Source organism: Hemitrygon akajei, chromosome 15 (genome assembly GCF_048418815.1).
Source record: "Hemitrygon akajei chromosome 15, sHemAka1.3, whole genome shotgun sequence".
NCBI classification, from domain to species: domain Eukaryota; kingdom Metazoa; phylum Chordata; class Chondrichthyes; order Myliobatiformes; family Dasyatidae; genus Hemitrygon; species Hemitrygon akajei.
In genome coordinates this window covers 66,687,778-66,831,956 of record NC_133138.1, presented here as the reverse complement: position 1 = coordinate 66,831,956, position 144,179 = coordinate 66,687,778, and the positions used below count along the sequence as shown (strand labels likewise).

The following is a 144,179-nucleotide window of genomic DNA, read 5'->3' as shown; positions in this document are numbered from 1 at the left end:
GGGATCTTCCTGGCTCCAGCACTTAACTGCCATTACCAAGAAAGCACAGCAGTGCCGCTACTCTATTAGAAGTTTGTGAAGATTCACCATGTTATCTAAAGCTTTGACGGACTTCTATAGATTTGCAGTGGAGAGTACATTGACTGGTTACGTCACAGCCGTCTATGGAAACACCGGTGCCCTTGAATGGAAAATACTACAAAAATTAGCGGACATGGCCCAGTGCATCACGTGTAAAACCCTCCACATTATTGAGCCCACTTACGTAGAGCGCTGTCACAGTAAAGTAGCAGCCATCGTCAAGGACTCTACCATCCAGGCCATGCTCTCTTCTTGCTGCTGCCGTCGGGAAAGGGGTACAGGAATTTCAGAATCCAGCCACTAGGCTCGTGAACCAAAGGGGATAACTTCACTGACCCCAGCACTCAACTGTTTGCACACCTATGGACTCACTTTCAAGCATTCTTCATTTCATAGTCTCAATATTTATTGCTTATTAATTTATTATTATTATTTTGTGCTTTTTTTTGTATTCACATAGTTTGTTGTCTTTTGCAAATTGGTTGTTTGTCCGTCTTGTTCTGTGCAGTCTTTCAATGGTTTTATTATGCTTCTTCGTATTTACCGTGAAGACCTGCAAGAAAGTGAATCTCAGGGTTATATCAGCTGACTTTGAACTTTGAACGTTAAAGCCAGAAATCATATCCTAGGTAGCTGTCTTTTGCCACCTGACTGCAGCCTTTCATAGAGTTGACCTTCAACCATCTGAGTGAAGCTGCACCTGTCTGCTTTCAACCCTGCAGTATCTATTCGGCAAATCACCTGAAATGGATTCTTTCCCAGTGCCCATTGTTTCCTCTGTTGTGTCCTTTCCATTATTTCTCCACAGGCCGTCTCTCATCAACATCCTCTGAAAAAAAATTGCAACATGAACTTCAATAACACGCAGTTCTATCTCGCCAACACTTCAACAAAGTGGACGCTTGAGAGGGAATAGTATGAAATGGTGCTGCTGGTATTGACTTTTACAAACAAAAGCCCATATCAGGAAACAGTGTTGGAATTCAGATGCAGGAATGAGGATACCTAATTTTTAGTTGTTACAGTGCTTGCATCCTTCTAAAACTGCTGGAACAAAGTTGCTCTGGATCATGAATCAGTTAAAGAACATTCTTTCTCTTCCTGATGAAGAAAGAGTAATGAAATTACATTAAAAGTAATTTCAGCACTGAGTGTGTTGATTTTACCTTAATGGCTCACTGAAGTGTAATGTGTATTGGAGAATGAATATCAGCATTAGGTGTTGATGAATATTGTGCTGAGAGTGTGATCGGACTGAACACTGCTCAGTTTTACCACAGCTTCTTCTGATTGGACACATTTAGCATTGGAGTCATTGAAACACCAAGAGGTTGTTTTTGAAGTTTTTCTCCAAGTATTTTGACATTGGCGACAGACTCTATTTTTGCATTCTAACATGCAATGGGTTAAGTGTGACCATGAGAAGTTTAATTTGCCATCATTCTACATATTTTTGCTGACTTTACTGAAATTCTAAGTTCACTCCTCAAATTTAATTGCTCAAACAACTCTGTAAATTGACATGACACTTGAGGGGTTTCCGGTGACGTCATCGTCGAGAATGGCAGCTTAAGTCACTAGCTCCTCCGGAACAACGTGTATTAAGCCCCATTAACCCATCAAGTATAGTATTTTTTGAAAAATATTTGAACTGAAAAGAGGGGCAAGAATGGGGAAAAGGAACGGAAATAAAAAAAGCAACACTGCGGAGCCTGCGGCCGAGAGGAGTGCAGTGAGTGGCTCTTCCACCTGACCGCGTGTTAGCAAGACGGCCGCTGGGTCTCGTTCAGGTGAAGCGGCAAATATGATCAAAATCCTGAAAGAGATAAGGGAGTTCCGGAAAGAAATAGAGCAGCAACTCCGTGATATTAAGTCAGAGCTCGCCAGTGTCAATCAAAAAATAGCGGTGGCAGAGACTCAAATTGAGAAGGTGGAAGATCGCGTTCAAAATGTGGAACAGATACTGAGTAAGACGGTAAAAATATTAAATCACCAAGAAGGTAAACTGCTTGACCTGGAGGGAAGATCACGGTGGAAAAATATCAGAATCTACAACGTTCCCGAAGGAGCGGAGGACTCGTCTATGACGGAGTTTGTCGGAAAGTTACTGCGGGATGCGCTGGATCTTCCCCCGGCTATGGAGCTGGAAGTTGAAAGAGCCCATCGTGCGCTCGTCCTGAAACCTACCCGGGATAGAAAGCCACGCTCAATAATAAATTCCTTCGGTACAGCAACAAGGTGGCAATTCTCCGAAGGGTCTGGGGTAAGAAGAGAGTGTTTTTAGACAATAAATTAATATATCTCAACCAAGATTACCCCCCCCCCGCGGTCCTGCAGAAATGCAATGAATACTCTGAAGTAAAGCGAGTACTAAAGCAAAAAAAGATTAGATTTCAAACTCCGTATCCTGCGAAACTTCGAGTGTTTTATGACGACGGGATGCGGTTGTACCAGACAATGGAAGAGGCAACTACAGACATGAAGGCCAGAGGGTTGCCCGTCAGTGTGACCAAAATGAGGGAAAGCCTGGCTGAGGAATTATCCAGCTCCGCTTGGGAAATAGTGCAAGAAGGCAGGAGACGGGAAGAGGCTGAGAGAAATATATCAGGAAGAGACCGGGAGTTTCCCAAAGACAGTCCTCACCCCCTTCAGAAGAGCCATAAGGTTTGGCTAACTTTAAAAATATTGAGAAGCTAAACAGAAGCAAAAGTAGACGGTGATATACCTATCTCGAGAAATACTTATTATAATGTGGATTTTATATTACTTAGTTGTTATTCTTTATTCGCTCACTTACTCCTTTTTCCCCACCAAAATGAGAATATGTGTGCATATATGTGTATGTATGTAATATGTGTGTGTGTGTGTGTGTGTGTGTGTGTGTGTATAAATATATATAGGAGGAGTACACAGAGAAATCTTTTCTGTGTAATGGATTTGTTCACTGACTTTTATGAATTCTGCAATGGGGGCCCTCAACTCACAAGTAGGAGGGGTTATCCACCACAGCTAGACATTTCCTCTAGCTCAACGCAGGGTCATCTACTAGAGACCTCAGCCTTGGAATCACACGTTCGTTGCCATTTTTGTTATTATTTGCATTTCTTGGTTCTTATTTGTTCAGGGAGTAGGTCGATTAAGTTTTACTCTAATTTCAATGATACATTGACAGATAAATACAGATGGCTAAGGACAAGGTAAAATTCATTTCTTTTAATGTCAATGGGCTATTAAATCCAATCAAACATAAGTTTGATTTGCGTATAAGGAGAAGGTGGGAGTGGAGGATGCTATCACGTATTTGCTGCACAAATCACTCTCTCACCTAGAGGGGGTCAGTTGTGCTGTGAGGATTACATTCCTTGACTTCTCTAGTGCCTTTAACACCATCCAGCCCAAGATCTTAAGGCACAAACTAACGGAGATGGGAGTAGACTCTCACATGGTGGATTGGATAGTGGACTACTTGACAGATAGACCTCAGTATGTGCGGTTGGGAGACTGTAGGTCTGACACGGTGGTCAGCAGCACAGGGGCGCCGCAGGGAACCGTACTCTCTCTGGTCCTGTTCACCCTGTACACATCAGACTTCCAATATAACTCGGAATCCTGCCATGTGCAGAAGTTCGCTGATGACACGGCCATAGTGGGGTGTGTCAGGAATGGACAGGAGGAGGAGTATAGGAAACTGATACAGGACTTTGTGATATGGTGCAACTAATGCGTCTCAATATCACCAAGACCAAGGAGATGATGGTGGACTTTAGGAGATCTAGGCCTCATATGTAGCCAGTGATCATTAATGGAGAATGTGTGGAGCAGGTTAAGACCTACAAGTATCTGGGAGTACAGTTAGACGAGAAGCTAGACTGGACTGCCAACACAGATGCCTTGTGCAGGAAGGCACAGAGGCGACTGTACTTCCTAAGAAGGTTGGCGTCATTCAATGTCTGTGGTGAGATGCTGAAGATGTTCTATAGGTCAGTTGTGGAGAGCGCCCTCTTCTTTCTGGTGGCGTGTTGGGGAGGAAGCATTAAGAAGAGGGACGCCTCACGTCTTAATAAGCTGGTAAGGAAGGCGGGCTCTGTCGTGGGCAAAGTACTGGAGAGTTTAACATCGGTAGCTGAGCGAAGGGCGCTGAGTAGGCTACGGTCAATTATGGATAACTCTGAACATCCTCTACATAGCACCATCCAGAGACAGAGAAGCAGTTTCAGCGACAGGTTACTATCGATGCAATGCTCCTCAGACAGGATGAAGAGGTCAATACTCCCCAATGCCATTAGGCTTTACAATTCTACCGCCAGGACTTAAGAACTTTTTAAAAGCTATTATTAATGCTTTTGAGATAGTGATTTAGATGCATATCATATTTTTTACTGAGTTAAGTATTGTATGTAATTAGTTTTGCTACAACAAGTGTATGGGACATTGGAAAAAAGTTGGAATTTCCCCATGGGGATGAATAAAGTATCTATCTATCTATCTATCCATCTAAGAGAATTTTATCCAAAATGAAGAAAAAAAACAAGCCCATGTAGTATATTTACAGGAAACTCATTTAAGTGATAATGAGCATAAAAAGCTAAAGAGAATGGGCTTCACTAATCTGTTTTTCTCCTCATGTAAATCAGGACATAGGAGAGGAGTTGCTATTCTTATCTCAAGTAAGCTAAATTTTGAAAAAGTATTCGAAATGGGAGATAAAGAGGGCAGATATATTCTGATAAGGGGGAATATAGATGGAAATTCAGTTACTCTATTGAATATATACGCAACCCTGGGAAGTGAGATTGGTTTCTTTCAAAAAATTACTGATATTATGGTAATGGAAACAGGAGGTCTCCTGATATGTGGGGGAGACTTAAATTTTACAATTACAACCAAATTTTGACTCTTCCAATAGAAAAACCTATGAAACAAAATCTTTACATAAGAAAGTTAATACACTTTTTGAGGATGTTGGTTTAATTGATATATGGAGGGACCTTTTCCCCGACAGAAGGGATTACACTCATTGTTCTGCTCCCCATTCTATATATGCAAGAATAGACTATTTCATAACATTTGGAAAAGACAAAGACAAAATAAACACCTGTGGAATTGGGACAATAGATGTAAGTGACCATGCACCTATATATTTATCTGTTGATTTTGACCTACAACCAAAGAATACTATTTGGAAACTAAATTCAAGTCTACTCAATGATCCGTACTTTAAGGAACAAATTAAAAAAGAAATTGGTCTCTACTTACAATTTAATGATAATGGAGAGGCTTCACCTCCCATTTTATGGGATACTCTGAAGGCGGTCTTAAGAGGGAAAATTATAGCAATATCTTCATATAAGAAAAAAATAAGGAATAAAACATTAGAGGAATTACAAATAGGCTGAATGAACTAGAGAAAAAACACAAATTGAATTTGGCACAGGATACATTAGGGGAAATTAAAAGAATTAGGAATGAAATTAATAGTTTGGCTACGCAAGAAATCAGGAATAATTTAATGTTTCTGAAACAGAGGCATTATGAAAGTGGATCGAAATCTATGAAAATACTGGCATGGAAACTGAAAAAAAAAGATAGCAGAAAATACAATTCATAGAAATAGGGACCCAAGAACGAAAATGATAAAAAATAAGCTAAGTGAAATTCAAGAAGCTTTTGAAGTGTTTTACAAAACTCTATATTCCAAAGTTCCAGGGGGAAGCATAACCCAAAGTGACACCTTCTTGAATTCTCTAGAGTTACCCACTTTAAGTGAAGAACAAAATAGAATGATAACTGAAGTTGAATTAAAAGCTGCAATTAGTAGGTTTAAACTAAGCAAGTCACCAGGATCAGATGGGTATATGGCAGAGTGGTACAAAGAATTTAAAAATGAGTTAATTCCTGTTTTACTCCCCCACACTGAACTGGGCTATAAAAAAGGCACAAATGCCACCCAGTTGGAAGGAAGCAATAATCTCAGCTATACCGAAAGAAGGCAAGGATAAAATAGAATGCGGGTCATTTAGACCAATATCCGTTCTTAATGTAGATTATAGATTATTTACCTCCATCATGGCCAAACGATTAGAGGAGTTTCTACCTATACTGATATGTAACGATCAGACAGGTATTATACGACATCGCCAGACACAAGACAATATACGAAGGACACTTCACATTATGGATCATATAGAAAAAAATAAAATCGAAGCAATAGTGATAAGCATGGATGCTGAAAAAGCATTTGATTCGGTTAATTGGAATTTTCTTTACAGTTTTACATTGATTTGGTTTCCAAGACACAATTATTAAAACTATACAGACACTATATGACAATCCTACTGCTAGGATTAAAATCAATGGATATTTATCAAATAGTCTTACCCTAGAAAGGGGCACGAGACAGGGTTGTGCATGGTCACCGCTACTCAGACAAAATGAAGATATCAGGGGAATTACTATTAAAGGGACAGAGCATAAATTGGCTTGTTATGCGGATGGCATTTTGATCTATCTAGGGCAACCAACATACTCTTTACCTAAATTGATGCAATCCTTTGAACAATATAGTCAATTATCAAGATACAAGATCAACACAGATAAAACCCAATTACTTTCATATTACTATAGCCCACCAAGAGAAGTTGAAAGTAGATACCCCTGGGCATGGCACACAGAGTCTTTCAGATATTTGGGCATTGTTATGCCAAAAGATCTGGCAAAATTAACAGAATGTAATTATCAGCCTTTATATAAAAAAATTAAGGAAGATGTGGCAAGATGGAAACTGATTCCTTTTTTCAGTCTCAGTTCAAGGATTGAGTCTATTAAAATGAATATACTGTCCAGATTGTTATATCTCTTTCAGACCTTACCAATAGAGATTAATCAAAATCAATTCAATGAATGGAACAAGATGTTATCAAGGTATATTTGGCAGGGTAAAAGGCCTAGAGTTCAGCTCAAAACTTTGCAATTAACAAAGGAAAATGGGGGATGGGGCCTACCTTCTCTTAGACATTATTATTTTGCAGCACAGTTGAGAGCTGTGATATGTTGGTGCAACCCATTGTATGACGCTCAATGGAAAAACACTGAGGAGTGGGTACTTCCCATCCCCATACAGGCAATTTTGGCTGATAACAACCTGCAAAGGTACATAAATACTATTGATAACCCATGGGTGAAATTGACTCTTAAAATATGGAAAACTACTATAAAAGAATATAATCTAGAGGGAGATATTGCAATTCTTAAATGGTGTGCATATGACTTGGATTTTACACCAAATATATTGGATGCTAGATTTAAGGACTGGACAGCTAAAGGAATAACAGTTCTTTGCAACATAATGAAAGAAGGAACACTGTTCAGTTTTGAAATGCTTAAAGAGAAACACTTATTAGAAAAACAAGATTTTTATCGGTATTTACAGGTGCGACAATATGTTAATACGACTCTTAAAAATGTAACCAAGGCAAGTACATGCTTGATAGAGCTCTTTAGAAAAGCATATAATTCAGATAATGGTAGTAGAATCATTTCAAGCATGTATAAGGGGTTGTCAAATCTTAAAACACATTTGACTTCATACATTAAAACAAAATGGGAGAAGGAAGGAGGGATAATTATATCTGAGGAAGAATGGACAACAATATGGAGGTATCAATGGAAGTGTACCAGTTCATAGAAATGGAGGGAGTTTGGATGGAAAAACTTGATAAGATATTTTATTACACCCTCTCAGAAATCCCATTATGATAGTAACCTCCCTGTTGGCCGGAGAAATTGTGGAAATCAAAATGCAAATCATTATTATGTTTTTTGGGACTGCCCTGTTATCAAAACTATTGGAGGGGGATACACAATGCCCTACAAGACATCTTTAAATGTGAAATACCCTTAGAGAGTAAGACCATATATTTTGGATATATACCTCAAGAATGGTTGAAAAGAGATAAATATTTAATGAATATACTGTTGGTGGCTGGTAGAAAGACTCTTACTAGGAAATGGTTATCACAGGAGAGCCCAACTTTAAATACATGGATGGAAATTACAATGGACATTTACAAAATGGAGAAGATAACAGCATCTGTTAATCATAAGCTGGAACAATTTGATTCATACTGGGAAAAATGGTTTAACTACATAATGCCTCATAGGCCTGATTTTATTCTCACAAATCAATGAATCTATTGTAAAAAAAAAGATCACTCCCTACTTGTACATAGTTCTTTCCTTTTGCCTGTTTTTTCTTTCCACTCTTTTCTATAAGTGTATACCTCATAAATACTTTGTGGAGATTTGTGATATATATGATATATATGTACAGTATCTGAAATACATCTTATGGAAATGTTTGTTTGATGATGAACTTCAATAAAAAATAAATTACAAAAAAGAAATGACACTTGAATATTCAATAAGAAATGGTGGCATTTTTGACTGAGTTTAGCTCACACATTCAAGAGAAAATTTGGGATCAGATAAGGCATTAGCAAAATGATAGGAAACAATGCCGATGTGGGGGTGGGGAGAAGAGGACCCATGCTATGAATTGTTCCAGAGCTGTACACTTGAACCACTGCTATTTTTTAAATGATATCAGCCACCTGGATTCAGAGGTGCAGTGTAAATCAGTAAAATTTATGGACAATGTCAAACCATGAGATGCTGTGGAATTGAATAGGCTGCTTAGAAAATCTAAAATAAATGGGACACCAAATATGAATGTGGACTGATGACATTTAATTCAGGGATATTCATTGAACAAAGGCAAAAGAAATAACATGCACACTGATTTGAGTTAAAAGAGCTCATTTCAAAATATTGATTGTCCCAAAGTTCAACATGCCTAAACAATAAAAAGTTCTAAACAAAATGTTAAGCTGCAAAGAATAAGTTGATAGAACTCATAATCAAATTTTGTGCTGCAGAGCTCAGACTGCAATCTGAGTACTGTATCCATTCCTCCCTGCAGAAAAACATGGAAGACTTCAAGCCTGTAAGCTGTGGAGACAAACACTATGACAGATGTGTTTCTTTCAGAACGATAGCATTTTGAGATGTGTATGAGTACTGTGTGATGCAGGACGTTGCAGAGTCCTAGAGTTATAATGGAGCACTACACGGTGTAAGTTCTCATCGTGACCGTGACCGCGTGGTTTCCTCTGGGTGCACTGGTTTCCTCCCATATTCCAAGGATGTACGTGTTGATCAGTTAATTGGTCACATGGATGTAATTATGCAAAGTGGGATGGGCCTGTTACTGTGCCACACCTCCAAATAAAAAAAAGTGAAATGGACACTTGCTTTATGGAGCATCTTTACAACTTATAATGCTAAAATCCGTTGCAGTCAATGAAGTTGTTTTGAAGTATAATTACTCTGGAAGTATGCCAGCCAAATTGCACAGCACTAGCAAAAGAAATGCAGCCTTGGTTAGTTATTGAGTAATAGTGTTGTATATCATGAAAAAAGGCCCTTCAGCCCAATTTATCCCTTCAGATTTTTTCTACTAGCCCTATTTACCTGCATTTGGTCCATTTCCCTCTACACTTTTCCTATCCATGTACCTGTTCCAACATCTTTTGAATGTTGTAATTGTCCCACATCCTCTGACAGCTCATTCAGTATCCACACCACCACCGGTCTGGAAAAGCTTACCTCACACGTTCCCCTTATATTTATCACCTCTCACCTTAAACACATGTCATTATAAACCCCCCTACCCTGGGGACATAAGTGTAACAATCCACCATATCTATTCCCTGCTTAAAGGTCACCCATTAGCCTCCCCTGCTCTGGGAAAAACAGTCCCAGCCTATTGAGTCTCCCTTTGTCATTCAAGCCCTCCAGTCCCATCAACGTCCTTGTGGATTTTTTCTAGCTTAACCACTTTTTTCCCCATAACACAATGACTAGAACACTCAATATTGCATCTTACTTTAGCTAGTACAATAAACTTCTTGTAATATTTTAACTGCAGATAGTCAACTAACTGGGGCCTAATGGACATTACTGCTAATGTACTTGGGACACTATTTACCTATCAGGCTCTCAACCTACCCTCATCGCCCGAACCTATATCCAAATACAACAAGACTTGAGCCTTTCTGTGACAGATCCCCAAACCCTTGATATCAGTGACACCCACAGAAACCCTGTTTTACAGACCCAACTATTGAACTCTTCACCAACCCCATTGTCCAAATTCTCTTGCTGACACCCTTAATTTTCCACATCTATCAGACCTCAACAGCAGAGCCAAATTGGGAAAGGACTCATTTGCATGAATTGGGCTTCATTCTGTTGTTGGAGACCTCAAACAAAACCAGCACCTCCCCTCTTCCCCACCTCCTCCCCTCTGTTTTTATGAGTGCTGCAGAATTTCTAGCCTAATTGGATGGAACACAGGTTAATACTGCTGGTGGGAAAATCCTACATTCTCCACTACCTTGAGAACAACACAAAATGTGACAAATACAACAAACAAGAGTAAACTATTAAAATGTGAATAGTGAGTAGATTAGAACATAAACCCTGTCAGTTAAGTCATTCTCAGAAATTCACAGCTTATATTAACGTAACTTTTCTGAGTGCTATGGGCAGCTTAAAGGTAATAATCATCTCAGCAGAGTATAAAGTTAGGCATGCATTGAGGTGGACATTCACTTCCTGTGCCAGTGGGCCTTTTGTTTTTGCCAAGCTTAGCTTTTTAAACACAGAAGCTGCCACTTGTAAAGATTAAACAGCTTAAGTTAAAATTTAAACAAATATCCATTGTTTAGCTTCTGGCTATAAACAGGAGCCAGTCTTCAGCTAGACCAAAGGACCATAAGATATAGGAGCAGAATTAGACCATTTGGCCCAAGAAGCCTGCTTTTCCATTCATCATGGCTGATTCAATTTTCCTCTCAGGCCAAATCTCCTGCCTTGTCCTCATATGATAGATAGATAGATAAATAGATACTTTATTCATCCCCATGGGGAAATTCAACTTTTTTTTCCCAATGTCCCATACACTTGTTGTAGCAAAACTAATTACATACAATACTTAACTCAGTAAAAAATATGATATGCATCTAAATCACTATCTCAAAAAGCATTAATAATAGCTTTTAAAAAGTTCTTAAGTCCTGGCGGTTGAATTGTAAAGCCTAATGGCATTGGGGAGTATTGACCTCTTCATCCTGTCTGAGGAGCATTGCATCGATAGTAACCTGTCACTGAAACTGCTTCTCTGTCTCTGGATGGTGCTATGTAGAGGATGTTCAGAGTTTTCCATAATTGACCGTAGCCTACTCAGCGCCCTTCGCTCTGCTACCGATGTTAAACTCTCCAGTACTTTGCCCACGACAGAGCCCGCCTTCCTTACCAGCTTATTAAGACGTGAGGCGTCCCTCTTCTTAATGCTTCCTCCCCAACACGCCACCACAAAGAAGAGGGCGCTCTCCACAACTGACCTATAGAACATCTTCAGCATCTCACTACAGACATTGAATGACGCCAACCTTCTAAGGAAGTACAGTCGTCCCTTCATGTCCTGACCAATCAACAATTGATCAACCTCTGCCATAAATATACATAAAGACTTGGCCTCCACAGCTGCCTGTGGCAAAGAATTCCACAGATTCACCACTCTCTGGCTAAAGAAATTTCTCTTTCTCTCCATTCTGAAAGGGTGCCCATCTATTCTGAGGCTGTGACCCTTGGTCTAAGATCCTTCAGTTCTAGATGTAAATGGAAAGCAGTGATCAGTGTGAAGTTAGTAAACACAGCTTTGCAAACAAATTCTGTATATAGCAGATGCATTGTCTTTAGAAAGCAGGATGCTGGATCACTGCACCTGTCTTATTGCTGCTCAAGAGGTGCAGTATAAGACAATGAATTACTTAATGTGGCTTCTTTTAAAATAGGCAATGTTGACTAATTTGTTTAGTTCAAGGAAGTCTGCAGACCAAATAGAGACAAATGCTTAGCACATCAATAACTGAACTATTAATGTTGGAAGATGGATGTACATAGAGAAGTTAACTTTACAACATTAGGTGTAGATAGCCGGGAACTCTGTTTCCAAGAAGCATTTAGACCATTTGTGTGGAAAGGGTATCGGGGAAATACCATTTACGTGGGAAGTCACCCAAATGGCAATGAAGCTGTATAAGTGTGGAGAGCAGTTCAGGTTTATTAGGAATAGACTAAGGAACATCAAAAAGAAATGCAGGGTAAATTAGAATCCATTCCTCTGCCTTAGATTTCTGCAACGGGAGATTCGTTCATCTGCTTTGTTGGTATGTCCTATTTAACTTATAGCAACTGTACCTGTGTTTCGGATATCCTTTGTATTTTAGAAATAGTTTGCAATTTAGAAATGTTTTATAAGATAGAAATCCTCTGTGAGTTTTAAATGTGCTTTAAGAATGCCATTTGGATTTAAACGTGTATCACAGAAAATAAATGAGCTGTGTTTAAGCTACTTTGTTTGCTGGAAGTATCTCCTGCTTGGTAGGGAGAGGGAACCCACTGTTCAAATAGTGGGTATTGACAGCTAAACTTGCGGTGGAGAATGAACAAGTCTTTGAAGATTGGGTAGTCCCTCCCCTTAATGGGGCACTCGTGGCTACATATCCAACAGGGCTTAAAGTCTTCGTTTGAGTTCGAAACTTCACGGTCAGCAAACCCAGCACCATCATAGTCAGTGCCCAGTATGGTGACATTGTACCAAAGATATTACTTAAGAAAGAATTATTTGACAGTAGTCCAACTCAGAGAGATCTCAACGAGTACAATGTCACCCCACCAAGTATTGTAAAATGGCCGACATCCTGGTTTTAGTAGTTGCACAGGCAAACGCTGGTCTACATAATGAATATATCAGAAATATGGGATAATACCCCGACTGCTCCTCAAATTGAAAGTGATGAATATTTTATTCTTTGGGTCAGAGACTGGAATGATGAACTGACAGAACACAGAGAGTAGGATGCAGATTAGACAGACCAAACCCCACTGTATCACCTGTTGGACTCAAACCAGCACGATTTGTACCCAATCCCGGCAATGCAGCAACAATTCATGTTTGGAGACAACCGATCAGCCCCTTTTTAAATATGCACCAAACATCTAGGTGGGGACCACATGCGATGCGATATGTGGTGTGTGGTAGAACCTGGTGACCCATACCTGTATTTTAATCCTGATGCATGGGGGATTTTGTGTGTTTTGTCCAGACACACATGAGGTAGCATCCACACCAGTGAACCCTAGCGGTACCAATGAAACCTGGAGAACAGATGAGACCAGATGCTTGGGAAAATTGACTAAAGCCAGCAAAAGAAGAACCCAGGGACAAGTTCCTGTACAGGGAACAGCTGCAGCTTCCCAAGTACAAATCAAGTTTCTGGACTTTTGACTGTTCAGAGTTTGCAGGCAGTATGCGCCACACCTCCAGCTGATGCTGAAGACATTCTGAAGTGACTACTTGTGAATGCTGGGCGGTTACAGGCCTTCTAGGCCAGTCCTATTCCCCAACATGTACAGCAATTTTGTCAGTACCTCCAGTGGAACTTTGTTTTTTTGTGTGTTTTCCCCCTAGCCGTCAGTCTGTGGTTTTGTATTGCCATGTGCTCTTGTTTGTTTTCATGCCCCATGTGCTCCTGTCCCCGCTCCTGCTCTACTCCAGCCCCTGTATTACTGAGTACTCGGCCTCTCACTTGTTTCTCATTATTCCCTATTTTGCTGCCACTTCTGTCTCATTGTGCTCCACCTATCATCTTCCTCTCTGTTTATTGCTCAGTGTACCTCAGTCCTGTGTTTTCACCTGTTTGTTGCCAGATTGTGCCAGTGAGTTTTCCTGAGCCTTTCCAGCATTTGTATCTGAACTCTGTCCATCCGAATATCGACTCTTCCTGTTTCCCGATCCTGGTTTTTGGATTTCTCTGGAATTTTTGATCTCTGCCTGAACTTTGACACTGACTTTGTTGCCTCTCTGGATTTGTTGCTCAGTAAATATCACAGTGCGCACAGTACTTGGTCTGTGATTGGATCCCTGCTTCAGCGTCCTGACAAATTCTTATTAATGTTATTTCCGATAGTCTTGATACTAACTGCCCATGAGTGTGGAAATCCATGTCAGATACATGCATGGATTTATAAACAAATAAATGGAGGACTTAGCACTTTATTGAGCAAAATCGATAAAAGCCTGGGCTTAATAGTTGTTTGTAAGATTGAAGAACAAGTGGTATGGACAGACTGGGACCTGGTTCATTGTATAATGTTACCCTTTCACCCTAGTGAAAACATCTGCACCATATGTATGGAGAGGCCCTTAGTCAACAGCTGATACACCAACGATTTCAAGTTGTTGAAGAAATCCTGTGCACCCATATGGTGGTAGCAGGATTACTGCTCGTTCCCACACTAGGGCAATGAGGTGCTGGCACAGAGTCCGTGCCTATCCCTCTGAAGGGAATGTGGAGTCAGTAACAAAGTCTTCAAACCTACCTCATTCTCTGGGTTAACCGTATTTGCAGCATTCTCCTACACCAACACCTTAGGAGAGAGATGAGACTGTAATTTAAACTTTCTCCATAGATAATACCAAACTTGCCCCAGCAGGACTTAGATCCCCAGATTGCACGGAACCCTTACGTTAAACCAAGACATGGTCCACCACAGAACCCCTGTATCCGACAGATGGCAAAGGGTGAGACGTATCTAAAAGGTAAAACACATGCTTAGATCTGAAAAGCAACAGAAAATTCCTGTTCACCTGAGGAAGATCACATCGTCCAGGGATAATACACCTAGAACGCGTTGTTGTTTTCAGAGTGAGACAGACTCAAACTCTGAGCTTTTGCTGTGTTTTCCTTTTAATATTTGTGTTTATAATAACATTGTTCACAGCCTCCTTACTTACCATTTGCCTCGTCGCAGTCAAAGTCGCATTTGGTCCGGCTCGGACACCCCTAAAACACAATGACTCAGAGAATATTGTTTAAGGGGATCGGTGAGCAATGACAATTCTAATTTAAGTATCACTGAATGGTCCTTACTTCTTGGTCATATGTCAACTAATACACCAGAACCCTTAATTCTTGCTTCTGGCAAAGTGTTTGTTCCTGTCCACTGAAACATTCACTCTTTGGCATTGCAGGTGAAATGAACATGGATACGTGGGAAGGCAAAGAAACAAAGCAGATTGATTCCTCTGCCCATAGAGGAGTCTCTTGACATGGATCCCTCTAGATTTGAAGAAAAGTATAGACACCATTATGTTATTGAATAGTCCCACTCATGGGAACATGACAATTTTCTGCATTTCTGAGTTATGTTTTAAATGGTTCAGCAAAGCCCTTTATCCAGGTTTTTACAAGGGAAGGTAAAATGGAAAGAGGCACTGAAGCAGAATGTATGATGAAACAAAAATGATTTCCTCCCTGGTCAAATGAAACTGTGTGGCCAAGTGGTTAAGGCGTTGGACTAGCGATCTGAAGGTTGTGAGTTCGAGCCCCAACCGAGGCAGCGTATTGTATCTTTGAGCAAGGTACTTAACCACACATTGCTCCAGTCCACCCAATTGAAAATGGGTATTGGATAACATCGTGATAGACTGGTGTCCTATCCAGGGAGGAGTCTCATACTCTCAGTCACTTGACACCACAGAATCCGACATAAGCACTGGCCTGATAAGCCTATAAGGCTTGGGACAGACTTTAACTTCTAACAAATGAAATTCGTAAATCCAATAAGCTTTTTAGAGATTTTAGTCTCATAGACTATTGTATCTACCCAGATTCCCTATCTGCTTTTAGTCAAACAGTCATGAACAGTTCATGCTGTGGTACTTTACAATGAAAATTACTACAGAATTATTGGTGTCCCTACAAATTTGCTTCTTGTTAAGATGGCGCTACTGAACATGTGCAACAACTTTCTAGAAGTCAAAAATCTAAGTTTCAACTAAAAATGTCACTAAAACACCTTTACTGAGGTAAGTTGTGTTAAGTTATCGACGTAAATAGTGAAGGGGTGAAAGGTGGCAAGGTGAGTTTGGGGGATGAGCCGAGGTGGTGTGTTGCAGAATCAATGTAAATGGAGTTCCAATGTCCGTACAGCTGGCCAGGAGCGAGATTGCATCACTCTGGGTGCTGAAAGGAGAAGTTGGGGCCCTGGCAGAGGAGATTTGGTGCCCGTACAACTGGCCTGAGTGCTAGGTTTGATCGTTTGATACCAAACTGATTTGAAGAGCTTGAGAACGTTTCAGGCTGGGCAATGGAATCCGGGCCCAGGGCAAGTTGCTGGGTGGCGTGGTCTAGGCTCTGAGCCCATCGCAGTAGCCGGGTCCTAGTGTGAATTGTCCTGTTTAGACAGTTTAAATGCTGGCCCAGATTAGTGGCAAGAGGCAACTTCAATTGCTCACTGCAATATTCATTCCTCTCTCCAGGGCACTGGAGCCTTTTGCTGTTCCATTGTCTGGTCAATTTAAATGCCAGCCTCAATAAACTGAAAAGATAGAGTATCGGGATCGGGGATGGGAGCTGTTTCCACTCACACTCCACCATGTTCACTCCTCTCTCCAGGGCACCGGAGCCTTTTGCCTTTCCAGTGTTGGGTCAACTTAAATGCTGGCCCAGATAGACTGAAAAAACAGGGTGTCGGTCAGGGCGAGAGCCAATTTCCCTCATTGTCTGCGAAAGTCACTCCTCCCCATGGCACTGAGGCTATGAAGATTGCTGTTGTAATGTGAGTATTATTAAAAGTAAGTTAAAACTAATCGGGAAGCTGTTGGTAGCAAGAGGCGGGATCCGGGGTTGGCGGGGTCTTTACTTCCGCTCTTCTTACTCCCAGTATGCATTGTATATAGTTCCTCCACCCATGCCGCACGAGGTACCTGGAAGCCTCTGTATTGTAAATATCATCTGCCATCCCAGATAAAGATGCTCTTTTGGCCATCAAGTTGTCGAGTGGTCTGTTTGTAAAGTAGAAGTTACCACATATTTTTGGCGACGAGGATGGGATTACTGCTGTTTGGCGAGAAGCAAACACACGAAACCCACTCACAGTGGCATTAATCCTGAATAGTATATTTGCAAACTCCCAGGGTGTTCCATAGTTTAGCTGTTTTATCACGGGAACCAGACACAATCTGGCGATTACCTTCCGAAAAGGCAACACTCAGAACATCCTTGGTGTGACCACAAATTGACGGGTAGTTAAGCCCGTGGTCAAATCCCAAAGTTGTAGGGTTCCATCCCAGGAGCCAGAGAGGGCAAACTGACCATCAGAAGAAATGACCACATCACTAATAAAGTGAGAATGACCATAGAGGGAACGTTAAGGGACACCGTAGCTAGTCTCATCCCAAGTTAGTTTCCACACGATGATAGTTTTATCTCAGGACACTGAGAGAATCATGTCTGGAAGTTGCAGGGTAGTGGCGATTTGTGTTACCCCGCCATTATGACCCTTTAGGGTCATCTGCTCCGTCATTGCAACTGGAAATCGAGCGTCCTCAGAGTCGATGGAAGCAGATTGTGGCACAGCCTTTGCTGTGGCCTTCCCCACAGCCCACGGGTTGCCTGACACCCTGGTCACTGATAATGGCCCCGATGTTCACCAGTGAGCTGTTCAGTGAGTTCATGCGGCAGAATGACTTTCGTCACATTCGGACGGCCCCTTTCCACCCAGCCTCAAATGGTTTGGCTGAGCGGGCTGTTCAGACAGTGAAGGAAGGCCTGAAGCAGATGACAGGGCTTAGTACCCGGCTTTCACGTTTCCTGTTTAAATACCGCCTCACTCCACAGACTACGACTGCATGCACTCCAGCAGAGATGCTGATGGGGCGTAGGCCTAAGTCAAGATTGGACCTGCTGTGCCCGGACATGAAGTCAAAAGTGGAGAGAAAGCAGGAAAAGCAGAAGGAGGGACACGATCAACATGCGCGAGAGAGACAGTTAGAACCCGATGACAATGTCTACGTGAGAAACAATCAGCAATATCTACCTGGTGTTATTCTTAAACAGGCTAGTCCAGTCTCCTACGTTGTTAAGCTGACTGATGGGCGTGTTTTCCGCAGACATCAGGACCATGTGCGCCTGCGTCATGATTCCGGCTCAGAGGTAGACAGTTCCATGGAGTTTCCAAAGGTGAGACAGACTACTGGGGAAGCATGTCCACCAGTGACTTTGCTAGAGGGAGACACACTGGCAGAGGGGGCAGAGGCCCCTGAAGAGGATGGACATTCTCACATGGACACACAGACCCCTCTCATGTCCTCAACACTAGATCCACCCAAAACATCCTCACCAGCGGTGCCTGCTGGGTCACCAGGGGTAGCGCGTAGATCGCAGCGCCGTCGCAAACCTCCTGACAGACTGAATCTTTGATTGGATGGTTTCTTTTGTTGTTAAATTGAATGTTGAATTTGCCATGTTGTTTTTAGGTGTTTTTGTATTGTTGCTAATGATACCACTGTTTTTATTTCCCAGTTCTTCTAGATTTGGGGAATGTTGGATTTTAAAGGGGGAGAAGTGTTGTAATGTGAGTATTATTAAAAGTAAGTTAATACTAATCAGGGAGCTGTTGGTAACAAGAGGCGGGATCCGGGGTTGGCAGGGTTTTTACTTCCACTCTTTTTACTCCCAGTATACATTGTATATAGTTCCTCCACCCATGCCGCACGAGGTACCTGGAAGCCTCTGTATTGTAAATATCATTTGCCGTCCCAAATAAAGATGCTCGAATGGTCTTTTTGTAAAGTAGAAGTTACCACAATTGCCCCAGCTGCTGTGCTCCGTGTCCACTAATATGATGAACTGATAATCCACACAGAATGCTGGAGGAGCCCATCAGGCCAGGCAGCATCTGCGGAAGGCAGGGAACAGACGACGTTTCGGGCAGAGACCCCTCATCCTGGGGCATCTACTGTTCAGTTCCATGAACGTTGCCTGGTGTGCTGAGTTCCTCCAGCATTTTGTGTTTATTACTTCCATTTCTGGTATCTGCTGATTTTCTCTCATTTGTGGTAACCGAGGCTTTGGGCCTACTACAGGCTGCTCCAGGGCCCGGATCTGAGGACTCAATTTTAGTTCGGAATGCTGTTATTCGCTTCAATTTTCTGCATGATTTGTGTTTTTTTCTTTCACTTGCACACCGAGAGTTGGTCTTTTATTTTTTATTGTTATTCTTTTATTTCTTTAATTGGGTTCTTTCGAGTTTCTTGCTCTGTGGCTACCTGTGAGCAAGCAAATCTCAAGGTTGTATAATTTATACATGCTTTAATAATAAATGTACTTGAACCTAGAATTTAATTATATTTCAGATAGATGTTGACTACAAGTTGAAAAAAGGGAAACCCAAACTTTACTGTTGGAGACCAATTGATAACGGTGAATTCTGGAGTTAGATTGCTATCATATATCATTGAAAATAAATGAACTGCATTGAAACACAGTTCGTTCATTTTCAGCATCTTCTCCTTGGTAGGGAAGGGGGACCCACTGCTCAAATAGTGGGTATTGGCAGTGAGACACACCATGGAGAATAAACAGGGAAGTAAGCTAGTCATTGAGGATTGGGTAGTTACAGCGTAATTTCCCTTTAGTGAGAGTATTTGTGGCTATTTATGTCCAATAGGGCTTAAGGTCTGTGTTTGAGTTTAGAACTTTGTGGTCAGCAAACCCAGTAAATTCACACATTTTGAAAGAAACAGACAGAAAATCTTTCTAATTAGCCTCACTCCAGATTCTGTGCCAGTATCAAAATAATACGATAAAGGCATTGTGACTGCCAGATTTCTGATTGAGCAATCCAAACTAAACTCTGCTAAGCACTGAGCTCATTGTGACTGCCAGGTTTTTGATTCAACAATCCAACTAAACCCCTGCTCTTTCCCCTTAGCCCAGTGACTGTCTTCCGTTTCCAATGTTTATTGGATTTGATTCAGTGTTACTTTTGGATGCTGTTTCATCACCCTTTAAGGCAAAGCATTCCAGATTGCAGTGGGCCTGACCGTTAGCCAGCAGCTCCGTGGCAAACAGCCAGCTATCTGCACTGCATGTCTCTAAGTACCTCAAAGTCCATGTAAGTGAGGTCAGGAGTGAGTCTGAGCTGAGCTGGAGGTCCAAAGCACATGTTGCATTCATTCCTTCAGTTTTACATTCTCGCTGTTGCCATCAGGTCGAAGGTACAGGAGCCTCAGGACCCACACCAACAGTTACCACCTCTCAACCATCAGGCTCTTGAACAAAACGGGATAACTACACTCACTTATGGACTCTGTTATCTTGTTATTTCATGCTTGTCATTTATTGCTATTTATTTATTATCCGCACTTGCACCGTTTGTTTACAATTTACAGATCCTGTTTACAGTTATTGTTCTATAGATTAGCTAAGTATGCCTGCAGAAAAAGAACCTCTGGATTGTATACGGGGGCATGTATATACCCTGATAATAAATTTCACTTTGAGGTGACAGGGGCACAAAACGAGTACACAGAAATAGTATTTCTGAACCGTTCCTGAAAAAGCAAAAGTGAACAAAAGTTTTACTTTACATCTACTTTTTAAAAATAGTTACAGTGCTTATCAGAATAAATGGAAAGAAAACCCTCACGGCGGCAGGTTGTCAGGGCACTTTGAGGAGAGGGCCTTGCAAAGCCAAAGCAGAGGATCTGCTCTGCCTCACAGGATGCCTCTTACGTGCTGAGACCCAGCTCATCCAGCACCATCAGTGAGCTGCATTTAGACATGGGCTAGAGCCAGGGTAACGAGGTCCATTAATTTATGGTGTGAGATATAAAACGCTTCTTCAATTTGTCTTTAGTTCATTACTAATTACTCATGTTTGTGCCTTCTGGTTAGTTATCCTTCTACACCTCAGCGCACACCTCAATATTAGTCGAAAGGCTGACTGCTTTATCTTCCAGCTTCCAGGTGCTGCTAACTCTAAGCTCCCGTTATCTAAATGGTGAAAGCTCGCAGCATGCCATTAGTCAGAGGACCTTGAGAGTACTTGTGCATGAATGGCAAAAGGTTGTTTTGCAGGTTAAACAGATTATCAAGAAGACAGATGGAATGCTGGCCTTCATTGCTAGAGGGATTATATTTGGGAGCAGGAAAGTTACGTGTAAAGAGAACTGGTGAGACCACGCCTGGAATTCTGGTCTCTTAACTTGAAGAAAGGTATGCTGGCTTTGGAGGAGATACCCCATGTTGATTTTGGGAATCATCTGGGAATATTCTCACTGGGATTCAGAAAAATGAGAGGGGATTTTATAGAAACATATACAATTATGAAAAAGATAAATAAGATAAAGGGAGGAAAGTCATTTCCACTGATAAGTGAGAGCTGAACTAGGGGATATAGCCTCAAGATTTAGGATTAGGGCAGAAGTGAGCAGGAACTGTTTTCCCAGAGTGTAGCAACCCTGTGGATTGTCTGCCCAGAGAACAGTAGAGGCTACCTCATTAAATATATTTAAGACACAGTTAGATAGATGTTTGCATAGCTGGATGGATTAGGGGTTATAGATCAAAGCACAGATAGTCCGTGGCCAGATCAACCTTGATATTTGGTCAAGATGGCAACTGCGTACAACACTCCTTCAGTCAACATATTCTGGATAGATCATGAAATCATATATTCCACTTCTTTAATGTCTTTTATGTTTGTTTTTCATCTTCAATGTAATTCTGGAACTGAACGCCACTCCACTTCTTTTGCAATTTTTCCTCATTTCTTTCTCAATTCCTGCTAAAACATTGTTTGCATTGTTTACATTTACATCATTTATTATTATTATTTTGTAATTTGCCACTTACTGTGTCTATTGTCCTGTTTATTAATTATTGTACTGTCTTGCACTGTTTTGTGCACTTTATTTAGTCCCGTGTAGGTCTGATGTAGTTTTGTGTTGTTTCACGTAGCACCAGGGTCCTGGAGGAACATTGTTTCGTTTTTACTGTGTACTGTACCAGCAGTTATGGTTGAAATGACAATAAAAGTGACTTGACTTGTTGGAGCCTGTGATTTGCAGTTTGGAGGTTGTTTAGGTGTTTCAGTGCTCTGCAGTCTCTGAAAGGATTCCAGAAGATGGAGGCAGTGTGCAGGAACCTCACGGCGGGCAAGCAGTGGGATGGGGCGGGAGCCAATATTTGACTCCATTTCTCTGATTAAAGCAACAAGGGAGATTGAAACATCGAGGTGAATGACTGTCAGCTGCTTGCCTTTTGCTCACTGTGAGTCGCTCTGCTCTGGAGACGGGAGATGCCTTTTGGTCGCGGGGGAATCACTCTGCTGCCGGAGAGGGAAAGGCCTGCTGCTGTGCCTGGAGAATGAACATAGAACATAGAATAGTACAGCACAGTACAGGCCTTTCGGCCCACAATGTTGTGCCGACCCTTAAACCCTGCTTCCCATAGAACTCCCCCCCCCACCTTAAATTCCTCCATATACCTGTCTAGTAGTCTCTTCAATTTCACTAGTGTATCTGCCTCCACCACTGACTCAGGCAGTGCATTCCATGCACCAACCACTCTCTGAGTAAAAAACCTTCCTCTAATACCCCCCTTGAACTTTCCACCCCTTACCTTAAAGCCATGTCCTCTTGTATTGAGCAGTGGTGCCCTGGGGAAGAGGCACTGGCTGTCCACTCTATCTATTCCTCTTAATATCTTGTATACCTCTATCATGTCTCCTCTCATCCTCCTTCTCTCCAAAGAGTAAAGCCCTAGCTCCCTTAATCTCCGATCATAATGTTACCCAGGTTTTCTGCATTTTGGAAAAGGACTTGGACTATAGACTTCCTTTCAGCCTTATAGTTTTGTATATTCTGTGATCTTCACCCGATCTTTCTCGTTTTTTGTGTGTGAGGGAGGAGGGATTTGAGGGTTGATGATCATGCTGCCGTTTTTTTGTTTCTTGGTTTCGTCGCTATCTGGAGAAGAAGAATTTCAGAGTTGTATCCATTGATAATAAATTAACCTTTGACTTTTGATATTATTCAATGGTGAAGCAGGATCGATGGACCAGATAGCCAATCCTGCTCTTATGTTCTCATGGTTTCTCAGAGCCGATTTCAACATCTACTTGGAACTAGAGAATGTGATGAGACTTGTAGGGATGTTGGAGAAATTTAGTTATGAAAGAGGCTCCCTTGGCTGAGGATGTTTTCTTTGAAACAAAGGAGGTTGAAAACAGGGGTTGAAGAGGTCTGGACCGAAAGAGTAGTAAGAGTCCATTTCTTCTGCCAGAGATGTCAATAATGTTGGGCATAGATTTAAAGGTTAAGTATTCAAGGGAAATGAAGCAAAAATAAATTGAATCAAAACATAGAGAGTGCTCGGAATCCATGGCCTGTGATGGTGTTGGAGTAGGGATATTTATACATTTTAAATATCTGAATGACTATCTGAAAAACTGGAACTTACCAAATTGTGAGCTATAAATAAGGAAGTAGGACTAACCTAAATAAAACTTATGAAGTCAGAATCACAAGGTCACATTGTTGTAGAGCACAGAAGCAAGCCCAGGCTTAGCACTCCACCCTTCTCGATGACTCCGAGTACCCACAGTACCCACATAGCTTTCCACAGTGGTTCAACATGAGATTTGTTCATGCCCCTCATTGCAATATTGAGGCTAAGGCATTACGTGCAATAGGTTAGGCCGTGCCAACTTCAGATGTACATAGGCTTTTTCTCTGCAAGCTCTATCATTGAGGAGCTTTTAGAAGACATCAGGTCGCTGACTAGGGTTTCACAGTCAAGGAAAACTCTTTTTAGAAATAGAGGGATGGGAATGTTGAAGCTTTTGTTAGTGTGGACTGGAATTTCAAAGGATGGGGCTGATCATCATGTGGGATGATCATAGTGGACATCAGGGTAGCCACTGATTGGAGTGGGTAGGGACTGTGTGATAGAAGTTGGCATTGCAATGGCAAAGCTATGCCACGGTGGGACCTTAGAAACGAGTCTGCAACAAGGGATAAATATATGTAAAGCTTAAGGAGACACTTAGCATGCCTCCGTACACCTCAGATTTAGTCAAGTTGGCCCCTTTAAACTGGATTGAGCAGGTTAACATGGGATATGCAAGCCTACCTCTGCTTGAGTGGTAACGCACAAATGAACAAAGACATTTGGCATGAAAGCGTACACTGAACACCTTGATTCCAGATGTCTCTGATTCCTTGAGCACATCACATTTGCAGAAGGTGTAGAGAACTATGCTGTGAGTATTCAAGCATATTTAATGCTTGGGTTTTGAATTAGGTTTCTTTACATAGCAAAGAGAAATACCATGGCATCAAACGGAGGTTCAAGGCCTGGTTGTAACTGTTTTCAATGGCCCGGTTTACATTTTCCCTCTTTTACACATCAGTTTCATATTTTGTGTTGTACTTTACACAATTTGTCCTAGAAATTCTTCTGTGCTGTAAAAGGGAGATTAACTGAGCACTACTTGGCTGGACAGCTCAAGTTCTGTGTGAAGTCTGTTAGTGTCAGTGTTATTAAACCTAATTCTGATTCCAATTCTGAACTGCCTTCCCAGTTTGGCATCGGCTCAGGCCGAATCCCTTTAAGTATTACTGAAGCCATGCCTCTTCCACTAGCATGATAGATTGTCTAAATATGCATTGAATTCACTTGATGCTGGTGAGCCTGTCTTGGTGTGTTTGTGCATTGATGCATCATAAGAACAAAGAATCCAGAAACAAAATAGCAAACATTGTGTTCTATACACAGTAAATAATGTGATCAGTTTTGCCATAAAATTCTATTACGTAGCACACCCGACACTTAATGGAATTTCTTGGCATGTCTGCCCATACACAGACACTCTTACACAGTTTCCAATTTATACATCACTAGAATTTACATATTTTATTTCACACACTATTTTGCACAATATTGATTTTGCACATTGCTCATTTTACAAACTGGGCCAAACTGTGCTCAACCCAGCCCATATTTACACTTGACCCTATTGAATTAGGGTGTAGAATTTTTACTTTTCTTTTATTTTTCTTGTAGTTTAACTTTCCTATGTTTGCTTATAATTGTTATATAATCACCTATGTACATACAATTGTTCAGTAATTCTTCTCGTGACTCTGTATCTCTCTCGAAGCTTCTCTGCAGCACGTGTCATGCCACTTGAATCGGGCTATTTAATAAGTTCATTGTTATCACTGGAATGTAGTTATCTCTGGTCTGACTGTGAGACAACTACATCATTTTCTTTGTCTTTTTTAGAAACATAGAAACAATGAAAACCTACAGCACAATACAGGCCCTTTGGCCCACAATGCTGTGTCGAACATGTACTTACTTTAGAAATTACCTAGGGTTACCCATAGCCCTCTATTTTTCTAAGCTCCATGTAACTATCCAGGAGTCTCTTAAAAGACCCTATCGTATCCGCCTCCACCACCATCACTGGCAACCCATTCCATGCACTCACCATTCTTTCCATAAAAAACTTACCCCTGACAGCTCCTTTGTACCTACGTCCAAGAACCTTATGTGCCCTCTCATAATACCCATTTCAGCCCTGGGAAAAAGCCTCTGACCATCCACACAATCAATGCCTCTCATCATCTTGTACACCTCTATCAGGTCACCTCTCATCCTCTGTCACTCCAAGGAGAAAAGGACCTATTCTTGTAAGGCATGCTCCCCAATCCAGGCAAAATCCTTGTAAATATCCTCTGCACCCTTTCTATAGTTTCCGTATCCTTCCTGTACTGAGGCGACCAGAACTGAGCACAGTACTCCAAGTGGGGTCTGACCAGGGTCCTATATAGCTGCAACATTACCTCTCGGCTCTTAAACTCAATCTCACGGTTGATGAAGGCCAATGCACTGTATGCCTTCTTAACCACAGAGTCAACCTGTGCAGCAGCTTTGAGTGTCCTATGGACTTGGACCCCAAGATCCCTCTGATCCTCCACACTGCCAAGAGTCTTACCATTAATAGTATATTCTGCCATCATATTTGACCTACCAAAATGAACCAGCTTACACTTACCTGGGTTGAACTCCATCTGCCACTTCTCAGCCAATTTTGCATCCTATCGATGTCCCACTGTAACTTCTGATAGCCCTCCACACTATCCACAACACCCCCAACCTTTGTGTCATCAGCAAATTTACTAACCCATCCCTCCACTTCCTCATCCAGGTCACTTATAAAAATCACAAAGAGAAGGGGTCCCAGAACAGATCCCTGAGGCACTCCACTGGTCACCGACCTCCATGCAGAATATGCTCTGTCTACAGCCACTCTTTGCCTTCTGCAGGCAAGCCAGTTCTGGATCCACAAAGCAATGTCCCCTTGGATCCCCTGCCTGTTTACTTTCTCAATAAGCCTAACATGGGGTACCTTATCAAATGCCTTGCTGAAATCCAAATACACTACATCTACTACTCTACCTTTTTTCTTTCTTTATTCTTATAACATTTAATGAAACAACCATAACCACCAAGTTTTATGCCTCATTCCTGAGATTTAAAGAATCTTTGGATCAACGTCACCAGATCCAACACCCTCCTCAGCAATTCCTGCAGCCCAGGTAAAACAGGCACCAATAATTATAAAATAACTTCAACATTTAATAAATTATTTGAAAACTCACTTCACCAATCATCAATATGGATAGATGTTGCCTGACCTGCTAAGTTCCTCTAGTATTTGTGTGTGTTGCTTAAGATTTCCAGCATCTGCAGAATCTCCTGTGCTTCACACAAAACTGTTAAACTTACCAAATACTGACAGTGTGGATGTGGAGAGGATGTTTCCATTAGTAGGAGATTCTAGAATTCAAGGGTAGAAGTGAGGTGAGGAAGCATTTCTTCAACAAGAAAATAACAAATCTGTGGAATTTGTTGCTATGGAGAGCTGTGGAGGACAAGTCAGACATTGATAGGTTTTTGATTGGTAAAGGGGTGAAGGGTTATTAGAAATAAGTGGAAGAATGGAGTTTAGCATAAAATTAGCCTTGATTAAATGATGGAGCAGACTTGATGGGCTGAATGTTTTAATTACGCGCCTATACCTCGCTATCTGTGGATTTCCCGTATCTATTGCACCCCTTTCCCATGCTCAGTCCAGTGGTGGAGTGAGAGGTCACTATTGGCAACTCGCCTTCTTATATCTACACTGCAAAACAGAGGCTCAGGAGCTGGGACTCCTCTGACCCATGCAATAATGTTCGCTGATGATTCTCTCAAGGATCTCAAGGATCTGGGCTGGTATTAGTTTACTTTCCTTGATTTTGAACATAGCCCATTTTATACACTCCAAATATCGCACCAGTTGGTTAAAATGAATATTTCCATCTTCAAGTGTTTTTTTATATCAACTCCAACACACTTGATTATTCACAACCTGTATATTATAAGTGGCAACCTTAAATGTTAAGATATATAAGCTAGCTAAAATTATTTTCTACTCTTCATTTTATGAGGGTGCCTGATACCCTCCTCTAGCTTCCTCAAACATCATTATTCATAGATGAGATTAGATGGCGATTGGCAGCAAGCAACCTACTCCCTAACGTAGGGAGGAACCTAGCAGGCAATTGCAATGATTGTCAACCTTCAGGCTGAATGGCACTGATCTGATCAAAAACCATCTCCAAAGTGTATTATTTGGTTGTACTTAGTAGCAGTAGCCTGAAATTCTCTAATTTTTATGCCTAACTCAGAAGTATTTCTTCCAGCCTAAATGCAATTGTCTCTATGCTTGGCGCATCATTCTTGGAACATCACTGTCTGTAAGACAAAAATGTATTGATTAACAACACACACAAAATGCTGGTGGAACACAGCAGGCCAGGCAGCATCTATAGGGAGAAGCGCTGTTGATGTTTCGGGCCGAGACCCTTCGTCAGGACTAACCGAAAGGAAAGATAGTAAGAGATTTGAAAGTAGTGGGGGGAGGGGGAAATGCGAAATGATAAGAGAAGACCGGAGGGGGTGGGATGAAGCTGAGAGCTGGAAAGGTGATTGGCGAAAGTAATACAGAGCTGGAGAAGGGAAAGGATCATGGGACGGCAGGCCTCAGGAGAAAGAAAGGAGGGGGGAACACCTGAGGGAGATGGAGAACAGGCCTGAAACATCGACAGCGCTTCTCCCTATAGATGCTGCCTGGCCTGCTGCGTTCCACCAGCATTCTGTGTGTGTTGTTGTTTGAATTTCCAGCATCTGCAGATTTCCTCGTGAGTGTATTGATTAGTTGCTTAACTTTATGAACTTTGGATATGACCCTGGGGCAGGGATCAGATTCTAAAGAGCTGTTGTTATATATTGTAACCTTTAATTTATGCTTTAATGCAGGGGTGTCAAACTCATTTTAGGTCACGGGCCGGATTGAGCAAAATGCAGCTTCATGCGGGCCGGATCAGTCGGACGCGTGCGAACGCAGCTTTCGTTGCCTCCGTTTTTTCAGCCTGCTCTCATGTGTCTCAGTCTCTGCTATAACTACAAAGTGTTTCACTTTACAAATTCCGTTTCTTATGAAGAAGACTGCCGAGCAAGACTGCTGAATAAACACTAAAAACCCTGAAAACCTGGTACCTGAATAAACTCAGCATTAGCCATATCATACGCCATAGGCGCTTCGATTACTGGGGCCAGCTTTAATAGTAATTAGATATTATCTCGCGGGCCAAAGATAATTCCACCGTGGGCCGGATTTGGCCCACGGGCCTTGAGTTTGACATATATGCTTTAATGGCACAGCTCCATATCAGTGTGATAAATTAGAACAAAATAAAAATAATCTGCACAGGAAGTTCCTTTTAATCAACAATACAAATTCCAACTGTATCTGAATAACATCAAGTTTGCTACTGTGGATAAGACTTATAGCACCATGTATTTTTCTATAAAAACTAGAACATTGGGACAGAAGTATTTTGAAAAGTTAATAGAAGAATGCCCTTTAATGCAAGAAGGCTAAAATACAAAGGTGAAGTATGGTTGAGTGAGCAAGTTTATCAAAGCAGTGCAGAGTGGTAATCCTGCCTGGAGTCCTGGATTCAGATCTAAGCACCGCATTCATCACAACACACTGGCTTGAAGAGATGGCACATGCTGATTAAGAAGAATGATACAGGAGTTAAATGGGTTAACTTCTGAGAAGTTAAGTAGATTAAACTTCCATTGAGTACTGAAGATTAAGGTGTGATCTAATTGAGGGATTTAAAGTGACTAAATGATTGGATGGTGTAGACAGAACTAAGCCATTGATAGCAGAAAACATTTCTTCGCCCAGAGTGTAGTTGAAATTCCTTTTCCCAAAACCTCCAGGGTCGACATCAAGTGAAACTTTTAAAACATACAGTGAATGGCAGAACCCTTGTGAAGAATGACGTAGAAAGTGATCTTGGGGAGCAAGTCCACATCTCCCTGAGAGTGGTAACACAAGTGCATAAGGTGGAAAGGAAGGCAGATGGAATGCTTGTTTTATTGGTCAGAACTTTGAGTATAAAGTTCAGGAGGACATGTTGCCACTGAATAAAAGTTCAGTTAGGCCCCATTTGGAGTATTGTTGCCATGCTACAACAAGGATGTAGAGCATTTAGAGAGAGTGCAGAGGTTCACCAAGATGTTGCCCGGATTGGAGAGTACTAGCTATTAAGGAGAAATTGGACAAACCTGATTCTCTATTTGGAGTGTCAGAGGCTGAGGGGCAATGTGATAGAATTATATAAAGTTATTAGAGGAATAGAAAGGATAGATAGTCAGAGTCTTTACCCCAGGGTAGAAATGTCAAATACTAGAAGGCATAGGCGAGAAGAGGAAAGTGTAACGGGGATTTATGAAGCAAGTTTTTTTTTGCACAGAGAGTGATAAGTGCCTGAAACATGCTGCCGGGGATGCTGGTGGAAGCAGGTATTTAGACAGATATGTGAGCCAGCAGGGAATAATGGATACAGACCACCTACAGGCCGAAAGGATTGGCATGATGGTCGTCACAGTTACAGTTGGCTGAAGCACCCACTTCTCTGCTTTATTGTTGTACAGCATGTTCTAAGCTATTCTATCATGTTTTCCTTTTGCATGATGCAGACTAACCAGGTAAAGAGTGCTAAAGTTTGTTGTGCCCAATGAGTGTTGTAACAGTTTTGGGGAGTACGTCTTCTTTAATTCATTTGAATCTTTTCTCCTTAGCTTGTGTCTCATGCTGGAAAGTGGCAGCACAGAGGTGATCACTCACCATTAGAAATCAGAAGGAATCCTACTCACTTCCTGTCTTGAAGTTAATGGGTGCACCTTTGACTGGATAGCAATCCAGACAGATGAATATGGCTAATCTTCTGTCCTGGCTGTTCTTCAAGCATGATGCTGGTTCCAAAGTGTAAAATACAAGAGGCCAGTTACTCCAGTGAATCTTCTGCATCCTCCCCTCTACTCTAACAGTTTAAGGAAATGTCTGCACCCCCCCACCCAAAGAAATGTCTGCATCCTCCCCTCTACCCAAAGAAATGTCTGCACTCCCCCACCCAAAGAAATGTCTGCACTCCCCCCTCTACCCAAAGAAATGTCTGCACTCTCCCCTCTACACAAAGAAATGTCTGCACCCCCCACTCAAAGAAATGTCTGCACCCTCCCCTCTACCCAAAGAAATGTCTGCACTCCCCCACCCAAAGAAATGTCTGCACTCCCCCTCTACCCAAAGAAATGTCTGCACCCTTCCCTCTACCCAAAGAAATGTCTGCATTCCCCCCTCTACCGTCTGCACCCTCCCCCTCCACCCAAAGAAATGTCTGCACCCTCCCCCTCTACCCAAAGAAATGTCTGCACTCCCCCCTCTACCCAAAGAAATGTCTGCACCCTCCCCCTCTACCCAAAGAAATGTCTGCACTCCCCCACCCAAAGAAATGTCTGCACCCTCCCCTCTACCCAAAGAAATGTCTGCATTCCCCCCCCACCCAAAGAAATGTCTGCATCCTCCCCCACCCAAAGAAATGTCTGCACTCCCCCCTCTACCCAAAGAAATGTCCGCACCCTCCCCTCTACACAAAGAAATGTCTGCACCCTCCCCTCTACACAAAGAAATGTCTGCACCCTCCCCCACTCAAAGAAATGTCTGCACTCCCCCCTCTACCCAAAGAAATGTCTGCACCCTCCCCTCTACACAAAGAAATGTCTGCACCCCCCACCCAAAGAAGTGTCTGTACTCCCCCACCCAAAGAAATGTCTGCACCCTCCCCTCTACCCAAATGGCTTAAAGAAATTTCTGCCTGATATGTAATATCTTGTGTCTGTCCAAGTTTCATAATGAGTCATAGGAGAACCATTAATTAAGGAGTACAGTTCATTGTAGAACTTAATTTATAAATTCCACCAAGGAATTCTAGCTTTGTGATCTTGTGTGCAAATTCTGAACCAAGTTGAAATTTCAGGCTTTCAGCCCTTAGTTTATCCTATTATGCTTCGGACTGCTATGAAGGAAGGACTATAAACAAATCCTCTCAATCTTGAATGTATTTTAAATTTCCTACAATATCTATATTATTGGCTATATAAAATACATTCAAGATTGAGAGGATTAATCTGTGGTCCATAACATTATTGGAATACCAAGTTCATTTTTTGTTTGACCCAATGGGAATTATTGCTGATCCTTTAACAGTTGCAATGAATTACTTCCAGCCAACACTTCCATAGACAACACGCAATGGTATTTCAAACCAAGTAAATTTAATTCCCACTTCCATAACGCCAATTTACTTATTTGAAAAGTAGTTTACCCATGTAATGCCCTGGTTAAGATTTTTACTGTTATGCTGTGAGGTGTTTCATTTTAGTAATTTTCTGTAAAAGCAGTATGTCCTGCTGGTAGAATGTTTTGGTTTTGACTAACGATAAGGAGCTATATTATTCAGCTTGGGAATGTTGTGTCAGCCAATCGGGAGGGCGGGATCAGGAGAAGTTTCTAGAAAGAGATGGGCGGAGAGAGATTTGTGATGGACGGTGGTGGGTTTCATGGTCTTTTGATGGTAGGTGTGGAAAAGAGAAGACGCTCTCGGGATCCGATCCAATGGGAAGACGTTATTGCAAGGAGTGCTTCACAAGACGAAGGAGTCCAAGATGAGAAGCTCCACTAGTGATTGGTGATGAGAATTCAGCACTGTGAGTAACCGCTATACCCAGCTTTTGGAAGAGATGAGCTCCAACGGTCATGTATACATTTAGACTGGTCTAACTGTAATGGGTCCTTTTACTTTTTCCTTTTCTTTCTCTTAATAACTGTTTGATAAAGTTGAAATTAGTAAATATACTTTCTTCGTTATTTTATCCTGATACATGACCTGTCATTTCTTGGTACCTGTAATTCTGTTGGGCAGCTTTTACACAGTATTTGCTCAAATCAAGGTTCTGTTAATCAGAACATCCCAACATTCCTGTTTGATTGAACCCCAGATCATAACAACCCTAAACGTATACTGTTATGAAGGAGGCCTTCTCACTGCAGAGTCACATGGCTGTTAGCAGAGTTAGCTATCGAGCCGAGCCCGGTGACAGGGTTACATATTGAACTACAGGACCAACCTACAGATCAGCAATATAACAGCAGAACATATATTGATTATTATATGCAGAAGGTATCCATCAAAGATCAAAGCACATTTATTATCAAAGCATGTACACAATATACAGCCTTGTGATTCGTCTCCTAACAGGCAGCCACAAAACAAAGAAACACAACAAAACCCCATATATATAAAAAAGACCATCAAACACCCAACGTGTAGAGAAAAATTCATGCCCATAAAAGGAACCCATAAAAAAAATAAAAGAACCTATATTAAAAAATGACCATCGAACACCCAATGTGCAGAGGGAAAAGGACCGCGTTCTGATCTGAATTCCACAAGAGAGTCCCATCGTCCAGCATAGTTCAGTGCAGAGCTGAGTAAACCTCATGGAGCAGCAATTGGAACTGACCCAACCTTCGTCTCAGGCCCCAGACACCCTGACCTTTTCAATCTGGCCCGGCACCGAAATCGTCCACCAAACTTCGGGTTCAATCTATGGGGCCTGGACCTCACTGCCTCGATTCGGCCTGTAAGCGACCTTTCCGATTCAGCATGGCGCTAAAGTCCAAACATCAAGTTCAGTCGCGTCATTACGCTTCGGGGCTTGGACCTCGCCACCTTGATAATGTTGTATGAGTGAAGGCAGCTGCTTGTTTTGAGGCTAACAGGCAGAGTGGTCTTGGGTCTCAGTCCCAGGCTTGCCTTTGATAGACAAGACAGTGAGTTCAAGAGTCAGGCTGTTATGTTGGAGCTTTATAAAACTCTGGTTAGGTTGCACCTGGAGTACTGCAGTTAGGACTGTTTGCCCCATCATAGGAAAGATGTGGAGGTTTTGGAGAGGGTGCAGAAGAAGATTACCAGGATACAGTCCAGATTGTAGGGCAGGTGTTATAAGGAGATGTTGAACAAACATGGGTTGTTTTCTCTGGAATGGCACAGGCTGAGGGGAGATCTTGTAGAAATTTATAAAATTATGAGAAGCATTGATAGAGCAGACAGCCAGTTCCTTTTTCCCAAGTCAAAAATGCCTAATATGAGAGTCCATGCATTTAAAGTGAGGGGAGAAATTTCAGACGAAATGTGCAGGGCGAGTTTTTTATAGTGAGAATGGTAGATGCCTAAAATGGGTTGCCTGGGATGGTGATGGAGGTAGATATGAAAGACGTGTTTAGGAGGCTCTTAGATAGACACAGAAATATGCAGCGAATGGAGGGATATGGACCATGAACTGGCAGATAGGATTCTTTTAATTAGGCATCACAGTAACCATGGGTTGAAGAGCCTGTTCTGTGTTGCACTGATCAATGTTCTACAGTGCCGGAAGATCCCAACAGAAGCAACATTGTGAATGAACATTATGCTCCAAGAATATCCTTGAAATGAAAAATACTTAAAAAATGCTGAACTATTTAATACAGGCCAACTTTCACAAATACTTCAGGAACAATGATTTGTCTTTTGATATAATACGTATGACAATCTGCTACTCCCCAGTAAAAGGGAATGATTCAGATGTTTTATACTGTTGAACATGACCCACACCTAACGTCCCCCTGAAAGTTAACGAAGAAAAAAAGAATCAATTACTCTTGTCTATTCATCCAGTCCTGCCTGAGCTATAAATAATAATGCTCTTCACTGAAACACAATTTCTGTACAGAACACTTTCTTGTTCATTCTTGTGGCCAGAATATATTTTTGTTCCCAGTCTGTGCTCTCCCTGCTGCATTGCAGAGATGCCTTTTAAGTGGCTGAATCCTCTTAGCGTTTGAAGTTTGACAAATGCTTTTTGGGGTGTATTTTTATGTCCACACTGACAGCCACTTCAGCAGCTTTAGGTGAACCACCAGCCTGCACATCCTGTGTTTGATGATCTGTGGAAGAATCTCCATCTGTCATTAGCTCAATGAGGTCTTCATATGACACAGATGGGGTCACTGTTGCCCAGTGGGCCCGAATAGATTCAAATACATTTCACTCGAATTAAGCGATCTGACAACACTGTGGCTTCCTGACAAAATATTGGGAATTATCAGTGTGAAATGTCAGCGGTCTTTAAATTTAATATTCATGAAACAAGTTAATATGGAGCAGAAATGAGCCTGCTCAGGCTGATTAAAAATTATTATGCGGCAAATTCTGAAATGTACATGGATTTGCACATGATACATCAAAAATTACATACTTTAAATAATTATAAATGACATTCATATACTTACAACTATCGAGTCTCCAGGTAGCTCCTTGGAGATACAGCGATTTGGTTATCCACATGTTGACAGCAGGCAAGAAATTGACATTTACTCAGGAAACGACATATACTCAGGAAACGACATCATTCATGGTGCAAAACTTGTTGGGAGTGTTTGCAGCTGAGAAATATTGGGTATTCATAGTGACTCAGGCACTATTTATAGGACTGTTTGGCCATCTTTCATTTACTTCCATAGCCTACTTGCCCAGCACATCATGAAAAGTTTTGCCCATGATAGGTGACTGAAAGGTATTTCTGCGAGGTGCACAGTTACTGCCTCCATGTTTTGGGTTGGCTGAGTGGTCCCACTGGTTGTCATACATGAACCGGAGCTACCGGGCAATCATCAGAGCCAGGATTGACTCCAAAGGCTATTAGCTTGTGTGTGTCCCTGATGCACCATCAATAACTCTCGGAGACGTGAGGCGAGAGATAGGCTTTTATTAGCTGGAAGAAAGCACTGTCAGCAGCAAGAGACCATCACACAACATCCTGGAGACTGAGGAGGGGAGCAGTGCCTCCAATCGCCTTTATGCAGGGGTCTGTGTGAGGAGCCACAGGAGCAGTCAGCAGGAGGGGCGTGTCCAGACAGGTATATGTAGTTCATCACAGTCCCAAATAAAGGCTTTTATATCTGTTGGCAGTGTCTCTCTGCTGGCTTCAATCACAGTCGTGACAGATTGGCCAGAGGCTTCAAGGGCAGAGGGGAGAAAGGTCTTGTATTTATGGAACCCAAAGAACACAACAAGGTTTCTTGTAGCTCTCTGAGGAAGAGAGATTCCAGATGCTGAGTTTTTATTAAGTCAAGTAGGACGGAAATTCAGAGAGACGCAATAAATTGTAGATTCTGGTATCGGGAATAGAGTACGCAGTGCTGGAAGAGCTCAACAGGTCCAGCAGCATCTGTGGAAGCAAAGAGTCAAGTGGAGACCCGGAATGGACGAATTTAAAGAGATGAGAGGGAGGGGTCAGGCAAAAGCTGGCAGGTGACAGGTGGAAGCAATGAACTGTGGGATGATGGGCAGTGAAATCAGTTGGTGGAGGGAGAGGAGAGAGTTTTGAGACAGAAACTAGTGGTTGATAATTGCAAACAGGTACAATTGAGCAGACAGGGGAGACGAGAAGGGAAAGGCAGAGTCTGGAAGTGGAACCAGGAAGTGGGTCGGCACGGTAGTATAATACTGCAATGCCAGAAACCCAGGTTCAATCCCCACCACTGCCTGTAAGGAGCTTGTGTGTCTTCCCTACATAAATATATGGACATAAACACGTACAAGGGGTGATTGATACGTTCATGGCCTAAGGTAGAAGGAGTCAATTGTAGAAAATATAGTACATTTATTTTTCAACATAGTCCCCTCCTACATTTACACACTTAGTCCAGCGGTCGTGGAGCATATGGATCCTTCTTTGTAGAAGTCAGCGTCTTGGACCTCCAGAAGTGGTCCACAGCAGGGGGTGATTGATAAGTTTGTGGCCTAAGGTAGTAAGAGATGAGCTTAACAGCTCTTGTTACATGCACATGCAGGTCAACTCTTTGAGTGATTATGCAGAAAGTTTGAAGTTAATAACTCCTTCTACCTTAGGCCACGATCTTATCAATCACCCATGCTGTTGACACTCTCTGGAGGTCCAAGATCCGTATGCTCCACAACCGCTGGACTAAGTGTGTAAATGTAGGAGGGGACCGTGTTGAAAAATAAATGTGCAAGGTTTTCTACAATTGACTCTTTCTACCCTAGGCCACGAACTTATCAATCACCCCTCGTATGTCCTTGATAGTGGGTAGGCTGGTGTTGGTGATGCATTGGGCAGTTTTGACTACCTCTCGTAAAGCCTTTCTGTCTGCTACAGTGCATTTTCCATATCATGCAATGATTCAGCTTGTTAGGATGCCCATCGTTAGAAGAATGCGAGTATAGATATGCACAGTCCAGCTTTCTTCAATCTCCACAGAAAGCAGAGGCATTGGTGAGCCTTCCTGATTGTGTAGAATGTCTTCCAACACCAGGAGAAGCTGCGTAAGATGTGCTGTCCCAGGAGTCTGAACCTGCTCACAGTTTCCAGTGCTGTGCCGCTGACGTAAAGGGGGATGTGAGTGCTGTGAGTTCTCTGGAAGTCAATGATCATCGTCTTTGTCTTGTTGACATTAAGGAAGAGTTTTTTCCTGGCATCAGACCTCGAGCTCTTCCACCTCCTCTTTGTAGGCCAACTCATTATTGGACACCCCCACTGTCATGTCACTGGTGAACTTGACAATGTGATTACTCAGGTATTTGTGTGAGTAGACTGTACAGCGATGGGCTGAGCACACAGCCCTAGGGGGCACCCATCTTGAAGATGATGGGAAGGGAGGAGCTGTTGTGCATCTTGACCATCTGAGGTCTATTTGTTAGGAGATCCAATATCCAGTTACACAACGGTGTGTTTAGGCTGAGCAAGAGGTTATTCACCAAGGTCCATGGATCAATAGTGCTGAATGGCAAACTGAAATCCAGAAACAGCATTCTCACACGTGTCCTTGCTTTCCAGATGTGTCAGGGCAAGGTGCATGAAAAAATAGCATAGCATGTGTCGTAGAGAGAGTCTGTTGGAAAGCATGCTGGTGAATGTTCAATGTGGCAAGAATGGAGTTTTTGTTATCTGCCATTATCAGCCAGTCAAAGTACTTCATGATGATTAAGGTTAGTGCCACTGGGCGGTAGCCATTTAATTCTGAAGGTGTAGAATTCTTTGGAACAGGGATGATGATGGCTGATTTGAAGCATGTGGAGACAGCAGCCTGGAGGAGTGAAGTGCTGAAGAAGTCTGTGAAGATCCCTGTGAGCAGGTGTGCACACTCCCTGACTAGTTGGCCTGGGATGATGTCTGGACTGGCTGCCTCACGGGGGTTGATTCTCTGCAAAGTCCTTCTCACATCTACTGCTGTTACCGACAGAGGCTGCTCAACTGGGAGCTTTCATGGCCAGGGCTGAGTTGCATGCTTTGAAACATACATAAAAGTTGTTTAGAGGGTCAGGGAGGGAGGTGTCACAAGTACAGTCAACACTGTTTTTCCCTGTGTAGTCAGTAATGCCCTTGATCCCCAGCCACATGCACCAGGGTTGGTTATTGGAAAGGTGTGATGTTACTGAAATTTTTGTGCAGAGCTGGTCTTTTCCCTTTTGATGCCCAAGATGAGGTTTTACCTGGCTGCTCTTAGAGCTGTTCTGTCTCCAGACTTGGAGGCAGTGTCCTGGGCTTTTAGTGCACCTCTGCATTCAGCCAGGGCTATCGTTTGGGCTGTAAGATGACTGTTCTTGAGGTACCAACATCATCTATGCACTTATGGATGTAGCTGGTGACAGATGAGGCTTATTCCTTGAAGTCTGTGTCTTCTCCATTTGTAGTAGCCTGATAGCTTGTTCAAAACAGTCCTGAAGCATAGAGATTGCCTCATTAGGCCAAACACTGATGGTCCTCTTGACTGGTTTCTCCATACTGGTCAGCAAATTGGGATTAACATTATGGAGATGTAGTCAGTGAGGTCAAGGTTGGAGTGTGGGATGGGTTTGTAAGTATGATAGGGCATGTGTAACGAAACAGTTACCTCTTCTATGTTTGTTCACACTAACATTGAGGAAGCCACATTAGACCACTGAGTGCAATAGACAAGTTCAGAGGAGATGGATGTCAATTTCTTCATCTCCTGGAAGGGCAGCTTCGGTCTCTGGATGGTGGCAAGGGAAGGTGTGCAGGAACAAGTGTTGAGGGAAAAATGCTCAGAGATGGAAAGGGTTGGGTAGGGAGGGAGGAGCAGACCAGCAGCTTACAGAAAGAGATGTTCTTGTGAAAGGAGGGTAGAAAGATATGACTGGTGATGGGATCCCTTTGAGCTGGTCGAAATATGTGCTGAGTGCAAAGACTGGCGAGGCGAAAGATAAGAACCAAGGAAGTTCTACTTCTCTTCTGTCTAGGGGAAGGGTGTTTGAGCAGATATCTGGGAAATGGGAGGGATGTAAGCAAGAGCTCCATCAACCACATTGGAGGGGGAGCAATATTTCCTGAAAAAGATGGACATTTCAGAAATCCTGGAATGGAAAGCTTCATTTTAGGAACAGATGCAGTGGAGATGGAGAAACTGAAAGAAAGGGATAGCATTTTCATTGGAGATTGGGTGGGAGGAGGCGTACTCAAGGTAAGTATGAGGGTCCATGGGTTTATAGTAAATATGAATAGACGAGATGGAGATCCTGAGATAGAGAGAGACATACAGAAAAGGGAAGAAATAGTCCAGGTAAATTTTTAGGGCAGAATGATGATAAAGTTGATGAGTTCCACGTGAGTGCAGAAAGCACACCTGTACAATTGCTGATGTAGCAGAAAGAGTAGCTGAGGGGTACCAGAGTAGGTTTGGAACCAGGATGTTCACATAGCCAATGAAAAGACAAGTATAACCCAGGCCATGCGTGTGCCTGCAACTACAACTTTAATTTGTACAAGGAGGGAGGAATTGAAAGAGAAGTTGTCAAGTGTTCTGCCAGGCAGATGAGAGTTTTGGTGGAGGGGAGCTTGTTTCTTTTAATTCCCAGAGACAGAAATTCATTATATTTGACTGAAATCTACAGTCATGCAGCGATTGTAGAAGTCACAATCATTTCCACTCTGAACATTATAGCTCCCCGATCAATCCAGATTAAACTAAGGAAAAAGCAAATGGGAAGCCAGTGTTGTGTTTCCTTAAGCAGTGCCGTTGATTGGTGGATGTAAGCAAATTCATAACCGTTACATAAAAGGCGACATGTATAGTGCTTCAGGGTACACTTGAGAACCTAAAGCTTTGCATAAATCTCAAGGGCTTCTGCTGCTTCAACATCCAACCAATCTGCACCTATGGAAATGGACGGCCCATGGTTAAGTCTGTCTTGAGGAAGCCCAGGTAATTTTTAAGCCAGTTAAAGAGTACAGCTACAGCCCCCGATGGAGAGGTGGATCTTGAGGACAAGTGTTCCCTGTGTCTTCCTTGATGCCTTCTGACTCCTGTACTCTGGCTAATGCAGCTCTTAATAAGAGAGCCAGAGGAACACCAGGAATCTAATTGAGAACTCAATTGAGTTCTTTAAAACAGGATTCCAATGTCTTTGCTATCCTGGAAGCACTGCAGTATTCCCAAGGGACATGTTTGCATGCATGGAGTGGAGTGCAATCTTAGGAGAACAGAAGTAAGGAGAAGGATGAGGAACAGACAGAGGAAGTATAGAGGAGGAGGATGTAGGGAGACCCACTCTTGACAATGCACTTTTCATCATATGGAGGTTACTTGCTGACTAAAGTATGTGTCTATACTCCAAGTTAATGATTGGAGGCTACAATAGGATCTCATGACACAACATGGCCACATGAATTGGAGGTCCCATTTCAATGGTATGAGCTGCTCTGACCTGCACTGTACAATTTATACACAGCAGATTTAATCTGCAGTCTCGTCTTAAAGCCTGGCAAAATCTTATAATAAAATCGGTGACAAGCTTTCTGTTTACTAACTCCCCAACATCTTCCAGCAAAGAGCTACTCATTCTACGGCCAAGTCTCAACTTCTTTTTAACCTTGAAGAAGGTTTTCTGCATTAAGCTGTCAAATAATTAGGCTGGGTTTGAGGCAATGCATCAATAAAGAGATGGACTATTCAGCGGGCAACTGAGATCGTCAAATCATACCCAGAACAACCATTTCTCACAAACAATTGAATGCACTAAGGATTTTTGTTCATAAGAGTGATCATGAAATTTTTAGCACCAGCAGATGGACTACCTTCTAGCACGTGACTATTAGCACACTGTTGGAAGATTCTTTCAACTCAGACCTTGTGGACTTGCAAACTGCCGTGGCACTTCAATCATCCTTTTTTCATGGTCCAGGCCTCCAAGGGAAAAAGGCATAAACAGAATAGCAAGTATTTATTGCTTAATGGTGATATGCACTTTTGCATGGTGGGAAGCATTTTGAGCCCTTCCTGTCCCCGCAGAGAGATTAATGTTTGAACACACCTGGATGGTTTACCAGGATCATTTCAGAAGGCAGTTAAAATGCAGTCCTTTGGTGCTGAACTGAATCTAGGCTGTGTAAGGGTGGCAGCTCTCCATGAAATGACAGTTGGCTTTTTATAACAAATCGCATGTCTATTACTGATACCAGCTTTTTATATATTTCAGGTGCATTTGTTATTTAATTAGTTCACCTCAATTTTGCAAACTGACATTATCCTGTTAATTAAATTTAAGATCCCTACCTGCTGTGGTGAGGTCTCATTCTCACAGCTCTAGGTTATATTAGATATTTTAGAGAGTAAATTTTCAGACTAATACTGTAGATGTCTTACTAATGACCCAGTTCAAACACCTTGGCTGCTGTATTATTAAAAGTCAGTGCATGACTGAATTCATATTCTGTATTGGTGATGATTGGTACTCTATTTGGTCTTCAGAGCAGTCTACTTCCTACATTACTGTATGGAACTGAATCATGGACCATCTACAGTAGACATCTGAAAGCCCTGGAACAACACCACCAAAGAACCTCATGACAGACTTTGATACTCAGCTGGAAGGACAGACACACTAATACAGGATTAGGCCAACATGAACAGCGTCTCCACCATGATAAAGCAACACCAACTCCAATGGATAGGTCAACGTCATTCAGATGCCTAACTCATGTATCTGCAAACAGATCCTTTACTCCAAGTTGAAGGAAGGTCGGCAAGTCCCTTTCAGACAAAGGGACAGCTTCAAAGATAACTTCAAAATCAGCCGGAGGGAATTCAGCATTACATTTAAAAACTGGGAAGACATTGCACTCAATAGATACACCTGGAGGAAATCTGTTCAAGAGGAAGGTGCGCTACATGAGAGTGACCTGTACTGTGCCACAGAGAACAAATGAACAACAAAAAGACACACACTCTCCCACACTGAGCCAGAATGTGTGGATCTCGGATTGGCCTCTAGAGTCATCTGAGGATCAACCAATAGAAAACCCCCTAGGAGAACATCATCCTCAACCTGAGTGATCGCACTACTACTATTGGTGATGATGGCTATGAAACAATTGGATTGTTGTGGTAGATAAAAGCCTTTCTGCCCGTGCATCTGGACTGTCCTTTATATAGTTACAGATCTCCAATTTTATAATCGTCTGCACAGGTAGTCACTGTCTGGAACAGTTAGGGTCAGGATTCATTTATGTGCTCAAGCCTGAATATTGGGCTGGTTTTGCTGCTTGTATGCATGGTCTGCTCCTTTGTTAACAGCTTGAGATTGGAATTAGATGTAATGCAATCATCGGTGAACATCTCCACTTTTGACCTAATGAAGGAAGGAAAGTCCTTGATGAAGCAACTGAAGATTGTTGAATGCAGGCCTCTTCTCTACAGTGATGGACTGGAGCTGGGATAGTTGACCCACCCCCCAAAGAGCTAACTTTCCTCTTAATGTCCATTTTCCACATCCCTTAATAATTTACTTTAGACAATTTGCCTTGTTGAAAACATCAGTCACTCTTCAGCTATTTGGTTTGCAAGTCTGAAGCCAATCTCTCTGAGCATCAATGAGTAGCGTGATGGTGATAAATATGAATCATATAATTATCAGTGATATCTCTCCCTCTCACTTGAGAGATGAATCAGAGAGATTAGGCAGTACGTAACCAGATCAAATTTATCCTAACTTTTGTGAACTAAGCCTTCCTTGTTGGTAGACGTTAGTGTTGTAAAGGAGCTAAGAAACATTGGCTAATGATGGACTACAGTTCTTCAATGGTACATCCAAAATGATAACTAGTATCTTTGTTTTAATGCATTCAGTACGTATCAAATTATATATTTTTTCTCTTGTATCACAAACAATGATTGACACTAGCTGATGACTGACTTTTGTAATGGCGAAGAACTCAGGAGGTATTGTCCTCAGCTCTTGCCATCTTCAGCTTTGCTTTTGACCCCATTGTGGACTAGGCCCTACCATTGTGGAGGATGTGAATTTTCTTGAAGCCACTTCCTCCTATTAGATCTTCATGGTCCACCACCATTCCGGACTGGATCTGGCAGGGGCATGGCTTCCTGATTCACCACCAAGATCAGACCGCACAGTCTTTCAAAGGTTGAGGAGGTAGAGTATGCTTTATGATTAACTCCTTGTAGTGCACAAACATGGCGGTCCTGTCCCAGTCCTGCTCAGCTGACCGGTAACATCGAGCGATCAAGAATCATCCAAATACATAGAATACAGGAAGGAAGCTGAGAAGCAGGACCTCAAGGGTAGTAATCTCAGGATTGTTGCCCGTGCCACACGATGGTGAGGATAGGAATAGAATGAGGTGGCAGATAAACCTGATGGGCTGAATGGCCTAATTGTGCTCCTATGTCTTATGGTCTTATTTGATCTGCCGCAGGAGTTTTCAGCCATTGTTTTGGGAGCAATGTTCATTTTACCTCAGGAAGGTATCAGTCTAGCTCTAGGTGAACTGAGTGATGTAATCAACAGACATGAAGCAGCACACCCTGTTGAAACCTATTGTCTCAGCTTGCTCCTGCCCCACTGAACACATTTCTGCATACCTTGACACTGTCTTATCCCCCCTTGTTCAATCTCTTCCCACCTATGTTCGTGACACTTCTCATGCTTTGAATTTTTTCAATGATTTTAAGTTCCCTGGCCCCCTCTGTCTTATTTTCACCATGGACGTCCAGTCTCTATATACCTCCATCCCCCACCGAGATGGTCTCGAAGCTCTTCGGTTTTTTTTTGATTCCAGACCTAACCAAATCCCCTCTACCACCACTCTCCTCCGTCTAGCGAAATTAGTTTTTACTCTCAATAATTTCTCCTTTGGCTCCTCCCACTTCCTCCAAACCAAGGGTGTAGCCATGGGCACCTGTATGGGTCTCAGTTATGCCTGCCTTTTTGTTGGCTTTGTGGAACAGTCCATGTTCCAAGGCTATACCGGTATCCATCCCCCTCTTTTCCTTCACTACATCAACGACTGCATTGGCGCTGCCTCCTGCACGCGTGCTGAGCTCGTCGACTTCATTAACTTTGCCTCCAACTTTCACCCTGCCCTCAAATTTACCTGGTCCATTTCCGAAACCACCCTCCCCTTTCTTGATCTTTCTGTCTCCATCTCTGGAGACGGCCTATCTACCGATATCTACTATAAACCTACAGACCTCAAATGCATCTCTCCCATTTCCCGCACATCTGCCCTCACCCCATCCACCCGCCACCCCACTCGGGATAGGGTTCCCCTTGTCCTCACCTACCACCCCACCAGCTTCCAGGTCCAATGTATAATTCTCCGTAACTTCTGCCACCTCCAACGGGATCCCGCTACCAAACACATTTTTCCCTCCCCCCCCCCCTTTCTGCTTTTCGCAGGGATCGCTCCCTACGCGACTCCCTTGTCCACTCGTCCCCCCCCATCCCTTCCCACCGATCTCCCTCCTGGCACTTATCCTTGTAAATGGAACAAGTGCTACACCTACCCTTACACTTCCTCCCTCACCACCATTCAGGGCCCCAGACAGTCCTTCCAGGAGAGGCGACACTTCACCTGTGAGTTGGCTGGTGTGGTATACTGCGTCCGGTGCTCCCGGTGTGGCCTTTTATATATTGGTGAGACCCGACGCAGACTGGGAGATCGTTTCGTGGAACACCTATGCTCGGTCCGCCAGAGAAAGCAGGATCTCCCAGTGGCCACACATTTTAATTCCGCATCCCATTCCCATTCTGATATGTCTATCCATGGCTGCCTCTATTGTCAAAATGAATCCAAACTCAGGTTGGAGGAACAACACCTTACATACCGGCTGGGTAGCCTCCAACCTGATGGCATGAACATTGACTTCTCTAACTTCCGTTAATGCCCCTCCTCCCCTTCTTACCCCATCCCTGACATATTTAGTTGTTTGCCTGTTCTCCATCTCCCTCTGGTGCTCCCCCCCCCCCCCACTCCTTTCTTTCTCCTGAGGCCTCCCGTCCCATGATCCTTTCCCTTCTCCAGCTCGGTATCACTTTCGCCAATCACCTTTCCAACTCTTAGCTTCATCCCACCCCCTCCGGTCTACTCCTATCATTTCGCATTTCCCCCTCCCCCCTCTACTTTCAAATCTCTTACTATCTTTCCTTTCGGTTAGTCCTGACGAAGGGTCTCGGCTCGAAACGTCGACATCGCTTTTCCCTATAGATGCTGCCTGGCCTGCTGTGTTCCATCAACATTTTGTGTGTGTTGTTTGAATTTCCAGCATCTGCAGATTTCCTCATGTTTGCTGTTGCCTTCTCCATTATGTTTGGGGGATTTTAACCAGGTCAGCTTAAAGAAGTCTAAATAATTATAACGAACATCCCACTTGTGAAAGCAGAGGAGCCAACACACTAGAGCACTACCTTCAAGAATGCTTACCGTGCCATCCCACGCCCACACTGTGGAAAGTCGGATCACCTGGCTGTACTTCTGCTCCCTGAGTACAAGCAGAGACTGAAGAACGCAGCACCAGTAGAGAGGACCAAGAAGGTATGCACAAGGCAGGTGAAGGAGCACTTACAGGACTACTTTGAATCGATAGACTGGACAATATTCAGAGATTCATCCTTGAGACTGAAAGAATGTGTCACAGTTGGCACTGACTTCATTAAAACCTGTGTGGATGAGTATGTGCCTATAAGAATATACCATATGGACCTGAATCAAAAGCTGTGGATGAACCAGGAGATTCCTGGCCTGCTGAGGGCTGAATCTGTGGCATTCAAGTCTGGTGACCCAGGACTACACGAGAAGGTCAGGTACGACTTACGGAGGGCTATCTCAAGAGCAAAAGAACAATTCCAACTGAGGTTAGAGGTGTGATCAGATGCACATCAACTCTGGCAGAGTTTGCAAGCCATTGATTCCTACAAAATGAAACCTAACATCGTGAATGGCTGTGATGCTTCACCCCCAGATGAGCTCAACACCTTTTATGCACGCTTTGAAAGGGAGAACAAAACCACAGCTGTGAGGATCCCTGCAGCATCCAGTGACCCTGTGATCTCTGTCTCAGAGGCCAATGTCAGGGGGGGACCCTCCCAAGGTGACAGGCTCTGATGATGAACCAGGTAGGGCTCTGAAAACCTGTGCCAAACAGCTAGTGGATGTATTCAGAGATAATTTTCAATCCCTCGTTGCTACTGTCAGAAGATCCCACCTGCTTCAAAAGGGCAACAATCAAACAACCATTCCAGTGCCCAAGAAGAGCAGGGTGAGCTGCCTTAACAACTATTGCCCAGTAGCACTCACATCTATAGTGATGAATTGCTTTGAGAGGATTGTTATAGCTAAAATCAACTCCTGCCCAAGCAAGTACTTGGAACAACTGCAATTTGCCTATTGCCACAGCAGGTCTACAGTGGCTGCAACACACTGGCTTTTTACAAAGCCTTGGATCACCTGGACAATACTGACACTTACTTCAGGCTGCAGTTCATTAGCTGAAACTCAGCATTTAACACAATTATTCCTACAGTTCTGATCAAATGGCTCAAAATCTGGGGTTCTGTACCTCCCTCTGCAACTAGATCCTCGACTTCCTCACCGCAAGACCACAGTCTGTGTGGTTTGGAAATAACATCTTCACCTCACTGAAAATCAACACCGAATTGAATTGAAATGACTTTATTCCTTACATCCTTCATATACATCAGGAGTAAAAATCTTTACATTACATCTCCATCTAAATGTGCAATGTGAAATTTATAGTAATTTATAATAAATGGTATGTACAACAAGATAGTCAATATAACATAGAAATACAGTTGTGTCAGCATGAGTTAATCAGTCTGATGGCCTGGTGGAAGAAGCAGTCCTGGAGCCTGTTGGTCCTGGCTTTTATGCTGTGATATCATTTCCTGGGTGGTAGCAGCTGGAACAGTTTGTGGGTGGAGTGACTTGGGTCTCCAATGATCCTTCAGGCCCTTTATACACACCTATCATTGTAAAAATATCCTGAATAGTGGGAAGTTCACATCTACAGATGCGCTGGGCTGTCTGAACCACTCTCTGCAGACTCCTGCAATTGAGGGAAGTGCACTTCCCATACCAGGCAGTGATGCAGCCAGTCAGGATGCTCTCGATTGTTAGAATTTGAGGGGCCCATACCAAACTTCTTCAACTGTGTAAAGTGAAAGAGGCGCTGTTGTGCCTTTTTCACCACACAGCCGGTATGTACAGACCACGTGAGATCCTCAGTGATGTTTATGCTGAGGAACTTAAAGCTGTTCACCCTCTCAACCCCAGATCCACTGATGTCAATAGGGGTTAGCCTGTCTCCATTCCTCCTGTAGTCCACAACCTGCTCCTTTGTTTTTGTGACATTGAGGGAGAGGTTGTTTTCTTGACACCACTGTGTCAGGGTGATAACTTCTTCCCTGTAGGCTGCCTCATTATTATTTGAGATTAGGCCAATTAGTGTAGTGTCGTCAGCAAATTTAATTAGCAGATTGGAGCTGTGGGTGGTGATACAGTCATGGGTTTACAGACAGTAAAGGGGGGGCTTAGTACACAGCCCTGAGGGGCACCTGTGTTGAGGGTCAGAGGGTCAGAAGTGAGGGAGCCCACGCTTACCTCCTGCCGGTGACCTGACAGGAAGTGCAGGATCCAGCTGCACAAGGCAGGGTGAAGGCCAAGGTCTCTGAGCTTCTTGTCGAGCCTGGAGGGATTTATGGTGTTGAACGCTGAACTGTAATTCAAGGACAGCATTCTCACATAAGCATCCTTCATCTCCAGATGTGCAAGGACGGTGTGTAGAGTTGTGGCTATTGTGTCATCTGTTGATTGATTGGGGCACCTCAAGGATGTGTGCTTAGCCCACTGCTCTACTCTGCCTACACCCATAACTGCGTGGCTAGGCATAGCTCAAATACCTTCTATAAATTTGCTGACAACACAACTATTGTTGGAAGAATTTCAGATGGTGATGAGAAAGCTAACAGGAGCGAAATGACTCAGCTGGTTGAGTGATGTTGCAGCAACAACCTTACACTCAACATCGACAAGACCAAGGAATTGATTGTGGGCTTCAGAAAGGGTAAGATGAGGGAACACACACCCGTCCTCATTGAGGGATCAGAAGTTGGAAAGTGTGAGCAATTTCCAGTTCCTGGGTATCAACATCTCTGAGGATCTTTCCTGGACCCAACATATCAATGCAATTACATATAAGGCATGACAGCAGCTATATTTCATTAGAAAATTGAGGAGATTTGGTATGTCATCAAAGACACTCGCAAATTTCTACAGATTTACTGTGGAGTGTATTCTAAGTGGCTGCTTCACCATCTGGTATGTTTGGGGGGAAGGGTGAAATAAGCTGCAGAAAATTGTAAACTCAGTCAGCTCCATCATGGGCACCAGCCTCCCCAGGACATCTTTAGGGACCGATGCTTCAAAAAAGCAGCACCCATGATTAAGTAACCCCTTCACCCAGGACATTCTCTTCTCATTGCTACCAAATGGGGAGGAGGTACAGGAGCCTAAAGGTGCACACTCAATGATTCAGGAATAACTTCTTCCAGGAAGAGCAGAATTAGGCCATCCAGCCCACCGAGTCTGCCCCACCATTCCATCATGGCTGATCCCGGATCCCACTCAACCCCGTACACCTGCCCTCTCACCACATCCTTTGACGCCCTCCCCGATCGGGAAATTATCAACTTCTACCTTAAATATACACACAGACTTGATCTCCACCACAGTCTTTGGCAGAGCATTCTATAGATTTACTACTCTCTGGCTAAAATAATTCCTCCTTACCTCGGTTCTAAAAGATCACCCCTCAGTTTTGAGGCTGTGCCCTCTAGTTCTGGATACCCTCAGCATAGGAAACATTCTGTCCACATCCACACTATCTAGTCCTTTCGACATTCAACAGGTTTCAGTGAGATCCTCATGCGTCCTTCTAAATTTCAGTGAGTACAGGCCCAAAGTTGTCATTTGCTTCTTATAAGTTAACACCTTCATTCCTGGAATCATCCTCACGAATTCCTCCAGACTCGCTCCAATGACAACAAACCTTTTCTGAGATATGGGGCCCAAAACTTTTGACAATACTCCAAGTGCAGCCTAACTAGTGCCTTACAAAGACTCAGCATTATCTCCTTACTTTTATATTCTAATCCTCTTGAAATAAATGCCAAAATTGCATTTGCCTCTTTACCACAGACTCAACCTGTAAATGAATCTTCTGGGAGTCTTGCACGAGGACTCCTAAGTCCCTCTGCACCTCTGATGTTTGAACCCATTTAGATAATATTCCGCACTATTGTTCCTTTTACCAAAATGCATCAGAATCAGAATCAGGTTTATTATCACCGGCATGTATCGTGAAATTTGTTAACTTAGCAGCAGCAGTTCAATACGATACATAATACAGAAGGAAAAAAAAAGTATAATAATAATAATAATAAAGTAAATCAATTACAGTATATATGTATTGAGTAGATTAAAATAGTGCAAAAAACAGAAATAATATATATTTAAAAAGTGAGGAAGTGTTCATGGGTTCAATGCCTACTTAGGAATCAGATGGCAGAGGGGAAGAAGCTGTTCCTGAATCGCTGAGTGTGTGCCTTCAGGCTTCTGTACCTCCTACCTGATGATAACAGCTAGAAAAGGGCATGCCCTGGATGCTGGGGATCCTTAATAATGGATGCTGCCTTTCTGAGACACCGCTCTTTGAAGATGTCCTGAGTTCTTTGTAGGCTAATACCCAAGATGGAGCTGACTAAATTTACAACCCTCTGCAGCTTCTTTCAGTCCTTTGCAGTAGCCCCCCCTCCCCCCATACCAGACAGTGATGCAGCCTGTCAGAATGCTCTCCGGGGTACATCCATTGAAGTTTTTCTGTGTATTTGTTGACATACCAAATCTCTTCAAACTCCTAATGAAGTATAGTCACTGTCTTGCCTTCTTTATAACTACATCAGTATGTTGGGACCAGGTTAGATCCTCAGAGATCTTGACACCCAGGAACTTGAAACTGCTCACTCTCTCCACTTCTGATCCCTCTATGAGGATTGGTATGTGTTCCTTCATCTTACCCTTCCTGAAGTCCACAATCAGCTCTTTCGTCTTACTGACGTTGAGTGCCAGGTTGTTGCTGCGGCTCCACTCCACTAGTTGGCATATCTCACTCCTGTACGCCCTTTCGTCACCACCAGAGATTCCACCAACAATGGTTGTATCATCAGCAAATTTATAGATGGTTTTTGAGCTATGCCTAGCTACACAGTCATGAGTATATAGTGAGTAGAGCAGTGGGCTAAGCTCACATCCCTGAGGTGTGCCAGTGTAAATCGTCAGCAAGGAGGATATGTTATCACCAATCCGCACAGACTGTGGTCTTAGAAAAACATAAAAAATAACCTACAAAAGAACATAAAAAAGAAAAACATAAAAAAGAACCTACAGCACAATACAGGCCCTTTTGCCCACAATGCTGTGCCGAACATGTACTTTAGAAATTACCTAGAGTTACCCATAGCCCTCTATTTTTCTTCCAGTTAGGAAGTCAAGGATCCAATTGCAGAGGGAAGTACAGAGGCCCAGGTTCTGTAACTTCTCACTCAGGATTGTGGGAATGATGGTATTAAATGCTGAGCTACAGTCGATGAACAACATTCTGACATAGGTGCTTGTGTTGTCCAGGTGGTATAAAGCCTTGTGAAGAGCCATGGAGTTTGAGTCTGCCGTTGACCTATTGTGGCGATAGGCAAATTGCAATGGATGCAGTCCTTGCTGAGGCAGGAGTTCAGTCTAGTCATGACCAACCTCTCAAAGCATTTCATCACTGTAGATGTGAATGCTGCCGTGTAATAGTCATTAAGGCAGTTCACATTATTCTTCTTCGGCACTGGAATAATTGTTGCCTGTAGCAGTGAGAGGTTGAAAATGTCCTTGAATACTCCCGCCAGTTGGTTGGCACAGGTTTTCAGAGACTTACTAGGTACTGCATCAGGACCTTTCGCCTTGCAAGGGTTCATTCTCTTTAAAGACAGCCTAACATCGGTCTCTGAGACAGAGATCACAGCATCATCAAGTGCAGCAGGAATCTTCACAGCCCTAGTTGTGTTTTCCCCTTCAAAGTGGGCATAGAAGGCATTGAGTTCATCTGGATTATCATACATTTCCCAAAACTTGAGGTCCTTTGCTTGCAGATTCGGAAATTCAGATTTTTCCCTTTCAGGGTTCGTTTGAAGACCCTGACCTGGAGTTACACGCTGACTACGGTTCTTTGCGGGAATGGGACCCACTCGCGGGGTTCCACAATTGGCTGCTATTCAGCAGCCAAAGGCTTGGCCTAAGATTTCGGCTCGGATTCGTACGCCTGGGATCTCAAAGAACTGGAGACGGGTGGATCAAAGGTCAGTGTCACCACAGGAGACCCCTGTGTCATTGGGTTGTTGGGACATCTGTTGTGTGACTGGGGACCCGAGATCTTTGCGATCTTCAGGCACAGACTCGAGAAAAGCGACGTAATGGACTTTCAACATCATAAACCAGTGAGTTGTTTGTTATGTCTCCCTGCTCGTTGGAAAATGGAGTCATCTCTTTCTCCCTTATTAGGAGAGAGAGAGCCTGCAGTATATCGAATTATAGGGTGAATAATGTAGTCTTTGGGGTAACTGCAAGTCTGTTTGCTATTGCTTTGCTCACGCTTGAGTGCTGGTAGTGGGTGCGCTTTATTTTTGCCAGTGGGGGGGGGGGTGATTGTTACTTGCTGACGCGTGGTAGGGGGAGCTGGGGGGGGACTTTGGGGTTCTAACTTTTAACTGTCATTCATTCTTTGGGGCACTCCTCTGTTTTCATGGATGTTTGTGAAGAAAAAGCATTTCAGGATGTATATTGTATACATTTCTCTGACATTAAATTGTACTTTTGAACCTTTGAACTGTATTCCATCTGCCACTTTTTTTTGCCTATTCTTCCAATTTGTCTAATCCTGCTGAAATTGCATTGCTTCCTCAGCACTACCTACCCCTCCACATATCTTTGTATCACCTGCACACTTTGCCACAATGTGATCAATTCCATTATCTAAATCATTGACAAACAATGTGAGAAGTAGCAGTCTCAATACTGACCCTGTCGCCAGCAGCCAACCAGAAAAGGCCCCTTTTGTTCTCACTCATGTCTGTCAGATACTCCACTATCCATACCAGTATCTTTCTGTAACGCCATAGGATTTTATCTTGTTAAGCAGCCTCATGTGTAACACCTTGTCAAAGGCCTTCTGAAATTCCAAGTAAATGACATTCACTGCCACTCCTTTGTCCACCTTGCTCGTTACTTCCTCAAAGAACTCTAACAGATTTGTCAGGCAAGATTTCTCTTTACAGAAACCATGCTGACTTTGACTTACTTTATCATTACTCTCCATGTACCTCAAAACCTCATCTTTAATAATTGACTCCAACAGTTTCCCAACCACTGAGGTTAGGCCAACTGGCCTACAATTTCCTTTCTTTTGCCTTCCTCCCTTCTTCGAGTGGAGTGGCATTTGCAATCTTCCAGTCCTCCGGGACCATGTCAGAACCAAATGATTCTTGAAAGATAATGACCAATGCATTCATTATATCTTCAGCAACTTCTCTCAGGACTCTGGGATGTCGTCCATCTGGTCCAGGTGACTTATCAACCTTAAAACCTTTGAGTTTGCCTGGCAGTTTTTCCTTTGTAATAGCAATGGCACTCACTCCTGCTCCCGGACACTCACGGATGTCTGGCACACTGCTAGTGTCTTCCACAGTGAAGACTGATGCAAAGTACACATTAATTTGACCTGCAAATTTCTTTGTCCCCATTACTACCTCATCCAGTATTGCAATATATTAATGACATATGCCAGTGATACGAAACAGGATTCTGACGCAGATTGATTGTTAACATTCCATTGTTAATTACACACCAATTCTACCTCTTTTTGGTTTCTTAAGGTTGCTTTAGCCAGGGATGGTAATGGGAACAAGCTCCCGCTGCCTATTAAATGCTCCTACATGGCATGTACCTCAAATAACCTCTGACAACCAAGTCCAGCTCCCGGCCTTCACATGCGGCTTAGCTACTAAGCCCGGCAGAACCGTTTCTACTGACAGGAGAAGGGGCATCAGCAGGTTACTGGCACCTTAAAACCAGTTGCTTAGGACGGATGGGGCTCGTCAGCCGTGGTTGGCAGCTCACCTAGGAGGTGGAAACCTGCGATTACAAACCTCTGCTGGCTTGTGGTTATACCCGCTCACGGGGAAGGCTTCAGGAGTAAAGCCCATGGGAAACATCCAGAACAGGATTCCCTAAGGCAGTTCTACATTAAGTTCAATGATGACTGGCAACTCCTGCGATGCTGTTGGGACCGAACTGCCGTTCCTTTGGGTTCATCAGATGCGTGGAGAGGGGAAGCTTGCTACATGGGCAACAGCTTGCTCTCCATATCATACTGTCCCGGCTTGCTTATCTAGACAGCTAGGACCCAATATCCATGGTCAACTCTGCCTGACGGTAGCCTCACTCACTCACTCACTACCTCTTTTTAAATTCTTGTTTTCCATTGAGTCTTCTTTTGTATAAACCAACACCACAACCCACCTGCTACAAATGCTTTGGTATAATCTACACTTTGACACTTCCTGTTCTCATTTAAATCACTTCTGTAACTTGGAAACTACAATGACCACAGCACAAATCTCCGTGGAATGTACTTCCCACCTTTGAAGCTCAGAGTATTTTTGCTAATAACTGTTCTCTTTGTCCTATTTTACACTTTATCACCCGTAATCCTTTAATCTTACTGAAATTGTACCATTCTCATTTTTGCTATGTTCCTTGCATTCATTTTACAATGCTTTTCCATACAATTTAAGATAAATTTAAATCCATTAAAGATATGACAGAAGAAGATGAAAGATATAAAGAGCAAACACGAGGAAATCTGCAGATGCTGGAAATTCAAACAACAACACACACAAAATGCTGGTGGAACACAGCAGGCCAGGCAGCATCTATAGAGAGAAGCGCTGTTGACGTTTCGGGCCGAGACCCTTCGTCAGGACTCAAAAGATATAAAGATCTGTTTTGCTTCTTTGTTGTTAGCCTCTGCCTTAGCAGTGCAATTTGAGTTTTATTGTATGACCTACCAATAGCAGATACAGTATGTTACAGGGGAGCAGGAGAGAAATTCTCTTCCACAATTCAGGAGCACAGTGGTAACACTAATGTAATGTAGATACCAGCACAAATATTCTATGGGCATTAGTTCAAAAGATATAATGATAGAAGAGAAATTTAAATTCATTTAATTTAAACAAACTGAACACAAAACTGATATCAGTAATGGTGGGCACACAATTCATTCTGGCTCATCAGTATACAAAAAGGGAGGGAAGACGGTTGTCTTTACCGGAAAGGACCATACATGGCTTGAGTTCAAAGTTCGAAGTAAATTTATTGTCAAAGTACATAAACGAGGGTTGATTGATAAGTTCGTGCCCTAAGGTAGAAGGAGTCAATTTTAGAAAACCTAGCACATTTATTTTTCAACATAGACCCCTCCTACATTTACACACTTAGTCTAGCGGTCATAGAGCATACGGATCTTGGACCTCCAGAAAGTCTCCACAGCAGGGGTGATTGATAAGTTCATGGCCTAAGGTAGAAGGAGATGAGTTAGACAGCTCTCATTATATGCACTTGCAGTTCAATTCTTTGAGTGAAAGTGCAGAAAGTTTGAAGTTAATAACTCATCTCCTTCTATCTTAGGCCACAAACTTATCAGTCACCCTAATGAGTTACTAACTTCAAACTTTCTTCATAATCACTCAAAGGGTTGCACTGCATGTGCATGTAACAAGAGCTGTATAACTCATCTCCTTTTTTGTGGTGTAGGAAAATTAAGGGTTCTGGGGAAAAGGCAGGTGGGAGGAAATGAGTCCATGGCCAGATTAGCCATGTTCTTATTGAATGGCGGAGCAGGTTCAACAGGCCAGATGGCCGACTCCTGCTCCTATTTCTTATGTTCTTAATAATAAATTTACCTTATACTTTGAACTTTGAAAATTTCACATTGCCATACCACATGATATTTTAGCATCTTGTCAACCTCTGAAAATAGTGGCTATTAGTTATGACTTTCAAATTCATAATTTTTCGAAGATGAGAGTATGATGCTGGATTAAATTTGCTGTATGAAGTTTTGTGAGTTTGTTAATCATCTGGCTTGGATCTTTAGTCACTGTTTGCCCTGCGGAAAACTGCAGCGCACATCATGCCAGCCAGCTGGATCGACAGAGAACAACAGACACATGACAGGCAAAAATCTATTCAAGGACTTTCAAGAAAATGACTATTGGGCTGGATTACCTCCTTCAATCAGTTCAGTATGATTTGTAATACATAAACTGTAACTCAATTTCCGATTAAAATAATTGTCGACATTATAGTCTGCCTCGGTTTAAGCTAGTGTTCAGTCAGATACCAAGTAACACCCTGACACTGAAGTGGAGAAGATTAAGAATTGTCCGTTTCCAAATGCTAGATATAAATATTGTTTCAGGCAAGATTCTGAGGGATAGTTACATGCTATTGGGTAAATAATCTAATTAAAAATGGCAGCACAAGTACAAACTAGTCATTTGCCAACATAAGTAATTTCACCCCTTGTTATCCAATAATGTTTAATATGTTGAACAAAAAAAGATGACTACAAAATGGGGGTATTAGAGTTATGCTCTTTGTTTTAATTCATGGTTTCTTTCAATGCACTGTATTTATGTTCTCAGCCAATAGATGAGCAGTTTCACGTCTCCATTTGACATTCTTATACCTTGAATAAATGGGATAGTCTGAAGTAATTATATTTTTTTCAAAGTTGTAGTCCAAAGACTTTACCAATATAATAACCATCATAACAAAACGGGTACCCTGAAGCCAATATTTAAATTGTACTGGTCTAATTTATGAAGTAACATTAAATAATAAGTAAATTAAAAGTAACTTTTACTTATTTAAAAACAAGTTATTGATATGCAAAATTAACAAGTAAACAATTATCTCATTTACATGATATTAATTTCAAGAAAATATTTAAAATCTTTGCAGCTGTTTACAGAAGAGTTAAACCGATAAGTTTATGAATTAGTCTCTGAAGAGTATCAATGTCATCACTGCTGGAAGCAGAAAGAAAAGGCCAGGTATTAAAATCCCTGGAACTACTGTTCAGATTGTCCTTTAGCTCTCTGAATTAGGTGGGAGCTCTGAACAATAGCGAGGTTACCTCTCAATCATCGACTAATCTCAGCACATATCATTTATATGAGCGAAGTAATTCAGGTGTAACCATAGTTTTCTTTTGTTGTTTGTGACACCTGGCCACAGCCTAAAATGTGCAAGCTGTAAATTTGACTGGCATGAACCTCCTCTGATTGTTCATCAATCAAAGATAATGAGTTTGGTCTTCTATCCCAGCTGGCAGCCATGCATACATTAACATTTCAAGGACAAGAAGTTATTTCTGATGTAATTAGCTTATAAATGTGATTTAATTAACTTATACAGTAAATACTGTCAAAAATATCACTGTAGGAACCAGACAGGCTAAATAAGGGCATTTGGATGTTTCCATCCACTTTGTGTATCAATACACCAATCTACTTTTTAAATGTTGTTAAAATGTCATTATAAAATCGACCAGGAATGTCTTCATGAAGCTATTTGTTTTGCTGTTTCTCCTGGAATTAGTTATCACAAGGAAACGTACCCCAATTCTTCCAAATTTGGAACATAACAATAATAGGGAGTGCAACGGATATACTGAGAAAGACAAAACATATTGTTTCCTGTGTTATGTTACAATATTAAAGATTTAAATAGATTGTATCACTACTGCTGATAAATTGTACACTGGCAGATAATCCTTTGGCCAGATAGAAAATTAATGGTATATTATGACAATAACCATTTTATGCTTCTGGAATAAAATAATTAAAAGTTATATACTAAATATTATATATATTCTGAATAATGTTGAAGCCTATTTCAAATAACAACATGGTCCCAGAGCGTTGTTACTGATGACTGACTAAAGCCAATGGTTAGTGTGTGCTGGCATAATGTGATATAATGATTAAGTTCATTATATCACATTACACTAGCATATGCTAGGTAGGCCCCAATGGAGTACCTGGTAAGGCTCTGAAAACTTGCGCCAACCTACTGACAGGTGTATTCAAGGACATTTTCAACCTCTCACTGCTATGGGCAGAAGTTCCCACATGCTTCAAAAAGGCAACAATTCTCCCAGCGTTTACCACCATCATTCCCACAGTCGTGCTCGATAAGCTACAGAACCTGGGCCTCTGAAGCTGTCTCTGCTACTGGATCCTCGACCTCCTAACCAGAAGACCATAGTTTATGCAGATTGGTGATAATAGCTCCCCCTCTCTGAAGATCAACACTGGTGCACCTCAGGGGTATGTGCTTAGCCCACTGCTCTACTCTCTATATACCTATGACTGTGTGGATAAGCATAGCTCAAATGCAACTTGCATATAAATTTGCTGATGATACAACAATTGTTGGCAGAGTCCCAGATGGAGATGAGAGGGCATACAAGAGCAAGATATACCAGCTAGTTGAGTGGTGTCACAGCAACAACCCTGCACTCAGCATCAGTAAGACCAAAGAGTTGATTGTGGACTTCAGGAAGGGTAAAACGAGGGAACATGAACCAATCCTCACAGAGGGATCAGAAGTGGAGAGAGAGTGAGCAATTCCAAGCTTCTGGGTGTCAATATCTCTGAGGATCTGACCTGGCTCCAACATACTGACGCAGCTATAAAGAACACAAAATAGCAGCTGTACTTCATTAGGAGTTTAAGGAGATTTGCTTTGTCACCTAAAACAGGAGAACATTCTGACAGGCTGCATCATGATCTGGTATGGGTGAGGGGAGGGAGGCTACTGCACAGGATTGAAAGAATCTACAGGAAATAGTAAAATTAGTCAGCTCCATCGTGAGAACTAGCCTCTATAGTATCCAAGACATCTTCAAGGATTGGTGCCACAGAAAGTCGGCGTCCATTATTAAGGATAAAGTCCATTATCTCTACCACCCAGGATATGTCCTCTTCTCATTGTTACCATCAGGGAGGAGGTACAGAAGCCTGAAGGCACACATTCAGTGATTCAGGAACAGCTTCTTCCCCTCTGCCATCCGATTCCTAAATGGACATTGAACCCATGAACTCTACCTCATTTTGTTCTATAATTTCTGTGTTGGCACTATTTTTAATTTAACTATTTAATATACATATATATACTTACTGTAATTGATTAACTATTTTTTTCTCTATACTAGCATGTATTACATTGTACTGCTGCTGTTAGCTAATTTCACAACATATGATGGTGGTATTAAACCTGATTCTGACTCTGAAATTCACACAGACGCACGTTATATTCTTTATTCACAGACAGGAAGTATTCAGGCCGAACCTACAATTTCATGCCATCATCTATTGGCGTTAGACAATTTAAAACTGTCAAATATTATAAACTTCACCAAAGTTTGACCTATTAAAACTGAATTCCTGAAACATAGTGATTTAGCCAATTATAAATCTCACATGCCTGTCAATATGGAGTTTGTGTAGTGCTTTAGATTAGAAAGTCTCAGTAAATGTAATTGAAGACTTGGAACATTTAGTGAGAGGCACCTGTGTCTTAAATTAATTTTGAAGTTTGAAGTGATTATGAGTGGAATGAAGAAGAGATATTGACAGAGATATCTAGTGGATTATTTTATTAGCGAGAGTAGGAGGCAAGGCAAGCCTAGATAGTTACAAATGAGAGACAACACACACTAAATGCTGGAGGAACTCAGCAGTTTGGATGGAGGGAAATAAACAATCAACATTTTCGGTCAAGACGCTTCATCAGGACTGGAGAGGAAGGAGCAGAAGCTGGAATAACAAGGTGGGTGGAGGGAGAGGAGTACAAGCTGGCAGGTGATAGGTGAGACAAGGTGAGGGGAAACTTGGGTGGAGGAGGGAAATTATAGAAGTTGAGAGATGATATGCTTTGGCTCCCATCCTTTCACAGTCCTGGTGAAGGGTCTCAGGCTGAAATGTTGACCGTTTCTTTCCCCTCCATTGAAGCTGCCTGGCCTGCTGAGTTCCTCCAGCATTTTGTGCATGCTGCTCAAGATTTCCAGCATCTGCAGAATCCCTTGTGACTGTGACAAAGGAGAGAGCTGGGGATGGCTGGGGAAAGTGGTATGGATGAGGAGATGAGAAAATGGGAAGGGTGTTTGCTGGACCTGTAAGATGAAAGTGAAACAGGAAGAGCAGACAAGGAGAACAATTCTATGTGATGCAAACAGGGAACGATGCTGAAGGGGACATAACTGAGGCACGCAATAGAGACAGGGATTAGAAGGTAAAATCTGGGGCTTCAAGAAATATTAAAAGGAGAACAATGAGTCATAGAGGGGACAGGCCCTTTGGCCCATCTGGTTCTTCTGACCAAGATCCCCACCTAAGCTCATCCAATTTGCTCATGTCTGGCCCATATCCCTCTAAAACTTTCCTACCCATGTACTTCTCCAAGTCATTTTTAAATGTTGTTAATGTACGTGCCTCAATCACTTCCTCTGCCAGGTCATTCCATAGACCGATCACCCTCTGGGTGAAAGGTTACCTCCTCAGGCTCCTATTAAATCTTGCCACTCTCACCCTAAACCCATGCCTTCTACTTATTGCTTTCCAAACCCTGGGACAATCACTCCTCATGACTCTATACCCCTTTGCAAAATCACCCCTCATTCTGCTCTGCTTCAATGAAGTTTCTAACTGCTGAAAAGCTCAGTCTCTTGTGTCAAGTATTTGAAAAGATGTGACACAGACGTGGCAGGAAAATGAACCCAAGTGCAGGACTCCGACGCGGAGGCAGGATCAGGAGGCAGAATCTCCGTAGTGAGTGTAGAATCGGGACCAGGCTGAGTCAGGACCTGGGAGACTTGATTCACGAAGAGATACGGGGTTGAAGACTTGGAGCAAGGTTCCTCTTTCTCTGAGAGTTGACCAACAATCTGGCAAGGGCTGACCGGAGCTGTCGGAGTCTTATCCTCTGGTGGCTAATGGAAACCAGGTGCTGGTGATTGAGAGGAATAGGCAAAGATTGGTAATCAAGTGTGGGGATTAAGGACCAGTTAGGGAGGAAAGGGAAAAGGTGGGAAATGCCAGCCAAGACCATGACAAAAGAGGCTGTAATATAATGTAATAAGGACCTCTTCAGTCACCGACAAAAACTAATATGATTCAAAATTTTAAATAAAACAACAAGCAGAATCAAGGGTAGAAAATAGCCATGCATTCCACATTAATGTATGTAGGCGTCATGCATTCTTGTCTGTACTCTGTTCCCGCACTGCTAACCAGTTCACTGCGTACAATGAACATTGTATTAGGTCAGCAACCTAGCAATGCAAATATTTTAGAAACCATTTAGAAAATTCTTGGCTTGCCACTTCAGACTTTGAAAGGATTGCATTTTCAACTTTGTGTGGAAATTATTAACTTACTGAGGTCTGTAGTTGGTTAATTAGTGAACTGCTCAGATCTAGGATCAGCAAACGTCGAGTGGGAAACCTGTGCGGATTTCCCATGCAAATGATGGGTCTGAAATGCATGCAATAACATTACTAAAATACTGCTCTTGACCAAAACAGGATAATCATAATAGCTTGCAAGTCGAAAAACAGAAGGTGTTGCAAATTGGAAATAAAATCAGAAAGCAACAGAAACATGCAGCAAGATGGCCAGCATTCTGTCAAGAGCGACAGAGAGCTAACACTTCAGATCAATGACACTTCATTAGAATGATAATGGATTGATTGGAATTACCCTTGCAAACCTGAACAGTATCTGCTTCTATTTACAGTGATGCATCTACTGCGATGTAAGGGAGATAATGCTTATTAAGGTATTGGCTTCAGGCAGAAGGCATATTATCACATAGTCATCTATAATATAGTTTGTTGGCATGTAAACCATATATGAAGTTATCATAGTGCATGATAAACCCACTTCCTTTGATATAAATCAATTTTATTACAAAGTGATTTTTGTATAATTGATTCTCTTGTCTGACTGTATGTTTGCAAGATTTCTGTTGTAATCCCTCCCTCTGAGTCACAGATAATATGGACAATTTAGCAAGTATTATACATTCCTTCACTGTGCATTATTAGGAGGTTGACACCAGAGCCCTCTCACAGCTAATCATGTTGCAGAGCAACCGCTTCTGAGAGCGAGTCATGCAAGTCATGAAAAGTTTGAGCAGAGCTGACTGAAATGCCTTAGGTGCAGATAAGACACCAGATCAGAACCAATAACGCAGAGGTAGCCTTGCTGCTATAGCTGGAAATTCAGGAAAACTGGAAGATTCCTGTTTTGAAGGTTTAGCGATCAATCTGTGATTATCTCTGAAATACAGTAAATATTTGAATCCTCATTAGCTACATGCAAAGGTGCATTTTATGATTATTCTGAATTCAACTCAGATATTTTAGGAACGGTTATATCTCAGCCTGGACATTTAAACTATTTGTTACATGCTGCTTTGATATTGGTTGAAACCATAGATTGGGCAGAAGCCCATGTATATTTCTGATGGCAAATTCACTGCATGCAGCACTATACAAAAGATAGGCTATAAGCTCCCATGCATTAGTATGCACAATCAGTCGGCAGGAACACAAGAGCTCTAAAGATTCATTCAGACTGTGCCATTACTGGCTATGTCTCACTGCCTTAAATATAAATAACCCTTAAACTAATCATTTGAAAATCTCCTGCTGTGGTTTACTACTCCACCCAGACAATACTGATTTGGTCTGAAATGGCTGGTAAAAGGGATCTCTCTTTATTTCCTAATGTACCCTAAATGTAGAGTTGGCACATGAAAGAATAATTTCACTTGTGTGAGGAAACACTCTCCCAGAATATGCTGTGATACAGAATGTACTAACAGATACTTAATGTCAAAGCAAGCAAATCTATGAACAACAAAGTTTCCACAGGATAGTTCCAAACAACGTGGTTGGATTAGAGCAGTGGTTCCCAAACCTTTTTGGGTTATCACCCCCTTGGCTCTCAGACCATGTCCCCGGACTTTTCTTAAAATCTATAAAGAGTTTTGACTTACGATGTACAGTGGAAGAAGATAAGTACTGCAAATCCAAAGTATGACAAATAATTGCAAAAGTTATTCAAATCTATTTAAAGCTACAAATAAAATTATTTCTTCATTAAATTACAGCAAAATCAATTTTCATCTACATTGTAGAGTGCCTATCAGTAGTCTAACTATTCACTACTTCATTGCTTTTTCACCTTTCAATGAGGTGATGGGCTTGGTGCAGCTTCTCAACATCAGGCTGAATGTTGGAAAGGCAATAAAGAACACCTTGACCTTTTTCCACAGTGCACAATAGCATTCAGAGATTTCTTTCTGCAACCAAAAGTCTTGATATGATTTTTGAACCTCAGCTTCAGCTCAAAGTCATTTTGTAGTGAGATCAGTTCTTTCTCTATCCTTCCTGCTAATTGCTCATTACATGATTCAGGAATGGATTTATTACCCAGTCTGGAATTTGGATTGACAGAAGATCCTGAAATCTCTCCGACATGTCTTTATGTAGCTCATCCAGGTTGGCAGAGAATACTTGAAGATTGTCATCTGGTATTCTTTCTTTATCTTCCAACTCAGAGTGTCTCAGAAACTGGAAAAGGTCACAATGGCCAATGTTCCATTTAAGTAGGGTTAACTTGGACAGAAATGTGGAGCTGACTGATTTGACTTTGCTAAGACTCACATAATTTCTTTGCATCTGAAAAGTAAAATCATTAAACTTTGCAAATCGACATATAGAGACATACAGTCACAAAAAGCACAGCATAGAAACAGGCCCTTCAGCCCATCTGGTCCATGTTGAACCATTTAAGCTGCCTATTCTCATCAACCTGCACTGGGACCATTGCCTTCCATATACCTATCCAAATAGTTCTTGAACCAAGCTTGCATGCAGCACTTGTGCTGTCAGCTCGTTCTACACCTTTACAACCCTCTTAGTGAGGAAGTTTCCCATCATGTTCTCTTAAATGTTTCACCTTTCACCCTTCTCCCATGACCTCTGGTTGTAGTCCCACCCAGCCTCAGTGGAAAAAGGCTGATTGCATTTACCCTAACTACACCCTTCATAATTTTGTACACCTCTGCCAAATCTCCTCTCAATCTTCTGTGTTCCAAGGAATAAAATTCTACCCTATTCAATCTTTCCTTCTAACTCAGGTCCTCCAGTTCCAGCAACATCCTTGAAAGTTTTCTCTGCACTTTTTCAACCTTACTTACATTTTTCCTGTAGGTAGGTGACCCAAACTGTACACAATACTCCAAATTGGACCTCACCAATATCTTACACAACTTCAACATAACATCCCATCTCCTGTACTCAATACTTTGATTTATGAAGGCCAATGTGCCAAAAGTTTTCTTTACGAACCTATCTACTTGTGATGCCACTTTCAATGAATTATGGACCTATATACCCAGATCCCTTTGTTCTACCACACTCCTCAGTTGGTTGGGCCTACCGATGAGCAACACTTCGCTCTTGCCTGCATTAAATTCCATCTGAATTGAATTGAAATGAATAATTCTGACAAATAAGCAATGCCATGCCTAATATTTTTGAGTTTATTACTGACTGAAGCATTTGAGACTTCAAGGAACTTTATCACAGTTTCAAATAGTGTAAAAAGCGTTTCAGGTGGTTTCATTTTGAGAGCTATCTGACATCTGTGTGCAACAGCAAGCGTTCAAACTGTTCATTATTCTCAACACAAAGTTCTCAAAATTGTTGAGAATTGAGAGCATGGGACTTGATTTTATTTACCGCTGTGATAATCGGTATTTAATGATGTGCAACAAATCACTTGGGATTTTTGTAACATGTCAAAAGTTCAAAGTACATACACATCACCATATACAAGCCTGAGATTCATTTTCTTGCAGGCATTCACAATAAACGCAATAGAATCAATGAATGAAAGACCACTCCCAAAAGGACGGAGAAACCATTAATCTGTTTCCTAAGTATGTTGCATAAAGTGTCTTCCACATCCTCAGACATTTAATCTATTCCTCTTTGAACAGGGTTGTCGCTGAGTGGAATCAATTTAATTATTTGGTCTGGTGACTTATGCAAAACCGTACTTAGATCCTCCCTCGCAGCTGGCAGAATCAGTTCTTCTCCAATTGTATGGAGCTGTCCAGATTTATCAATGAGCAATGAAACATTGTATGAAGCATGCAACCCATCACTGTTCTGTTGTGAAGTGCCGTCAAACATGTTTTGAAGTGTTTTTTCATTTCTGAAAGTTTTCTCGAAATGAATGAAAATAAGCCAAGTTCTAGTTTGCCTGATCAGAGTGCGTTCTTTCCAAATGTTTAAGAAGCCTGGATGATTTCATTGCCTGTTTGAGAAACACTGAATTACACAAACCAGTATATTTCATTGTCCACTGAATGCCACAATAAAATCTTTAATTTTTGTTGCATTTTTCAATCCTGCAAACTGCCTTGCTAATAAGTGGGCAGAGCAAACTTGTTTTTTTTAAATCTCACCATATTTCTTTGAAAGCAGCCATACACAGCTGATATATTCTGCTTATTGATAATTTTTGCTCTGGCATACAAAAATTGGTGTACAATGGGGAGACTAAAGCCAAAGTGAATCCCAACTCTTTATGTCTTTTCTAATTTGTTCCAATCTTTTAAGCTAAAAATACTTTGTTTTTGGCAATAAGTGGGCGATCAGCTTCCACTGATCAATGTGAAGAGCTTTAACACCAAGGAGTAAAATATTTTCTTTTTGAAACCTATATTAGAACCCTGAGGCCGGGTGAAGTAGAGATTACACAGCCTACGTATTAAAGAATTCTTTCAACAGTAGATACTCGCACAATGTGTTAATGCCACAGGGTGCACAGTTTAAACTGAAAGACAAATTCTAATCAAGGACCTGCCTCCACTCCCACCACTTCCCAATAGGGACAATTTGCAAGGTCAAAGAAGATCAGTGCTTACTCTTAGATTGATTTGTGACTCTTTATTACATTTATGTATTGTTTTTAAATAGTTATATTTACATACTTTACACCTGAGTTCCCCACAAGTGGGTTTTCTGATTAATTTCCCTCCTTAATTTATTTATAGTTTGACCTTGGGCATGGGTTTGGGTAGTTCTAATTTAAACCAAATGCAGCAAGAAGACTTTAATCTTGCCTGAGCTTAGCAATTAACACAGATAATGCCAGCAACTAGTTATTGCTCTCTAAGCCCAGTAAATCTGATGCGAATAAAAACAGAAAATGCTGTGGATTGACTGCTCAGGTACCTTCTGTGATGAGAACACAGAGTTGATGTCTCACGTCCATGACCTTTCATCTAATGGTTTGACTTTAGATTTCTGCCATCTGCAGCTTTTTAGTTTTTTAAGTCTAAATCTGATGCCTTTCATTTGCAGGCTCATAAATGAATCTGCCAGTTTCCTTGGTCTATTCCCTTCTATTTCTCCATTACAAATTTTTGGTAACTCATTTGTATTCTTTTAAAACGTAGAAAGAGCCCATTTGGAGTCTACCTTGGCTCTCAGCAACCTCATCAGTCTCAAACCCCCTCTTATCTCTCAGTAATCTACTCACTCACAAATATCCATCAGCTCCACCCGGTTCTCCTGCCATTCATTTTCCATAAAATACTGTTCTCCAGTGGTCCATTAACCAGCTCATTTTGGGATCTGGGAGGAAACCAAAGAATATATAATCTCAGGAAGAATATGTAACCGGTGCCATCTGTGAGCAAGCAAATCTCAAGGTTGTGTAATTTATACATTCTTCGATTATAAATGTACTTGAAACTTGAACTTGGAACTACACACAAACAGCACTGGGTGTCAGTATCAAACCCAAATCATGGAAGCCATGAGGTAACAGCACTACATGATACGAGTTATCATGCTGCAAGTCTTCCGTCCCTATCATAAACAACACACCTTAGTCATTGACTCCATCCAGACTGCTAATGTATGAAAACACATTTTTATAGACAGTCTTTGCACTGGATAATGATTGGACAGCAATTGCAAGAGCAAGGATGCTAATAGTGATTTATAAGCATATTATTTCTGCAGTCCCCGAAACCATTACAGATCAGTCACATCTCATACATCTACAAGCAGTTAATTATTTTCACATTGTCATGGAAGTTTGGAGTATTGTCAAGGTATTCAAATTAATTATTTTGTTACTTTATATAAGAGCACAGAGAACTGGAGCAATGGCAGTGAATTGGAGCCCCTTGTTTCGTTAGAGGTGGAGTAGTTTAATAATTGATAATGCAATTGGGAACTTAATAAACAATGTTGCTGACATTTTACTTGCTAGATAGGCATTATCATACCATTCATATCAGCTTCAGTTTCATCAGATATTCTGGCTGATCAGTTTGAAATATTATCCACAGGCTACTGTCAGATATTAAATTAGACCTTCATTATTTCTCAAAAATAACAGCATTAGACTTGCTGCAAAAAAAAAGATCTCTTTGCTTTAAATTCTTCATGTGTCCTCTGCAAACGTTTTGGGTTAAGTTTCCAATACAACCAGTCTGTAGTTATTGTCAGGTATATTTAAATATAGCAATGGTAGAAGCTGACGATTCAATGGTGCAATCATCCATAACCAGGTGTGCCTTGTGCAAATGATATCCAACTTGTAGTCAACATTTGATATTGAATTGTCCTTAAATGCATATTGATTATGGAAAATAAATAAAAGTCAAGTTTCATGAATAAAACTCCAAGAAACAGAGACAAATATACTGATGCGCTGAAGATTGGCATGCCAACAATGTTGCTTATGATTGATTTATCTACAGAAAGCACTTTGAATTTCAAAGCGCCCAGACCCTAATTATAAATCAAAGGTATGCCTATAGTACTCTGATCATTAATTTAGCAACCTACAATAAATTCAAATTGGGAAGACTTTTAGTAAATGTCAGATTATGTAATGTTTTGTTTTTTTACTTTTAGTTAAAGATAATGATGTTATGATATTCAAAATTGCTAACAGTAGCACTTACCAGGCTCCTGTCATACAGAAAGAAAATGCACAATTATTATAACTTTAAATGTATCCAATTGTTGATCTGGTATTGGCTTAATGGTTATGAAACATATAACACCCACTCTTATTATTATTATCTCTGGAAAACTTGGTATGCTCCACATCTCTTTGATTTGCAGATTGTTCTTTGATTATAAAATGTTTCCCAAGTGACTCACCAGGGCTGCAGGCTTTAAAATCCTTCAGCTCTTAAAAAGTGCAAAATATCCCGCATCGTACAGATGCCATTATCTTTGGCAGTCAGTGCACAGAAATTATACTAATAATCTGAACAGCTGCTTTATTTTTGCATGTAGTAGAATCAATATTGGCAACTTCAGTATTTAAAGTTTGTGTCCCAAATTAATTGATTTTCTCATGAAGACAAAACTAATTGGCTCTCGGAATAAAGGGAAAGGAAATGCAGAGCTATATAGGGAAAGATTGAGTGATTGGACAACTCATCCAGAAACACAGCATAGACAAAATAGGTCAAATGGGGCCCCTCTCTTTACGATAATCTGATTACATTCAGATTAAAAGAAATATATAACTTTTCACTTGCTTCTGTGGATTTTATCGTGTTATTTTTTGCCAAGCAGTGAGTGTTGTGGCCTTCTTCAAGACAAATAGGCCCCAAGTGGTTAATAAATCAAGCACCTTGAGGGAGCTGAGTTACCTTCATTTGATGTTATTATTCAAGTCCTTCAGTGGTCTCAATGCTTCACACTGTTTTCGATCACTGACATGATTAGAGTGACTAACTTCTCACAATCAAATTCCCTGACAATGTCATTCATTTCTCCTGTTTTAACCAAGATCATTTTTTAAATCAATAGGACAGAGGACATTGAATCACTAATCTCATAAACTACTTAACGAAAGTGGAATACCATTCCAAGAGACGTTATTTTTTCCTGTAGATTTAAATTGATACATTTGCTCAATAATTATGCATAAGTATTACAAACTTCTATTAACTGATTACAGCTCCTTTGGAATTCTATGGGGAGAGGGGCATTATTCAAAGTTCAAGAAATTGATGTTAATGCCACCAGGTTGGAGGCTACCCAGAGAGAATATAATGTGTTGTTCCTCCAACTTGAGTGTGGCCTCATCATGACAGTAGAGGAGCCCATGGATTGACATCTAAGAATGGGAATTGGAAGTGGAATTAAAATGGATGGCCACTAGGAGATCCCGTTTCTTCTGGTGGACGGAGTGTAGGTGCTCAGTGAAACGGTCTCCCAATCTACATCAAGGACAAGCCAATGGTTGGGTACAAATGCAGACAGAACCAAGAGTTAAATTGTAACATAGAGGCAAAATTCAAAAGGGAAAAGAATGCAGGACTGAAGGTGCTGTATTTAAATGCACATAGCATTCAGAATAAGGTGGACGAACTTGAGACGCAATTAGAGATTGGCCGGTATGACATTTGTGGGCGTCACTGACGCGTGGCTGAAAGAAGGCTATAGTTGGAGCTTAACGTCAATGGATATACTTTGTATTAAAAGGACAGGGAGAACAGCATTGGTGGTGGTGTGGCTTTGTTAGTGAGAGATGGAATTACATCCTTAGAAAGAGGTGATGTGAGGTCAGGGAGTGTTGAATCTTTACAGGTGAACTTAAGAAATTGCAGATATGAAAACAAGCATTATGGGAATCATATATAGACCTTCAAATAGTAGCCAAGACATGGGATTGAGATTGCAAAGGCAGCTTGAAAAGGCATGTAATAAGGGTAATGTCACAATTGTAATGAGGGACTTCAATATGCAAGGGGATTGGGAAAATTAGGTTGACATTGGATCGCAAGAGAGGGAATTTGTTGAATGCCTACGAGAAGGCTTTTTAGAACACCTTGTGCTTAAGCCTACTCAGAGGAAAGGCTATCTTGGATTTGGGTGTTGTGTAATAGCCCAGATCTTACTAAGGAGCTTAATGTAAAGGAACCCTTAGGAGGCAGTGATCATAATACGGTTGAGTACATACTGCAATTTGAGAGGGAGAAGCATAAGTCAGATGTATCAGTATCACAATGGAATAAAGGGGATTACAGAGGCATGAGAGAGGAGCTTGTCCAGGTGGAATGGAGGAGGATACTGGCGGGGATGGCATCAAAGCAGAGATAACTGAAATTTCTGGGAATAATTCACAAGGCATAGGACAGATATGTTCCACAGAGGAAGAAGTTATCAAATGGCAGGGGTAGGTAATCATGGCTGACAAGGAGAGTTAAGGTCTGCATAAAAGCTAAAAAGGGCATACAAGGTAGCAAAAGTGAGTGGGACGTTGGATGATTGGGAAGCTTTTAAAATCCAACAAAAGGCAATTGAAAAAGCTAGAAGGGAAAAGGTGAAATATGAGGGCAAACTAGCTGATAATATAAAGCAGGATACTAAAAGTTTTTTCAGTTATTTAAAGTGTAAAAGGAAGGTGAGAGTTGACATTGGACCGCTAGAAAATGATGCTGGTGAGATAGTAATGAGGGACAAAGAAATGGCAGATGAACGTAATGGGTATTTTCCATATGTCTTTACTGTGGAAGACACTAGAAGTGTGCCAGAGGTCCATGAGTCTCAGAGAGCAGAAGTGAGTGCCATTGCTATTACAAAGAAAAAAGTGCTAGGCAAACTCAAAGGTCTTCTGATAAGTCACCTGGACCAGATGGGCTACATCCTAGACTCCTAAGAGGGGTTGTTGAAGAGATAACAGATGCATTGGTCTTGCTATTTCAAGAATCACTTGATTCAGGCATGGTCTCAGAGGACTGGAGAATTGCAAATGTCACTCCACTCTTTAAGAAGGTAGGAAGCAAAAGAAAGGAAATTATAGGCCAGTTAGTCTAACCTCAGTTCTTGGGGAAGTGTTGGAGTCTATTGTTAAGGATGAGGTTTTGGAGTACTTGGAGACTAATGATAAAATAAGCCAAGGTCAGCATGGTTTCTGTAAAGAGAAGTCTTGCCTGAAAAATCTGTTGGAGTTATTTGAGGAAATAACAAGCAGAGTGGACAAAGGAGAGGCGGTGGATGGCATTGGATTTTCAGAAGGCCTTTGACAAGGTGTCACACATGAACCTGCTTAATAAGATAAAATCCAGTGGTGTTAGAGGAGAGATACTGGCATGGATAGTGGAGTGTCTGACAGGCAGAAGGCAGTGAGTAGGAATAAGGGGGGCCTTTTCTGGTTGGCTGCCAATTCCTCCGGTGTCAGTATTGGGACTGCTGCTTTTTATATTGTTTGTCAATGACTTGGATAATGGAATTGATGGCTTTGTGGCCATGTTTGTAGATGATACAAAGATACAAAGGGCTAGGTAGTGCTGAGGAAGCAACACGATTGTAGCAGTGTTTAGACAAATTGGAAGAATGGGCAAAAGAGTGGCAGGTGGAATACAGTGTTGGGAAATATATGATAATACTATTTGATAAAAGAAACAATAGTGGGGACTATTTACTAAATGGGGTGAAATGTCAAACATCAGAGGTACAGATGGACTTAGGAGTCCTTGTGCAAGACTCCCAGAAGGTTAATTTACAGGTTGAGTCTGTGGTAAAGAAGGCAAATGCAATGTTAGAATTTATTTCAAGGGGATAGAATATAAAAAGAAGGAGATGATGCTGAATCTTTATAAGACTCTAGTCAGGCCACACTTGGAGCATTGCCACCAGTTTTGGGCCCCATATTTCAGAAAGAATGTGTTGTCATTGGAGAGAGTCTGGAGGAGGTTCATGAGGATGATTCCAGGAATGAAGGGGTTAATATTTGAGGAGCGTTTGGCAACTTTGGGCTTGTACTCACTGGAATTTAGAAGAATGCGGGGGGTGGGGGGAGGGGGGGATCTCATTGAAACCTACCGAATGTTGAAAGGGCTAGATAGGTTGGATGTGGAGAGGATGTTTTCTATGGTGCGGGTATCCGGGAGTAAAGGGCACAGCTTCAAACTTGAGCCGGTGACCTTTTAGAACAGAGGTAAGGAGGAATTTTTGTAGCCAGAGAGTAGTGAATCTGTGGAATGCTCTGCCACAGTGGAGGCCAAGTTCACGAGTATATTTAAGGCAAAAGTTGACAGCTTCCTGATCGGTCAGGGCGTCAAAGGATATGGCGAGAAGGCAGGTGTATGAGGTTGGGTGAGATTCGGGATCAGCCAGGATGGAATGACAGAGCAGACTCAATGGGCTGAATGGCCTAGTTCTGCTCTTATGTCTTATGGTCTTATAGTCTAATGGCCTTGGATTCTCTTGGAATAAAGAACTAGAAAATCATAGATGCATTTACAAAAAATTAATGCAGTCTTCACTCTCTTTCAACTTTTGGTGTAAAAGTTCTGGAGATGAAGATCAGTGTAGGCTGAGTGATTTAATCAGAAGCCAAATTATTTTAATGGTTAGTACTTCTGGCAGCAAACACCGTTAATCCACTGCTGTGCCTTCTTCCACACAATAGTCAGTCTGTGCCTGAATTTGTTCTCATGAAAGGTGGTCCTGCTCATTAGCTAACTGGCAGTACATAGGACTCAAACCAGTGCATGGGTTTTACACGGAGACACTGAAGAAAGAAGTGCTTGGAAGAACTGATCAATAGAAATCAGGGCCTAAATCGTATATTGTTGTACCCCCTGCATCCATTGATTAAGAAAAGAAAAACAAACCATGAATGGAAATTTTGGGCATGTGGCAGGCTTTACAAAGTTCATGACTTTGTTCTGGGTACCTTGGTGTGACTGCTGTGTTACAAAACAAAAGATCCCAGACTACATTGGCATCCATTATAGTGTATGTATATTTGGTCAACACTTTTGCTACTTTCATTTGGCGGAAAGAGGCTTCCATGTTATCTGTAGGAGACTTTGCTGGGTAGAAAGTCACTCCTTCTGGTCCCCTTCCACACTGTGCCAACCTGCATTCACACCTTCGTCTTGCCTTATCTGACACACTCCAGCTGTCCATCACCTGACTCTCTTCCTGCCCACTGGTTAACCAAAAGGAACCACCCTCACTATCCCCAACTATCAGCCAATCAAATGGCAAAGTGCACCTCCAACCCACAAGCTACTGGCAACTTGCTACTCAACTCTACTGAACCCTTCATTAATCACCAGGAGCTGACACTGCCCTGCCTTCCCCCTTCCTTGCTGCCCCCACCTCTTCGATGAGAAGATAAATATTTAAAGGTTAGAAGCAAAAGAAAATCTGCAGATGCTGGAAATCCGAGCAACACACACAAAATGCTGGAGGAACTCAGCAGGCCAGGCAGCATCTATTGAAATGAGTACAGTCGACGTTTTGGACTGCTGAAGGGTCTCGGCCCAAAACGTTGACTGTAATCTTTTCCATAGATGCTGCCTGGCCTGCTGAGTTCTTCTAGCATTTTGTGTGCGTTATTTAAAGATTAGCTTGACCCATTACATGTGCATCAAAACATACAGTGAAATGTGGTATTGGCTTCACATCAAATCAGCACAGATTGTGCTGGGCGGCCTTCAAGTGTCACTATACTGCTGATGCCAACATAGCATGCCACCTCTCACACAACAGCTAATGCTGAAGGAAACTGGAGCACCCAGAGGAGACCCATGTGGTCACAGGAAGGATGTACAGCACAAGCACCTTACGGCCAGTGGCGTGGAATTTAACCCTGATCTTACAGCTTGTACTGTAAAGAGTTGCACTAAACACTGCGTTACTCTGCCACCCCAAGCTCAAGCGTCCTCTCTCCCCCTCATTCTCATATCACTCACTGCACCTCAAGTATTGAAACCCATGAGCATATCAGGGAGCAGGCACAGAATCACTGCTGCCACTCATCTCGTCTCTTTAGGCTATATTTTTGACTTACAATTTTTTTGTATATTTGGACACACACCTTATCGAGCGGAGAAAACAGTGAACTTCTACAGAGTTGATCTGAATGGTTTATGGAGCACAGCACTCTGTCCTTCGTACACTAAGTCACAATCTGTGAGCTATGTCATTCGAAGTAAAGGACTTGTATTTATATCATACCTTCTGTACCCTACAAGTCTCACAGGCAGTGATACCCTGTTGAAATATGTCCCAGTGATAAAATCTCTTTCATCGAGCTTATGCTGGACTTGAAATGTGCCGGTTAACTCAAATATGCTGGATAATCAAGCATTATGTAATCTAATAAGTATATTAAAAAATAAAGATACAGTAAGACCAATAAGATACATGGGTTAATGGAAAGAGGATGCAGCAGGCTTTACTGTTAGTTCGCACTGACCAGCAACAAATATATTTTATATATATATATATACATATCATTTCCTGAATCTTGCACATCGACACTTTCCTAATCCTGGAAACTCTGAAATCAATATTAATTGTCTCACCAGGAACAATGATATCACTGCAACCCAGGAATCAAACTGGGATATTATGACCTTGGCTTGTAGAAAGCGTTGAGCTAGAAAGCAGGGAGAGCAGGGTTAGAATGTCTATTCCGGCTGCTTTCTTGAGCACACCTGATTGTGGGAGCCAGAGTGGAACTCCCAATTACCTTTGGTTGTTTTTTTTGGCTTCTGCCAGAACATTTATGTGGGGTGGGGGTGGGGTCATTGTCTGTTGGGGGAGGTATTTGGTTTGACAGGCTGTTCCACTATTCTTGCAAAGTTATTAGTGTCCACGCTTGGAACTGCTGAATTATATGACCAAAGAAAAGTAAATTTTGGTTTGTCAGGATATATGCAAAGAACATATGCTGACCTGTCCAAATCAAGAGAGTTTGTTTGGCCCTCTGAGTCTACACTGACACCAAGCTCCTATTTTTACACAAATCCTACCCTGACCCATTCTAACCCATATTCCCCCAACATCTTCACCTCAGTCTCACCCTCACCCCAAGATTCCACCACTCGCCAACACACTAGGTGCATTTAACTTGGCCAAATTAACCTAGCGTCCCACATATTTTTTGTAAATGTGGGAGGAAACCAGGGGCGGGGAACCCCTGCAGCCTCAGAAAGATCACGCAAACTCCACACGGACAGCACCAGAGGTCAGGACTGAACCCAGGGTGCTGGAGCCATGAGACAGCAGTTATAATGCTCACAGACGATATTAATTTGCAGTCACAATTCACCTCTGTGGCCCAAACCAGTGGCACGTTAAAAGTTCAAAGTTCAAAGTGCATTTATTATCAAGGTATGTGTACATTATACAATCTTGAGATTTGGTTCCTAACCGGCAGCCACGAAACAAAGAAACCCAAAAGAACCCATTAAAAAAAAGACCATCGAACACCCAATACGCAGAGAGAAAAATAACAAGTCATACAAACAATAAACACAAGCAAGTAGGGTTCTGAACTGACGTCCACAAGGACAGTCTGAGACCCATAGTTCAGCACAGAAGCAGGTAAACATCATACAGCAGTGAGCCCCTCACCTCAGGCCCTGACCCCCTGGCCTTCTCAATTTGGTCTGATACCTAGGTCGTCTTCCAAACATAAGGTTTGGTTGCTTCGATACGCTCGGGGTGCTGGACTCTGCCACCTCGATTCGGCCTATACCCAACCTTTCTGATTCGGCCTGGCACTGGAACTGATTGAATCTCGGGTCTTCCTCACTCTCAGCAAAGGCCCGCTACCTCGCCTCGCCTCAGTCCTACCACATCAAAATGCCTCCAAGTCCAAGGGGAAGTTACAGGCTATTGAATCGTTCACAAGAAAAAAAGAGAGATGAACAAAGTATTTAGTTGTCCTCTTTGTTTTATTGGCCACCAACCAGAAGTCGTTGAGATTCACCAGCGCCATCTTAAACCAGAGGCAGGGCTTGCAAGCTGGGTGAGTGTGATTGATATGAATGCTTTGCTCTTTACATCGTGGTTGGTGAGTACAGTAGGAGAAGGGGTGCTTCAACATATACGTGCTGTTAACTCACGCTGATGTGTACCATTTCACCTGGCACAGGGGAGTCTCCCGAAGCAAGGCCACTGAGGTGAATTGAGGTATACACTGAGTTCTGCTCCAGCACCAGAGGTATTGTACAACGATATTCAGCTCTTCAGTGGAAGATTTCCAATTTTCACAAAACTATCAGAGGGAACAAATGAAGGTTGAGGACAGCTGGGAAGTAAAGAGCCCATTTCTAGTGAGGGGACGGAGACCAGCACCGGAGCAGACCTTTGGGCAGGGGTCAGAATGACGTTTAATACACCATGAAGTGGGTGAGGTGGGTGTTGGGGTGGTGTTGAAATAGTGGTAGAAGAGATTAAAAAATTGTTTACAAATAATTTATAGGAGCAACAGCAGGTAATGGGACAATTTTCCCAGCTTGCCTTGCCTCAGCGTTGACTGAACATCAGCGGGCTACTACTTCCATTTATGTTCTATGACGTTGTACATCCAGTGATTAATTGAACATGGAGAAGGATTGATTCATGAGCAGAGAAGGAGGTATTCAGTTGAAGAGTTCCTTGCTCATCTTTGACCTCATGCCATGAAATCCCATGGGGTGTGGAATCGATGTAGATCTCTCCTGAGGTTGTGCCCTACCACCTATGCAAGGTGATGAGAGGCTTCATGTGTCTATCCTGCCAGGAGAACGCAATGCATCCAGGATTTTGTTGGAGTAATCCGACACACTTTCTATAAGCTATGACAATGTGACAAGACCCATATCAGGTTGCTGCTCGACTAATTTGGCACAACACACAACATTCAAAATTAATATACCGCATGTTTGTGAGGAGGATTTTCCAAATCAGCAGGGCTGGGACCAGTTCTGCTGCATCTGGTTTGCCGTTAGACTGTCCATTCAACCTTATATCTTTTGCTACTAAATGCATTGCAGTTGTCACCAATATACACCGATGTACATATTTACCTCTTCTAACACTGCGCCCCTCCACCACTTACCCCACCAACATCTTGGTGGGTTAATTATCTACCCTGCTCCGCGCTCCCAGAGCAGTTCTGGTACTCCAGAGATTCCGCTGACACTCACCTGTCTCCCTAACCCTGCTATAACTGCAGTCTTTGGGGAGCAGTTAAATTGTGATGAATGTTGGGTTGAGACTAAACAGCAAATGCTATCATTCTTTGCCTCCCGAAACCACTCATTTCCTGTAAGCAGAGGAACAGGGGTGACTAAGCAGTATTGAAGGTTCTAGTGCTTATCAGTGGTTGAGAAACCAGTCTGATTAAAAGACTTTAATGCTGCCTCAGAGAACATTTTGTTTTAAGATTTTGCAGTGACAGCACAAGTTTGTTTTCTATTTACTTCATGCCCTGAAAATTGTTGCTGGCTGGCTAATCGCAGCAGGGAGGATTTCAGATCACAAAGCGTATGCTTAGTCACGATTAGCTGTGGAGATCTTGGAAGACTGAAGAACATAACAAAAATAAAATGGCAATAATTTTTTTAAAAAGTTAATTTGGAAATCCATGCCAAAATGAAAAATTAAGTGTGACAGAAGGATGATTCAGATAAAAACATCCGTCTTGAACAAGAACCAGTCTTTGTTTTCAGACAAAGACAACATGCTGGATATTTCTGGCCTGTTCCTTTTTTTTATATTTAAGATGCGAACTGTGTCTGAGATAGAGTGTGAGGGTATTTAAAGGGCACAGCCATTGCAGCGGGAACTCTTTCAGCACTGTCATTTACTGAAACAGCTCTGATGCACTCGACGGAAAATCTTGTTATCTGGCTCCTATGGTAACCTCAAACTGCAACACAAAATGTTTTTGAGAGGAGCCTTCAGAAGCTAAAATTAAATCTAAGGGCAAATATGATGATGTCACCAAATATCCCAGTGATCCGGATACTGTTTATGTTTTGTTAGAGTCAGCAACACTCCTTAAACTATTTATTTCAGTAATAGTTGAAAGTTCACTGACGTTAACTTTACCATCTGCTGATGAGATTGAGACTAAAAGAACAGCAGGAAGGCAGGTATCATGCTTGCCTGAGAACCCTTTGCTTTATGTACTTTGGCTTTGCATCAGTGTTTCTAGGTGCCTCGAATGCCAGAAGTTCAGTTCTTGAGTTCAAATGCTTCCTTCCCTGCTGATAAAATGTTATTAATAAATTGAACAACTAATAGAACACTGCAGAAGCAAATGAAGCAAATACTTCTGCTCTCAAAACTGTACCAATTAGGCCTTGGGTTTGTGGGAAAAGCCAGGGAATGGTGGTAGATGGTTATGTACACAACGCTGGAAGAACTCAGCAGGTCAGGCAGCATCCGTGAGAAAAGAGTAGCCAACGTTTCGGGCCGAGACCCTTCATCAGGAATGGGGGGGAAGAGAGGGCCGAAGCCCAGTAATAGAGATAGGGGAGGGGTAGGGCCTAGGGGTGCCAGGTGGAAAACCAATCAGAGGAAAGATAAAGGGGGGGAGGGGATAAGCATGAAAGAAGGGTAGAGATTACCGTGTCTGGGTCAGGATGTGGTTGAAGAGACGGAGAGAGGCGGAGATAACGGAGGGTGGGCAGTGAGTGAGGGTCTCACTGAACTCCCGTCGAAGAGAAGATTTGAACTTCTCCAGGGTAGGCATACCTTGAAGAGATTTCGCAGCAGAGTAACGAATCAAAACACAAAAATATGACTGCAGATGCTGTGGATCAAAGAATACGTACACAACGCCGGAAGAACTCAGCAGGCCAGGCAGCATCCGTGAGAAAAGTGTAGCCAACGTTTTGGGCCGAGACCCTTGCTGACTGGAGGCCAGTGAAGTGCTGCAGGGATCAGTGCTGGGTCTGTCTACGTTCTGGATGATAATATAGTGTACTGAATCCGCAAGTTTGCAGATGACACCAAGACTGGGGGTATATTATGGACAGCCAGGAAGGCTATCCTGGCTTGCAGTAAGATCTGGACCAGCTGGAAAAATGGGCTGAAAAATGGCAGATGGAACTTAATGCTAACAAGTGTGAGATGTTGCACTTCGGTAGGACCAGCCGGGATAGGTCTTACACAGAAAACAACAGGGCATTGTGGATTGTGGTAGAATAAAGGGATCTGGGAATACAGGTCCATAATTCATTGAAAGTGGTGTCACAGGTAGATAGGGTCACAGAGAAAGCTTCCATAAATCAAAGCATTGAGTAGAGGAGATGGGATGTTTTTTTGAAGTTGTATAAGGCTTTGATGAGGCCTAATTTGGAGTATTGCATGCAGTTTTGGTCACCTATCTACAAGAAAGTAGATTGACAAGTAAGGTTGAAAGAGTACAGAGCTGTTGCCGGGTCTGGAGGACCGGAGTTATAAGGAAAGATTGAATAGGGTAGAATTTTCTTCCTTGGAACACAGAAGATTGAGAGGTGATTTAATAGAGGTAAATAAAATTATGAGGGGTATAGATAGGATTAGTGCAAGCAGGCTTTTTACACGGAGGGTGGGTAGGACTGCACCCAGAGGTCATGGGTTAAGTGTGAAAGGTGAAAGGTTTAAGGGGAACATGAGAGGAAGCCTCTTCGCTCAGAGGGTCTTGAGAGTGTCGACTGAGCTGCCAACATGAGTGGTGCATGAGAGCTCAATTTCAATGCTTAAGAGAAGTTTGGATTGATCCATGGAGGGTAAGGGTGTGGAGGACTAGGGTCCCAGTGCAGGTCAACGAGTGTAGGCAGTTTAAATGCTTCAGCATGGACTAGGTGGCCGAAAGGGTTCCTTGCTGTGCTGTACTTTCTATGACTGTAGGACTCTATGTACCATTTGCACGTGATTTCCACTGTAAACTTTTCGGGGTTGCTTGTTCATGAGCTGGCCTGTTCAATCCAAACCAAACTCCTATTCTAATAGTAGTAGGCAGCCGTCAATACCAGGGGTCATGGATCTGCCCCTCTGGCGGACTGTGTCCTCTTCAGGGCGCAAGCTTGGTGTGGTGAACCATGTATACCTGTCTGGCCACGCCCCCCTGCTGACTGCTCCTGTGGCTCCTCCCACAGACCCCTGTATAAAGGCGATTGGAGGCACTGCTCCCCCCCTCAGTTTCCAGGATGTTGTGTGGTGGTCTCTTGCTGCTAATTGTGGTCTCTTGCAGCTAATAAAAGTCTATCGTTCGCCTCCCGTCTCCGAGAGTTATTGATGGTGCATCACCTGGGTGGGAAGATTTGAAGAACCGGCTGTTGCCTATGCAGCGGGTTCCTCCTCCCCATGTCACTGATGTAGTCCAAGGGAAGGGCAAGCACCGTTACAGCTTGGCACCAGTGTCATCGCAGGGGTTGCCAGAGTGAAGTTGTAAACAACATCAGACTGCCTTAGGAAGCCCATCTCCGGATTTCTTCCTCAGGATCTTCTCCCAAAGCTTTTCCCATAGGTGGGTATGGCCACAAGGCAGCGGAGGTTTAAAATCAGAGTTTTCCTTCTCCTAGGCAGGCTGCTGTCCAAGGCTGACAAACCCCACCTGCCCAAAGCAACTGGTTTTGTGATGTCAGTGGTCAGCCTTTGCCCCTTCTCTTGTCAGTAGAAACAGGTCTGCCGGGCCTAGTACCTAAGCCATACGTGAAGGCCAAGAGTTGGACTTGGTTGTCAGAGGCTGTTGGAGTCACACGCCATTTGGAGCACTTTATAGGTAGTGGGAGCTTATCCCCACTACCACCCTCGGCTATGACAACCTTAGCAACCAGCTCCTATTTTATTATTTTTTATTTATTTCTTTTATACTCACCTTTGAGACCCTGTGGACTCCTGAATTTATTTTCAATAGATTTCCAGTTAATTTTAACTCAACATGAAACTACAATGCTTTTTCCAAATTCTAGACAGATTATTCCTTTATCTCACACTATTATTATATGCCATATACAGTAAATCATATGTTGATGTGATTCTTTCCTCCCAGCTTTTCCTGACCAGTATTCTAGATCTGGTCCCAAAGATAGTCACCTTCATCCAGTACTTCAAACATGTGGCTTCAGTGGATGCCTCTGTGGGTGAATGTCACCAAGATAATGTGTTCATTGGGTGGGTAGAGAGTTTCACAGCCATTCTGCATACTGTCATTGGCTACTAACCACAACACCCGTCCACCCCCTTCAGTTTCAGCGGTCATTCAAAATAATGACTCCCCCCCTCCCCCCCCCCCCCATTTCGGTCTATATCACAATGGAGCCTGAGTCTTAAAATAGAGATGTATTTTTTTCACCTGGAGTACTACGCACAGTTATGGTCCCCCTTTTTAAAGAAGGATATAAAAATTTGGAGGTAATATAAAAGAACTTCACTTGGCCAATTTCTGGATTAATTCTTTCACAATGAGATTTTTGTTTATTTATTGACACACAGCGTGGAGTAGGCTCTTCTGGCCCTTTGAACAGTCCGCCCAGCAATCCTCGAATTTAATCCTAGCGTAATCACAGGACAATTTACAATAACCAATAAACCTACCAGCCAGTGCGTCTTTGGAGTGTGGGAGGAAACCGGAGCACCCAGTGGAAACCCATGTGGTCACGGAGAGAACGTACAAACTCCTTACAGGCAGTGGCAGGAATTGAACTGGGATCACCAGTACTGTAAAATGTTGTGTTAACCACTACGCTACTGTGTCACCCCCAACATATTCCTTGCAGTTGAGAAGAATGATGATCTGTAAGATCCTAAGGGAGCATGGCATGGAGGGCGTCAAGATGATACCACTTGTGGAAAATTCTCAAACAAAACCAAATGGCTATTTATTACTGAGGTATGGGAATTTCTTCTCAAAGGGAGTGGTGAATCTCTGGAATTCACTAGCCTGGAGGGTTGTGGCGCCTAGATAAATGAAGGTATTTTAAAAGAAGGTGAATACGCTTTTGAAATATTAGAGAATTAAGAGCTATGGGGAACTGGCACAGATGCGGAGGTGAACCCAGTGTCTGATTGGCCATAGTCATGTTGAATGGTTGGGCAAGCTTGGAGGGCCAGATAGCCATTCCTGCAGCTATTATGTGCTACCTTCACTAAAAGTCAGATATAAGCCCAGTGTGCATTAAACCTGGGAACTACTTCGATTGCAAATTTCATTCAACTCAGGTGAAATAAGTACTTCTACCCAATGGGAGCTATTAAATAACTACTGATGCTTTTTAGATTGTATCTGCAATCATTTCAAGCAACTGCAATTTCAATGAAATGATATCTATTTGATTCAGTTAATTATGACATTTTAATCAAATTTGCACTTACTTTTCACTTCTTTCTTGTTATTCACATTGTCATTCTTGAAGAAATGCTATAAGGATATAGCTAGCAATGTAATTGTCACATAGAAAATCTGGAAAGTACTGTGAAAACCAAACTAAAGAGGAACCAAGGGAATCGAGTGTCAGAGTTGCCCAAGAGCCCTTTGCTCTATATTGTCTACTCTGGCTTTACGTCAGTGTTTCCAAGTTTCTCTAATGGGGTTACAAGTGTATACAGCTCCCTCTAAAGGACAAAGTAACTAAGGTCATCATTAATTCCAATTCCCATCCCCATTCTGACGTGTTGGTCCATGGCCTCCTCTTGTGCCAAGATAAGGCCACCCTCAGGGTGGAGGTGCAATATCTTATATTCTGACTGGGTAGCCCCCAATCTGATGGCATGAATATCGATTTCTCTTTCTGCTAAACAATCCCCCCCCCACTTTCTGTTCTCCACTCTGACCTTTTACCTTTTCTTCCCTGCCTATTACTTCCCCCTCGATCCCCTCCTCTTTCCTTTTCTCCTATGGTCCACTCTCCTCTCCTATCAGATTCCTTCTTCTCCAGCCCTCGACCTTTCCCACATACCTGGCTTCACCTATGACCTTTCACCTTCGCTTCCCCGCACCTTTCTATTACCGACATCTTCCCCCTTCCTTCTCAATCCTGAAGCGGACGTTTCAGGTCTTGACCTGAAACATCATCTATCTGTTCACTTCCATAGAAGCTGCCTGGCCCGTCGAGTTCCTTCAGCACTTTGTGTGTGTTGCTTAAGGTCACCATTAAGCTGTGACCAAGATGTTGGACTTGACCTGTGCTCAGCCATTATGCTGCCACCATGACTGTTGCTATGGCCATATGACTCAGAATGACCATGTGACATTGGTTCCAAGATTAACCCAAGAATGGAATAAGCTGCCAGTGAAGAACAAGTCTCCAAAAATTCGACTCCTGGCCCCAGGTCACCTTTCTTGCCTTCATGTCTGAAGCCCTGTTTCACTTTCTTTAAATAGCTCCAGTGATCTGATAAATTAAACCACCTTGAATTGAACTAAATATTTTAATTAATTAAAAAAACTCTTTAAACTTAACATCTGTAAATTAAAATAAAATACAAATCAGAGAGAAAGTTGAATGCAACATTAACAGATGCAATTTAATCTAGACCAGTGCAAGTCAATTAGAGGTAAGGCATACATTTTCCCTATACACCAAGTCCATCATTCATTAATTTATAAATCAGACATTCACACCCAAATCATTAATATACATGACTGTAATGGCTACAGCACCATTCCCTGTGTTACACCATCAGTCACTGACCTCCTTCCAAAATTACCCCGCGCTTCCTATCACCATTTTGTTTGAGTCACAGATTGTCAGATTCAGATTTGCATCAACGCTTAGTGAAATGTGTCATTTGTGTTAACAGCCAACACACCCAAGGATGTGCTTGGGGCAGCTTGCAAGCGTGACCACACAGTCTAGCACCAACATAGCATTTCCGCAATGCTTAGCAGAAGAACACAGAACATACAACAACGATTGACTCAAGTCCCATTCCACCTTACCTCTCACACTCGCCGTTCAGCCACACACATACACAGTCCTCTAGTCTTCTCCAGCCTCCAGAGGGGTAACAACCCCAACTTCCCCAGCAGACCTTTGCCGTCTGGCTTCGACTTTTGGTCCTCCAATTGACTTCAAGACCTCCAGTCCTTTTAGGTTTTGGTTTTAGTTTCTGGTTTTCACATATGCCTTTCAAGTGAATGTTTAATTTGTTATGGAATATAGATTTAAAAATCCACAATGAGGCAACAGTAAAAAAGAAACACTTCTCTTGATTCACCAGGAGAGCAAGAGGATTTAGAAATGATTAAAGACAAAATTATGCAGTCACTTATGTAAATCAGCTTGTTATAGTTCATTTTGCTTTTGGTGTAGTTTGGTAGCAATCTGAATATTAAAATTTGTGTCTTTGCGTACATAGCTAAAAATATCAGTTTCTAGTTATATATACTTAAAATAAAAGAGTTTTCATGTGAGTGGACCTGAGAAGTGATTGGAAGTGTCATTCTGGGCTTTCACACAGAAACAGTTACACACACCTATTGCCCCAAAAGAATTTACTTCTGCAATTGCTTTAACTGGCAAGTTCAAAGCATGTATCAACAAAAGCATCAACATCTTTATTTATGAGTAAGGAAATTCCAAGCATTTTGCAAGGACATCATCAAACAAATGGGAAAATGACCAAACTCTGACAGAGAGGAAAGCCCTAAAGAGATTGTTACAGCTGGAGAGGATTAGGGAAGGGCTTCTAGAGTTTAAACCCTTGGCTCTGGGTTGGTGCAGTGAATACATTTAGAGCTGAGGAAGAAACAGGAATTTAAGAACTGCTGTTAGCGCAGAGATTTACGGTGTTAGGGAGGGAGTATTCTGAAGTCATGTGAATATAGCAGATATCAATTCAAACAAGAACCAGGCTTTGGTTCTTATTGTAAGTTCTGAAAGCTTGCAATTAGCCTTCAAAGGCAACGCGAGTGAATCTGCAGATGCTGGAAATAAATAAAAACACAAAATGCTGGCAGAACTCCTGATGAAGGGTTTCGGCCCGAAACGTCATCACTACCTCCTCCCATAGATGCTGTCTGGCCTGCTGAGTTCTGCCAGCATTTGTGTTTTTATTTTTTTCAATTAGCCTTCAGTTGCTTTGTAAATTACAAGCAGTAAACTGAAGTTAAAAGCACAGGCTACTCCACAGACTAAGAGATTGTAAAAGCCAAATGTTAAAACAATGGGGTTGTGTTCACCTACTCCATAATAGCAACACACACAAGAACTCAGAAGGCCAGGCAGCATTTATGGAAGAGTACAGTTGACATTTCGGACTGAAATCCTTCGGCAGGATTGGAGAAAAAAAGCTGAGGAGTAGATTTAAAAGGTGGGGGGAGGGGAGAGAGAAAAACACAAGGTGACAGGTGAAACCTGATGAGGGAGGGATGAAGTAAAGAGCTGGGAAGTAAATTGGTGGAAGGCCCCGGAAGAAAGAAAAAGAGGGACGAGTGCCAGAGGGAGGCGATGGGTGGGCAAGGAGATAAGGTGAGAGAGGGAAAAGGGGATGAGAAATGGTGAATGGGGCATGGGAGTTATCACTGGAAGTCTTAGAAATTGATGTTCAAGCCATCAGGTTGGAGGCTACCCAGACGGAATATAAGGTGTTGTCCCTCCAACCTAAGTGGGGCCTGATCATGACAGCGGAAGAGGCCAAGGATAGACATATTGGAATGGGAATGGGAAGTAGAATTAAAATGGGCAGCCACTGGGAGATCCCGCCTTTTCTGGCAGATGGATGCCAGATGTGATCTCTACTCCACAATAGTTTCATGGGCCAGGGAGACAGATCGAAAAAGAGAGAAAAGGGGTCATAAGGTGACCATCACAGATGTAGCTGTTGTGAAAATGCAGGGATCTTGCTCTGTTTGCCACTGACCAGGGCACTTACCAAGGGACTGCCGCGCTAGACATAGAAGGGCAGAGGAGATCATATGTGACAACTGCAGTCTCCCAGGCCATGGCTGGAGACTGTGTTCTAACAGAGGAAGGGGACATAGAGTCACTCACCAAGACAGATAGAAACCACAACAGAACCCAAGTCCCTAACCTCAACAGTGCCCTCTCTGCCCAATCTGTCAGTTGGCCAGATTATAGAATTAATAAGGACAGCCTCGAGGTGGTGGTGACCATCAGTGCTGGTGACCCACGAACGTACACAACAGCATTGTTAGGGGCTTCGGCAATGCGCTATGTTAGTGAACACGGGGGCCAGTGACTGGAGAGGTGATTTATATTACAGGTGTAAGGGGAAGAACAATGAAGGCAGAACAGATATTCCAAATCTGTGGAGTGTAGCTTCCAGTGTATTTCTGAGTCTGTCCAAATAATAAGGGTACTATCCTTGGAGTAGACATACTGAGGGAGGCAGGGTCTGTTATAGACTCCAGAAAGGGAATAATAACATGGACGATTCTGAGGCAGCAAATACCTACGATCAGTAGAGAACACAACCTAACCACCACAGCCACACTGCTCCGATCATCAGGGACTGGAGCCAGGGTGGCGTCTATTGGTTACTTTCTCAGCAGTTCCCAGACGTGCGGGCTAGACACAAGCAAGATTATGGTCAGATGAAGAGAAACCCAGTAAAATAGAGGGGGATCTGCATAAACCCTATAAGCAGTATCCCATACAATCTGAGGCACTGACCACTGTCCGGAGTATAGTGAGTACCAGGAGATACTAAGAAACTGGATGGATCATATTGGTTAATAATAGATGATACTGCCCTCAATAAGACCACACAGAAATGGTATCCCATTGTGGACAGCCTTGCCACAGTCCTAAATGGACTGCCTTCAGAACATTACATTTTCTCAGTCCTGGAGATTGCTAATGGATTTTGGAGGATCCCATTAGCACCCGAGTCCCAAGACCACTTTGTCTTCATCCTGGGTGGGCAGAAATATTCTACAATAGCCCAGCTATTTTTCATAAGGTCATGGCACAGACTTTGGGAGAGCTCAATTTAATAGCCTACTGCTCGACCATCTTACAGTATGTAGATGATCTTTCACATCTGTGGTGAACTAGATATACCTGTCTGACTGCTCCTGTGGCTCCTCCCACAGACCCTGCTGACTGCTCCTGTGGCTCCTCCCACAGACCCCTGTATAAAGGCGACTGTGGGCTGCTGCTCTCCCTCATTTTCCCCAGGATGTAGTGCTGTTTATTCTTCCAGTCAATAAAAGCCGATATCTCACTTCCTAAGTCTCAGCGTGAGTTATTGATGGTGCATCAACATCTCTCCCTCTCCCCTTTCTACTTTCCACAGGGATCGCCCCCTACGCGACTCCCTTGTCCATTCGTCTCCCCCCATCCTTTCCCACTGATCTCCCTCCTTGTCCTTGTAAGCGGAACAAGTGCTACACCTGCCCTTACACTTCCTCCCTCACCACCATTCAGGGCCCCAGACAGTCCTTCCAGGTGAGGCGACACTTCACCTGTGAGTCGGCTGGTGTGATATACTGAGTCCGGTGCTCCCGGTGCAGCCTTCTATATATTGGCGAGACCCGATGCAGACTGGCAGACTGTTTTGCTGAAGAGCTACGCTCTGTCCACTAGAGAAAGCAGGATCTCCCAGTGGTCGCATATTTTAATTCCACGTCCCATTCCCATTCTGATATGTCTATCCATGGCCTCCTCTACTGTCAAGGTGAAGCCACACTCAGGTTGGAAGAACAACACCTTATATTCTGTCTGGGTAGCCTCCAACCTGATGGCATGAACACTGATTTCTCTAACTTCCGTTAATGCCCCTCCTCCACTTCTTACCCTATCTCTTATTTATTTATTATTCCCCCACATTTTTCCTCTCTTCTTTTTCTCTCTCTGCCCATCACTCTTTGCCTGTTCTCCATCTCCCTCTGGTGCTCCCCTTCCCCTTTCTTTCTCCCTAGGCCTCCCATCCCATGATCCTTTCCCTTCTCTAGCCTTGTATCCCTTTTGCCAATCACATTTCCAGCTCTTGGCTTTACCCTTCCCCCTTCTGTCTTCTCCTATCATTTTGGATCTCCCCTCCCCCTTTCAAATCTCTTACTATCTTTTCTTTCAGTTAGTCCTGACGAAGGGTCTTGGCCCGAAACATCGACTGTTCTTCTCCCTATAGATGCTGCCTGGCCTGCTGCGTTCCACTAGCATTTTTTGTGTGTTGCTTGAATTTCCAGCATCTGCAGATTTCCTCGTGTTTGAGATGATCTACCAATAGCCTCAGGGGATGAAGCAGGCCACTTAGAGACAATGGCCAGCGTTTTAGAAATACTGCAGGGTAAGGGTCACAAGGCTCATACAGGGAAACACACCGTACAGTGCCTAGGAGACACGATTTGAAAGGGGAGGAAGGACATGTCAGATGACAGACATTCTGCAGTCAGCTCCATGCCCTGCCCAGTCAACATAACAGGAGTGAGGAAGGTAATGGGTGTGGTGAACTAGATATACCTGTCTGACTGCTCCTGTGGCTCCTCCCAAGACCCTGCTGACTGCCCCTGTGGCTCCTCCCACAGACCCCTGTATAAAGGCGACTGTGGCCTGCTGCTCTCCCTCATTTTCCCCAGGATGTAGTGTTGTTCTTCAGTCAATAAAAGCCGATATCTCACTTCCTAAGTCTCGGCGTGAGTTATTGATGGTGCATCAATTTTATTGACTGAAAGTTACAACATGGAAACCGCTTTACGCCCAGAACGCCTAGACTTGGACCCCCAAGACCCTGGAGCAGCTCTTGCCTTTGAACACTGGCTGGTGTGCTTCCAATCGTACTTAGAGGAGGTTCGTGCCACCGACTCGGCTGTTCGGCACAAACTTCTCTTCTCGAGGGTCGCCCCAAAAGTTTATTCGTTCATCAGGGACATATCCACCTACGAGGAGGCGCTTGCCGCCCTCCAAAGACAGTACCTGCGGCCAGTAAATCCAGTTTATGCACGGCACCGCTTGGCAACACGAAAACAGACGCATACGCCGCCCCTACACCGCCTTCGAGGCGGGTGGCAGGCTCTATCACTTTCTGCGCGTCCCATTTGGTGTCACAAATGGGGTCTCAGTCTTCCAGAGGGAGATGGACCGGATGGTGGACCAGTACAAACTGACGGCCACATTTCCCTATCTAGATAACATCACCATCTGTGGTCGCGACTGGTCGGACCATGACGCCAACTTCCAACGTTTTTTCCAGGTGGCCAATGCTTTGAACCTCACTTATAACAAGGACAAGTGTGTGTTCAGAACCACACGACTCGCTATCCTTGGGTATGTCGTGGAGAACGGGGTCATTGGCCCTGACCCCAACCGTATGCGCCCCCTGTTAGAACTCCCTCTTCCCACTACTCTCAAGGCCCTCCGGCGGTGCCTGGGTTTTTTTTCCTATTACGCCCAATGGGTTCCCCATTACGCAGACAAGGCCCGCCCCCTGGTCAAGTCTACCACCTTTCCCCTCTCTGCCGAGGCCCGCGCGGCCTTCAGCTGCATTAAAGGGGACATTGCCAAAGCAACGATGCATGCGGTAGACGAGACCATTCCCTTCCAAGTAGAGAGTGACGCCTCTGACGTCGCGCTGGCTGCTACCCTCAATCAGGAAGGCAGGCCAGTGGCGTTTTTTTCTCGTACCCTTCAAGGCTCTGAACTTCGGCACTCCACGGTGGAGAAAGAAGCCCAAGCCATAGTGGAAGCTATTCGGCACTGGAGGCACTATCTCGCCGGCAGAAGGTTCACCTTGCTGACCGACCAGCGCTCGGTTGCGTTCATGTTCAGCAGCCAACAGCGGGGCAAAATCAAAAATGATAAAATTTTGCGATGGAGAATAGAACTCTCCACCTATACTTATGATATCCTGTACCGGCCTGGCAGGCTCAATGAACCGTCTGATGCCCTATCCCGGGGACCGTGTGCTAGTGCCCAGCTCGACCAGCTGTATGCCCTTCATGCCCAACTTTGCCACCCGGGGGTCACCCGGTTTTATCATTTCATTAAAGCCCGGAACCTGCCGTACTCCCTGGAGGACATCAGGACGATGACCAGGGACTGCCAGATCTGCGCTGAGTGCAAACCGCACTTCTACCGTCCTGACACTGCGCAGCTTGTCAAGGCCACCCGCCCTTTTGAGCGACTGAGTATTGACTTTAAGGGCCCCCTTCCCTCCACCGACCGCAATGTCTACTTTCTCAGTATTATTGACGAGTACTCGCGATTCCCCTTTGCCGTTCCCTGCCCCGACACTACTACCACGTCGGTCATAAAAGTCCTGCGCCAGCTCCTCACTCTGTTCGGATATCCCTGCTATGTCCACAGTGATAGAGGGTCCTCCTTTATGAGTGACGAGTTGCGCCGGTTCCTGCTTGCTAGGGGCATAGCTACTAGTCGCACCACGAGTTATAATCCCCGGGGGAATGGCCAGGTGGAGAGGGAGAATGCCACAGTGTGGAAGGCCATACTTTTAGCCCTTAAGTCACAAGGGTTGCCGGTCTCCCGATGGCAGGAGGTCCTCCCTGAGGCACTCCACTCTCTCCGCTCCCTGTTGTGTACGTCCACTAATGCCACCCCTCACGAACGCTTATTCTCTTTTCCCAGGAAGTCTGTCACTGGGACCACCCTGCCAGTTTGGCTGACATCCCCGGGGCCAGTGCTGCTGCGTAAACATGCGAGGAGTAATAAGTACTCACCACTGGTCGAGCAGGTTCACCTCCTGCATGCTAATCCCCAGTATGCCTACGTGGTCTTGCCTGATGGCGGGAGGACACGGTCTCTGTCCGCAACCTGGCGCCCGCCGGAGCAGCAGACCACTACCCCGAGCACTCCACGGTAACTATGCACCCTGTACCCGAGGTGACTCCGCGCGCACCGTGCCCCACACAGACTCCGTATGCGTCTGTTCCAGGGACCTCGCTCACACGCGAGGGATCCCTGACACCTCCTGTTGGGACAGAATTAACCCACTCTCCGCCTCCGGAGCACACACCACCTCCGGCACCTGTGCCGTCATCACCTCCGGCTCCTGTGCAATTGCAGCCGGAGCTACATAGATCGCAGCGAACGATTCGACCACCTGATCGACTTAACCTGTAAATATGCTTGGGAATTTTTTTAAACAAAGGGGGGGTGAATGTGGTGAACTAGATATACCTGTCTGACTGCTCCTGTGGCTCCTCCCAAGACCCTGCTGACTGCCCCTGTGGCTCCTCCCACAGACCCCTGTATAAAGGCGACTGTGGCCTGCTGCTCTCCCTCATTTTCCCCAGGATGTAGTGTTGTTCTTCAGTCAATAAAAGCCGATATCTCACTTCCTAAGTCTCGGCGTGAGTTATTGATGGTGCATCAATGGGTCTATTCAATTAGTGCCGTAATTTCATATCAGAGTTCTCAGCTGTAGAGGCTTTAATCAAAGGAGTGAGTTCCCTACTGGAGGAAATAAAATGGGGGCCAGATGAGGAAAAGGCTTTTACAGATATCAAGAAATCCCTGGTCTCTGCACCTAGGCTATGATTACCAGATGTGGCTTGCCCCCTTCACCTAGACTGCGGCAATGAGGGAGGGTATTACAATGCAGTGTTTGTGCAGGCCCATGGGGACATAAGGAGACCAGTGGCATATTATTCAACATTACAGGCCCCTGTTGCAGCAGAACTTACCCGCTGTATAGTAGCGTTATAAGGTGCGGCACGGGCAGTGTGAGTAAGTTGCGATAAGGGGGCAATGTATACTACACACTCCCCATGCCATTGTAGAGCTCCTGAACACAGAGACTGAGAGCACTCACAGACTGCAGAAGGGCAGCTGGAGAAGCAGCTCTCTTCCACAAAGACACGTCAGTAACAATAGTAAACGACTCTGGAATGAACTCTGCAAGCACTATCCTAAGTGTTGAGAGTGCCAAATGGGAATAGAGCAGGAGGAAGATATCAGCCTGAGGAAAACACCTCTGGAAGGTGAAGCAGAATAATTTTTTATAGATGGGTCTCGGAAGTACATAGATGGGAAGCCACAGACCGTGAAGGGAACAGGCGAGGAATTAACCATACTTTGTAATGAAGGCTGGTTCTCTGAGTAGACGATTAGTTGTACAGATCAGAGTAGAAAGATATTGGGGAAAACAGATGGGGAAGGGATCCGAGTTAAGTTTCACAACCTTAATGGCAAGGCAGACCGAGAAAGAGAGAAGAAATCACACACAGTGCTGGACAGCAGCCATCCCGACCAAATGGGGCGCAAGCACATATAAGCTGGGCCCTTTCAGTTCTTGCATTAGTGATTGAAAGGACAGTCTGGGAGGGAATGTCAATGGGGTGAGGTCTGTGCAGCTTTTCAAATAGAGACCAGCCCAAACCCTCCTGCAGATTGATCAAAAAGCCTGGTTGTCAAGATCATTCTGGTAATCTTCTATCACGGCATGGAATGTGAACCTGTGAACCTGAGACAAAGTTACAGTACTCTGGTAAAGTCTTAGGCACGTTGGATTTTTAATATAGTTTCAGATGGTATGGCCTCCACAGGGCCCTGATCTCAACTTTATTGAAGCTGTCTGGGATTACCTGCAGAGACAGAAGCAAGAGAGAGAGCATAAGAGAGAGGTCTGCAGAAGAAGACCATAAGACATGGGAGCAGAAGTAGGCCATTCAGCCCATCTGGTCTGCTCCACCATTCTATCATCTCTGATCCCAGATCCCACTCAACACCATATACCTGCCTTCTCACTATATCCTTTGATGACCTGACCAATCAGGAAATGATCAATTTCCTCCTTAAATATACCCACGGATTTGGCCTCCACTGCAGTCAGTGGCAGAGAACTGTGGCAACTTCTCCAAAACGCTTCTCCATTGATGCAGGTGAAGGTTCTCTCAGTAATATTGCCTTTGACATCGAGAACCTTCAAAATTAACTTTACCTCAACTCGATCTTATCATTTTTGTTGAGGTATTTTGTCCAATCAGTGTGCAAAACTTGGATTAAATCCCACTGTTCTCCTAGAGAATTCATACAATGACCGGTTCAAAGGACACAACTAGAATGCTTTTACATTTTGTTCTTAAAGCTGATGCTTTATAATTTTAGTAAAGCTGTTGAGAACCAAACTAAAATTAAACAGTCAGAATCAGTATCAGAATGAGGTTTATTATCACCGCCATGTGTCGTGAAATTTGTTAACTTAGCAGCAGCAGTTCAATGCAATACATTATATACAAGGAGAGAAAAGTAAAAATAAATAAATCAGTAAATCAATTACAGTATATTAATATTGAATAGATTAAAAAGTCATGCAAAAACAGAAATAATATATATTAACAAAGTGAATAGTGCCCGTGGATTCAATGTCCATTTAGGAATCGGATGGCAGAGGGGAAGAAGCTGTTCCTGAATCGCTGAGTGTGTGCCTTCAGGCTTCTGTACCTCCTACCTGATGGTAACAATCAGAAAAGGGCATGCCCTGGGTGTTGGTGGTCCTTAATAATGGACCCTGCCTTTCTGAGACACCAGTCCCTGAAGACGTCCTGGGTACTTTGTGAAGAATGTGTAACAGAAAGTGTAACTCCAGCTATTCAATGTTCCACTTGTAAAATTCAACATTTACCGTGTCATGATATTGAAGCACAAGGTGATTTTGAACAGTTATGTTGCACAACTACTAAACAAAATGAGTAAGGAGAAACTAGAGACAGACTTGAGTCATGGAGAGAAGATGTTATGGACCACAGACATGGCACAGTTCCCATCCCTTATAGGATGCACAGACTTGTGACAAAGTGCAGCAGAGTGCGATCGTGGCTTAGGTTCAGGCAACTTTACTTTGAAGACTTCGAAACTATTAAAAAGCACTATATATAAATAAAAGCTGGAGATGGCTGGCTGGTGGCTGTCCTGCCACTCAATAAGATCATAGCTCCTCTTTTACCTCAGCACCATATCCTAATCTCATCGGCCATGATTCCTCAATATCTAATTAACTCATCAGATGAAAGTTTACAGAGGGGAATAAATTTACATACTTATTAAAAATCGAGCTTAGGAACAAATTTTCACATTCTGCCATTAAGCATGAGTAATAATTTGGACAAAGCACACTGAGGAAAATCAAGCAAGCTGGAGAAAACATGTAAAGGCAGCTGAACTGAAAGCAAGAGGCTGGCAATACTCAGCTAGCCAACCTGCATCTGTGGAGAGAGAAACAGAATTAGTGTTCTAGGTCATTGTTCATTCATCAGAAGTAATTGATGTTCAGCAGTCTGAATAACTCAGTTTCATTTACCTCAGTTGTCGACCAGAATCCGATTTTACCTTTCCAGTATCCACAGCTTTTTTTTTGTTTCTCAGTTCCAAAGTTAGCTGCCTCTTTAGATAGCTGAAAAATATAAAAAAGGTATGGGGCCAACTGATGAACGCAATACCGTCCACTGTCTCAATGTCTCTGACATTATGAGTGATTGCATCAGTATTGTGGCCTTGATGGAAATTTGGTTGTGGATGATCAGAATGAAGCTTTTTGCATAGTAACAGCATCTAACACTTACCCAATCAGTGGTGTTCCAGTCGATATTGCTAACTTACACCTTGGCCTATACCTTTGACATTTTCTCCTCCTCTGAGCTTAGAGTTTTTTTCCACCCACCTTGCTTATCATGTTTCCTCTCTCCCACCTATTGCCATAAATAACTGTGCAACGAGACCGCTACATAACATTCCTCCTACATCTCCTGTACTGTATTATCTAAGCAACTTCTCACTAATTTCCACCTCCATCTCAATGCATTATCTTTTCCCTCCTCTGACTTCATTGACTTTCCATCCCCCCCCCCCTTAATATTCCACTTTATATACACTCCTCAGTCCAAATTCATGGACATGGCTTTGCTGCTCTTAACACGTCAGAGATCACTTGCTTTCTATCTTTGTACAGCCGCTACCCCAGTCCCACTTCTAATCTGAGGTGCATTTGTATCCCAAACTACATTCTCATATTCCTAATAATTCCTATTTCTAATGGTTGAGGCTTGAGCATACACCAGCACGAGCGTCTGAGAAACTCCTGTCACATTTAGTCACAGCTTCACGTGGCCCAGTCCCAATTCAAACGGATGTTTCTCCTCCCTTGAAGGTGCTTCTACTCCTGGCATACAGGCTGATGCTCCAGAGCCTGTGATGAGGACCATGAAATCATGGTCAAGGGAGGTGGGCAGTCACTTACAGGACTGCTTTGAATCGCAGGGCTTGACCATACTCACAGATTCATGACTGTTTTCACTTTGACGCGAAAGAGTCTTTTCTGTTGATCAGTGTCAAAAAAGCCAAATTAAATCCATTGTGATTTAATGCTGAAAAGCAATAAAACATGAAAACTTCTCGGGGGAAGGGGGATGTCAATGATTTTCGTAGGCACTGTATATTTTCATCCACAAAATCAGGATTCAGCACTCCACTCAAGCATGTGTAACTCTGATAAACACACACCTAAATGAGAGCACAATCCAGAAAAAATAACAAATTATAATATGTGGCCTAGAGACTGGTGTAGGGGGCAGGGCTTCAGATTCCTGGATCACTGGGGCCTCTTCTGGGGGAGGTATGACCTGTACAAAAAGGACGGGTTACACCTGAACCCAAAGGGGTCTAATTTCCTAGCGAGCACATTTAATAGAGCTGTTAAGGAGGGTTTAAACTATTTTGGCAGGGTGATGGGAACTGGAATGATAGGGCTGAGGAAGGGGAAAACAGAAATAAATCAAAGATAGCATGCAACAGAGATTATAGGAAGAACAGGCAGAAGATGAGGCTTAATCAAAGCCAGTGGCATAAGTTACAGGGCAATAGAGGTGTGGTGCAGTTAAAACAGAAAGCAACAAATACTGGACAGACAGTGTTGTATCTGAATGCACACAGCAAAAGGAATAAAATGGACAATGTTGAAATTCAGCTACAGATTGGCAAATACGACGTTGTGGCCATCTCTGAAACTTGGCTAAAGGATGGCTGCCATTGGGAGCTGAACGTCCAGCGATATATGGTATGGTAGGTTAGTAGGCAGAGGGGATGGTGTGGCTCTATGTATAAGAAATAATATTAAATCATTGGAAAGAGATGACATAGGCTTGGAAGGTATGGAGTCTCTATGGGTTGAGTTAAGAAATGGCAAGGGTAAAAGGATACAAGCCTTTCCCAATCACACTCATTGTCAACTACTCATCAACTAGCGATGCAGAGGAGGAAGAGTTTGAGGGACACTACAACAACCTGCAAGGCCTCATTGATGATACTCCAAAAACTGATGTTGTGCTCATTCCAGGTGATTTCAATGCAAAAGTAGGTCAAATATGTCTGAATAAGGAAGTCATGGGAAACAATGGTTTAGGAACACCAAATGTACGGGGGACTCGGCTAGCTGAGTTCTGTCAAGAAAACCAGCTCTGTATAATGAACACAATGTTTGATCAACACCCTCAGCACAAATACACACGGACAGCTCCTGGTGGTAAAACCAGGAACCAGACTGATTATATCCTCACCAACAAAAGATGAGAATCAAATATTCTGAAATGCAGGACATATCCGGGAGCTGACTGTGATACTGATCATCAACTGCTGTTGGCCAAGATGAAGTTCAGGGTTAAGAATGTAAAACGAGCAAAATCACCAGTCAGATACGGTCTCTCAGACATACCAAACTCTCTCAGCATAGAGGTTTGCAACAGTTTTGAAGCCCTGCTGAATTTACAAGAAGAGGACGAACCAGAAAAGCTTTGGAATGTAACAAGAGATGCATTGACAACCGCAGCAGAGAAACACGTTCCAAAGCTGTGCAAGCACAAAGGCACAGAATGGATCACAAATGAAACGCTGTATGCAGTAGGAAAGAAGAGATTGGTGAAAGGTCAGAAAGGAACAACGAGTAAGGAATACAAGGAGCTGAAGCATGAAATACAATGACGATGCAGTCTTGACAGAGAGGCATACCTACAACGCATCTGCTCCAACAGGGAAAATAAAGCCAACAAAGTCAACAGCAATATTGCAACTCTGCAATAAAATAACTTACCGGCACCTTCACACCAAGAATTGGTGCAATCAAAAATGACGAAGGAAAAATTCTGACAGGAGATGCAGATGTGAGGGATAGGTGGCTCGAGTACAGCAAGAAACTCTATGAAAATCGCGAGAATGAAAACCGTGACAGAGCAATTGACTGGACAAAACTAGAACATGAACCCGAGCCACTACTGTCAGAAGTACATTTGTAGAAAGAACAATCGAGAAGATTAAAAAGAATAAAGCACCTGGTCCAGACAACATACCAGCAGAACTATTGAAAGCAACAGGCACCTCGATGGCCCACATCTTGCACCACATTGACTGCGCCATCTGGAAGACTGGCAAATGGCCAACGGACTGGTGCAAATCTGTCTACATTAATCCCCAAGAAAGGGGACCTCCTGCAGTGCAGTAATTACAGAACAATTGCATTGATATCACACGCCAGCAAGGTCCTACTCATAATCATCTCGGAGAGACTAAAGGACTACGTAGACAGAGAACTTGCACTCGAACAGGCTGGTTTCAGGAGTGGCCAAGGCACCAGGGATCAGCTATTCAACATGTGCCTAATGGAGAAAATGACAGCGTTCAATACCCCCTGTACATCTGCTTCATAGACTACTCAAAGGCATTTGACTCTGTCCAATACACCAAAATGTAGACGACACCACATTTCAACTGGGCATGACACCACTCCTGGTGGCTCTTCTAGAAACACTGCATGCTACGCAATCCTCCAGCCTTCCGACCACATCTGGCGAGACTGAATCATTCTGCAATGAGAAAGGAGTCCACCAAGGCTGCATCTTTTCTCCACACCTTTTTAACATCTACACTGAGATGACCATGAGACTGTCAATTCCAGACAACACTGGCATTAAAATAGGAGGCAGAACCATCAGTAACAAAAGTCTCTGCTGAGTTTGGATTGCTGATAAATGGCAAAAAGACCAAAGTTATGGTGATAAGCAAAACTGGAATTCAAGCTGACATCTACATCGGAAATGACAAGATCGAACGAGTGTCCTCCTTTATATACCTTGGTGCAGAACTAAATGACACAAACGAATGCAGCAAGGAAATAAGGTGAAGGCTAGCAATGGCACGCACAAGCACTACCAAACTCTGGAACATCTGGAAAGCTGGATCTGTGAGCACTGACACCAAGATACGCCTCCTCAAGAGTCTCGTCTGGCCAATAACCCTATATGGCTGTGAAACATGGACCCTAAAAGCAGCTGATGAAAAGAAGTCGACAGCATTTGAAGATGTGGACATACAGGCGGATCCTCAGGGTATCATACATTGAAAGGAGATCCAACAATTTCATCCTAGAAAAGATTGGCACAAAGCCAATACTTCTGGAAACCATTATCCAAAGGAAACTTTGCTATTTTGGACACATCTCAAGAACTGATGACACACTGGAACACACTGTGCTTGAAGGCAGAGTAGAAGGAAGCCATCCCGAGGCAGACAGAGGACAACCTGGATCGATGACATCAAGAAGTGGACCAGCCTCACCCCCGGAGATGCAAGAAGTTTGACTACTGACAGATTGCACTGGAAGAAAATGGTCGCCAAGGCTTTGGCAGAGTATGGCACATGATGATGATGAAAAGGACACTAATGACAGCTGTATACAGGCCTCTAAACAGTAGCCAGGATGTGGATTACAAATTACAGCAGGAGATAGAAAAGGTATGTCAGAAAGGCAATGCCATGATAATCATTGGGGATTTTAACATGAAAGTGGATTGGGAAAACCAGGTCATTACTGGACTTCAAGGGAGAGAATTTGTAGAATGTCTAAGGGATGGCTTTTTAGAAGAGTTTGTTGTTGAGTCCACTAGGGGATCAGCTGTGCTGGATTGGGTGTTGTGCAATGATCCAGAGGTGATAGGAGAGCTTAAGGTTAAGGAACCCTTAGGGAACAGTGATCACCATATAATTGAGTTCACATTGAAATTTGAGAGGGGAAAAATAAAATCCAATTGTTATGGTCCGGTCCGGAGCTCACATTCTGGGTCTTGATCCGCTCCGCTGACGCTGGACTCCGGGTCTTGTAGCCATCCCTCCTTTCACCCTTAAGCCCAAATAGGATCATCTTGGCTTAAGGAGGTGCACCTGATACCTAATGGCTGGCAGGTGTATATAAGGGGGGGGGGGCGGTGTGTGTGTGTGTGTTCGTGTTCGTGCGTGTGTGTGTGTGTGTGTTCCCACCACGATGACGTTGGGCTTGTATGTGCTGGTCCTGTTGTTCTGTCCGGTTTACCTTGTTTGCACTGTTTGCCTGTCTATCCTGTTTCAATCTGGTCATCCTGTTTGTGCTGTTCGTCCGGTTTTGTTCTGTTTGTCCTGTTCGCCCCGGCTTGGAGTACCCACTGTTAATCATCTAGTTCTGTAAGTCTGTTCTTGTAGTCACCCTGGACTGAGCTCCCTTCTGATCCCTTGCCTCTGTTGGGTAAGCAGGCCGGACTGCCATTGGCCGGTGGGGGACTCTGACCCTTTCCTACCCCTCTCTTCTGATGGGTTCTGCCCTGCACCTGCCCAGGCCTCTGTGTTCCTGCCTGGGAGGCCGGGCCCTGCCCAGGAGTTATGCGGCCTACCCAGGGGGCTATCCTCCCAGCATTCCTTGTCCCATAGACCCATCCTCTAGCCTAACCAGGGTCCTGCCTCGCCATGAACTCTCTCTGAACCCCAGGATCACCTTTGAATGCCATGGTCTCCCAACCTTGTTCTATCCTTTAGTTGTTCCTGTCCTGCCCCTAGTACTTCAGTGCCCGCGTCCTGCATTTGGGTCCAGTCTCTATGTCCCCTCATGACACCAATATGTCAGTATTTCAGTGGAAATTACAATGGCATGAGAGGGGAACTTGTTGAAGTTGACTGGAAAGGGACATTTGCAGGAAGGACAGCAGAGCAGCAATGTCTGGAGTTTCTGTGAAAAATGAGGGAAGTGCAAGACAGATATATTCCAAATAAGAAGAAATTTCAAAGGGAAGAAGGACACTACTGTGGCTGACAAGTGAAGTCAGAGCCAAAGTAAAAACAAAGGAGAAGCATACAAGGAAGCCAGAGCTAGTGCAAAGATAGAGGATTGGGAAGCTTTTAAAAACTTGCAGAAGGAAACTAAGAAGGTCATTCAGAAGGAAAAGATGAATTATGAGAGGAAGCTGGCATCTAATATCAAAAAAGATGCTAAAAGCTTTTTTAAGGATATAAAGGGTAAAAGAGAGTCGATGGTAGATATAGGACCAATACAAAATGACGCTGAAGATATTGTAAGGAGAAATGCAGAGATAGCGGAAGAATTGATAGTGTATTTTGCATCAGTCTTCAAATTGGAAGATGTCTGCAGTATACCGGACATTCAAAAGTATCAGGGAAGTGAAGTTTGTGCAGTGAAAATTACGGCTGAGAAGGTGTTCAAGAAGCTTAATGGTCTGAGGGTGGATAAATCTCCTGGACCTGATGGAATGCACCCTTGGGTTCTGAAGGAAGTATCTAGACAGATTGCAGAGGCACTAACAATGATCTTTCAAGAATCGATAGATTCTGGCATTGTACCGGATGCTGGAAAATTGCAAATGTTACTCTGCTATTTAAGAAGGGTAGGAGGCAGCAGAAAGGAAACTATAGACCTGTTAGACTGACATCAGTGGCTGGGAAGTTGTTGGAATCGATTGTTAGGGATGAGATTACAGAGTACCTAGACATGACAAGATAGGTCAAAGCCAGCAAGGTTTCTTGAAAGGAAAATCCTGCCTGACTAACCTGCTGCAATTCCTTGAGCAAATTATAAGCAGGTAAACAAATGAGATGCAGTAGGCAAGGTGTACTTGGATTTTCAGAAGGGCTTTGACAAGGTGCCACACATGAGGCTGCTTAGCAAGGTAAGAGCCCATGGAATTACAGGGAAGTTACTAGCGTGGGTGGAGCATTGGCTGGTTGGCAGAAAACAGAATGGGAATAAAGGGACCCTATTCCGGCTGGCTGCCAGTTACCGGTGAAGTTCCACAAGGGTCAATGTTGGGACCGCTGCTTTTTACAATGTGTGCCAATGATTTGGACTCCAGTATTAATGGATTGTGGCTGAATTTGCCGATGATACAAAGATAGGCCGAGGAGCGGGTAGTTTTGAGGAAACAGAGAGCCTGCTGAGAGACTTAGATAGTTTAGAGGAATGGGCAAAGAAGTGGCAAATTAAATACAATGTTGGAAAATGTATGGTTATGTACTTTGGTGGAAGAAATAAATGAGCAGACTATTATTTAGATAGGGAGAGAATTCAAAATGCAGAGATGCAAAGAGATTTGGAGTCCTTGTGCAGGATATCCTAAAGAGTAACCTCCAGTTTGAGTTGGTGGTGAAGAAGGCGAATGTAATGTTGGTATTCATTTCTAGAGGTATAGAATATAAGAGCAGGGATGTGATGTTGAGGCTCTATAAGGCATTCATGAGACCATACTTGGAGTATTGTGTGCAGTTTTGGGTTCCTTATTTTAGAAAAGATATACTGATGTTGGAGAGGGTTCAGAGAAGATTCATGAGAATGATTCCAGGAATGAAAGGGTTACCATATCAGGATCGTCTGACAGCTCCTGGGCAGTATTGCCTGGAGTTCAGGAGAATGATGGGAACTTCATAGAAACATTTCGAATGTTAAAAGGCCTGAACAGATTAGATATGGCAAATTTATTTCCCATGGTAGGGGATTCTAGGGCAAGAGGGCACGACTTCAGGATTGAAGGACGTCCTTTTAGAATAGAGATGCACAGAAATTACATTAGTCAGAAGGTGGTAAATGGGTGGAATTTGTTGCCACGAGTGGCTGTGGAGGCCAAGTCATTGGTGTATTTCAGGCAGAGATAGATAGGTTCTTGACTAGCCAGGGCATCAAAGGGTATGGGGTGAAAGCAGGGCAGTGGGGATGACTGGAAGAACTGGATCACCCCATGATTGAATGGCAGAGCAGAATCATTGGGCCGAATAGCCTACTTCTGCTCCTATATCTTATAGTTTTTTGGTCTTATTATCATTGGAGAAGAAAAAGTTAAACAATGGAAGAGAATGACCCTCCATGGAAGACATCCCCACAACCTGAGCGGACTAGATATTAATAAGGAAGCATTGAACAACCGTCTCAGAGTTGGAGACCTCTTCCCAGAAACAGAAGGGTTCCTTTTGCCAACACAGGACCAGGTGGTTGACACAAAACAATGATCAAAAGCACGTAATAAAAGAGATGATAAATGTAGAAAAATCCAAGGGAAACCAGATACAATCCAACACTTTACAGGATCCTGCCACAATTTAACTCAATCTGACTACTTACACGGGCACAATCAAGTAGCAACCATCATTCACCAAAATTTAAAATACGAACTCATAAAAGAAATCTTACCTTTCTATAAATACAAGCCTGATCCAGTTTTAGAATCAGAATCTCACAAATTATATTATGACTGATCAGTTATTACAGATAGATCAATCCATAATAACTGTCCAGATATAATAATACAGGACAAACAAGCAGGAACAACTTATTTAATAGATATAGCTATTCCAAACACATATGACATGTAGAAATCAATAAATGAAAAATATGCTGAATTAAAAGAGGAAATTGATAGACTATGGAACATGAATGGGTATACATCAGAATCAGAATTAGAATCGGGTTTAATATCATCGGCATACGTCATGAAATTTGTTAACTTAGTGCCAACAGTACAATGCAATACATAATATAGAAAAAGAATTAAGTAAATCAATTACAGTAAATATATCTATATATTTTATATTGTTTAATTAAAAATTGTGCAAAAACAGAAATAATATTTAAAAAGTGAGGTCGTGTCCATGTAGGAATCGGATGGCAGAGGGGAAGAAGTTGTTGCTGAATTGCTGAGTGTGTGCCTTCAGGCTTCTGCACCTCCTTCCTGATGATAATCATGAGAAGAGGGCATATCCTGGGTGATGGGGTCCTTAATAACGGACACGGCCTTTCTGAGGCACCACTGCTTGAAAATATCTTGGATAGTGCGGAGGCTAGTACTCATGATGGAGCTACTTTTACAGCATTCGGTAGCTTCTTTCGATCCCGTGAAGTAGTCCTCTCATCCCAACAGTGATGTAGCCTGTCGGAATGCTCTCCATGGTACATCTGTAGAAATTTGAGTGTCTTAGGTGACAAACAAAATTCCTTCAGACTCCTAATGAAATGTAGCTACTGTTTTGCCTTCTTTATAGCTGCATCGATATGTTGGGACCAGGTTAGATCCCCAGGGATCTATCCCAATAGCAATATCTACAACTGGTATCGTTCCCAAGTCACTGCACAATAATTAGAGCCACTCAGTAATAGCTATGTAAATATCCAGAAAGCCACAATATCAAACTCCACTAGGTTAGTCCAAAAGTTCCTAGTGATTGAGAAATAAGTATGTTTGGTTATGTCCGTACCTCAGGTTTTACCAGCTTCAGCTGAGAAAACAATAAAAATACAATAATAACAATAAAAAAGTAAGCAATAAATATTGAGCACATGAGATGAAGAATCCATAGTTTGTGGGAACATTTCAGTGATGGGACAAATGAAGTTCAGTGAAGTTATCCTCTTTGGTTAAGATCTAATGGTTGAGGGGTAATAACTTTCTGAATCTGGTAGTGGGGGTCCTGAGGCTCTCATACTTTCTTCCTGATGGCAGCAGCGAGAAGAGAGCATGACCTGGGTGTTGAGGGTCCCTGCTGATGATGTTGCTTTCCTGCACTAATGCTCCATGTAGATGTGCTCAATGGTGGGGAGGGTTTTACACGTGATGGACTGGGCTGTATCCATTACTTCTTGTAGGATTTTCTATTCAAGTGCATTGGTGCTTCCATCCCAGGCTGTGGTGCAGCCAGCCAATATACCTTCCACAACACATCTATGGAAGTTTGTCAAATTTTCAGATGTGTTGCCAAATCTTCACAAACTCCTAAGGAATTAGAGGCAGTTTTGCACTTTCATCGTAATTGTGCTTATGTGCTGGGCCCAGGGCAGTTCCTTTGGAAGTACAACGATGAGGAATTTAAAGTCGCCGACCCTCTCCACCTCTGAACACCCGATGAGGGCTGGCTCATGGACCTCTGGTTTCCTCCTCTTGAAGTAAATTGTCAGCTCCTTCCTCTTGCTGACTTTGAGTAAGAGTTTGTTGTTATGGCACCACTCAAACAAATTTTCAATCTTCCTCCTTTATGCTGATTCGCCAGTACCTATGATGCGGCCTATGACAGTGGTGCCATCAGCAAACTTGAATATGGCATTGGAGCTGTGCTTATCCACACAGTCATGAGTGTGAAGCGAGTATAGCAGTGGCTAAGCACATAGCTTTGTGATGCATCTGTGCTGATGGAGATCGTGGAGGAGATATTGTTGCTAATCTGAACTGACTGGGGTCTGCAAGAGAGGAAATTGAAGATCCAGTTGCACAAGGAGGTATTGAGGCCAAGGTCTTGAAGCTTATTGATTAGCTTTGAGGGGATGATGGTATTGGACGCCGAGCTGTAGTTGATAAAGAGCTTTATGATGTATGTTTCTTTGCTATCCAGATATTCCAGGGTTGAGTGAAGAGCCAGTGAGATGGCATCTGCTGTGGACCTGTTGCTCTGGTATGCAAATTGGAGCAGACCCAAGTTGCTTCTCAGGAAGGAGTTCTTACGTTTCAGCGGCAGTCTCTCAAAACATTTTATCACTGTTGATGTAAGTGCTACTGAATGATAGTCACAGACAGGTTAGCATGTTCTTCTCAGGCACTGATATAATTGAAGCCTGCTTGAAGCCGATCAGTACTTCAGACTGCCGAAGTGAGAAGTTAAAGATCTCAGTGAAGACTCGAGCTAGTTGATCAGCACAAGTCTTTGGTACTTGGCCAGGTACCCCACCTGGGCCAGATGCTTTCCTTAAGTTTACCCTCCTGAAGGAAGCTTGCATGTCGGTCTCAGAGATTGAAGTCAAAGGATCATCGGGGCTGTGGGAATTTGTGATGTCTCATCCATGTTTTGACGATCAAAGTGAGCATAGAAGACATTGAACTGATCTGGAAGAGAAGCCCTGCTGTTGTCTATGTTGCTTGATTTAACTTTATAGGAGGTGATAGTATTCAGGCTCTGCCACAACTGTCAATCATCCTTCATAGATTCAAGTTTAGTTTGAAGTTGCCACTTTGCCTGTGAGATGGCTTCCAAAGCTTGTACCTGGACCTCATGCAACCTTTTTCATCACCAAACATGAATGCCACTGATCTGGCCCTCAGCAGACTGCAGATCTCTTGGTTCATCCAGGGCTTCTAGTCGGGAAGACTCTGAGACGTACGTAACAATGATGGTGTTTTCATTCAGATCCAAAGATGAGTCGTTGAACATGGCCCAGTCCACCACCTCGTAACAATCCCACAGCCACTGCTTCACATGACCACCTCTTTGTTGTCCTAGTCACTGGAGCTTTACTGTATATCCTCTGTTTGTATGTAGGTGGGAGTAGGACAGCCAAGTAATTAGATTTCCTGAAACTAAGTACACAAGTTATCCTGGGCTGCTGTACTTCTTTCAAATAGTTTCTGAAGTTACAGAAGATAACAGGGTTAAATCGGGGTTGTTGGGGTTTGCTGGGTGATGCAGCTTGAAGGCCCAGAAGGGCCAATATTCCATGTTTTATCTCTAAGTAGTTAAATAATGTCAGCTATCCTTTAAATAATGTCAGCTATTCTTTATCCCCGCGGATGCTGTCTAACTTACTGAGTTTCTCCAGCAGTTTGGTTTTGTTCATTACCTGAGAGTTGCTCATAAGCTGTAAGTCAAAAATGAACAAAAACTGTGTGTGGGAGAGCTGTGATGGGAGAGTGAGCAGGCATTGGAAGAGTGGCTGCCAATGGCTTCACTGACTCAGGGAGTGAACAATTGAGAATTCAGATTAGAACTTGAAAGTTCAAAGTTTCAAGTCAGCAGAAATCCAAATGAAGTGGTTAGTACTGTCTCTCTCTTATTTCACCTTCATAAATCTGGTTTCCAACAGAAGCACACCTAGAAGTTTTCATTGCAATCCCCGTGTCATTGACTTCAGTCATGGTGCCACACTTTGTGTAAATTAGGAGATAAATGATAAATAAATGATTGTTCATTTGCTAGATGCATCAGTGACTCTTTGGAGCCAAATGATTAATAAATAGCTGTCATGTAATTCATATTAGCTCAAGGAATTTTGCAGATTAATAGTTTTTTGCTGGAGTTAGCCAGTCAGTCAAAACCATTGAAAGCTCATGGAACTATGAACCAGCTTACATCTATAGGTAATATTCAGCATGTGTATCGTGTGGTTGAACATGTGGTTTTTGATATTACTAGTGGCTTGTAAGTGCTCCTCATGTCAAGTCAGAAACTGAGGTCTGTTGTGAGAGCAGGAGAGAATATATTTGTCTTCTGTTGAACTGTGGACTTGTGCTTTGTCAATGCCACAACAAATTCTGTTCTCTTGAAATAATTCTTCAGGTTGATTACATAAGAAACTTATTTTTCATCCATTTTTCTGTCTCAGAATGCAACTGTTCTGCACTGTAGAATGCTAAAATGAAGCCAAATCTTGAAATACTCTATTCAGTTATAAACAAGTCTCATGATGAATAATTAATTCCTGCAAGCAGTGCAGAGCAGAATTAAAAGCCTGATCCCTGGCATTAGACAACAGGAATTAAGAGACAAGGTCAGATAAACCTGGACTTTCCAACTTCGTTATGAGGTCATAGTTACACGTGCATCGAAACAATGAAATATAAAGCTGATCTTCATAGTTGATTATGATATCAAATGGAATAGAACAAGTTTTTTTCTGGGGAAGATTCAAGTTAAACATTTACTGGAAGATGAAGAAAACAATGCAAATGAGTTAAAGTTCAGTTCCATTCTGATGCCCAGAAACACTTCATTGACTATTCAATAAAATCTGTAATAATTATATGGGTAGGATAATAAAAGCAAAAATAACTCACCGACAGTTAGATGCTATTATAGAAACACTATTGACCTCCAAAGAGAATGCATTAGATGGCATGACTCCCCTGTATCTATGTGATTAAGAATAATTTGATTCAATTAATTATTCAAATTAAATATTCCATGATTTTAATTATTGAGTGGAGCACCAATAGAGAGGCTATGTACAAGAAAGGGTCGCTTTTACTTCCTCTGGAGTACGCAGGTCTCTCCTCCACATGTTCTACCAGTCTGTTGTTGCCAGCACAGTCTTCTAAGCGATGGTGTGCTGGGGCAATGGCATCAACATGGGTTATTGAGCCAACAGGCTCAATAAACTGATTAGAAAGGCTGGCTCTGTTGTAGAAGTCAAACTGGACACACTGGAGGCTGTGGTAGAACAAAGGAACCTTCAATCCTAGCAATTGTGGACAGTGTTTCTCAACCTCTGCATGCCACCTTGGCTGATCAGAGGATCGCTTTTAGTGATAGATTAAGACAACAGCGCTACTTCAAAGAGCGCTATATGAAGTCATGCCTACCCTCTGCCATTAGGCTGTATAATGAGTCCACCTATGACCCCCCCCCCCCCAATAGACTGTTTGAGGTAACTTATTTTTTTATTCTTTCTCACTTCTCTTCTAATATTTGCATATCCGTGCACTTGTAATACTACTGTGACTGTAATTTCCTTTGGAATCAATAAATTATCTATCTATTCTAGGGGTATCATCCTGGATTGTTTCCTCTTCAAAATAACTCTTCCATTTGACCTCAGCTGTAGCATCAAGCTACATCCTGAAAAGGTTCCATCCAGATTTGCATCATTACTAGAAACCTGATGATATGCTTCACACTAGTTTTTTTTTACTTCTCACTCTTTTAGGATCCAATGATACCAGTCGTACCCCTGGCATGGGGGTGAATTTTAATCATGTATTTGGTGTGAAAAGGGTGAAAAGCAGTCAGCAGCTCATTTTATACCTTCAATGGGGACTGAAGCTAGGAGAGATGCAAAATGGGCTGTTGGCCAGCTATCACCTGCTCTACACTGTCACAATGAAAGCCAATCCCATTGTTCAGCAGAAGTGTTTTAAAATGTACATGTCGAGCACAACAATTGAATCAAAAACAAAAGATACAGAGCTGCACTAAGGATTAATCGAATATTTATGCTGCCCTGGTGTTATTTACCTAGCCTTCCTGTGAGTGCGTAGTATGTGTCATGAAGACATGACTTGATGTTATTTGAAGGTTAACATTTAATTATTTCAGAAGAGCAAATCAAAACAATCCTGTTTTATGGACATCAGTGTATCCAGGGACCCGTTTGCTGCCTGCAGTCTATGCTGGATCTGGTTCAAGCATTCTGTTATTCCTAAGGTCACCATGGTAAAAAGTTTCCAACAAAACATATAATTTTAAATCTCAGAGAAACAAAATGACACATGGTGTGAAACATCCACGTTTAAAATAACAGAAGTTTTGTTTAGAGTGCTTCCCTAGTGAAGCACAAAGACCAAAAACAAAGCTTTGACCAATGTCCAGTCCAGTCTCTGATAAAGTAATGATGAATTGACCCAAAGGTTTCAAAGTTCAAAGGTTCAAAGTAAATTTTATTACCAAATTACATCTATGTCTTCATATACAACTCTGAGATTCATTTTCTTTTGGGCATACTCAGCAAATCTATAGAATAGTAACAATAACAGGATCAATGAAAGATCGATCAGAGTGTAGAAGACAATAAACTGTGCCAATGCAAATATAAATAAATAGCAATAAATAACAAAAACATGAAATAATGAGATAAAGAGTCCTTATAGTGAGATAATTGTTTGTAGGAACATTTCAATGACAGGCAAGTGAGTGTCGTTAACACCTTCTATTCAAGAGCCTAATGGTTGAGGGTAGTAACTATTATTAAACCTGGTGATGTCCAAGTGTTGAGGCTCCTGCACCTTCTACCTGATGGCAGCAGCAAGAAGAGAGCATGGCCTGGGTGGTAGGGATCTTTAATGATAAATGCTGCCTTCCTATGACAGCATTTCACATGGATGTGCTCAGAGGTTGGTAGGGCTTTACCCGTGATGTACGGGGTTGATTCCATTACCTTTTGTAAGCTTTTCCATTCAAAGCCATCGGCCCAAGCAGTGATGCAGCCAGACAATATACTCTCCACTACACATCTATAGAAGTTTGTCAAAGTTTTCTGCAGGCTCCTAAGGAGGTAAAGGCGCTGCCGTGCTTTCTTCGCAATTATATTCACGTGCTGGGTCCAGGACAGATCCTCTGAAATAGTAACACCCAGGAATCTGAAGTTGCTGACCCTCTCCACCTCTGATCCTCTGATGAGTACTGGCTCATGAACCTCTGCTTTCCCTCTCCTGAAGCCTACAATCAGTTCCTTAGTCTTGCTGACATTGACAGAGAGGTTGTTGTTATGACAACATTCAGCCAAGTTTTCAGTCGCCCTCCTGTATGCTGATTCATCATCACCTTTGATTTGGCCTACAGCAGTGATGTTATCAGCAAACTTGAATATGGCATTGGAGCTACACTTAGTCACACATCATCGGTGTAAAGTGAGCAGAGCAGGGACTAAGCATACAGCCTTGTAGTTGGAGGGGGTATTATTCCCAAACTGAACTGACTGGGGTCTGCAAGTAAGAAAATCTAGGTTCCAATTGCACAAGGAGGTACTGAGGCCCAGGTCTTGGAGCTTATTGATTAATTTTGAGGGGATGATGGCACTGAAAGCTGAGCTGTAGTCCGTAAAGAGCATCCTGACGTATGCTTCAAGATTTGTGTTTATGCAGCACCTCTCATGATCCCAAGCCATTCCAAACTGCTTCACGCCCAATCAATTAATTTTTTTAAGTCTGCTCTCTGCAAGATTAAAATGTCAGGAACATTTGAACTGTGGTTGTGGCTGAGGTGGATTCAGGGTGGTGGAAAGTAGTCTTTAAGACGACGCATAGTTAGGAAACTAGTTTGAGGTCGATACAGTACTGAGCTTGCAAAACATCTGTTTTAGGTTTAAGCATTTGCCAGAGAAACAAAATGTCAGCAGCTAGGGGTGAGATTTTCTGCTGGGATATAAGGCACTGACTGCATTTTATTCTATATCTAATTGAAGAAAATATCTTCTCAACATTAATGGATGTCTGCAGAGGTAGACCTGGGTGTGTCAGTGTACCTGTGGAACTTGGCATGCTTCCATTTGAGGATGACAAGTAAACTAGTACAGATAAAGAATGGGAAGCAATCCAAGGCTTTATTCTTGGAATACCAAAACCATTAGCCACAAATCATGTGAGGCAAGTGAAATAATGCATATGGGAAGACAATACAGCATAATTAATCATGACAATAATCCATTCCCATACCTGAGCCCAAACTAGTGAGGCAGTTTATCAAGGCAGTGAGTTTGATGCCTGAGGCTGACTGAGAATGGGATGTATTTGCAAGCCCTGAACTCCAGTGACTGGCATCCCTACGTGTATGTAGAGTGAAGAGCACAATGTGGTGTGTCAATGCCTTGAAATACTTGGCCAAGGTCAAGGCAGATGTGGCTTTTCTACAGGAATGTGGGCTGCCACACCTTCACAACTATTGGAGGTGGTCATGATGGTGCTCCCAGAGATTGTCCATATGGTCAAGTGGTGATAGTCACACAACTGGCCTGGGTAATCCGCTGCAGAGAGGCATCTTTTCAATCACTGAAGTTAAAGAGACGGTGTGGGCATTTCTTTGTGGCAAACATAATGTACCAAAACACTCTGCTGCAGCAAATCCATGTACGTACCCCACCCCTGCTGTGTGAGCAGCTCCTACCACCGCTACCAACATCCCTGCCAGATATTTCAATCAGTGACTTCAACTGATACATTGATGCAGATGGACATTCGAGCAGTGCTATCAGGAGACTGGACAACAGCTCCAGGCTGCAAATGGAATCAGCTAAAGATGCAAAGTTGTCCAACATCTTCAGCACCTACACACTTGGACTGGACTAGATATCTCACTATGGTCTTAGATAGTCTTACTCTTCATATCAAAGGAGGTTACGTTCAGATCCACCAACATCATACTGGTGTTCTTCTCTGACCACTGCTTCCTGTAACCTATGGAAGGACCAGAAGTCAAGCAGGGGGACAAGCTGCTGACTCCAGAGAATGTGGAGGAACTAAAGGGGGGGGGGGGGGGTTACACGGGTTGGAAAACCAGGAAGCCCCTCCTTGATTCTCTGCTTCATTGATGGGAAACAGCCAAGGAGAACATCGAGAAGTTCTTCACCCGCAAAGGTGCTCGTGAAATACTGCAGAGTCAGAGGGAGTTGTGCTAATACCAGACAGACTTGTAGCAATTTCTCCTCCTGCAGTCGATAGTGGTTGATGTGAGAGAGGAGTTCTCGGAGGTGAAGAGTCTGCAAGGTGCATTCCTTGCTCAAGGATCCACCAAGGTCATCTACCAATTTTTGAGTCCACTTCGTGGAGCTGGACAAGAAGTTCTCACGTTTTGTCTTCTGAACGGTTCACAGGGGGAGACGTGTGATCCACAGCCTCAAGGAAGAGAATGGCTGACAGGCAGATGTAATGAGGATCTGCAGATCCTTTTATGTTGGTCTGTATGACAGTAAGACACCACCTTCTGCCCAGATTCATGATTGATTAGCACGCTTTCTATTTTTATCTGGGGGTAACCAACTTGAGTTTGCATATGGCTCAGAGTCAGTGGAAAAGTCAGTCCATGACTTCAGTAATCGACTTGACTGTTCTAATGCCCTCTTTGCTCTTGGTTCAAGATATCTGGAAATGCTGGATCTGGTTCAGAGGGGCTAATGTTATGTCACCTCTTTCTAAGGATTTGATTTCATTTTTACCAACAGAGTCTCCTATCACTACTGCTCCGATTACATCTGTAATATATTAATCTGTCATTATGTCCCCAATGCCAATTAGATCAGTGTCCAAAGAATAGGATTTGCCTTACACAGTCAACAAATTGACTTGTCATTTATCTAATATATTTGCCCATTTATTTTCTATGACTTTTTGCAATGGAAATTAAATTAGAGTTGAAAATACACATTGTCCTTTGAAGGGAGGGTATCTTGGATCTTTGTGAACAGTATGTTCCATCTCCTTAACTGCTCTGATTGAAATGTTAGCAAGCAACTAAGATTCTAAAACAGAAATTGTAACAGTGAGCAATAAGTTCATTGTCAAATCACACATGGAAACCAAAATAAAGTGGGAGAGGGAAAAGAAAGGACTGATTAAGGGAGAGACAAAACAGTTAGATAAAGTACATTTTGTATCAAAACAGAAGTTCCAACAATTAAAATCTGATGATTGAAAACTCCATTCTTGAGAAACTGAATTTTCAGAACCAAAAAGATCGTCATGAGTTAACAATATTAGTACCATGGAGAAATACCCAATTTATTGAAATGCACAAACACCCTGTAGCTATACCAATCTTATGGACTAGTCTATATGTCCGACGTCATTGTAGGAATTTCATCTCATTCAATTTTTGCAAAGTTGGCAAATACAAGTCAAAGAAAAACAAATAGCACCAATTACGGACCAAGAAGATAACATACATCTGGAGTTAGAGAATGCACTCATATTAACTGTCTTCAAAGAGAATGAGTTGATTCTAATGTTTGGCCAAGAAAATGCAGTTCAATTTAGAAGTTGACAGAGGTGCTATTGGAAGCAGTACAAAGTCAAGTAGGAGTGTAGATAGGCTGGAGTATTTCCATTGAAATGATTTAAGCAAATTGTGGCATATTTAGGTCACATAGATATTGGACAGATGGGATTTATCAGCCATGGTTGGCAGCTCACCTAGGAGAGGGGAAACTCTAAACTCAAACCTCCGTTGCCTTGTGGCTACATCTACTCATGGGGAAGACTTCAGAAATAAACCCCGAGGGAAAAATCTGGACCTGGAGTTCCTAAGGCAGGCTTGCATTGAGTTCAATGCTGACTGGAAACTCCTGCAATGCTGCTAGTACCAAACTGTATCAGTCTCTGCCGTTCCTTTGGGTTCACCAGTTGCATGGAGAGGGGGAGCTTGCTACATGGGCAACAGCTTGCTCTCCACATCATACTGTCCAGGCTTGTGTATCAGACAGCTAGGCCACAATATCCATGGTCAACTCTGACTAATGGAGGCCTCAGACTCAGATATACAAGATAAAACTAAAAACAGAAAATGTTGGAAATTCTCAGCAGGTAAAGCAGTATCTGTGGGAAGGAAAACAGTGTTAATGCTTTAGGCTTTTAACTTTTTATCTGAGCTTTGACCTTCTGAGTCTTTCCAGCAATTTTTATTTTATTTCAGATTTCCATCTTCTGTGGTGACTTTGCTCTCCACTTGACCCGAAACAGGAGTGTGTGGGCCATGACTGTCAAAGCTCAAACTGGAAATGGCACCTGATGATGATGATGATCTTGGCTTAGCCTCCATCTTATATCTTTGTTGCATTCCATCTTTAGATGGGCCATAGCCCAAAAGCCCACTATGGGAGGGGGAAATTCAAGGAGCCAGTACCACATACCGGTCGTCCAGTGTTTCTAAACAAGAGAAAAATCTGTAGATGCCAGAAATCTGTGCAACACACGCAAAATGCTGGAGGAACTCAGCAGGCCAGGCAGCATCTATGGAAAAATGTACAGTCGATGTTTTGGGCCGAGACCCTTCAGCAGACTGGAGAAAAAAACTCCAGTGTACTGTAACCTGAGTTTGTCATTCCTGAATCTAGTAGTTCTCTTTCAAACCTTCCAGCTCTGAACAGATTCATAGCTGGTCTATAGCTATGGTCTTTAGTAAGATGCTGTTCTCCACACTTTGTTATCACCCTGGACCTCAAGTGGCTCAGCTGACTTGCTGCTGTTGATCAGATGTACGGTATGAATCAGGAATACTGCTGAGCTGATGTGAGTTTCACTGCTCCGTTAAAATTTCTCTGATTGCATTTCACCCATGAAGAGTTTTATGTTATATTTAAAGGTCAGTGGCGTGATTTAGAGTCGGGTTCTTTGTATGCCCTGCTATCGTGACAAAACAAACAATGTACTGCAAGTGGTGGAGTCAAAGCAAGTATGAATGCAGAGAACACTGAGAATGGACAAACATGGCTGTTATCGGCCAGCGGCCGGAGAGTAGGCATTACAGTATGGGGTAGAAAGAAGCAAAGAGAAATGGACATACTGTACGCTCAGGGGAACAGATGTCAGAGATTACAGAATCTGCCAAGGTTAGACTACCTTGAAAGACAAACCAGCTCAAATTCAGTTGAGATTCTGCAAATGTGCTTCTGCGTCCAGTGTTATGATCCCACTCACACACTTGGAACGGTCAGGAACAAGTTCATCAATCTTGAAATATTTCTTGTTTTACTTTCTTGATTCTCCAGAAATATAGAAAGCTTTTGTTTGTGACCTTGTTTACCCTCATACCAGCTGTGGCCCCCACTTCGCTGAGAACTGAAAATCAATTGCAAGCCTATGACTAAGAAAATTGTATACAGGCAGGAGATGTTATGTTTGATACACTGCATAAACAGGAGAGGAAGAGGAAGGGTTGAAGGAAATTCAAACAATTGTAGGGTCTGAGAAACATAAAAGGAAATGAAACAGCATTTTTGATATTGTTTTCCCAGATTTTTCTTTCCTTCCTTCATTTCTTGTTCCTTTCTTGAGTGTGCTGACTCTGGCTGGGTTATCCAACCAACTTGAGCTCAATGGTACCTTTCCTGAGTGGCTGCATTTCACACAGGAGGTGAGACAGGGGCTGCCTGTTTGCAGCGGAAATGAGACTTGGTTGAAACATCAACCAAGCTGCTGTTTATCTGCTTTTGCTGTCAGGCAAAGACAGGATCTCAGAATCAAACATGGAAACAGGGCCATTGTGCAAACATCAAGCTCCCATTTAACAAATCCTCCCTGAATAATTTCATTTTCCGTGTATTCCAATCAAGTCAACCCGCTCCCCCCCCCCCGATTCTATCACTCACCTACACATGAGAGGTAATTTACCAAAAGCAGTTACCAACCCGCATTTGAGACGTGGGAGAAAACCAGAGCACCTGGAAGAAATACCCACAGTTCAAAATCAAAATCACTGTCATATGTCATGAAATATGCTCCTTTGTATAGTACTAGACATAAATAATTACTGTAAGTTACAACATAAATAAATAAATAAATAAATAATGCAAAGCAGGAATAGCTCATGGGTTCATGGACTGTTCAAGTATCTGGTGACAGACGGGAAGAAACTATTCCTAAAACTTTGAGTGTGCATCTTCACACTCCTGTAACTCCTATCAGTTGGTGGTAATGAGTAACGGGCATGTTCCAGATGGTGAGGGACCTTAACGATGGATGCCTCCTTCTTGTGGCGTGCCAGTTGAGGATATCCTCAATGGCGGAGCTGGCTGAGTCTACAACCTTCTGAAATACTGAAAACTTCACACCAGGCTCTGATGCATCCGGTCAGAATGCTCTTCCCCAGTACATCTGCAGACACTTGCTAAAGTCTTTGGTGACATACCAAATCTCCTCAAACTCCAAATGAAGTATAACTGCTTGTGTGCTTTCTTCATGATTTCATCCCAGGAACTTGAAGCTGATCACCCTTTCAACCACTGACCCCTCACTCAGGACTGATGTGTGTTCTCCTGACTTCCCCTTTCTGAAGTCACAATCAGTTCCTTGACCTCGCTAACATTGAATACAAGGTTGCTGTTGCATTCACCGTTCAACCAGCCAATCAGTATCACTCCTGTATGCCTCTTTATCACCATCTGTGATTCTGCCAACAACATGATGTCATCGGCCAATCTACAGATGGTGTTCGAGCTGTGCCTACTCACACAGTCATTAGTGTACAGGGGGCAGAGCAGTGGGATAAACACCCGTGTTGACTGTCAGTGAGGAAGAGATGCTAACACTAATCTGCAGGGATTGTGGTCTCTCCATGAGGATGTCAGGGATCCACTCACAGAGGAATGTTCAATCTCCATTAAAAAAAACATCCACGGGAGGTCAGGTCACGGGAGCTGTGTGAAAGTAGTTCTTCTCGTTGCACCAAACTGCACAACTCTCCTTTGTCCTTTTCTTCTTTATACTACTGTGCAGTGAGGATGTTACGGCTATATTAAAGCACAATTTGCATACTTTTTCATATCTCAATGCTTACACCTTGTATTTTAAAGTATATATTTCTGACTGAGCAACCTTGCAACTATAATTTCCTTTAGGATAAATAAAGTTTTATCATATCTTATCTTATTCATTATCTAAATGAACTTGCTTCTGTTTTTCATGACAGTCAGTAGTTTTGAGGTCACCATTTCTGAGAGCAACAATAGAAAAGGATGCAGATTCTTAACAAGCTGAACTTTCGGAACCTCCCACAGAGGGATTTGAACACATTTGTCCAGATAGTTAGTCCAGGTCAGTGGTTACTATTCTGATAATTTAATAATTATGCCACTTATCATTATTAAACTTCATTTCACTGGAGGACTAATCTTAAGATTATGTAATTACAGTTAAACCTATTGATGCAATCATATATTAGGAAATTATTTCATCCTGAATTTTATCTTCTTTCCTGTAAAGAACAGTACAATATTGAAGAAGGTCATTCAGTCCATTGTCTGCACTATCTCTTTGAAAGGCTAATCAGTCAACACCCTTTTCATGTTTTCCCTGTTCCATATTTAAAGTTGCCATTCATGTTTTTAAATCTCTGCGCCTTTCCCCAATTTAACTCTTCAACAATACTGAATTTCAGAAGTGGACTACAATATCTAACAGCTGAATGTGACAGAGACAGGATACCTGGCTCTTGATATTCCTCCAGACCAACACTGACTGAGGTCTCCCCATTCATTTAGCTCAGGATCAATGTCCACACTCCTATCCACCCCCTCCAACAATTACCACAGCTCACCAAATTCTCCACAGTAAGCCAGTGACAGCCATGTGTGTCTGTGGAAGCGTACCTGAATTAAGGCATGTCACTTGGAAAGATTGCCAGTATGTAGCAGTACAAGGAAAAGGTGCAGATGAGAGTGGAAGCAGATGTGGGGAAATAAAATGATGGACAGATGGAATCAGGGGTGAACGGAAGGAGGCAGAGGGGTGGAATGAACAAATTCAAAGGATGTTCATTATTAAAGAACATATATGTATCCATATACAAGCCTAAGGTTCATTTTCTTTCAGGCACATGCAATAAATCCATAGAACGATAACCATAATAGATTGAATGAAAGATCACACTAGCATTGGTGCTCAATCAGTGTGCAAAAGCCAACAAACTGTGCAAATACAAAAAGGAAGAATAAGAAATAATAAATAAATAAATACATACATACATACATACATACATACATACATAAATACATAAATACGTAAGTAAGTAAGTAAGTAAGCAATAAATATCAAGACCAAGAAATGAAGAGTCCTTAAAAGTGAATCCATAGGTTGTGGGAACATTTCAATGATGGGGCAAGTGAAATTGAAGGAAGTTATCCCCTTTGGTTCAAGAGTCTGATGGTTGAGGGGTAGTACCTGTTCCTGAACCTGGTGATGTGTGTCCTGAGGCTCCTGTACCTTTTTCCTGATGGAACATTGAGAGAACAAACATCGGTGATCAGATGTGTGTGCTCGTTCACACTTATTGTTATTCAACTATTAATTATTCATGTTTATCACCAAATGGAGCAACACTCCTCCAGACCTCTTGCACAACGCAGTACATATAACTCACACACAACACATAAAGTAATATTACCACAAATAAATGAACAAATAAAATATATTCCAGAAGATTGACATTTAGCGTAAGGTGTATTTATGACACAAGATAAAAAGTAAACAGTACAATGCTACTGGTGCTTGGTCCAAAGGAACGTTTTTTCCCACGATGGCATACATGTATATATTTGAATGATAAGAAACTTGAATTGAATTTGATAAGTGATGAGACCTGGGTGGTGGCAGGGAATCACTGGAGATGGCTAAGGTCAGATCAGTGTGGAAGTAGAAATTCAGCAAATTGTGTTTAACACTAATATCTTGGAAATGAAAAGTACCAACAATAATAACAAATGATATTTCTTTAAAATTAACAAAAGCAAGAGCATTATTAAACAAATTGTTGTACTAAAGTAAAAAAAGGGAAACCTTTCCACTGATAGCTTTTGTATTTTGCTAAAACCTCTGTTTAATTATGGAGATTTTTGCAACACAAATATTTCAGTAGCCCATGGAGGATGCCTGTGATCCAGCATATTCAGTGGAAGAAAAGGTCTTTATTAAATAGATCCCTGGTTTTCATTTGGGAAGGGAGAAGGTTTTTAAATTTTGTAGGGTGTCTTGGTAGAATTAGGAGATGCAAACAATGGGATGGAGGGGTGGTTGGAAACACTTATAAATAATAAAGAGGGCAATGTGTAACAAGACAAACAAGATGCACTGATGTTTTAAAAAAGCGCATGATTTTCTTTTAGTTGATACTAACAGATGACACATTTAAAATATTTGACCATCATACCAGTTCTCCTCCTTTGTCTTCCTGCATAGATTCTTCTTTAGTGGGCAAGATGGCGACAATTTAAGACTAGCTGACAGCTGCTGAACTGGTGCATGACCTCAGCTCCTCTTTAACCAGAGTCCACAGCATTGATAGCATTCACAGGATATTAAATATGGTCCTCATTCAAACTGACCTTAATTTGCACTCCACAGCCTTTGGTTCTCTGGCTTGCTGAAAGAAAAGTGAGCACAAGTTTTAATTAGTGTCATCAAGGACAGGAAACCTTGAACTTTTGTATAAGCATTTTTGCTGACAAGATGATTTATACAGTCACTGTCACAAGAGTCCTTCCCATCAAAAGCCCACTTTAAAATATGTAGTGCTAAGAAGCTGATTAATTGTCTGGCTGTATATTGGTGGTTTCTGTGCCTCATAATTCTATGGAAAATGACTAGAAATACTTTATAGATAATGAGAAAGCATAGTATGAACTTAATTTAAATAATTAATTTAGCTCCTAATGCATTTAAATGAAATTTTGTAGCAATAAAACAAGAATGTTCACATTAATAATATTTTTCTTGCTGCCCTGAACTAAGTGCTTGCAATAATGTCTTACCATTTAATGGAATAGTAATTAGAGTTCATATAAAGATAACCTTTTCATGAACAGTCCACCACTGATGAGCAAACAGAGGCTTAGGCATGTAGAATAGCATCATTTCTCTCTGAATTTTCTCAAAATGCCTTACATACAAAACACTACTATAAACATTGTGGTTATATATGCATTTTTCAGAAACAGAAACATAGAAAATAGGTGCAGGAGTGGGCCATTCGGCCCTTCGAGCCTGCACCGCCATTCAGTATGATCATGGCTGATCATCCAACTCAGAACCCTGTACCTGCTTTCTCTCCATAGCCCCTGATGCCTTTAGCCACAAGGGCCATATCTAACTTCCTCTTAAATATAGCCAATGAACCGGCCTCAACTGTTTCCTGTAGCAGAGAATTCCACAGATTCACCACTCTCTGTGTGAAGAAGTTTTTCCTCATCTCTGTCCTAAAAGGCTTCCCCTTTATCCTTAAACTTTGACCCCTCATTCTGGACTTCCCCAACATCGGAAACAATCTTCCTGCATCTAGCCTGTCTAATGCCTTTAGAATTTTATACGTTTCAATAAGATCCCCCCTCAATCTTCTAAATTCCAGTGAGTATAAGCCTAGTCGATCCAGTCTTTCTTCATATGATAGTCCTGCCATCCCAGGAATCAATCTGGTGAACCTTCTTTGTACTCCCTCTATGGCAAGAATGTCTTTCCTCAGATTAGGGGACCAAAAGTGCACACAATATTCTAGGTGCGGTCTCACCAAGGCCTTGTACAACTGCAGCAGAACCTCCCTGCTCCTGTACTCAAATCCTTTTGCTATGAATGCCAACATACCATTTGCCTTTTTCACCGCCTGCTGTACCTGCATGCCCACCTTCAATGACTGGTGTACAATGACACCCAGGTCTCATTGCATCTCCCCTTTTCCTAATCAGCCACCGTTCAGATAATAATCTGTTTTTCTGTTCTTGCAACCAAAGTGGATAACCTCACATTTATCCACATTAAATTGCATCTGCCATGAATTTGCCCACTCACCTAACCTATCCAAGTCACCCTGCATCCTCTTAGCATCCTCCTCACAGCTAACACCGCCGCCCAGCTTCGTGTTATCCGCAAACTTGGAGATGCTGCATTTAATTCCCTTGTCTAAATCATTAATATATATTGTAAACAACTGGGGTCCCAGCACTGAGCCTTGCAGTACCCCACTAGTCACTGCCTGCCATTCTGAAAAGGTCCCGTTTACTCCCACTCTTTGCTTCCTGTCTGCCAACCAATTCTCTATCCACATCAATACCATACCCCCAATACCGTGTGCTTTAAGTTTGCACACTAATCTCCTGTGTGGGATCTTGTCAAAAGCCTTTTGAAAATCTAAATATACCACATCCACTGGCTCTCTCCAATCCACTCTACTAGTTACATCTTCAAAAAATTCTATAAGATTCGTCAGACATGATTTTCCTTTCACAAATCCATGCTGACTTTGTCCGATGATTTCACCTCTTTCCAAATGTGCTGTTATCACATCTTTGATAATCGACTCTAGCATTTTCCCCACCACCGATGTCAGACTAACCGGTCTATAATTCCCCGGTTTCTCTCTCCCTCCTTTTTTAAAAAGTGGGGTTACATTAGCCACCCTCCAATCCTCAGGAACTAATCCAGAACCTAAGGAGTTTTGAAAAATCATCACTAATGCATCCACTATTTCTTGGGCTACTTTCTTAAGCACTCTGGGATGCAGACCATCTGGCCCTGGGGATTTATCTGCCTTCAATCTTTTCAATTTACCTAACACCACTTCCCTCCTAACATGTATTTCCCTCAGTTCCTCTATCTCACTAGACCCTCTGTCCCTTACTATTTCCGGAAGATTATTTATGTCCTCCTTAGTGAAGATAGAACCAAAGTAGTTATTCAATTGGTCTGCCATGTCTTTGATCCCTATGATCAATTCACCTGTTTCTGACTGTAAGGGACCTACATTTGTCTTGACCAGTCTTTTTCTTTTCACATATCTATAAAAGCTTTTACAGTCAGTTTTTATGTTCCCTGCCAGCTTTCTCTCATAATCTTTATTCCCTTTCCTAATTAAGCCCTTTGTCTTCCTCTGTTGGTCTCTGAATTTCTCCCAGTCCTCAGGTGTGCTGCTTGTTTTTGCTAATTTATATGTTTCTTCTTTGGACTTGATACTACCCCTAATTTCCCTTGTCAGCCACGGGTGCACTACCTTCCCTGGTTTATTATTTTACCAAACTGGGATGAACAATTGTTGTAGTTCATCCATGCGATCTTTAAATGCTTGCCATTGCATATCCACCGTCAACCCTTTAAGTATCATTTGCCAGTCTATCTTTGCTAATTCATGCCTCATACCTTCAAAGTTACCCTTCTTAAGTTCAGAACCTTTGTTTCTGAATTAACTATGTCACTCTCCATCTTAATGAAGAATTCCACCATATTATGGTCACTCTTACCCAAGGGGCCTCGCACGACAAGATTGCTAACTAACCCTTCCTCATTGCTCAATACCCAATCTAGAATGGCCTGCTCTCTAGTTGGTTCCTCGACATGTTGGTTCAGAAAACCATCCCGCATACATTCCAAGAAATCCTCTTCCTCAGCACCCTTACCAATTTGGTTCACCCAATCTATATGTAGATTGAAGTCACCCGTTATAACTACTGTTCCTTTATTGCACACATTTCTAATTTCCTGTTTAATGCCATCCCCCACCTCACTACTACTGTTAGGTGGCCTGTACACAACTCCCACCAGTGTTTTCTGCCCCTTAGTGTTATGCAGCTCTACCCATATCGATTCCACATCCTCCAGGCTAATGTCCTTCCTTTCTATTGCGTTAATCTCCTCTCTAACCAACAATGCTACCCCACCTCCTTTTCTTTCCTGTCTATCCCTCCTGAATATTGATTATCCCTGGACGTTGAGCTCCCATCCTTGGTCACCCTGGAGCCATGTCTCTGTGATCCCAACTATATCATATTCATTAATAAATATCTGCACATTCAATTCATCCACCTTGTTACGAATGCTCCTCGCATTGACACACAAAGCCTTCAGGCTTGTTTTTACAACACTCTTAGCCCTTATACAATTATGTTGAAAAGTGGCCCTTTTTGCTTTTTGCCCTGGATTTGCTTGCCTGCCACTTTTACTTTTCACCTTACTACTTTTTGCTTCTATCCTCATTTTACACCCCTCTGTCTCTCTGCACTTGTTCCCATCCCCCTGCCACATTAGTTTAAATCCTCCTGAACAGCAGTAGCAAATGCTCCCCCTAGGACATTGGTTCCAGTCCAGCCCAGGTGCAAACCGTCCTATTTATACCGGTCCCACCTCCCCCAGAACTGTTTCTAATGCCCCAGAAATTTGAATCCCTCCCCCTTGCACCATTTTTCAAGCCACGTATTCATCTGAAATATCCTCCTATTTCTACTCTGACTAGCATGTGGCACTGGTAGTAATCCAGAGATTATTACCTTTGTGGTCCTACTTTTTAGTTTATCTCCTAACTCCCTAAATTCACCTTGTAGGACCTCATCCCATTTTTTACCTATATCGTTGGTGCCTATGTGCACCACGACCACTGGCTGTTCACCCTCCCATTCCAGAATGTCCTGCAGCCGCTCAGAGACATCCTTGACCCTTGCACCAGGGAGGCAACATACCAACCTGGAGTCTCATTTGCGGCCACAGAAACGCCTATCTATTCCCCTTACAATCAAATCCCCTATCACTATAGCTCTCCCACTCCATTTCCTTCCCTCCTGTGCCGCAGAGCCACCCATGGTGCCATGAATTTGGCTGCTGCTGCCTTCCCCTGATGAGACATCTCCCCCAACAGTATCCAAAACAGTATATCTGTTTAGGAGGGAGATGACCCCAGGGGACTCCTGCACTACCTGCCTACTGCTCGCTGTCTAGTGGCCACCCCTTCCCTTTCTGCCTGTGTAGCCTTTACCTGCGGTGTGGCCAACTCACTGAAAGTGCTATTCACGACTTTCTCAGCATCACAGATGCTCCAGTATGAATCCAATCGCAGCTCCAGACGCTCAATGCGGTCTGCCAGAAGCTGCAGCTGGACACACTTCCTGCACACATAGTCGTCAGGGATACTGGAAGTACCAAATATCTCATGAAGAGCAGTGAGGTGAATAGAACATAGAACAGCACAGCACTGGATAGGCCACTCGACCTGGGATGTTTTACCAGTCTCATTCCCAATTTATACTAAATGTCCTCCTTCTGCTTATTATCCATATCCCTCCATTCCCTTCATATCCATCTGATTATCTAAATGGCTCCTAAACCCCATAAAACTATCTGCATCCTCTATTCTACCTGGTAACTTATTCCAGACACCTACCATTCTCTGTGTAAAAATCTTGCCCCTCATGTTACCTTTAAACTCTTCTCTCTAAAGCTTGTCCTCAGTGTTTGACATTACTACCTCAAGGAAAAGGTTCTGTCTAACCTATCTGTGCTCTTATCTGTAACTGCTCTATATCCCACTGCCTTCTTTTATAATCCTTTACATTGTCCACAATTCCACCAATCTAGGTTTCATATGCAAACTTGCTAATCCACCCATCTACATTTTCATCCAAACCACTGATACATATCACCATTAGAGGTCCCAGAATCAATCCGTGTGGAACAGCACTCGTTATGGACCTTCAGCCAGAATAACTGTGATATACGTATTCCTACTCTTCGTCTTCTCTAGGCAAGCCAGTTCTGAGTCTAAACTTGCCTTCATCCTGGTTCCCATGCATTTTGTCTTCAGAATCAACCTATATGAGGGACCTCATCAAATGTCTTACAAAAGTCCATGAAGATAATATCCATTGCTTTACTCTAATCAAGCTCCTTTGTCACCTCCTCAGAAAACTTGATTAAGTTAGCATGACCTGCCCTACACAAAGCCATGCAGGCCAAATTCTATCCCTCAGTATCCTCTCGAATTGCTTCTCTACCACTGGTGTGAGACTCTCTGGCCTATAATTACCTGGATTATCCCTTACACACCTTAAAAAAAATGTTTCTTTTTTGAACAAAGGAATAATGTTTGTTACTTTCCAGTCCCCTGAGACCGTGCCTTTTGCTGGTGAGGGCACAAGACCTTTGTTAAATCCCTAGCAATCTCCTCACTTGCTTCTTTCAATATTCAGGGATGCGTGCATCAGGCCCTGGAGACTTATCCACATTAATGCTTTTCGGAAGACCAGCGCTAAATATTCCAGAGGGCGGGGCTGAGGATGATGGTGCCTAACGGCGGTTCCTTTGCTTGCATCTTTGGAAACAGCTCTATTTCTATCTTTAATATCTCTTTTTTTCCTTTTTCAGGGTTCTTTTGAAGACCCTGATCTGGAGTTACAGGTTGACTTCGGTTCTTTGTAGGAATGGGAGCAGCTGTCAGGGCCTCACGACCGGCCGCTTTTTGACATGCCAAGGACGCGGCCTAGAAGACTAGTGTGCCTTCTGGGTGCCAGATTGATTTTCGTGGCGCTGGAGGTGGGCGGATTCGATGGGGGGGATCGGTGCTGCCACTGAAAACTGGTGTGTCGTGGGAGACGGAAGATCATAAGCAGTGAGCTGGCTGCTGGCTGTGTGCCCAGAGACCCGAGATCTTTGGTCACAGAGCTTGGAAACAGCGAGGCAACAGACTTTTAACACCATAAAGCAGCAAGTTGCTTTGTTATGTCTCCCCTCTCGCTGTGAAACAGAGACACCTCTTTTTCCCTTATTAGGGAGAGAGAGAGCCTGTGGGAAGTCGAATTACCCGGTGAACGAGTAGCCTTTGGGGTAACTGCAAGTCTGTGTCTTTATTGATGCTTCGCTGCACACTTGAGTGCTCGGTGGGGGTGCCGATGTTTTTTTGCTGGTGGGGAAGGGGGATCGTTGCTTTGCTGATGTTTATGCATGGGTCAGAGGACCTCGGGGGGCTTCGGGTTTCCAACAGTTAACTGTCAGTCATTCTCTGGGGCACTCCTCTGTTTTCATGGATGTTTGCGAAGAAGAAGAATTTCAGAATGCATATTGTATACATTTCTCTGACATTAAATGTACCTGTTGAAACTGTTTAACCTATTTGCTCTTCGATCTCAGAATGTCCCAGCACATTAGCATGCCCTAGTCTGTATTCACTATCCTCCAAATCCTTCACCTCAATAAATACTGACATAAAGTATTCGTTTAGTATATTTGCTCTGACACCATATGCAAATTTCCTCCTTGATCCTTGAGTGGACCTAACCTCTCCTTAGATATCTGCTTTTTCTTAATACAAGTATGAAATGCCTTGGGATACTCTTTGATTCTTCTCAGCAAGGACATTTCATGGCCCCTTTTGGCCGACTTAATCACCTGCTGGAGCGCTTTCCTGTTATCTTTATCTTCCACCAAGTCCCAGTCTGGGATTCTAGCTTCCTAAACCTTGCATGAACACTACTTTCCTGGCATGTAGGAAGAGACTCTGCTTGCCCAACAAGAAGAACCATCATCTCTTTGATGAGAAATGTGTGATAAATGTGCACACATCCGATATAATTGGGGAGAGTGGAATAAAAAAGATGGACATCTTTTACTGGTTGACTATGACTCCTAGCCCCACATACAAATAGAAGAAGGACCCACACGTACATTACTAATCTTTTGATTGAATGGATAACGGTGATTGTGAGGAATAGAGGAATTAAATGGAAGTGAGGTGATTGATAGGGGTGGCAATTGAGAGAGGGTGGAATCAAGAGCCAAACTTAATCACTGAGATCAACGTGAAGTAGGGGTGGGAGGGGGTAATTAAAAGGCAACAAGAAGATTAAGGTCCAAGTGGAAACCTGGTCCAGGACAGACTTCGATGTCTTCTGTGGTCCATGTTCTGGGACGTTTATTTAAGAAATGTTTATTTTGATGGGGAATTTTACCAGTTCAGCCATATAGACCTGGTTGACCTGAACACAGCTAGTATATTAAGACCAAGTAATTATGTTCTCTGCCAACGCTCAGAGTCCAAACAATGTAAAGATACGTTTGCTGACTGAATATATTTTAATGTTGTTCTGTCCCCTTTTACAAAAAAAAAGCCCAGAGCTCTGCTGAGAGCATTCCAATTCATATCTGCAAGTCAGCTCAGCTCGTGACCTGGTTCCCGGCCAATCTAGCAGACGGGTACATGACCAAAATATTAAGCTATTTCAACCACCAGCTGTCTCGCTGCCTGGTGTGATTTATTTTACTCTGACAGCTATGGGTTATTGTAATGAATAATACAAATAAAGAAAATCTCCAAATGAGGCACAGAAATTAAACCGAAATGAATATTTTATCAGCTTCTTTTATTCCGGTGCTGATTCCTGATCAATTTTTCTCTCGCGTTATATGTTACATAATGAAATGCCCTGCGGCAGGCTGGAGAGATAGGAATGGCCTGTGAGTGTAGCGTTCAGGCCTTTCGATTTTCATCATGTCAGTGGCAAGAATCTAAAAGTCAGTCTTCACAAAAATCTAAGTGGTGTGTAGAAAAGATACTCTTTCAATATGTACAATGGAAATTCGGAAAATAACAACTTGCACTTATATAGCAACACTTTTGTAGTTAAATATGCAAGGCACAACACTGTGCCATCAGAGAAACTCTAACACAGTGCAATGTAAGGTATTAGGGCCAACGCCCATAAATTGAGTCAAGCATCCAGGGTTGCTCTGAAGAACCGATGTTATTACAGAAAAAGGGAGGAGAGAAATCAGAGTAATGTAAACAGAAGGATATGAATTTTGAATCCAAAGTGAGTTTTTTAACTGGGTACCAATATAGACCAGCATATCCATAGGTGACAGGTGATGGTGGAGAGTCTGAGCAACAGGATTAGAAAGGGGTGTTATCTCTAAGATGGAAAGCGACAATCTGAGTGTTCAGTACATATAAATTTGAAGGAAGTTTTAGCTGTCTTGTTTCTTCCTCTGCCCATCTATTTTGTTTTTCCTCCATTCAGTCCTGCACCCATCCCCCACTCTTTCCACCACTCCACTCTTGCCTCAGTGGACACTCACCAACATGCTTTCTGACGGAACTGCTCTACAACAGACGCCACAGCATCGGTCATGCGCCTGGCCCTGACACACCTAGGAAACAAGAACATTTGTGTCAGAATGCTTTTTCTGTTCACCGTTCATCACTGTTTCCCACAGACCATGATGAACAAACTCCTTCACCTCAGTGTAAGCACACCACCGTGCAAGTTGGTGTTGGACATCTTAACCAACAGGCCTCCGGTAGTCAGGGTGCCCAACCACACCTCACTCCCCATCATTTTCAACACGGTTGCCCCCCCAGGGCTGTGTGCTGAGCCCACCGCTGTACACATGACTGCACGTCCAAACACCCGAGTAATCACGTTGTCAAGTTTGCTGAAGACACGACAGTGGTGGGGCTCATCACCAACGATGATGAGGCGGCCTACAGAGAGGGGTTGGAAGAGCTCAAGGCCTGGTGCCAGGCAAATAACCTTTTCAGTATGGTCAGATATGGTCAAATAGTGGAGACAGAGAGACACTAAAATGGGACAATAGTTCATATGCCTTCATGCGAACAGGGAAAGGAAAACAATAAACACTAGGTCAAACAGTGCCATTAACTAAAACTTACAAATTGAAAACCAGATGCTCACACTGCGGCTGAAAGAAATATCTAAATATAAAATGAATATCATTAGTCTTCAACGCCAGTTGACTTGACAGTCCAATTTCTCAGGCAAGGCCGAATGCAAGCGGGCAGCGAAATGTTGCTGCGCTTTGCTCAAGTCTTGACAAGTGTTATGATGAAAGGAAGGGAGCAAAATACTGTGACAATGAAAATAATTAGCCGACACATGCATATTCACGAGCACAATTGCCGTATCTGCTGTACTGCAGAGTCTGTGGTTATGACAGGGCCCCCCTCTCTAGGCACAGCTCTTGAGGCACCATAGGCCTGCGCCTGCTGGAGGGCCCGGATGAGCAATTTGTCAAGAAGTCCTTCACTGGGATCCAAGGACACTCTTCTGGATCATACCCTTCCCAATCCACAAGGTATTGGACACATACCCAGCGAGATACCATGAGGCGCCACACCGTTTAGACTAGGGAACCATCTACCAAGCAGGGAGGAGGGGGAGGTGGGATGACTGGGGCCAGGGCTTCTCTGATGCACATCCAGAAACAACATTCCCGGCAGGCTGATCGGCTCCGTCGACAGGTAAGGCCATTCAAGCCAAGAGAGGAGGTCTGGTTGGCATCAAAGGATCTGCCCCTGGCTTGTCTCCAGGTGCGCTTGTAGTGTTAGATCAACTGTTCAGCAGCAGGAACTCCTACATCAATCTCCTGATCAGCGAAGAGCAGAGACTGGTATTCCTCCTGGCTTTCAAAGGGAGACATACCCATGGAGGATGACTAGAGGTTATTGTGGGTGATCTCTGCCAAAGCCCATTGGGAGCGCCAGGATTTGGGGTTGGAAGAGGCAAGGCAACGCCGGGTTGTCTCCAGCTCTTGGTTCCCTCTGAGTCTGGCCTTTGGATTGTTGGTGGAAAGCAGACAAGAGACTGGCCGTGGCTCCTACAAGAGAGCAGAAAGCATTCCAAAAGTGGGAAGTGATTTGTAGTCCACAATCAGACACTTTGCCTTGAGGAAGCTGTGGAGCCTGAACACATATTGAACCATGAGTGTGGCAGTTTCATGAGCCGATGGGAGCTCGAGGAGGGCAATGAGGTGGGCAGCCTTGGAAAATTGATCTACAATGACTAAAATGGTGGTGTTTCCATTAGATGGGGGCAGCCCAGTGTTTAAATCTACTGAGAGATGGGACCGGGGCGGTGGGGCACAGCTAGTAGACATAACAGACCTGCAAGACACTGGCGTGATGTCTTGTTCCGAGCGCAGGTGGGACAGGCAGATACAAAGTTGTGGATATCCTGGGAAATAGATGGCCACCTAAATTGTATAAACTCCTGGGTCAGTTAAATTCTCAGATGTCCAGCCAGACGGGAGGAGTGACCCCAATTCCAGCACTTTGGAATGCACCACAGCAGGGACAAACAGCTGGTTGGGAGGGGTCCCACCCAGGCCTGGGTCCGACTGTCGGGTGGCCCTCACCTCTGCCTCTATTCCCCAGATCATCGGAGCAGTGATACACGAGCGATGAAGGATGGGCTCTGGATCGGTATTGTCCTCAGATCCGTCGAACTGCCGGGAGAGAGCGTCGGCCTTTGTATTCTTGCTGCCGGGATGATAAGTGAGGATGAAACTGAACCGTGTGAAGAAGAGAGCTCACCGGGCTTGACAAGAGTTGAGTCTCTTAGCATCCTGAATATAGGAGAGGTTCTTGTGATCTGTCCAGACCAAGAATGGATGCTCTGTCCCCTCCAGCCAGTGTCGCCTTTCCTCCAGGGCCTCATTGCTAGCCCGAAGCTCCCAGTTCCCAACATCATAGTTAAGTCTAGCGACGGGGAGGAAAGGCACAGGGGTGCAGCCGGCTCTCCGCAGACGAGCGCTGAGAGAGGACAGATCCAATGCCAACATCGGATGCATCCACCTCGACAGTGATTGGCTGAGACAGGTCTGGGTGTGGCGGCAGCGGGGCAGTGGAGAAACCTCGCTTTAGCTCTGAAAATGCTTGATCGGCATCGTCTGTCCAATGGAGTCCTGCCGAGGCCTTGGTGAGTGCATTCATGGGAGCCGCGATAGAGCCGGAATTCCAGATGAAGCAGCGATAAAAGTTTGCAAACCCCAGGAAGCACCGTCCCTGTTTGACTGTAGACGGTTTGGGCCACTCTGCAACTGCCTGAACTTTACTAGGGTCCATTTGAACACTGGATTGGGTAAGTATATAGCCCAATGACGACACCTGGTCTTTATGGAATTCATGTTTTTTGGGCTTGGTGTACAGGTTATTTTTGAGGTGCCATCTGAGAACCTCCTGACATGCTGCACGTGTTCCTGATGAGAGCAGGAATGAATAAGGATGTCATCTAAATACACAAACTGGTTCAACATGTCCCTGAGCACATCATTAACCAAGGCCTGGAATACAGCGGGGGCATTGGCCAGACCAAAGGGCATCACCAGGTACTCATAGTGCCCATTAGAGTTGTTGAAAGCTGACTTCAACTCATATCGTTCTTTCATACAAACCAGATTGTAGATCAGTTTTGGAAATATGTTTGCTCCCTGGAGATGTGCAAACTCAGACACCAACAGATGAAGGGGGTTTTGGTGCTTCACAGTGCTGTTGTTCAGGGACCGACAATCAATGAAGGGACGGAGTTTGCCATCTTGCTCACAAAAAGTAGCCCGCTCCTGCCGGCAATGTTGCCCGAGGGATAAACCCCATGGCCAATACCTCCTTGATGTATTCCTTCAGGACGAGAGAAGGAAAAGAGCCAGTATTGTGCATTCAGTACTTCAGTGATATTTCTGCAATATTGTAAAAATATTGCTTCACAAAGCACTCTTGTTCATTTAAATAATTCATTATGCGTTCTATGTCAAAGCACATGGATGATACCTTTCATCGTGGACATCTCGCTATAAGTAAAAAAGAAATTAAGCATCCCCACTCTGTGACTTTGCTTCCAGTTAGTTTAATGTCTTGGAGGTACAAAGCGTAACACTATTCAAAAGCCAGATGAGTGCAATGCCATCCAGACAGTGAGGTGTTGGTGAAGAATAGGGTGAACATCCATATCAAAGGAAGCATGAGAAATGACAACTTATTTTTCTGGAAACAGAACACACTTCGTAACTTTGGTAGGTAATTTGTTGGTACTGGAAATAGAAATGTTAGGATTGCAGTGTACTTAGAGAGCTCAGTGGGAGTTGAATGGAGACAGCGAGATCACGAACTCTGATGGGAAAAGCAAGAATAGAGGTGATTTCCTGAAGCAAAAGAGGTCAATTTTTTTTTGTTTGCAGAAACTTGTGACGATGATGGATTTTTGAATGTTTTCATTTTGTATTAGTGGCATCAGAGATCTTGGCTAGAAACATCAATCCTTTATTCCCCTCCATAGTTGCTGCTTGATCTGCTAAATGCTAAAACAATCAATATATTTACAATTAATGTACATCACTCATTCAGTCAATCCTCTTCATGTCTCAAATGACACACATGGTTACACTAAGGCAGCATCATTACTGCCAATATTCTGGCTTGTCAGCTATTCGTGCTGTGAGATTCCAGTACTCCAAGCCATGGAACAACAGGCTGAGGCTATTGTTGTTGAGGAATCTAAACATTATCTTCATTCCCATTTATCAACATCCTTATTGATAGACAATAGAAACATCATAAATGAAATATCTAGAATTGTAATTACTATTGTGTAAACTAAACAGTTAATATATTGAAGAAAGCTCATATGTAGAATAACCACAACTCATAATCATTGTTTCTGGAAAAATGTGATGTTTCCTTTTCTCTTTGGCAGTTCAGTAGCTTTATTTTAAAGTATTATTTTGAATATCAAGACACTCTAACCTTTGCACTTATGTATAGATTTCTGCCATCTAAATGGCAGAAATGATCAGAAAACGAGATTTAAATGCCATGTTTCTATGAGTACAATTATATTGAATTCACAGATCCCAGTCAACTCAGAAAAACATTGGAATCATGAGAGAGAATCACTTGTTATCGAAAATGCATAAATGCAAAGGCCAAGTAACAGTTTGAAGAGATGCATATCCAAATAAAGCTCAAGGGAATGCACAGATGTACTGGGAAGAAATGTATCAGTGGCCACAAAAACACTTAACAAACAGAATGGATTGCTCAGCAGTCCTTTGGGAAAAACTAAATCAGGTTATTTTCATCAAATCAGTGTGTCACTTTAGGGAAGTTAGTATTCCCATTTTAACCCCTCAAAGTTTAGGCTAATGTATTAATTTGAGTAGTTGGGCAGAAAACTTGTTGCCCACTATAAAATCACCACAATAAAAGAGAAACAAAAGTTCTTATTTATAATTAAAAGCCATCAAGCTGACACCTTACCTTTGTTTTTCTCTCACCTCAGCTGCTGTTTGTGTTTTCGGTTTCTATTTTGGAGCTCCAGCATCCATTGCGTTTGCTTTGAAAAGTCATCATCCTGCCAGTACACAGTGTTACGTAACCCCGTAACCAGGTAACTTACCAGCAAAGATAGATGGATCAGCTGAGTCGGATGCTACTATTTTCAAACGTTTTATTCAAAAAAGGGCACAAACGTATGGTTAATACAAAACATTCAGATCATATACATCGTCAAACTCAATCTAAAACACCGGTGTAACCATAATCAATCAGAAATACGCTCTACAGTTGTCTAGGGGTAATACTGAGTCCAATTGAAATATAAAGAGTCACTCAGAAGTTTGCAGGCTTTTCCCTTTTGGGAACCGCTGGGGTTTTCACGTTGTAGAGAGAAAGAGATGATTTAGAAAAGATAAACACTTGCCCGTCGTCTTGGCAGAGCAAATCCTTGGAATCAGGGGAACAGACTTCCCCGTTGTTATTTAAAAGCTTTCGTTGGTTCTAGCCACAGATTCAAATTCGGAATCTAACGCACGTGGCTTCCTTCAAAATGGCGTCCCGCTCCCACGGGAATCGGTATAGTGTTTCCTTGGTGTCTCCTGGGTGCGTCTGAGGGTTCCCCCCCTCAGACCCGCCTTTATACTTCTTCACGGGATCGCAGGTGTCAATCAAGTTGCAGGTAATGCGATCTCTCTCTCAACCAGCCCACTTTGCCCGAGGGCTTTTCACGTGGTCTCCATGAGACAATAGTCAAGGTCACCTTTATTCTGCTTCTTGGGAGAACGTGGTCTCTCTCTCTCTCTCCCATTTTTCTGTGTCCATTCCGCACGTCTCTTCCTCTTTTGGGTCAGTTGACCCCCCTTAACTAGGGTTCTTGCGATTCTCACAAAGGAGGGGGCCAACGGCATAACAACAGGAAGGTTCTGCGAGGCAGGGATAAAATATTCAGAAAGAGAGAGAGAGGTGGAGCGTCCAGGAAAAGAAGGAAAAGCATTCTTCTCTGATTCAAGGACCAGTAGAGTGTGAGAGATGACGGCGGTAAGTGGCGACCCTTTGCGTGCAGCTCCGATAGAAATCATCAAATGTTCCCATTTAGGGCTGCTATAGCTGAAATCCACGGTCACAACCATGGGTACTTCAGTAAGCAACGTTGTTTTAGGATGTTTAAAAATTCTACCGATCCTCAGAATCGACAGACCCCAGACGGCAGAGTCAGGACACAAGTGCAGCTCCCTTTTAAGCAAATGGAAGCAGGGAAGGCAAGCTGGGCTACAGGTACAATTGCAACTACAGACTCCTACTCCTGACTATCCTGCTGGTGAACGTACAGACTTTAAAAATTAAAATTGAAGATTGCAGAGCAAGATTCCAGTACCAAAGGGACATCAGGGACTGCTGTGTACTTTGCTTCATGGAAACATGGCTCAGCCCCAGAATTTCAAACACAGTGCTGGCTTCACCATTCACCATAAAGGCAGGTCAGTTGAGTGTTTTAAAGGTGGAGGAGGGAGAGTGTACTTCATGATTAACTCATTGTGGTGCACAAATGTGATGCTTCTGGCTCAGTCCTGCTTACCTGACCTGGAACATCTAGAGGCCAAGTGTCTTCCATTTTATCTGCAGGGAGAGTTTTCGGCCATCATCCTGGTAGCAGTCTACATTCCACCTTCAGCTGGGGATGAAGAGGCTGCAGAAGTGAGATAAATCAGCTGTTGAGTGGTGTCACAACTTTGTACTCAATGTCAATAAGACCAAGGAATTGGTTGTAACTTCAGGAAGTGGAAGTCAAGGGAACACATACCAGTCCTCACTGAGGGATCAGCAGTGGAAAGGTTCAGCAGTTTCAAGTTCCTGGGTGTCAATATCTCTATGCTGGGCTCAATATATTGATGTAATTGCAAAGAAGGCATATCATCAGCTAAATTTTATTAGGAGCTTGAGGAGACTTGACATGTCACCGAAGACTCCCGTAAATTTCTATTAATATACCATAGAGAGCATTCTAACTGGTCGCATTACCATCTGGAATGGTGGGGCCACTTCCTAGGGTTAGAAAAAGCTGCAGAAAGTTGTAAAATCAGTCAGCTCAATTACAGGCACTAGCCTCTCCAGCTTTAAGGGCATCTTCAAAACTCAGTGCCTCAAAAAGGCAGCATCTATCATTAAGGATCCCCATCACCCAGAACATGCCATCTTCTCATTGTTACCATCGAGGAAGTAGGAGCCTTAAGATTCTGATTCTGAGCACATAAGTGCCATCACAAAGAAGACATGACAACATTTCTACTTTCTTCAATTCAGTATGCCATCTAAAACTTTGAAAACTTCTATAGATGCACAGTGGAGAAACATTCTAACTGCTTGCATCAGAGTCTGGTACAGAAATACCAATGCCCAAGAATGGGAACATCTACAGAAAGTGGTGGATATGGCCCAGTCCATCATAGGCAAAGCCCTCCCCACCACTGAGCACATTTACATGGAGCACTGCCAGAAGAAAGCAGCATCCATCATCAAAGACCCTCCACTCAGGCCATCAGGCTCTGAACCAGCATGGGTAACTTCACTCACCTCACCTCTGAAATGATTCCACAACCTATTCAAGGATATGGAAAGTATAGAAAGGGTGCAGAGGGGATTTACAAAGATGTTGCCTGGATTGGTGAGCATGCCTTATGAGAACAGGTTGAGTGAGCTCAGCCTTTTCTCCTTGGAGCGACGGAGGATGAGAGGTGACCTGATTGAGGTGTATAAGATGATGAGAGGCATTGATCGTGTGGATAGTCAGAGGCTTTTGCCCAGGGTTGAAGTGGCTAACATGAGAAGGCACAGTTTTAGGGTGCTTGGAAGTAGATACAGAGGAGATGTCAGGGGTAAGTTTTTTACTCAGAGAGTGGTGAGTGCGTGGAATGGGCTGCTGGCGACGGTGGTGGTGGCAGATGCAATAGGGTCTTTTAAGAGACTCCTGGATAGCTACATGGAGCTTAGAAAAATAGAGGGCTATGGGTAACTCTAAGTAATTTCTAAAGTAAGTACGTGCGCGGTACAGTATCGTGGGCCGAAGGGCCTGTAATGCGCTGTATGTTTTCTATGTTTCTATAACTCTACAACTCAATGCCCTCTACACCTCACTCTACTTGTGCATATGACAAGAACTTCTACGATTTGCTTCTTGCTGTGAACATTTTCGCAAATAAACGCATCCCAAGCACCACCACCAAGATCAAAGCTAACGACGTACTGACTTGACTACTATCATGGAAATTAACTCATCACCTCACAGTGACCAACTAAAAGGTAACTACAAGAACACAGATATTTCATCAATATGGCTCAGCAGACCCAGGTATTAAGTTATCATTAACCCTCCAGCTATCAGAGTTTCCTGTTGTCGCTGTGACCCTGGGAACCCAAGCCAGTTTGTCCTTCTCCAATGTGTGTTTAATTGATACATCCATGCAGATGCAGTGGTGCCATGAAATTGTCAGGGGTTGGATCTTTTCCGGGTTCCTACTCCCACCCTGCGACAGGACAAGTGTGAAGATCAAGCTGGCCTGTGATGCCCTCTAATGGCTGCACAAGCTCCCTGCATCCACTGTTCATATACATTCCATAGGTGCCGTACCGCTGCATGCGTACCTATATCTCTGCATGCCACAGCAAACAAAGTTGAATTTGAAATATCAAACATAGCCACTTGCCTAAATGAATTTGCAGGGTGTTGGAACAAAGGTGTGAAAACTCGCTGCCATTTTTCTCTGCGGCCTTTTTGGATTAGCACAGAATTGGGACTGCTCCTGAAGTAATCGTTGGTTGTTTTTTTCTGGCATTGATATATATCTCTGTAGTATTGCTCTAATAAAAAAACTACTTCTTAAGGACTATGAAAGATGAATGGTCTTTCCTTATGCAGCCCATTAATTCTGCTGTCAATTATATCGAATACAGGAATAAAGTGTTCGTCAAAGTGTGCCAGCAGTTTCCTGCATTAGTATTGCTCACGTCTGGGATTCCTGCTTGTTTCTACATGAAGACACAGATTCAGCCTGGCGGTAACTGTTCACCAACTTCTCCTGACTATGCTCTGATGTTAAACTCCAAATCAGTGAATCCATCGGCTAATTTTAAGGATTTTGTACCCTTGCTAATACATGGATTGAGCTCACCAGGTAGATGCTGTTCACAATATAAAATCTCTCTAATGTTAACCTCAGATAGCCGACAGAACTTGGACTACTCAGGTGCCCTGGGCTACCTACTCTTCTTGGAAGTCTGCCTGAAAACCCAGGAGTGTGAGAAGGTCAGGACCTCCCTTCATTTGAGTGGGATGGAACGGCTGCAAGGAAGCAAAGTAGAATCAGAGTTATTATCAATGACATTTGTTATGAAATTGGTCTGTTTGCAGCAGCCGCAGTACAGCACAATATATAAAAATGAATATAATTTATAATAAAAAGATAAATAAGTAGCACAAAAGAGGGCAAAAGGTGAGGGGATGTTCATGAGTTCATGAAATTTGACGGCGGAGTGGAAGGAGCTGTTCATAAAACGTGCCAGTGTACCTCCTCCTTAATAAGAAGAGGGCATGACTTGATGGACGCTGCCTTCTTGAGGCATCACCTACTGGGTAGGCTAGTGCCCATGGATCTGACTGCAACATCTACTGATCCTGTGCATTGGTGCCTCGATATCAGACAACGATGCTGCCAGTCAGAATTCTCCCGACCATACATCTGTCAGAATCTGCTGGAGTCCTTGGTAACAAACCAAATCTCCTCAAGCTCCGAATGAAATGTAGCTGCTGGCATATCTACTTTGTAATTGCATCAATATGTCGGGCCCAGGATAGATCTTCAGGGACGTTGACACCCAGGAACTTGAAGCTGCTCACCCTTTCCGTTGCTGACGTCTTAGTGAGGAGAGGTCTGTGTTTCCCAGTTCCCCTTCCTGAAGACCATTCTTGGTCTTACTGACGTTTGAGTGCAAGGCTATTTTTGCAATGCCGCTCTGCCACCGATCTGTCTCATTCAAGTATTAGACAATTGATATTTTTCTCAGTTAATTGAATTTAGTTAAATATATTAAATAGTTCTAAATGTTTTGAGTATTTGCGTTTTCTTTCAATATTTGTTTTAAAAATCTCATGTAATTTTTTGCAGTTTTGTATATGGTGTACATTTCTAACATTTAGAACATTGAAGATTTCTGACATCATGAACAGAAGGTGATGTGAAGAATCTAGCTGCCAACGCTTTCCCCACTGTTCAGCCTGGTATCTTTATTCTAACACTTCAAATACAAGCATTTCTACCCGTAAGACACTGTCACCATGGAGAACCTCATTAATAAATGCTAGTGGCAGCATTTTGCAGAAACTTGATGCAGGTGGTTTGGTAAATTTAACTGCAGACTTATCCTATAGACTAGCAACAGGTGCTAACGGTTTGCGGCAGATGGAAATATTGGGCTAATATTTACTCCCAATGTAGCTATGCTGTTTACACGCTGATAATGGAATAAAGTAAGACTTGTTGGGATATTCCAATTCTTCCCAAATCTTCAGCCATGCTTAATCAGTCAAATCATTTGTTCTACCAGGAGCCAGTGGTGCTTAGCTGAATAAGTGCAATTGTACAGTATGTTGCTTGAAAGTGTATGGATTTATGGATTTGGCTATCACCTGCTTAGTTGTAACCTCTATCCTTACATCGGCTGGAATTTCTGGAATACACAGTCCATCACACAGTGATTCAGGAATACGGAAACAATTTAGCTGAAATCAGTTGAAAACTATTGCAAATATATTCAGAGCTAACACTGCAGTATGGTATCTCTTACCCATGCTCCCCAGGTTTAGCAGGTTTTAAGTGTGAAACTACCTGCGGTAACACAGAAGAATAGATAAATTATTTTTGTCCAATATTTATTACAGTATTCCAGTTAACTTCACTTAAAAATATAACTAGTGTTTGTGGAAGCTTCTCTGTACAAATTGGCTACAATTTTGCTACATTACAAGAACTGGCTTTCAAAGGAAAGAGCCGTATTGACTATAAAATGCTATGTGAAGTTCTAAGGTAATGAGGAAAGCATTACATCAATGCAAATCTTTATTTATTAAAAGATTCTGACAACTGACCTACCGATTGGCTATGAGCACCATCCTCCAATCTCTGTTACAACCTACAATGGCCAGATTGATGATGGGTTGGGTTGAGAACTGGGTTTGGGGTTCTTAAGATTGTCACTAGATTGAAGCCCTTATCTGAGGGTTAAGCTGATGCCTTTTATCTCTGTTACTGCTTATCTCAGGTGCAAAGGAGGGTACAATTCCACCCAGGTTCCTGCTCTTGAGTGCCATTTCTGACTCCTTGCTTACATTTGTGAATATTGTAAGAAAAGGAATGACCTTAGCTCTGACCTTCCATGGCTCAATTGGCTAATGAAGTTCCCTTTCTTTCTCATGCAGAAAGAATGGAAGTTAAATGAGACAATAGAAGAAAGTTGGCAGCCATAAGCAATTCATTCACATAGGTCAGCACTGGCCCTAAATGTTTCTTCTCATGCAAATATATTTAAATTGATAGGAAGTAGTAGAGCATTTCAAAGATGCACAATCCGTTCATCTCACTCTTCATCAATCAATCCTTTATCCTGCAATTGCACCTGCCAGTTCTAGGCACCAAGAAAGCAAAGGAAATTTGAACAGTCCATTGCAGATGAGCAGCCATTAGCTGTACTTCCGTTAAATAATACAGCAAATGAAGAGGAAGCAGTCTTTAGCAGAGCAGCCATTTTGAGAAGGGCTGCACTGACGTAAAAACTCAGTTGGTAAGTTAAAAGTGCAGGCTGTTGAACGCCGGGCTTTGGTAACAAGGACGAGCAGCAATAAGGTAAGTCCCCAAGTTAACTAAAGAGGCAGAAATAGCAGTCAATGGAATGGTATGCTCCTCCTCTGAGATCCGGGGGATCCAGTGGCCCGGAGAGCCTTGTCTGCCTGAAGTACACCCTGCTGCAGCCCCTCTCAGACACATGAATTAGTGGAACAGCAGTTGGACTCAACGTGGAGGCAGGAGGAGTTATACATACGGGAAGCGGCCACACCAAAGGTTCAGTTGGATAGATGGGTGACTGCCAGAAGGGGCAGGCCAGTAATGTAGGACTCTTCCTTGACTGCTCCCCTCTCCAATAAGTCTATCTGTTGTGGAATATGGCAGGAAAAGAGATGAGGTCCTGTAAAGAGAATTTAGGGAATCAGGTAGTGTTAAAAAGTAGGACCTCTAGGGTTGTGATTACACTGCATGCCATGTATCAACAAGGCTAGAAACAGGACAACAGGTCAGGTAAATGAGTGCTAAGGAGCTGGTACATAAGGGAGGGATCAAATGGATTCTCTCCCAGGGCACCTGTACAGAAAGGAGAGATTGTATTGAAAGTGGATGTCCTTGCTGGGGGTTTGCTAGTACTATTCACAATAGTTTAAATTTGTGCATTAGGAAATGGGAACCAGAGCAGTTGGCCAGCAAGTTGGGAGAATGAGGGAAGTTAGAAGTTAGGTAATCTTGGGCTGATAGGAAGAACAGACAGGGCCAGCTTAATAAACACAGTGGGATTGACGGGCTGCAGTGTATTTTTATTTCAATGCAAGATAACCTATGGGTTAACAGATGAATGCAGGATTTGGATTCGTACATGGAACTATAGTGTTGTAGCCATTACAGGGGTTTGGTTGAAAGAAGACAGGACAAGCAGCTCAGTGTTCCAGGACTCAGCTGTTGCAGACTTGATAGAGAGGGATGTAAAAGAGGCGGAATATGTAAAACCGACAGGGTAGTTGTAGTGGGTAGCTTTAATTTCCCCAATATTGACTAGAACTTATGGCCACAATTCATGACCAATATGTTCCCTGGATGAAAATGTCAAATAATAGAGGGTATAGGTTTAATCTGGGACAGGGAAAGTTTAAAGGAGAGTTATAAGGCAGTTTTTTTTAGAAAGAGAGTGGTAGGATCGTGAAACTGGTAGGAGCAGATACGATGGCAATGTTTAAAAAACATTTTGATAGGCACATAAACAAGTCAGGAATGAAGGGATTTAGCTAATGTACAGGCAGATCAGATTAGTTTGAATTGGCATCAGAGGCAGTGCAGAAAAACGTGGGCTGAAGGGCCTCTTTCTGAGCTATATCACTCTACGGTCTATGTTTGTTCTCACAGCATCCACACTATCAAGTTCCAGTAGAATGTACAGAATTCAGTGAGATCGTCCCCTCATCCTTTTGAAGTCGAGAGAGCACGAGGTTTGCTCAATCTTTCCTCACAATAAATCATCCTCTTCCTCAATCTAAAGGATTTCAAAATTCTGTGTCATTCTCTGACTCTGCTTCACCGAATCCTTATACAGCTGGAACAAGATTTCTCCTTTTTCATTCTCGTCCACCAGATGGACTGCACCCCAGGTTCTGTAAGAGGTGGCTGAAGAGATTGTGGAGGCATTAGTAATGATCTTTCAAGAATCACTAGATTCTGGAATGGTTCCAGAGGACTGTAAAATTGTAAATGTCATTTCCCTTCTTAAGAAGGAAGAGAGGAGATTTTAGGCCAGTTAGCCTGCCTTCAGTTGTTGGCAAAATGACAAAGGAGAGTCACTATGTGAATTTTCAGAAGGCCTTTGATAAGGTGCAACATAGTAACAAGGAAACATAGAAAATCTACAGCAAATTAAAGGCCCTTTGGCCCATAATGCTGTGCCAACCATGTAACCTACTCCAGAAGCTGCCTAGAATTTCCCTACCGCATAGTCCTCTATTTTTCGAATCTCCATGTACCTATCTAAGAGCCTTTTAAAAGACCCTATTGTATCCATCTCTACCACTGTTGATGGCAGTGCATTCCATGCACCCACCACTCTGTGTGTGAAAAACTTGCCTCTAACATCCCCCTTGTACCTACTTCCAAACACCTTAAAACTATGCCTGCTCACATTAGCTATTTCAGCCCTGAGAAAAAACCTCTGGCGATTCACATGATCAATGCCTCTCATCATCTTATACACCTCTATCAGGTCACCTCTCATCCTCCATTGTTCCAAGGAGAAAAGGGCAAGTTCACTCAACTATTCTTATAAGTCATGCTCTCCAGTCAGGGCAACATCCTCTGACAGGTACATTTCCTCTGCACTCTCTCTATTGTATCCACATCGTTCCTGTAATGAGGTGACCAGAACTGAACACAGTACTCCAAGTGGGGTCTAACTAAGGTCTTATATAGCTGGAACATTACCTCACGCCTCTTGAACTCAGTCCCACAGTTGATGAACAAGGTATGGTCCAACACACCATATGACTTCTTAACAAAACTGTCAACCTGTGCTGCAGCTTTTGAGTGTCCTATGGATACAGACTCCAAGATCTTGCTGATCCTCCATACTGCCAAGAGCCTTACCATTAATATTATACTCTGCCATCATATTTGACCTACCAAAATGAACCACTTCACATTTATCTGGGTTGAAGTCCATCTGCCATTCCTCAGCCCAGTTCTGCATCCTATCGTTGTCCCGCTGTAACCTCTGACAAACCCTCCAAACGATCCACAGCACCAACCTTTGTGTCGTCAGCAAACTTACTAACCCACCTTTCTACTTCCTCATCCAGGTCATTTATAAAAATCACAAAGAGGAGGGGTCCCAAAACAGATCCCTGCGGAACACCACTGGTCACCGACCTCCATGCAGAATACGAACCATCCACAACCACCCTTTGCCTTCTGTGGGCAAGCCATTTCTGGATCCACAAGGCAAAGTCTCTTTGGATTCCATGCCTCATTACTTGCTGGTCTATAATTTCCTGGGTTTTCTCTACTCCCTTTCTGATGCACCATCAATAACTCTCGGAGACGTGAGTCGAGATAGGCTTTTATTAGCTGGAAGAAAGCACCGTCAGCAGCAAGAGCCCACCACACAACATCTTGGAGACTGAGGGAGGAGCAGTGCCTCCGATCGCCTTTATACAGGGGTCTGTGGGAGGAGCCACAGGAGCAGTCAGCGGGGAGGGGGGGGGGCGGGGGGGCGTGTCCAGACAGGTATATGTAGTTCACCACACTTTCTTGAACAAGAGAACAATGTTTGCAACCTTCCAATCCTCCAGCACCTCTCCCATCCCTATTGTGATGCAAAGATCATTGCCAGAGGCTCAGCAATCTCCTCCCTTGCTTTCCATTGTATCTTGGGGTATACTCATCCAATCCCAGCAACTTATCTAACTTAATACCTTCAGAAGCTCCAGCACATTTTCTTAATGTCTATACGCTCAAGTGTTTCAATCCAGTTTAAGTCATCCCCACAATTGCCAAGGTCCTTTTCACTGGTGAATGTTGAAACAAAGGTACTTAATAAATAATTTGCTTCAGTTTTCATCAGTGAAAAGGACCTTGGCAATTGTGGGGATGACTTACAATGGACTGAAATGCTTGTAATCGTGGGTGATTGCCTTGGGTGTTTTTCTTGTGATGGCAAGACCCTGTTGGACTGTTTCCCTTGACTGGTGGTGCGACAGACAGCAGGGCAGTTGCGTGATTTTGGTTGTAGCAGTTGAGAACTAGTCCTGTGCTCAAGTTAGTGCCGGCCTCCCCCGTCAGTGCTGCCCTCCAGTGTTCAGTCGGTGGAATGACAGGCTGGATAGGAACTGTACAATCAATTTGCAGGACATGTGCTACATATATTTTTTTTGTGTGACTGTGTTTTTGCTTGTTCTTTTAAATGTGCTGTGTACGTTTTGCACCTTAGCCACAGAGGAACACTGTTTCATTCAGTTGTGTTCATATATGATTGAATGATAATTAAACTTGAATTTGATTTGATTTAAATGCTTATGTATTTTCCTTATTAATTCTCGTGTCCTGAGACCAGCTTTATCTTTGCTCTCCTCTTCACAGATGCTCCTCCAAACTGCTTTTACAGTATATTTCTTTATAGTTTACACAACTTTTCTCCTTATTTGTTACTGCTTCAGTAGTCCTCTGCTAGTTTCTCGAATTATACTTCAACAGTATAGATGGGATAAATGCCAGGAGCCAATTTGATGTGCTTTTATCAAATTTAAAAGAACAGCCCATACAACTTACACACAGCTATGTCGTTCTATGGTGTGAGGTTGGCTGACTGTTCAGTACCGTTTTGTTATGAGTGTGAGCTGTTAATGAAAAGAACATTTAAGGGTATTGATACAACGTAGTCCAGTTAATGGGGACACAGGGACCAGTACTTTTTAGCACAATTAAGCGGCTGCACAATTAGTCAATTGGTTAAAAAGGTGAAAAAAAGACAGGCTACCATTTAACCAAGCAACAAATTTTGTATTTAAATGAAATACAGAACAATTTAGAACACTACCAATACTAATGGTGGTTGTCTGTCATATCTGACGATGACAGTAAATTTGTGCGGGAGTGCTTTTAAAGTGGAAAAGCTGCTGCACTGGGGCAGTTCCATTCTCCCGAGGTCAGAACCCGGGTCCAGTGGGACCTTGACTTCTTCTGTGCCTTGTCGTATCCTGCACTCTCAACATAGCATTGCAGAAATGTCTTCCTGGTCTTTGAATCTCACTATAGATCTCATCCACCCAGTCTGCTAGAGCTAGGACAAGTATATCCCTAAGTATGAGACGCACCAGCTACCCGCACCCAGTTTAGTTCTCCAGTTGAAGCTGTGTACCAAGGTGTGGCCACACGCAAACAGCTGCTTGGAGCCACAGGGGAGAGGGGAGTGTCCTGTGTGACCAAAGGTAACATTCATTAAAAAACTGGTTGCTCTATGCATGGTGTAGTGTCTGACAGCCACACGATGTGCATGATGCTGGTTCGAAAATGTTCGCAACAGTCTCCCGCCCCAAATAAACGAAGGGAACCCCAGCTATTTTCTCAATTTGTTTTTGGTCTTTAAGAGTCGTCCCAAATATGCGGCTGCCCCAATCAACTTATGGCCCAGTTAACCAGAATCCACTGTATTTAGAATCCTGTTAAATGCATCTGATAAAATATGAGAAAAATGTAAAACTGGTTTATCACTCTAGAATTCTGTGTTAATAAACCTTAATTCCTTAAAGAGATACTCTGAATTATTAAAGCATAAGAAGTAATTTGATTGGTAATGACACATTATGTAACCAGCTGGGTCACATTTCTAAACTTGAATCCGTTGGTTTTACACATCTTAATAATTAGAAAGGAGGGATACATTTTAGACTGCTACTAAATGCTTATGGCCTCCAACAACTTTATGAAGACTTTTTGAATTGCAACTTGGAGGGAGCTTGTGAAGGGGGTGGAGAGAGATGAAGGTCACAGACCTTGCAGATAAGGTTATATTATTGGCAGAAGGCAAGAAAGCATAATCAATTAACATGACAGTTTAACATGAAAGTTTTAGTAGAGGAAATGTGAGTAATTGCCTGGAGCTCTTGCTGTATGGGTGTCAAAGTGAAGTTGTCAAGGCATGATTGAAGTCTTCATAAACTATAGCATTACTAAACCCAGAAAGTTGTTTTTCTGTCTTTTGATGATCTGTAATTTCCACACTCTACTGCTCTAGCTAAACCACTGCTTCAAATGCTGAGCAATGCTGCAGTGGCAGCAGGACATTAATGTGGCTAGGATGGAAGCATCAACTTCTGTTGCATTAGCACAACTCATCCTGCAGTCTGCTAACCAAACTCTTGCATGTATCATAGCTGGAATAGGATATGAGTGAAAACAAAATGCTTAAGCTGCCCAAATGAAGCCACTTCCTGTTGCCTGATGTTGAATTTCTGCTATCTTTAAGAAAGTAAAATTCTGCAAGACTATCATAGCCAGGTACTATCCAAATTTTATTACTCCCTTCCAATGAATTCCACTCAGTTAAACATCTCAACCAGGTGAAGTTGATACACATTGGAACATTTTAATCATTTTTGCTATCTTCTGAATGTGGCAGAGTCTCAGTTTTAATTGT

The 144,179-nt window shown here is 42.8% G+C and overlaps 1 pseudogene; it reads right to left on the bottom strand.

Moving 5' to 3' along the window:
- Nucleotides 1-16,220: 16,220 nt before the first annotated feature.
- On the bottom strand, nt 16,221-17,574 carry LOC140739077 (small ribosomal subunit protein RACK1-like; annotated as a pseudogene).
- Between the last annotated feature and the right edge of the window lie 126,605 nt (nt 17,575-144,179).